At 36.9% G+C, this 126,424-nt stretch overlaps 1 protein-coding gene across 1 annotated transcript; it reads right to left on the reverse strand.

The window, feature by feature from the left end:
- Window positions 1-58,209: 58,209 nt before the first annotated feature.
- On the reverse strand, window positions 58,210-120,290 carry LOC149770919 (uncharacterized). The gene is made up of 12 exons (XM_089948988.1): window positions 120,130-120,290; window positions 113,589-114,368; window positions 111,014-111,277; window positions 103,189-103,686; window positions 102,720-102,898; window positions 102,038-102,289; window positions 83,436-83,557; window positions 79,049-79,209; window positions 77,183-77,286; window positions 65,945-66,499; window positions 64,652-64,667; window positions 58,210-60,678 (listed from the first exon to the last, which is right to left on the reverse strand). Exons 1-12 carry the CDS (start codon window positions 120,197-120,199, stop codon window positions 60,080-60,082), a joined length of 3,600 nt encoding a protein of 1,199 aa, XP_089805114.1. The 5' UTR covers window positions 120,200-120,290; the 3' UTR covers window positions 58,210-60,079.
- Window positions 120,291-126,424: the final 6,134 nt, after the last annotated feature.

Genomic DNA, 126,424 nt, shown 5'->3' on the forward strand with positions numbered 1-126,424 from the left:
GACCCTTTTGGAAATGTCATCATTGCGGCTTACGTGACAGCTCATGCTCGCTTAAAATTGTACGAAGCTTTAGAACTGTTAGGGGAAGGCGTCCTGTACTTTGACACGGACAGTTGCATTTACATCCATCACCCGAGTCAACAGCACCCTGACATCGAAGGAGACCGTTTAGGAGCCTGGACAGACGAGTATCCCGACGACAAGATTCTAAGTTTCGTCAGTGGCGGTCCCAAAAATTACAGCTACGAATACCGGAACAAACAAGGAGAAGTGCTCACGACGTGCAAAGTGAAAGGACTGACTCTGAATTATCGTACCAGTCGAGTGGTCAACTTTGGGGTATTGAAAGAAGCCTTGCAATCGGGAGAGGATGGAAACTTTAAAGTGACCACCTATCAACCCAACAAGATTGTACGTTTACCCACTCACCACATCGTTAGTCGACCCTTGGAAAAAGTCTATCAAATCGTGTACCTGAAGCGAGTGCGACTACCCAATCACTTTACTTTGCCGTATGGACACGTTGGTATAAAACATTGGTTGTAAGAGGATAGTCACCCACTAGAAGGATGACTTCGCCACAGCAAGAATCGAGTGAGAAACCCGATGAGAACTCCAAGTTCAAACCCTGCCATTTTCCAGTCTTCTTACCTGACTATTGTGATTGTGCCCGTCGATTGGACACGTTTCAGAAATGGCCTACGGATAGGGAAGGATTACCTTCTTCGCATGTTTTAGCTAGAACAGGATTCGTCTACTTGGGACCTGAGTCGGGATTGGGATACGAAGTACAGTGTTTGGCTTGTGGCCTGAAGTTACGAATGGATCTATGTATCTATAAAGATTCAGCTATTCTGGAACATACTCGATGGTCTCCGCACTGCCCTTACCTTTCTATGGCCTTTCCATCCATGACATTACTGTAGAATGATGACGGTACCTTAGAGACGGTACCTTCCAAAACAAGACATAAAAAACATATAAAAGGAAAGATGTACAAGCTGGAGACTGCATTGCGACTAGTATAAAAAGGGGCTATGGTCAAGATCGATAGTTCATTGGGACTACCAAGACCGAGCGAACAAGATGAATACTTTCAGAGAAACACAAAACAAGTTGTTTAGAAAGGCACAATTCAAGTGTGGGGCTTCTGAAGTGGAATGCGATTGTGAGCCTTGCGATGGGTACGATGCTGTACGTTGTGACCTTAGCGATGCCGTAAAGCATCATGGGAACTTTAGTGTCACTACCCCTATTATGGAAAGTGATGCTGTGCGTGTCAAACCTGAGGGATGCAAAAGTGATGCCGCTCGTCCTCTTGGACATTTTACTGGGTTTCGTTTTAAAGGGGAATGTTCACCTTCACGTCTACCCCCCTACGGATGTCATCCAGCCCTCAGCAAACTCCTGTTCATGTCACCCAACCCTCATCGAAACGAACCTGTGAAAGACGAATATTCGTTTCCTGTGCGTTTGTCGGAATACTGCGACTTTGAAAATCGTCTTCAATCGTTCAAAGGAAAATGGCCTAAGTATCTGGGAGGCCCGACCCCCGAAGAATTAGCCAGAGCCGGATTTTTCTACTTGGGCGAAGGAGATAAAGTCAAGTGCTTCAGTTGTGGTGTGTCACTTCACCACTGGGGACCGCAAGATTCGGCCTACGTAGAACATGCTTGATGGTCACCGAATTGTCATTACTTACCCTTAGTGGGACCGAGACATTGAAGTAACTTACCATAATCTGTTCATGGATACTTTACACGAGAACATTCGTGCTTTGCCTGTGGAGTTGAGAGAACGCATTTACCGAGAACTGATCAAAATACAAGTGAAACGCAAATGCTAAAGTTATTCAACCGTTTTTAAATTATGCTCTGTTCCAAAGTATAAGAAGACTGATTATGAGTGGATATTACATTAGGCACAAAGGTAAACGAGGCTATTGGCCACCACCCAAGGATTCCAAAAACAGTGTATATACTTATGGATACTTTACAAGAGAATAATTTGGGCTTGCCTGTGGAGTTGAGAGAAAGGATTTACCGAGAGCTGGTGAAAATACAAGTCAAACGTAAAGAACAATTGCATCCGTTACGTCACCAGATCTTTAACCACTGGTACCTGAATGGTATAAGAGGACTGATTCGTGAGAAATTCTTTCAGCGGTCAGACCTTGTTGAACACTTTCAGTTTGTGAATGATGAACTAGACGTTCGTAATTTTGGTTACTTCGAGATTCACCTACTGCAACGTATTGAGGAAGACGAGTTAAAGGATTAATAATATTTGTTACGTGGAATCTGCTTAGCGGAAGACGAAACATCTAGACAAACTCTGACGTTTCAGTTACAGTATGTAACATTTAAATTCCCTACTGGAGAACAAACATATCTAGTTAGAAATTACCTTTATTCCTTCCGAAACAAAGAGACTATAAAATCATGCTGCCATGCCACGGATTATGTCACATATCATTGAACAGATTCCGTGGAAGGAACTCAATGATCATATTCAAACCGTGGATCATTACCATCGATTATTACAAGAACTGTATCCATTCAATTTGGGTCGACAAGTGGTGTGTGTCTTAGTGACTTGTTTTCTGGGATTTCGTTTACCAGCAGATTCCTTGTGGACTCTTTACGATCAGTACTTACCACCCAAATGGTCTTAAATGGTCACGAAAAACTCCTTTTGCTCAAAGCCTTGCGTTTTCATCTGGATACTTCTCGACCTCAACAGGAAAAAAAGATTCGTCAACTTTTAGCTACCCAAGACGTGTATGACGATGTGTGTGTAGCTTGTGACTTACATCCCCATTGGACAGATGTCCGTGCCTGGAAAGAATGGGATTTTGAGGCTTGGACCAAAGAAGTGGCCCAGTATGCACGAGAGCTGTTCAAGGAAAAAGATTACTTTTCAACCCGTGTTAGTGACGGTGCCAGAAGAACCCGTCACCCAGGACAGGACTGTCGTGGACAGGCCTGAAAGACCCTTTCGGGAGGACACTTGTGTGACCTTACCCCCTACTATAGAACTGGTTAGAACATTACCCAAAACATGTTGTACAGACACTTGTTTTTATTCCACGTTAATGGTTATCATGTGCCTTTTTTCCTTTTACTTAAGCCTTTGGCTTTTATGTATTTTTGTCTTTCGTATTCATGTTTGAAACATTCAATAAACACGTTCTGAAAAAAGTTTATAAACTCTTGTCTTGTTTGTTTTCGTGTCACAAGTGACATTTCTCACACTATGGCTACCTCTGCTGTCTCTGCTCCCTCTTCCTCTACTGTCAAAGTCACCGACGAACACTTAGATCGTGCCAGTTGGGAGGCTTTGTATCTTCGCTATCCCTTTAACATGCTCATTGCTGGACCTAGCGGTTCAGGCAAAACCGAATTCGTCAAACGTTTGGTCGAACATAAACATCATTTGATCGATCGGCCACCTCAACGGATCGTGTGGTGTTACAAAGAGTGGCAATCGGCGTACAGCCTCTTGCGAGAAAGTCAAGGCGATTCCATCGTGTTTGTGGAAGGCATTCCTAAAGAAGACGACGGCATCGTCTCTGACTCCCGTCAAACCCATTTGGTCATTTTCGACGACATGTTAGGAGAAGACGAAGAAGAAATTAAACTGTGGTTCACGCGCAAAGGGCATCACCGTAATGCCAGTGTCGTTTACATCACCCAAAATTTGTTTCAACAAAGTAAAGCCCATCGCACCATCAGTCTCAATGCGCATTACGTGGTCTTGTTTAAAAGCCCTCGAGATAAATCGCAAGTGCAAGTCTTAGCCAAACAGTTAGGAACGCCTTGGCTGACTCAGGCGTACGACGATGCCACTCAAACGCCACACGCCTATTTACTCTTCGATTTGAAACCTACGACCCCGGAGGATTTGCGATTTCGTACCCACTTGTTTCACCACTGGTGTCAAGACGGAGGGCCTGTCCTGTACACGTCTCCGTCCTCGACTTAATTTCACTCCACAAAAAAGAAATCTATAAAAACCCCAGACCCTTCTCGTCTGTCTCACACACATTTTGAACATGACGTCCCTTCAGTCGCATCTTCCCGTCAAATTGATTCGTGCCTTGTATGGCATCAGTCGAGAAAAAAATCCACAAATACGAGCTCGTGTCTTAGAAGCTAGTCTCAAAGAAGTCTTACGATGGTTCACGGTGACGGCACGTCAAATACTCCAAGGAATCATTCAGATTCCTCATCAAACCAAACGCTTTTTCGATCGAAACAAAGTTGCTTTGACCCAACTGGCCGATCCCCGCATCGACACTCAAACCAAAAAACAAATCATTTTGAAACCTGGAGGGAGCGGTACTCTAGGAGGGGTCATCATTCGCTCTCTCTTAAGATGGGATCCTAATGCCCCCAAACTTCTCCGCAAGAAAAAAGTCAAACGAAGCACCAAGAAGAAGAAGAAAAAGACCAGGTCCCCAAGAAGAACTTCTCCAGTGGCGGGACCCTCCTCTTACCAGACACCACCCCGGAAAAAGAAAAGAAGCCCCCAGAAAAAGAAACAGAGAAAAAGTCCCCAGAAAAAGAAAAGTCCACAGAAGAAAACTAGTCGCAAGAAAGGCACTTCTTCGGCCAGGACGCAACCTTACACTCGCAAACCACGACCTGCCACGGCGGTGACTGCGTCTCTGGCAGCCTCATGTTCATCCACTTCTCCGTTGATGACACCAAGAACTGAAGAGTACTTGGAGACGTTGATCACACCAAGAACTTCTCCGTTGATGACCCCGAAAAGAACTTCCCCAGTGGCAGGACCCTCCAATTTAGTGGCAGTGGCTGCTGCTCACAAAGTACCTTCTCCCAAAATCAAAGTCCAAGAAAGATCTGGACTTTGTACAAGACGACCCTTTTGGAAATGTCATCATTGCGGCTTACGTGACAGCTCATGCTCGCTTAAAATTGTACGAAGCTTTAGAACTGTTAGGGGAAGGCGTCCTGTACTTTGACACGGACAGTTGCATTTACATCCATCACCCGAGTCAACAGCACCCTGACATCGAAGGAGACCGTTTAGGAGCCTGGACAGACGAGTATCCCGACGACAAGATTCTAAGTTTCGTCAGTGGCGGTCCCAAAAATTACAGCTACGAATACCGGAACAAACAAGGAGAAGTGCTCACGACGTGCAAAGTGAAAGGACTGACTCTGAATTATCGTACCAGTCGAGTGGTCAACTTTGGGGTATTGAAAGAAGCCTTGCAATCGGGAGAGGATGGAAACTTTAAAGTGACCACCTATCAACCCAACAAGATTGTACGTTTACCCACTCACCACATCGTTAGTCGACCCTTGGAAAAAGTCTATCAAATCGTGTACCTGAAGCGAGTGCGACTACCCAATCACTTTACTTTGCCGTATGGACACGTTGGTATAAAACATTGGTTGTAAGAGGATAGTCACCCACTAGAAGGATGACTTCGCCACAGCAAGAATCGAGTGAGAAACCCGATGAGAACTCCAAGTTCAAACCCTGCCATTTTCCAGTCTTCTTACCTGACTATTGTGATTGTGCCCGTCGATTGGACACGTTTCAGAAATGGCCTACGGATAGGGAAGGATTACCTTCTTCGCATGTTTTAGCTAGAACAGGATTCGTCTACTTGGGACCTGAGTCGGGATTGGGATACGAAGTACAGTGTTTGGCTTGTGGCCTGAAGTTACGAATGGATCTATGTATCTATAAAGATTCAGCTATTCTGGAACATACTCGATGGTCTCCGCACTGCCCTTACCTTTCTATGGCCTTTCCATCCATGACATTACTGTAGAATGATGACGGTACCTTAGAGACGGTACCTTCCAAAACAAGACATAAAAAACATATAAAAGGAAAGATGTACAAGCTGGAGACTGCATTGCGACTAGTATAAAAAGGGGCTATGGTCAAGATCGATAGTTCATTGGGACTACCAAGACCGAGCGAACAAGATGAATACTTTCAGAGAAACACAAAACAAGTTGTTTAGAAAGGCACAATTCAAGTGTGGGGCTTCTGAAGTGGAATGCGATTGTGAGCCTTGCGATGGGTACGATGCTGTACGTTGTGACCTTAGCGATGCCGTAAAGCATCATGGGAACTTTAGTGTCACTACCCCTATTATGGAAAGTGATGCTGTGCGTGTCAAACCTGAGGGATGCAAAAGTGATGCCGCTCGTCCTCTTGGACATTTTACTGGGTTTCGTTTTAAAGGGGAATGTTCACCTTCACGTCTACCCCCCTACGGATGTCATCCAGCCCTCAGCAAACTCCTGTTCATGTCACCCAACCCTCATCGAAACGAACCTGTGAAAGACGAATATTCGTTTCCTGTGCGTTTGTCGGAATACTGCGACTTTGAAAATCGTCTTCAATCGTTCAAAGGAAAATGGCCTAAGTATCTGGGAGGCCCGACCCCCGAAGAATTAGCCAGAGCCGGATTTTTCTACTTGGGCGAAGGAGATAAAGTCAAGTGCTTCAGTTGTGGTGTGTCACTTCACCACTGGGGACCGCAAGATTCGGCCTACGTAGAACATGCTTGATGGTCACCGAATTGTCATTACTTACCCTTAGTGGGACCGAGACATTGAAGTAACTTACCATAATCTGTTCATGGATACTTTACACGAGAACATTCGTGCTTTGCCTGTGGAGTTGAGAGAACGCATTTACCGAGAACTGATCAAAATACAAGTGAAACGCAAATGCTAAAGTTATTCAACCGTTTTTAAATTATGCTCTGTTCCAAAGTATAAGAAGACTGATTATGAGTGGATATTACATTAGGCACAAAGGTAAACGAGGCTATTGGCCACCACCCAAGGATTCCAAAAACAGTGTATATACTTATGGATACTTTACAAGAGAATAATTTGGGCTTGCCTGTGGAGTTGAGAGAAAGGATTTACCGAGAGCTGGTGAAAATACAAGTCAAACGTAAAGAACAATTGCATCCGTTACGTCACCAGATCTTTAACCACTGGTACCTGAATGGTATAAGAGGACTGATTCGTGAGAAATTCTTTCAGCGGTCAGACCTTGTTGAACACTTTCAGTTTGTGAATGATGAACTAGACGTTCGTAATTTTGGTTACTTCGAGATTCACCTACTGCAACGTATTGAGGAAGACGAGTTAAAGGATTAATAATATTTGTTACGTGGAATCTGCTTAGCGGAAGACGAAACATCTAGACAAACTCTGACGTTTCAGTTACAGTATGTAACATTTAAATTCCCTACTGGAGAACAAACATATCTAGTTAGAAATTACCTTTATTCCTTCCGAAACAAAGAGACTATAAAATCATGCTGCCATGCCACGGATTATGTCACATATCATTGAACAGATTCCGTGGAAGGAACTCAATGATCATATTCAAACCGTGGATCATTACCATCGATTATTACAAGAACTGTATCCATTCAATTTGGGTCGACAAGTGGTGTGTGTCTTAGTGACTTGTTTTCTGGGATTTCGTTTACCAGCAGATTCCTTGTGGACTCTTTACGATCAGTACTTACCACCCAAATGGTCTTAAATGGTCACGAAAAACTCCTTTTGCTCAAAGCCTTGCGTTTTCATCTGGATACTTCTCGACCTCAACAGGAAAAAAAGATTCGTCAACTTTTAGCTACCCAAGACGTGTATGACGATGTGTGTGTAGCTTGTGACTTACATCCCCATTGGACAGATGTCCGTGCCTGGAAAGAATGGGATTTTGAGGCTTGGACCAAAGAAGTGGCCCAGTATGCACGAGAGCTGTTCAAGGAAAAAGATTACTTTTCAACCCGTGTTAGTGACGGTGCCAGAAGAACCCGTCACCCAGGACAGGACTGTCGTGGACAGGCCTGAAAGACCCTTTCGGGAGGACACTTGTGTGACCTTACCCCCTACTATAGAACTGGTTAGAACATTACCCAAAACATGTTGTACAGACACTTGTTTTTATTCCACGTTAATGGTTATCATGTGCCTTTTTTCCTTTTACTTAAGCCTTTGGCTTTTATGTATTTTTGTCTTTCGTATTCATCTTTGAAACATTCAATAAACATGTTCTGAAAAAAGTATATAAACTCTTGTCTTGTTTGTTTTCGTGTCACAAGTGACATTTCTCACACTATGGCTACCTCTGCTGTCTCTGCTCCCTCTTCCTCTACTGTCAAAGTCACCGACGAACACTTAGATCGTGCCAGTTGGGAGGCTTTGTATCTTCGCTATCCCTTTAACATGCTCATTGCTGGACCTAGCGGTTCAGGCAAAACCGAATTCGTCAAACGTTTGGTCGAACATAAACATCATTTGATCGATCGGCCACCTCAACGGATCGTGTGGTGTTACAAAGAGTGGCAATCGGCGTACAGCCTCTTGCGAGAAAGTCAAGACGATTCCATCTTGTTTGTGGAAGGCATTCCTAAAGAAGACGACGGCATCGTCTCTGACTCCCGTCAAACCCATTTGGTCATTTTCGACGACATGTTAGGAGAAGACGAAGAAGAAATTAAACTGTGGTTCACCCGCAAAGGGCATCACCGTAATGCCAGTGTCGTTTACATCACCCAAAATTTGTTTCAACAAAGTAAAGCCCATCGCACCATCAGTCTCAATGCGCATTACGTGGTCTTGTTTAAAAGCCCTCGAGATAAATCGCAAGTGCAAGTCTTAGCCAAACAGTTAGGAACGCCTTGGCTGACTCAGGCGTACGACGATGCCACTCAAACGCCACACGCCTATTTACTCTTCGATTTGAAACCTACGACCCCGGAGGATTTGCGATTTCGTACCCACTTGTTTCACCACTGGTGTCAAGACGGAGGGCCTGTCCTGTACACGTCTCCGTCCTCGACTTAATTTCACTCCACAAAAAAGAAATCTATAAAAACCCCAGACCCTTTTCGTCTGTCTCACACACATTTTGAACATGACGTCCCTTCAGTCGCATCTTCCCGTCAAATTGATTCGTGCCTTGTATGGCATCAGTCGAGAAAAAAATCCACAAATACGAGCTCGTGTCTTAGAAGCTAGTCTCAAAGAAGTCTTACGATGGTTCACGGTGACGGCACGTCAAATACTCCAAGGAATCATTCAGATTCCTCATCAAACCAAACGCTTTTTCGATCGAAACAAAGTTGCTTTGACCCAACTGGCCGATCCCCGCATCGACACTCAAACCAAAAAACAAATCATTTTGAAACCTGGAGGGAGCGGTACTCTAGGAGGGGTCATCATTCGCTCTCTCTTAAGATGGGATCCTAATGCCCCCAAACTTCTCCCCAAGAAAAAAGTCAAACGAAGCACCAAGAAGAAGAAGAAGAAGACCAGGTCCCCAAGAAGAACTTCTCCAGTGGCGGGACCCTCCTCTTACCAGACACCACCCCGGAAAAAGAAAAGAAGCCCCCAGAAAAAGAAACAGAGAAAAAGTCCCCAGAAAAAGAAAAGTCCACAGAAGAAAACTAGTCGCAAGAAAGGCACTTCTTCGGCCAGGACGCAACCTTACACTCGCAAACCACGACCTGCCACGGCGGTGACTGCGTCTCTGGCAGCCTCATGTTCATCCACTTCTCCGTTGATGACACCAAGAACTGAAGAGTACTTGGAGACGTTGATCACACCAAGAACTTCTCCGTTGATGACCCCAAAAAGAACTTCCCCAGTGGCAGGACCCTCCAATTTAGTGGCAGTGGCTGCTGCTCACAAAGCACCTTCTCCCAAAATCAAAGTCCAAGAAAGATCGGGCATGTTGCAAAGATTACTGGATTTATCCAAGCAAGAACTGGCTCGATTTAGTCCGTTGCGAACCCCTCCACGACGTGTCATGCCTGTCCTCAATCTGATACGATGTAAAGACAATCAGTGCCGACGCGTTCCACTATAAAAAAGGCCTGTGACCAAGTCGGGGGTATCAGTGTTTTTTTGGTGCTCCTGAAGACTCAAAGATGTCACCCTCCAGAAAACCCCAAGGATAGAAAAGGAAAGGACTACCACCACGTTTAGTCAAACATGGGGACATGTTATCTATCCTGTCCAAAGCTTCTCCACCTCTACGAAAAAAATTCATACAATCGGCCTCCAAAGAGGTCATCGATACCGTGTGCGAATGTTGTTTGAACGTCTTGAAAGGCACGATCCCTTTGTCCAAACACCAGAAACAATGCTTAAGCAAACATCGTCACTTTCTTCGCCAAATGGTTCAAAAGAAAATTCCTATTCGTCAAAAGAAGAAGATGTTGGTCCAACTTGGAGGCATTTTGCCCCTCTTGTTAGGTCCCTTGCTGAAAGGAGTCTTGGGAACCATGTTGGGAGGACTGGTGGGAGCAAGATAAAAATACCCTCGGAAGTCCCAAGATCTCAGAATCGACCCTTGACAACCCCATAGAAGGACGAAAACTGGCTTTAGTGCCTTACAAACGATGGATGGAATACTATCGTTGGCAAGAACAACGCACCCCGCATTTACCTCCCAATCCCAATTTGAGCGAGATGTCCCAGTTACAACACGAATTGCAGTCTTTGATGGATCGCTAAGATTTGTCCGAAACAGAAAAATCGCAAAAGTACGGTCAACTCTTGCAACGACTGCAACTCTTTCACCAGAAAGCTTTAGAAGAAACAGCTCTACCCACTCTGAAAGATTTTAAGACCTTGATGAAAAGTCCAGCACTATACCAGTACCAGTACCACCACTACCAGTGACCAAGACAGAAAAAGGAGAAGAAGAAGAAGGGTTTCAAACTCCACCAGAAAAAGTACGCAAGTTAACAACACCACCTACCTCCAGAATTGGATGGATTAAAAAGATGATGGCCACCCCTTCTTCATCACAAGAGAAAAAGAAAGTGAAGACAGAAGTGAAGACAGAAGTGAAACAAGAACCGATATCCCCCGCTCAGACATCCTCCTCTTCAACACCTATTGCCGTTCGCACACGCAAAGCATCGCAATCCAAGAAAGTACCCCAAGAGAAAAAGAGTAGCATCCTCCAAGAGTGGGTGTCTTATTAACACACAAACACAAAAAAAAAAATGGAAAAAGTCTTAGCCAGCATTTACTACGATCCCTCCCATCCTGCAGGTTACTCAGGAGTTCAAAAATTGTATCGTGCTGTCAAAACTCGACTGAAAAGTCTCCGTTTACCTCAAGTGCAACCATGGTTACACGAACAAGCTACCTACACTTTACACAAACCCATTCGACGCATGTTTGCCAGAAATTGCACCCGAGTGGAAGGCATCGATCATCAATGGCAAGCCGATTTAGCCGATGTCTCTCATTTGGCCAGCTACAATCGTGGCTACAAATATTTGTTTTGTGTCATCGACGTCTTTTCCAAATTTGCCAGGGTCGTGCCCTTGACTTCCAAATCGAGCAGCGAGTTAGTGCGAGCCCTGCAACGGGTGTTGAAACAAAGCGGTCGTCACCCTCTTCGATGGCAAACGGACAAAGGCACCGAATTTCTGAACCAATCTTTCCAAAAAGAATTAAAGAAACGTGACATTCATTTTTTTACCACCGAGAATCCCGAAACCAAAGCCAGCATCGTGGAACGTTTTCAACGCACTTTGAAAGAACGCATGTGGAAATATTTATTTTACGCATCACCACACTCTGAAGTACATCGACATCTTACCGCACCTGGTGCAAGAGTACAACCAATCTTACTATCGAAGCATCGGACGTGCCCCGCAAGAAGTGACTCCCGACAACGAAGTGTTGGTGTTTGAGCGCCTGTTTGGTACGTCCCCGACGAGGGCTGTCCCCAAGAAAAGTGGAGAGTTGGCCGTAGGAGATTGGGTGCGCATTGGCAAAACCAAACGCACTTTCGACAAAGGTTACTTACCTAACTGGACGACCGAATTGTTTCGCGTCACTGGACGAGTGCATGGCCGTCATCCTACCGTCTATAAATTGGAAGACATCAAGGGAGAAGTGCTCAAAGGAACGTTTTATTTGCCCGAGTTACAACGTGTGACCAAAAAAGAAGACGACGTGTACGACATCGAAAGCATTCTCGAACGCAGAACCCGTAAAGTGGGCAAACGACGTGTCAAAGAAGTCAAAGTACGTTGGAAAGGATATCCACCCAGTTTTGATTCTTGGATCGACGCTTCGCAAGTCATCGACTATAAAAAGAAGCGACCATCATGCTCGTTCACACAGACTCAGCTACGTCGACCACTCCGCCGAATTACCTCAGGCCATCCCCTTAGATCACGAAGCCCATTGGGAAGTGGCTTTAGTAGAAATGATTCACCCGACCCAAATCCTCAATGTCCTTCCCAATGAAAATTTTTTGATGTGGAAGTTCATGACGAGCAAGTGCAAGAGTACTTGGATAAGAATGTCAAATATGACAAGAAAACCCCTGGCACAAAAAATCAAAAGTCGAGTATCTATCACTTGTTCATTCCCCCAGGATATTATTTTAGTGGTCAACATTTTGTCAACACCATAGCCACCACGTTTAATGGCGTGTTTCTTAAAGCTTTGGAGCATGTCAAAAAAAGTGTCCCTATGGAATACCACAAAGCAGCTCGTCGCTTCTCGATGAGATTTGACGGGAGTAAAATCCTGTCCATTTTATTTTGTCCTGAATTGTATGACATGTTGGGCGGAGACATGAACATGAGAATGGCCATGATGAAGAAAAACGAATTACCAATCATTTACTACAACGAGTCTTTTATCAAGTTATTTCGTACCCCGGTAGAACTGAATCAAGGACTGAATTTGATGTTCGTGTATTCCGATGTCTTGGAGTACAACGTGGTGGGACACACCTCCGTGCCGTTACTGCGTGTCATTCCTTTCAAAGTGGATTCTGCCACGAACGCTGACGAGGAAGGTGGAAACACTTACCACGTCCACCGCGAATTTGTACATCCTCACTATTTGCCTGTTAGCAAGTCGTATTTGGACACGGTCAACATTACTATAAAAGGAGATTTGGGACAAAATATTCCATTCATCAAAGGAAAAGTCACGGTGAAACTCCATTTTCGAAAACGGTTTTCTCACGACTCGTAAGTCATGTATCCAGTGTACCGAGGGGTTGCTCGACAGCGAGGACACGGTTTAGGAGATATGTTAAAATCGGCCTTTCGTTCGGTGGCCCCGGTGTTGAAACCGATGGTGACACGAGGATTGCACGCCTTGAAAGATGCGGCACTGACACAAGGCAAAGAATTTCTCCAAAATGTCATCATCGACAAACAAAACCCTAAAGAAGCCTTCATGAGGGCTGGCAAAAATGTCTTGCTGCAAACGGGCAAAGACCTTTTGGGCCGTCGAGAAACACCTATAAATGCACTGCACGCTACCGAGTCAGGCATTCAGCAAGGACAAGGCAGAAAGAGACGACGAAGAAAACACCCTTTCACCAGACTTCAAGCGAGAAAGGCCAAGAAAAGAAGAACCGTTCGAGACTTAGACGTTTTCGATTATTGAGAAAGAGAAAAAATGATGCACCGAGAATCTTGCGCTTGTTCTAAGTCGGAACTGGATGTGTTTGCCATGCCCCCCACCATGATGACGATGGAAGAATCCCAGTGGGTGGAATTTCATCCCGTCTCCTCTTTGACGGATTCCGCTCCCATCGAGTTTGAAATCAAAGGACAACCCGAAGATTACATCGATCTGAATAGCAGTTACTTGTATTTGAAAGTGAAAGTGATCGAACCACCCAACGCTAACATAGACAATGATGATGTAGTAGCTCCCGTCAATAATTTCATGCATTCCTTGTTTAGCGAAGGGGACTTGTACTTGAATAACAAACTGGTCAGCAGCAGCATGGATACTTACCCTTCCCGTCGTACCTGGAAAATCTCTTGACGTACGGAATAGAAGCCAAGAACACTCATCTGGATGCTTGCGTGGTATGGAAACCTGACAAAACGACAATGTTCAACAGCATTACAGTTGCTGGGGATGCTCAAAATACAACAGGATTTGTAGAACGACGAGCGAAAATTCATCTAAGTCGTAGTTTAGAACTGATGGATCGCTTGCATTTGGACATGTGGTTGCAAGAAAAGTATTTGCTGAACGGGGTGGATATCCGATTGAGACTGAATCTCAGCAGTGCCGCTTTCCATTTGATGGCTGCTGCTGATGTCACTTACAAAACCATCATTCAAGAAGCCAGACTCTACGTGCGTCGTGTGGAAGTGTCCGATCCGACGAGTGGAAGTGAAAACGTTAACGATTCCCACTAAACAGCGATCCATGATCGAAGATCGTCTGTTCCAAGGACAGTTACCCAAGCGTTTAATCCTTGGTATGGTCAAGAATTCAGCCTTCAACGGAGCCTACCATGAAAACCCTTTTGAGTTTCAACATTACAATGTGTCCAAGATCGAAGTCAGTCGTGATGGCAAAACCTTGTGTACCCGACCTTTCAAACCTAACTTTGGTGCCGCGAAGAATTACTTGAGATCGTACTTGTCCCTGTACGAAGCCACCGGTCAGTTAGGAACCAACACCAGTCACGGTATTACGTACGAGGATTATGCAGGAGGCTATGCTTTGTGGGCTTTCGTTTTCACTCCAGACCAAGGCAGCGACGAGGGACATTTCCACTCTATAAAATCCGACCAGATTCGTGTGGAAATTCAGTTTGCGAGTGCACTACCCCCAGAGAACACAGTCAACGTCATCCTGTATGCAGAATTTGACAATACCATAGAAATCAACAGTTTGAGAGAAGTCATTCTAGATTATTAGAAGCTAAGGAAGACTGTTATCCCTATTTACCTAGTGGAGAAACTTTGAAGATGGAATGTGAGGAAACTGTGGAGGAAGAATCCCAAGACAAAGACGAAGAAGTTATCATGATGAAGTCAAGATGGCCAGAACAAGAAGCCCATTTAGTTTCCTGTTTTGCTACATTCCTGACAGATGTAATAAAAGAATTGATCAAGAAAGAGTGCTATGGATGTCACAACGATCATCCCAGTCAAATTCAACACGACAAATGTCTGATGTTGATCCAAGAAGAGAAATTGGACGAATATCTGGACAAAACTTGGGGTGTCATCGAGATAGAATTCGTGTTGAACGAGTGGTATAAAGGCTTGGATAAATATTCTTCTCCTCCATTAACGTCTCTGGAGCGTCGTCGCATCGAATCTCTCTTTGACCAGAATAAGAAGTCGGAGCCAAACGCCTTTTACTTGTCAGACATTTTCAAGCAAAAGGTCAGGATCGAATTGATGACTTATCATTACCTGTGAAGAAGAAAAAAACAACACACAAAACATGGATACCTGGGACTTTATTACCTTTTGAACCACAGTTCGTATACGGCTTCTTGGAATCCTGTCGTCTGTGCTAAAGATGAACTCCCTCATCGCAAACCTCAAGACCATCTAGCTTATGTGATCAACACGGACGACAGTCATCTCCCAGGAACCCACTGGGTAGCCGTTTACTTTCCTCAAGAAGGATGTGTGGAATATTTCGATTCGTACGGATTGCCCCCTTTGGAAGACGATATCATTGACTTTATGAGAAGAAATGCTCAGACCACCCGATTCAATAATGTGAAATTACAAGGCACAGATTCCTTGGTGTGTGGACAATATTGTGTGTATTTTCTGCATCATCGCAGCCTGGGCTATTCCTTAGAACATTTAGTGACTCATTTTGATCCTCGTTCATCTTCTAGAAACGATGTGAAAGTAGATCGATGGTTCTGTGACCAGTATGCTTATCTTTTGTCTCTAGCTAGGAAACGTAGTGTCCATCAATGGCCTAATGACTTCCAACAATGGAAATCACAACGTTGTCAGCCCTGTTTAAAGTAGAGTGCAAATTGAAAATAATGTTTGTCATTTGAAAAAAATGTTTGATGTTATATTGTTGGATTATTGTTAAAAATGTTAGAGTTGTTGGTTAGTGTTACGTGATTTTTGAATAAAAAAAATGTTGTGTTTTGAAAAAATGCCATTGTCTTTTGTTTGGCTATAAGAATGTTGATTCATGCTCTTTCACTTCTCTCTATCCCTCTCATGACACTCACTGAACGTTGCGGCTCGAAAACCGTGGAGGGATGTTTTCCTTCACGTCCGCGCTTTGACTTTAAGAACCGGGGAAGTTTCCAGTCTACCCATCCATTGTCGACTCATCCTCCTACGAAGATGTGCTCCAAACTAGCTAAGCTAAACGAAGCCTACGTGAATTTGCACAGGGTCAGACACAGTCTGATACCGAGGCCAGAAGAGATAGAGAATGTGAGAATGTTAAAAGTCACTGAAGACCTGATAGAAGCGCTCTTCAGAGAAGAAGTGAACAGGGAGAAAGAAGAATGGACGGAGAAGTACAGACTTCAGAGACAGCAGCAACAGCAACAACAACAACAGCAGCAGCAGCAGCAGGAACCTGAACCTGACAGAGGCTTTGTCGATTGTCGTATCGACACCAAAGAGTTCTTCTTCTCTTTCCGAAGAAGCAGACCTATCGTCAGAAAGTCTATCCTCGGAGGAGGACGCATTCTTAAAAACTAAAAGATTGCCATAGCAAACAAAAAAAACAGCCCTTTTCAGGGCTACCCAATACTCTAGAAAAGAAATAACAATCGATTTGCCAATGTGTATAGGTAGAGTAGTGTGAATATAAACACTAACTCTTTTTTATAGTGTGAGTGTATGTGTTTGTGTATAAGATTGTGTGTTTGTAAGTGCTAACGTACGTTGGTGTGGATAGTAGATTAAGATCATGTCTTTTTTTTGCTGTTAGAGGTGTGGGGAGAGTAGATTTGGGGGTTTGATTGGATTGCTTTGCGTATGTGAATAGAATATTGAAGTGACTAATGAAAATTTTTTAGAATAGTAATGGGTAGTATAAAAAAGTGAGTGAGTGTTTCTTTTAGGTCCGCGCGTTGTTTTGGTCATGATCTAGGTAAGATCAATTTTATGTTTTTTAGGGGGATGTTTTCCTTCACGTCCGCGCTTTCAATATAAATTGAAACTCGTTCGGCAGTCTAGCTACCCTTGTTGATTGATCAACACCACCATAATGAACACCAGAATTGTGAAACTGCTAGAACTCCAGATGCACCTGGAATATACCAGGCGCCTGTTGAACGAACTGGGCGCGGAGGCCATTGTCGAAGAGGGAAGGATGAGAGAGGAGGAGGAAAGAAGAAGAAAAGAAGAGGAGGAAAAGGAGAGAAGAAATTTCAGAATCCCAGAGACAGAAAATTGGGATTCTGAAGCCACATATCCCGCCTCTGCTATCCCAAGAAAAAAGGTGAATGGAGACTGGGGAAGAAGATTTGTGTGTGGCGCCAGGCCAGGAAGGTTCCAGCATTAGATAGGTGCATCTGGAGTTAAAAAAAACCAACAGCCCTTTTCAGGGCTACCCAATACTCTAGAAAAGAAATAACAATCGATTTGCCAATGTGTGTATGTAGAGTAGTGTGAATATAAACACTGACTCTTTTTTTTGTGTGAGGGTATGTGTTTGTGTGTTTGTGTTTGTAAGCGCTCACGTACGTTTGTGTGAATAGTAGATTATGGGTTTGTTTATTGTTTCTTAGCGTATGTGGAGAGTATAGTTTGGGTTTTGTAACCGCTCACGTACGATTGTGTGGATAGTAGATTATGGATTTTGTTTTAATGATTTGCGTGTGTAAATAGTAGATTTGGGGTTTGTTAAATGTTGCTTCACTAATGTGGATAGTATATTATATGACATGAGAAAGTAGGGGGATGTTTTCCTTCACGTCCGCGCGTTGTTTGGTCATGAACTAGGTAATATCAATTTTATGTCTTGGGGGATGTTTTCCATCACGTCCGCGCTTTTCGTATAAGAACCCACAGTATTTGTCGTTCAAACCATTCTACAGAGAAGATGGCTTCAAACCACCTGGATAAAATGCAAACATTACAAGACGTCCTGGACAATTTGGGCATGATGGAACAAATGCTAGTGAGACTAAATGAAGACCACTATTCTTATAGTCCCCATCGAGTAAAGATGGAGATTAATAACTTAAGAAAAGTAAAGGACATGATAAGTGGTGTGATGAAAGAAATAAAGGAGGAGAATTAGGATGAAGAGGAAAGGATAAGGATAAGAGAATGGAACGAAAAAATTGAAAAAGAAGAAGAAAATGAGAAGAGGAAGAAAGAAGAGGAGGAGAAGAAGAAAGAAGAGGAGGAAAAAAGATAGAAAAGAAGAGAAAGAGTGTAGGAGAGAAAATAAGAAGTTGGTGGAGAAATAGACAAAATTAGAAGCAGAAGAAACCCAAAGGTCCTTTTCAGGACCACTCATAGGTCTCGTAAAGAGAATGACTTTCGATTGCCTACCCCTTTTTTTATTTTTTATTTTTTATTTTTTTAAAAATAAAAAAAAATCCCATGTTCAATTTCCCTTGACGCTATACAGTCCCACCCTGTTTAAATTCCTTTGACGCTATACAGTCCCCTATTCCCATGTTCAATTCCTCTTGAGGCTCAACAGTCCCACGATTTTTCTCCATGTTAAATTCCCTTGAGGCTATATCGTCCCACGATTTTTGTCCATGTTAAATTTCCATTGAGGCTATAGTGTCCGGGGGGGTCTGTAATGCTAATTCCCATTGAGGCTATAGTATCCCCATTCACTACTGTGGTCGCTTTACTGTACAGATGCATGCCAACTTTAGTTGAAATACCATAGTCCAAAGTGATTCTGTGAAAATCACATTTTTGGAGTGTTCTTGGGCTCCATGAAGCTTTTGTAAATAAATAATTTATTTGTAATTTTTTTAATATCGGTATTGTGTAACATAAATTACATTAATATCAATTTCTACCTTTTCCTGTCAAGCTTGGTTGTTATGTCAACTGATTTGAGATACAAACATCGATGTTTATATCTTGGTATGCCTATTACAGGTTTTTTAAGGTAGATTTGTCTCCAGTTGCCTTCTTGCTTTCGATTAGATCAGATACTTATAACGGCTCGGTCGCCACTTGCCCGCATGCTTTTCACGAAGATCACGTACATGTAACTGTCCCTACTTGGATGCTTCCATTTAATCAAATTCATAATACAAGTATATGCTTTGTCCCCATTTGACTGCTTCCATTTCTCCCTAGAACAAAATAAATATAATGGATTCATCTGGATGCCCATCCTTTATTTACATGGATATAATCATCAGATATCTAGCTTTATACAGAGATGGCATAACATTAGTAAGAGAGGCAGCCTAAATGCCTCAGACAGATGCTAATATACCACATTAGGCAGCAGGGGAGAAACTGGAATATATGATATTAACGGTAAGAATAGATCTAATCATGCAGCTATCACAACCTTTAGACAAGCTATTAACAAAATGAATAAAGAAAGTCCATATGTGTAAAATGAAAACTTGCGTATCACATGTTTGTTTGCTTTTCGAAGCAGATCATTTAAAAAACTGTCAAACGGGTATTTTGGGTCTAATTTTTTAGTCTAGTTTATTGAGTCATTCTTAAAGGACTCCCACCCTCCCTTACATACATGAAATATGTAAATAAGTAACAAGAACATTGATATAATTGTGTTTACAATACACACAAGAGTGTCATAGGGTTGACGCTTTATGCCACTGCAATTACTGTATATAATTAATATTCGAACTGACCTGTTTTATTTTATTGATCAAAACATATAAATGATACTTTCAAAAATCAACATCCTAAGGAAATCTACTTTAGAAATGCAATACTAGTTTTAATGGTCAATGAATATTTCAAAAATAGATAAAGTAGACTCTCTGCAAAAGTCAACCATTTTATTGTTCATAAATCTATTTTGTGTGTATGTATGTTTGGTGGTGAGGGTGGATAAGGTCAGGTAAAGGTCATGTGGTTACACTGAAACGTGGAAATTGTTTAGAAGTCACCATTTAAATTCGACATGAAGTTAATTAGAGCTGGAATATTTTCTTTCACCCCTAATAAATAATCTTAGCTTAAAATTATTATTGTGTACATATAAGTTGTGGATATGTAATCAGTTAGTCGTATTGTACATAATCTAATCATTTTGCTACAAAAAACGCAAGTTATCAAGTTGGTATTTTTATCTTGATTATTTATTTTTATAATAACTTTTGCTTTTACTGTCGTTTTTCATTTATCTTATTTACTAATTAACCCAGTGCATGATACGAATTGTTTTGTATTATTCAAATAATATACATCTTCATTGTTAATGAAGATATATCGTTATGACATTGCAATTCTTTACAAGATCTCCGTCTCAGAATAGCGTACACTTAACTGGTCCATTATAAAGTTATATCTGCAGCGCTGGAAAAATACTTGCTCACTTCAGACTCAGCTCCGTCAGTAAACTGAGCCACGAGATGTTGCTCATGTTGGCATCCCTAGCATCGACATAGTTCAGGACTTTCAGGTAACCAGCAATGTCAGTCTTCCACTAGGACTAGAACAACACAATTTCTCTTTTCGATAAAACCTTGGTTTATTGCCATTATAATTTCAGGTAAATGAAAGCCACTCTGAAATGTTTCTCTTGCATGACTAACACAGACTTGTAGGAATTTACGATAGTAGTGAATAGGGGCACTAGAGCGTCAATGGGACTTAGCATTAAAAACACCCCCTGGGCAAATATAGCGTCAAGGGAAATTTAACATGGAGAAAAATCGTGGGCAAATATAGCGTCAAGGGAATTGAACATGGAGAAGAATCGTGGGCAACTCTAGCGTCAAAGGGAATTGAACATGGAGAAAAATCGTGGGCCACTCTAGCGTCAAGGGGAATTTAACATGGGAATAAATCGTGGGCCACTCTAGCGTCAAGGGCAATTGAACATGGGAATAAATCGTGGGACTGTCTAGCGTCAAGGGGAATTTAACATATGGAAATTGAACATGGTGGGTCTGTATAGCGTCAAGGGGAATTGAACATGGTGGGATTGTCTAGGGACAATGATGGTAGAGGGTCAAACACAACAGAGACAGAAACATACATACACTAGTACAAGCGTGAGATTTATATATAGAGCATTACCAAGACCTGAAATCTTCCTGGGGTGTTCAAAAATTTGCATAATTGTAATGATGCTATAAATAGCTATAATCAAGGAAATGCTCAACGACAAAATGGATGTGACTAAAAGTAACGCTAAAATGACGAAATTGTCCCAGAATTTAAAGGAAAATAAACATATCCCCGAAAATTAAGTTACAATGGTTTAGACTAAAATGGATAAAATTAGTAACTACTTACAATATCAACTTGTGTGACGATCGTGGATAAATACCTATGTATCTATAATCAGCTAAAATTCCTATGAAATCCCACTATCTATTTATAGCTCCAACTTGTGGGTTATTCCTTTGGAAAATCCCACTATCTTTCTATAGCCTCAGCTTGAGTGACGTTTCTGTTTATGAATTCTAGTATATATGTATAGCTACAAAATGTGGAAATCCCCAAGTCGATATTTATAGTCTCAAAATGTCCAGTGTCAGTGACGTCACTGTACTGAACACTAGGGGATAAATGGCAACAGTGTTGCAAGTGGCTGACCTGAATACGCGCTACTGTAGGTAGGTAGGTAGAGTGTATCTGATAGGGATAAAGTGAGTTTTATAGGGACAAACAGAGACCAATACACACACACACACACACACACACAACATACGCGCGCAGACACACGCACACACACACGCACACACACACACACACACAGGGGGAAGAGGAAAAAACAAACCCCAAATATACTATCAACACAGAGGGGAGATAATACAAACCCCAAATAAACTATCCACACAAACGTACGCGAACGCATACAAACCCCAAATATACTATCCACACAAGGTCGCTAACGCATACAAACCCCAAATATACTATCCACACTTGGAAAAAAAAAAACAACCAAATATACGATCTACACAACGTACGCGAACACACACACACACACACACACTATAAAATGGATAAAATTAGTAACTACTTACAATATCAACTTCTGTGACGATCGTGGATAAATACCTATGTATCTATAATCAGCTGAAATTCCTATGAAATCCCACTATCTATTTATAGCTCCAACTTGTGGGTTATTCCTTTGGAAAATCCCACTATCTTTTTATAGCCTCAGTTTCAGTGACGTTCCTGTTTATGAATTCTAGTATATATGTATAGCTACAAAATGTGGAAATCCCCAAGTCGATATTTATAGTCTCAAAATTTCCAGCGTCAGTGACGTCACTGTACTGAACACTAGGGGATAAATGGCAACAGTGTTGCAAGTGGCTGACCTGAATACGCGCTACTGTAGGTAGGTAGGTAGAGTGTATCTGATAGGGATAAAGTGAGTTTTATAGGGATAAACAGAGACCAATACACACACACACACAACATACGCGCGCAGACACACGCACACACACACACAAAGGGAAGAGGAAAAAACAAACCCCAAATATACTATCAACACAGAGGGGAGATAATACAAACCCCAAATAAACTATCCACACAAACGTACGCGAACGCATACAAACCCAATATATACTATCCACAATAGGGAGGAAAAGAAAAAACAACCAAATATACGATCTACACAACGTACGCTAACACACACACACACACACACACACACACACACACACACACACACACACACACACACACACACACACACACGCGCACGCACACCACAGAGGGAAGAAGAAAACCATTATACAGTATCCACACGGAGTGAAGAAATAACCCTTTATATATATACTATCAACAGAGAGTGAAGAAAATAACCCATTATATTCCATCAACACAGAGTGAAGAAGAAAAAGTTTTTTGAAAGCACCTAAGCCCTCACCTGCAATGACCAACTCTGCCAAACACCTACACCCCACACCCCACCCCCACTCCCAACACTACAAAACCCATTTAACCCGTTATTTTATGGCATCAGTGTGTGCTTTAGGAAACATCAAGACACACAATGATGGATGAATAGACTGACTATTGTTTACGGACTTGCATGCCTAAAGAGCGTGCGTGAAGGAAAACATCCTTCCATTTCAATTCTAACTAAAACATGATCCAGAGGGATAGAGAGAGGTGAAAGAGCACAATTTCATAAAGTGTGAGTAAAAACAAAACACGCCATCCTTATTATACAATGTCAAGACCAAGAGACACTTACGTTTTCTTTCTGGTCTATTCTCTTTTAGAAGGTAGTATGAAATTTCACATCAGGGCCAACGCATCGGCTCACATTGTCAATTTTTCCATTTCCATGTCTTTACTGGCACAAGTTCTTCATCATCTTCAATTTCTTCTTCTTCTTCTTCTGAATCCTTCTTCTCTGTTTCGTCTTGTTTCTGTTTCTTCTCTTTTCTCGTAGGATACTCTGAATTCCAGTGTCCTTTCTCCTGACAACGATATTAGGTATCTTGACTTTTGTCTCTCTTTCTTAGACGAAGCAGGTATTTTGGAGACAAATACCCATTTACCTTTGCAGATATAGCAAACTTCATTAGCACACACTTTCGTATGACTCTCATCAAATCAACGACCAAAAGAGTAAGTTTTGTTGCCACTTTCGCCTGTGAATTATGCTTTCGTATGACTTTTAGCAAATATTTGATCAGCAGGTCGATCTGTGCTGACTCTTCCATCTTCTTGATCGTTTGAGAGTGGAATGAATACTCTGACGCTAAGACACTCTCCTTATATACAGGGACCTGCTGCGTATGAAACCTAGTCAAATGTAATTTTGCAATAAGATGAAACGATTTCATTGAGGACGTAAAAGGCAATGATGTACCGTATCGCCTCACACAAAACCTGAAGTGTTAGCTCAGATCCGTGTCAGCGATTTCGAAGACGACATAACTGAGCTTTCATCAATGCTCTCCATTTATGCCACAAAACCACGAGCCCTGATTCACGCGAAAAGAAATTTCGTTCGGTCCATAAAAAATAGTATCACATCTGAGAAACGCAAAAACGAACTTCCAGAAAACTGAGAACGACGGCTTACACCTACTACGTGAAATGTATGAGTTCAAGTAGTGCGTAAAACTTAGTCAAATTAAATTTTTATAGTCAAGACGAAACGATCTCTTTTCGAAGAAGATAGCAGACACAAGCGACAATGGCGATCTGTGTCACACAACACTTTTCAAAATGTATATGATCAGAGGTTTGTTCTAGCGATCTGCACGGTTAAATTAAATGTTGATGTATTTTGTAATAAGACGGACACAATTTCCATGGGATCGCCCATGGAACCATTGTTCGTGCATTAGTTTAATTTTTTTAATTTTTTTTTATGTAAATCGCCTATAGGATAGACCCAGTAAAGCATGGCCATTCTCGTCACTGCGTGAATAGCTACTCAAGTCAATTCGAAGTGAACGCGGTAAGAAAATAAGTATAGCCAATGAAATGGCTTACAACGGGTAATGCATTGTTTTGTTCTAGGACTGTGTGGCGTAATAATCCCTATGTTCTTGCGTTGTTACCATTACAGTGCAGACAGACTGAAATGTGAACTTACAAGCCCTCTTTGTGTGTGTTGTACCATTTTTTTTACCACATCAAAATACTGAGCGTCACAGTATTGGTTCGCGTTTTCAAGCTGACCATTTCTTTTATATCTCACTTAAACATTTTAACATAAACACTCACACTCACATCGGTAGAGTCAGAACAGACGTGTTACAGTATTGAGGGGCATGTTATCTTTTTTTTTTTTTTTCAGACTAATAAATTTGGGGTTTGTATGAAGTAAAGAACCGAAAGTACAGTGAAACTCAAGGATGATGACCCAATCTGTCTGTCTATTGATGCGTGTATTTACTTAAGAAGAAATATGACCTCTAAAACACAAAGAGATACGGCAAGCATGATTAGAATGAACATAACGATGTTTTCCTTCACGCCCGTGTAATTTAGAGCTTCAATCCTCTTTGAAGACAAACTTGGTCTCCTTTTGTAGGGCTTGAAATAATGAAAAACCTGAAAAAATTTTAAGCACTTTGCTATAGATAATTTCATCAACAGACTAAACAACGTAAATACCGTTACAACACTAGAAAGCCTTAAATCTTCTATAAAAAAGAAATGCATCAAAAAATTAAAGATTAACGATAACTAACCAATGAAACCGAATTTAACAAAGGCAGTGACATGTGAAGAAATGGCTCTCACTTTGGAAAGGTAGGCGAATGTACTCTGTCATGCACCATCAACTTGAAAAAAATATTATAAAGAGAGAGAAACCTGAATTCAAAATTCAGTTGTTTTTTTCTTCAAAATTGTTTCGTTTCTTTTTTCTTTTTTTGGAACAAATCTAAGCACTAATATAGAGTGGAAAAGGGAAAATGCTCATACAAGCTTTGATATTTCTGAAAAAATGAGGGGATATTCCTAACGTTCATAACCACCTATGGACTTGGACTTGTCTGTGACTTATCCACAAAACAAGATGTACATATTTATGGTCAAGCTGCAAGTGTGTGCGTGTTTTTGAAAATGGTAAAAATTGGATATACAATTTTCTCGTGACACTTATAAAGTGAAGAGTCTGTGCAAGTGTCAAAAGCCAAAGTCATATAAGTTTTGTATTTTGTACGGCTTGTAAAGATTTCCACTTTAGAAAATGTGAAGTATCACAAGTTATTATCACAAACAGAAGTGGAACATAGGGGCTTGCAAGAAAGAAAATAACCCAGACAGTTGGTGTCATCAAGAGTGCTAGAGACGGTACCCGAACTTGCTTGCTTGCTTACTTGAATTAAAGTGATTTTCGCTCTAATGGAGCATATATCACTGGTTTAATAATGCACCGCGTGACTTTTAATTACTCCTGGGGAAGGAAAGAGAGCCTCATCTCCCAGGCTTTTATGTACTCACAGACTACTTTTAAATTTAGCCACTCAGGTGTAGGACTAACTAATCCTTAACAACCTGACTGAAAGGCTTTAAACATGAGTGGGAATAGTCTCACCACACACTCATTTTTCTGTCCGAGCGTGGTAAAGGAGGAAAAGGTGCTCAAAAAGACAGCCATGGGTGTTAAGTACTCAACAAAACACTAGCCCGTACTTATTTCAAATCAAGTCCCGTTTTTGCTAATGGACAGTAAAAAGTACCAATATAATGTGTTAACCACTTGTGCAATTAGTTCAAATCTAACGAGTCTGTTAAATTTCCTACTTCCTAACATATCTATCTAATATTAGTACTTAGTGTACATAAAAATAGCCATACTGATCTTATTTAAATTATTATGTCTAAGAGACATATACCAGTTTGGTCACTGTTAGGTTTAAAAAGTTAAGTTTGTTGCGGTGTTCCAATGGGTCAAGTTTGTTTCGAGAACAGTTTAGTCAAGGAGGGATACCAAGCCAAATATGGTTCCCTAGTTAATAAAAGCAATCTTTTGGAGCCCTAAAAAAAGGCTGAATTTTCTGTTAGAAGGTAACACGTCTCTCTTTTGCTTTCACGTTCTTTCCCGCACTCCTAGTCTCATGATTCTTGATATCAGGAAATGCGTAGCCATGATGGGCGGCAATGTAAGCAGCGGCTTCTACCAGTTGACTGAGGGGGTATCCAGTGTAGGTTTGTCTGTAGAATTGGGGAAGAACTCTGACCCTAATCCCCATTGAGAAGGTCTTGGTTTAAAGGTGTCTAGAGATTTGTAGGCAACGTATTGTATGGCTCTAATAAACTACCCTGCTTTGTTGACGTCATACAATGCTTGATTTAGTCCAATTTCGGTGTACTTCTCAACGAGGGTCAGCGTCCCCCTTCTCCTCCTCAACCGCCTCAATTTCCTCTTCTGGTTCTGATACTAATTCTTTAGTTGAGGTAGATAGTTTCAAATCCGCTGCTATGGTGTCTGTCGCTGTTATTGTTGTTGTGGTTGTTCTTTCAGCTGAGATTGCCTGTAGTATCGGAGTGAGAAAAGAACGTTGTTGTTGTTGTATTGTTTAACACCATTTTTCAGCACGCGATAGGCTATACATGGCGGCCAGTATTAATGGTGGAGGAAGAACCCGGGAAAAACCCAGAAAGAACCACCGACCCACGAGAAGCTACTGGCAAGATTTCTCACATACCCACATTAGCCGAATCCGAGACTCGAACCCACGCAGACAAAGGTGAGATGACAGTGATCCGTAACGGAGAGCGCTTTAGACCACTCGGCCACTCGGGGCCCCAGAAAAGAACGTAGTGCCTCCGATAATTACATTTGAGTTTGCCATACCGTTTGTCTAACATAATTGGCCATTTGTTTTGCCACCACTCTTTCCGGGGCAGGTTGTTTGTTAGGTATAGTCGGATGTTGACTAGATGTTATTTGTGTGCTCGGGGTGGGTGGAGTGCTAACTTGCTAGGTCTGCATTTCTTGCTTCCGCTACTGTTGCGTATATTTCTTCCCTCCACACCGAGTTCTGGGCCTAATTCTTTTAATTTCGTTGTACCCGAACTTACATTATCCATATTATCACCAACAAAAAAAAAAAAAAACCGCACAAACCTAAAAGAAACACTCACTCACTTTTTTACAGAACATTACTATTTTTAAAATTTTGATAAGCGACGGAAACGAAGGACTTAGAGTCGCACTTTCTAACCAAGATAAAGAAATCATGTGCTGATAGACTCACTTCTGTATTTTTTCTTCTAACTGACTAACATATCATAGGCAATGGAATGTTATTTCTTTTCGAGAGTATGGGGTAGCCCTGAATTTTTTTTTTTTTTGGAACTTGAAGCTATGGCGGTCGCTTAGGTTATAAGATGGCGACCTCCTCTGACGACAGGCTTTCTCACAGGATAAGGTCTGCTTCTTCGGATAAGAGAAGAAGAACTCTTTGGTGTCGATACAACTGTTGACAAAGACTCTGTCAGGTTCATGCTGCTGCTGTTGCTGCTCTCTCTGCTGTTTATGAAGTCTGTACTTCTCCGTCCATTCTTCTTTCTCCTTCTTGAATTCCTCCTTGAAGAGCTCTTCTTTCAGGTCTTCAGTGACTTTTAGCATTCTCACATTTTCTATCTCTTCTGGCTTCGGTATCAGACTGTGTCTGACCCTATGCAAATTCACGTAGGCTTCGTTTAGCTTAGCTAGTTTGGAGCACATCTTCGTAGGAGGATGAGTTAACAATGGATGGGCAGACTGGAAACTTCCCCGGTTCTTAAAGTCAAAGCGCGGACGTGAAGGAAAACATTACTACACGGTTTTCTAGCCGGAACGTTCAAATAGTGTATGGGAGGGATAGAGAGAAGTGAAAGAGCATGAATCAACATTCCTATAGCCAAATAAACCACAAAGGCATTTTTTTCTTCAAAACACAACATTTTTTTTATTCATACTAACAAACAACTCTAACATTTTTTTAAACAATAATCCAACACTATAACATCAAACATTTTTTTCAAATACCAAACATTTTTTTTCAATTCACACTCTACTTTAAACAGGGCTGACAACGTTGTGAATGAAATTGTGATTTCCACTGTTGGAAGTCATTAGGCCATTGATGGACACTACGTTTCCTAGTTAGAGACAAAAGATAAGCATGCTGGTCACAAAACCATCGATGTACTTTCACATCGTTTCTAGAAGAATGACGAGGATCAAAATGAGTCACTAAATGTTCTAAAGAATAGCCCAGGCTGCAACGATGCAGAAAATACACACAGTACTGTCCACACACCAAGGAATATGTGCCTTGTTATTTCACATTATTGAATCGTGTGGTCTGAGCATTTCTTCTCATAAAGTCAATGATATCGTCTTCCAAAGGGGGCAGTCCATAGGAATCAAAATATTCCACACATCCTTCTTGAGGAAAGTAGACGGCTACCCAGTGGGTTCCTGGGAGATGACTGTCGTCCGTGTTGATCACATAAGCTTGATGGTTTTGAGGTGTGCAATGAGGGAGTTCATCTTTAGCACAGACGACAGGATTCCAAGAAGCAGTGTACAAACTGTGATTCAAAAGGTAATAAAGTTCTCAGGTATCCATTTTTTGTTTTTTTTTCTTCTTCACAGGTAATGATAAGTGATCATCTCGATCCTGACTTTTTGCTTGAAAATGTCTGACAAGTAACCGTTTCTTCGCCTTGTCTCCCAACTCTGATCCAACAGAGCTTCGATGCGATGGATCTCTTGAGTTGTTGATGGAGGACAATAATGTTCACGCAAGCCTTTATACCACTGTTGTAACACGTCTTCTTCCGAGATGAGAGTCCAAGCTTCGTCCAGGTATTCGTCCAATTTTTCTTCTTGACTCAGCATCAGGCATTTATCGTGTTGAATTTCACTGGTATGATCGTTATGACATCCATAGCAATCTTTCTTGATCAATTCCTTAATTTTTTTCTGTCAAGACTATAGCATAATAGGAAACTAAATGTGATTCTAGACTTCAAACTACCATTGGAGAATGGAATATTTCGTCCCAGATCTCCTTTTATAGCAATGTTGACAGTGTCTAAATACGACTTACTGACGGGCAAATAGTGAGGATGTACAAATTCACGGTGTACGTGATAGGTGTTTGCACCTACCTGGTCATTGGTTGTGGTACTATCCACTTTGAAAGGAATGACACGCAGTAACGGAACAGAGGTGTGTCCCACCACGTTGTACTCCACCACATCTGAATACACAAAGATCAAATTAAGTCCTTGGTTCAGTTCTACCGGGTTTCCAAAAGCTCTGTAAAAATCCATATTACTTTTGATCTTGGGGCTCATATTGTTTGCGACCATTTCTGCATGTCCACCCAAAATTTCAAACAAACTACCATTGAACCTGAGGGACAATGTGTCCGTATCTTGAAATTTGATCACGAGATGATGAGCCACTTTATGGTACTCAATCTTCACACTTTTTTTGGCTCTGTTCAGTGCTTTGCCAAAGGCTAAGTTGAACCTGTCCGCAATAGTGTCCACCAAATGTTCACCACTAAAATAATAACCTGAAGGAATTTTCAAGGTGTAGATAATGAAGGCTGGATTGCTAGCTGGTCTTGTGTCCCCTAAAAACCCGATTTTGTTGATTTCTTCCTCCAATTGGGCATTCAGGATTTCCACCTCGAAAGTGTTTTGCTTTTCGGTGATGTTTTTGATTTGTGTTGGGTGAATGATTTCCACTAAAACCACTTCCCAATGGGCTTCGTGATCTAACTGGATGGTCTGAGGTAATTTGACCGTGTAACAGCATAACGTGTTCTTGGGAAACACCTCCATGGAACTGTCACTGGGTAAGGTTAAGTAAAATTGGTTGTTATTGCTCATAATTCCAGAGTTCTGTGGCTCTCCGAGGCGATACTGGAATTTAGAGGAGTGTCTCCGCCCAAAATGGGGTGGTGGTTGTTGTTGTGTGGTTGTTGTTGTTCGACTGGTGACTGGCACTGGCACTGGACACTAGGTTCCCGTGGTTCCCGTTCGAGGAGAATTTCAGGGAGGGATTAGGAAGCAGGTAACCGATGCAACTGCTCAATACAATGGTCCACAAATGTTTGTCTCCTTGTTGCAAACTCAAATTGGCAATGGATCCACCGATGACACAATACACCACGAAGGTTTGGCAGAAAAAGACGATTTGCGTTTTAGGCACACGTTTTCCATACCACACACACAAGTGTTGTGTTTGTAAATCTTGCAGAGAAGAATTGGGTGAAGGAGTGATCGCAGTAGCTGAATCTGTGTGAAAGGGCATGATGGTCACTTCTTTTTATAGTGCGAAGCGTCGATGCAAGAATCAAAACTGGGTGGATATCCTTTCCAACGTACTTTGACTTCTTTGATACGTCGTTTGCCCACTTTACGGTTTCTGCGTTTGACAACGCCTTTGATGTCATACACGTCGTCTTTTTTGGTGACACGACTTGATTTGAAATAAGTACGGGCTAGCGTTTTGTTGAGTACTTAACACCCATGGCTGTCTTTTTGAGCACCTTTTTCCTCCTTTACCACGCTCGGACAGAAAAATGAGTGTGTGGTGAGACTATTCCCACTCATGTTTAAAGCCTTTCAGTCAGGTTGTTAAGGATTAGTTAGTCCTACACCTGAGTGGCTAAATTTAAAAGTAGTCTGTGAGTACATAAAAGCCTGGGAGATGAGGCTCTCTTTCCTTCCCCAGGAGTAATTAAAAATCACGCGGTGCGTTATTAAACCAGTGATATATGCTCCATTAGAGCGAAAATCACTTTAATTCAAGTAAGCAAGCAAGCAAGTTCGGGTACCGTCTCTAGCACTCTTGATGACACCAACTGTCTGGGTTATTTTCTTTCTTGCAAGCCCCTATGTTCCACTTCTGTTTGTGATAATAACTTGTGATACTTCACATTTTCTAAAGTGGAAATCTTTACAAGCCGTACAAAATACAAAACTTATATGACTTTGGCTTTTGACACTTGCACAGACTCTTCACTTTATAAGTGTCACGAGAAAATTGTATATCCAATTTTTACCATTTTCAAAAACACGCACACACTTGCAGCTTGACCATAAATATGTACATCTTGTTTTGTGGATAAGTCACAGACAAGTCCAAGTCCATAGGTGGTTATGAACGTTAGGAATATCCCCTCATTTTTTCAGAAATATCAAAGCTTGTATGTGCATTTTCCCTTTTCCACTCTATATTAGTGCTTAGATTTGTTCCAAAAAAAGAAAAAAGAAACGAAACAATTTTGAAGAAAAAAACAACTGAATTTTGAATTCAGGTTTCTCTCTCTTTATAATATTTTTTTCAAGTTGATGGTGCATGACAGAGTACATTCGCCTACCTTTCCAAAGTGAGAGCCATTTCTTCACATGTCACTGCCTTTGTTAAATTCGGTTTCATTGGTTAGTTATCGTTAATCTTTAATTTTTTTATGCATTTCTTTTTTATAGAAGATTTAAGGCTTTCTAGTGTTGTAACGGTATTTATGTTGTTTAGTCTGTTGATGAAATTATCTATAGCAAAGTGCTTAAAATTTTTTCAGGTTTTTTATTATTTCAAGCCCTACAAAAGGAGACCAAGTTTGTCTTCAAAGAGGATTGAAGCTCTAAATTACACGGGCGTGAAGGAAAACATCGTTATGTTCATTCTAATCATGCTTGCCGTATCTCTTTGTGTTTTAGAGGTCATATTTCTTCTTAAGTAAATACACGCATCAATAGACAGACAGATTGGGTCATCATCCTTGAGTTTCACTGTACTTTCGGTTCTTTACTTCATACAAACCCCAAATTTATTAGTTTGAAAAAAAAAAAAAGATAACATGCCCCTCAACCGATGGGAGTGTGAGTGTTTATGTTAAAATGTTTAAGTGAGATATAAAAAAACCAATACTGTGACGCTCAGTATTTTGATGTGGTAGGAAGAAATGGTACAACACACACAAAGAGGGCTTGTAAGTTCACATTTCAGTCTGTCTGCACTGTAATGGCAACAACGCAAGAACATAGGGATTATTACGCCACACAGTCCTAGAACAAAACAATGCATCACCCGTTGTAAGCCATTTCATTGGCTATACTTATTTTCTTACCGCGTTCACCTCGAATTGACTTGAGTAGCTATTCACACATGACGAGAATGGCCATGCTTTACTGGGTCTATCCTATAGGCGATTTATATAAAAAAATATTTAAAAAATTAAACTAATGCACGAACAATGGTTCCATGGGCGATCCCATGGAAATTGTGTCCGTCTTATTACAAAATACATCAACATTTAATTTAACCGTGCAGATCGCTAGAACAAACCTCTGGTCATATACATTTTGAAAAGTGTTGTGTGACACAGATCGCCATTGTCGCTTGTGTCTGCTATCTTCTTCGAAAAGAGATCGTTTCGTCTTGACTATAAAAATTTAATTTGACTAAGTTTTACGCACTACTTGAACTCATACATTTCACGTAGTAGGTGTAAGCCGTCGTTCTCAGTTTTCTGGAAGTTCGTTTTTGCGTTTCTCAGATGTGATACTATTTTTTATGGACCGAACGAAATTTCACTTGGCGTGAATCAGGACTCGTGGTTTTGTGGCATAAATGGAGAGCATTGATGAAAGCTCAGTTATGTCGTCTTCGAAATCGCTGACACGGATCTGAGCTAACACTTCAGGTTTTGTGTGAGGCGATACGGTACATCATTGCCTTTTACGTCCTCAATGAAATCGTTTCATCTTATTGCAAAATTACATTTGACTAGGTTTCATACGCAGCAGGTCCCTGTATATAAGGAGAGTGTCTTAGCGTCAGAGTATTCATTCCACTCTCAAACGATCAAGAAGATGGAAGAGTCAGCACAGATCGACCTGCTGGTCAAATATTTGCTAAAAGTCATACGAAAGCATAATTCACAGGCGAAAGTGGCAACAAAACTTACTCTTTTGGTCGTTGATTTGATGAGAGTCATACGAAAGTGTGTGCTAATGAAGTTTGCTATATCTGCAAAGGTAAATGGGTATTTGTCTCCAAAATACCTGCTTCGTCTAAGAAAGAGAGACAAAAGTCAAGATACCTAATATCGTTGTCAGGAGAAAGGACACTGGAATTCAGAGTATCCTACGAGAAAAGAGAAGAAACAGAAACAAGACGAAACAGAGAAGAAGGATTCAGAAGAAGAAGAAGAAGAAATTGAAGATGATGAAGAACTTGTGCCAGTAAAGACATGGAAATGGAAAAATTGACAATGTGAGCCGATGCGTTGGCCCTGATGTGAAATTTCATACTACCTTCTAAAAGAGAATAGACCAGAAAGAAAACGTAAGTGTCTCTTGGTCTTGACATTGTATAATAAGGATGGCGTGTTTTGTTTTTACTCACACTTTATGAAATTGTGCTCTTTCACCTCTCTCTATCCCTCTGGATCATGTTTTAGTTAGAATTGAAATGGAAGGATGTTTTCCTTCACGCACGCTCTTTAGGCATGCAAGTCCGTAAACAATAGTCAGTCTATTCATCCATCATTGTGTGTCTTGATGTTTCCTAAAGCACACACTGATGCCATAAAATAACGGGTTAAATGGGTTTTGTAGTGTTGGGAGTGGGGGTGGGGTGTGGGGTGTAGGTGTTTGGCAGAGTTGGTCATTGCAGGTGAGGGCTTAGGTGCTTTCAAAAAACTTTTTCTTCTTCACTCTGTGTTGATGGAATATAATGGGTTATTTTCTTCACTCTCTGTTGATAGTATATATATAAAGGGTTATTTCTTCACTCCGTGTGGATACTGTATAATGGTTTTCTTCTTCCCTCTGTGGTGTGCGCGCGTGTGTGTGTGTGTGTGTGTGTGTGGTGTGTGTGTGTGTGTGTGTGTGTGTGTGTGTTAGCGTACGTTGTGTAGATCGTATATTTGGTTGTTTTTTCTTTTCCTCCCGAGTGTGGATAGTATATATGGGGTTTGTATGCGTTCGCGTACGTTTGTGTGGATAGTTTATTTGGGGTTTGTTTTATCTCCCCTCTCTGTTGATAGTATATTTGGGGTTTGTTTTTTCCTCTTCCCTTTGTGTGTGTGTGTGCGTGTGTCTGCGCGCGTATGTTGTGTGTGTGTGTGTGTGTGTATTGGTCTCTGTTTATCCCTATAAAACTCACTTTATCCCTATCAGATACACTCTACCTACCTACCTACAGTAGCGCGTATTCAGGTCAGCCACTTGCAACACTGTTGCCATTTATCCCCTAGTATTCAGTACAGTGACGTCACTGACGCTGGAAATTTTGAGACTATAAATATCGACTTGGGGATTTCCACATTTTGTAGCTATACATATATACTAGAATTCATAAACAGGAACGTCACTGAAACTGAGGCTATAAAAAGATAGTGGGATTTTCCAAAGGAATAACCCACAAGTTGGAGCTATAAATAGATAGTGGGATTTCATAGGAATTTCAGCTGATTATAGATACATAGGTATTTATCCACGATCGTCACAGAAGTTGATATTGTAAGTAGTTACTAATTTTATCCATTTTATAGTGTGTGTGTGTGTGTGTGTGTGTGTGTGTTCGCGTACGTTGTGTAGATCGCATATTTGGTTGTTTTTTTTTTTCCCGACTGTGGATAGTATATTTGTAGTTTGTATGCGTTAGCGACCTTGTGTGGATAGTATATTTGGGGTTTGTATGCGTTCGCGTACGTTTGTGTGGATAGTTTATTTGGGGTTTGTATTATCTCCCCTCTGTGTTGATAGTATATTTGGGGTTTGTTTTTTCCTCTTCCCCCTGTGTGTGTGTGTGTGTGTGTGTGTGTGCGTGTGTGTGCGTGTGTCTGCGCGCGTATGTTGTGTGTGTGTGTGTGTGTATTGGTCTCTGTTTGTCCCTATAAAACTCACTTTATCCCTATCAGATACACTCTACCTACCTACCTACAGTAGCGCGTATTCAGGTCAGCCACTTGCAACACTGTTGCCATTTATCCCCTAGTGTTCAGTACAGTGACGTCACTGACACTGGAAATTTTGAGACTATAAATATCGACTTGGGGATTTCCACATTTTGTAGCTATACATATATACTAGAATTCATAAACAGAAACGTCACTCAAGCTGAGGCTATAAAAAGATAGTGGGATTTTCCAAAGGAATAACCCACAAGTTGGAGCTATAAATAGATAGTGGGATTTCATAGGAATTTCAACTGATTATAGATACATAGGTATTTATCCACGATCGTCACACAAGTTGATATTGTAAGTAGTTACTAATTTTATCCATTTTAGTCTAAACCATTGTAACTTAATTTTCGGGGATATGTTTATTTTCCTTTAAATTCTGGGACAATTTCGTCATTTTAGCGTTACTTTTAGTCACATCCATTTTGTCGTTGAGCATTTCCTTGATTATAGCTATTTATAGCATCATTACAATTATGCAAATTTTTGAACACCCCAGCAAGATTTCAGGTCTTGGTAATGCTTTATATATAAATCTCACGCTTGTACTAGTGTATGTATGTTTCTGTCTCTGTTGTGTTTGACCCTCTACCATCATTGTCCCTAGACAATCCCACCATGTTCAATTCCCCTTGACGCTATACAGACCCACCATGTTCAATTTCCATATGTTAAATTCCCCTTGACGCTAGACAGTCCCACGATTTATTCCCATGTTCAATTGCCCTTGACGCTAGAGTGGCCCACGATTTATTCCCATGTTAAATTCCCCTTGACGCTAGAGTGGCCCACGATTTTTCTCCATGTTCAATTCCCCTTGACGCTAGAGTTGCCCACGATTCTTCTCCATGTTCAATTCCCTTGACGCTATATTTGCCCACGATTTTTCTCCATGTTAAATTTCCCTTGACGCTATATTTGCCCAGGGGGTGTTTTTAATGCTAAGTCCCATTGACGCTCTAGTGCCCCTATTCACTACTTACGATGTTATCCTCAGGAAATTTCGATAACTGTACCGGGTTATGTTCTTGATGATACTCACAGCAAATAAATCCATGGCCTTTTCCTAGTTTCTTTACAACTTTTCTTACCAACAGTATGTCTGGCTAGAGTAACTAAAAAGGCATGGTATCTCTTTCTTGATAGCAAAGCTATTTGCTGAAAACACTTTGGAATTCTTCACGAAGTTTCTGAGCCGATATGTTTACACATATTTCTTTAGATGAATCTACATTTTGCTACAAAATATATAAAAGTAATAGTGTACGTTAATTTCTCAAACATATATATTCCTCTACATTGCAACCAGAATAAAAAACAAAAGAGGCATAACATATGTGAATGACTAACTGACAGGTTTTCAGCTTGTATTTTTTATTTTACAATACATATTACACGATCATATCTACCAGGCATATAATGACTCAAAATACAAATGTAGTGATGTTATAATAAGACAGGTGCCTTGGGTTGAAACTTTGAACCTGTAGCGTGGAGCAAAGACTCTTGCAACTTTAGTATTTCAGGACTGACACAAGTGGTGTCTTTGGATACGACAACTTGCTGTAACATGAGTTCTGCTTCACTTCGTTGCTTGGCTCGGTCCGACCTTGAATAATTTTCCATGCAATGTTCCATTCTACCGTGTCGTTCTTGTTAGCATACGTTCATCCTACCACGATGGCACGGACTAAAGCTATTTTGTCTTGAGTATTGGCAATTTGAACGAGGCTATTATTTCGTGATGCGACGGTCGTCCAACAGTAACACTTTTTTGTGTCCGGTCCCATTTCGAAGAGAAAAGTGGGCCATGTACAGTGTCGCTTTTCCATCAGTGATGTGAAACGTCGTTGAACTGCTGAACGTGTTGAATCTTGTCTATGACATTCGAAGGTGTCAATTGTGATGGTCTGCTAAACTCGTTCCAAACAGGGGCCTTCAGACTGTCGTGAAAGTGTCAAGCGATCGTCGTCGTTGGCTCGACATTGCCGTTTCAGTGTGGTTAACAAAGAATAAAACAATTCGGCGATGAAAGCCTCTGTTTTCTCCAGCGGTACGCCTGACATGAAATCTTTTATTTTCAACGTCTAAGTGTAGGCTGTTGTTCAACATCTTCCAGAGAGCGTTTATCAGTCTCTCGAATGTGGTAGTATTTCTGAGGTGTTACTGGTGGTGTTGGTGGTGGTGATGGTGGTGGACTTTGGTTTCGCGTAGACTCTTTCGGTCTTATTCTGTATCACTCATGTCATCTTCAAAATAGCTGGCATGGATTTGAGCCAAGACTTCAGCTGCTGTGTGAGGCTATAGGTCACGTTTCTGTTTCTTGCATTCTTCTCCTTTCTTCACGAAATGGTGTGATAGTTTCATCATGATTGCAAAATGTCAAATGACTACATTTTAAACATCAATGTCCACTTTATATCAATGTAAGGTCAGTGTCATCCCTACATAAAGAGTCAGTGTCTTCCCTCAAATTATTCATTTCACTCTCAATACTATCAGGAAGGTAGAAGACCCAACACAGATCGAACTTCTAATCAAAGCTTTGAGAGGTGTAATAAGAAGGTTTTTTATTTCAGAGAAGACGATGGAATATTCCCCCTCCTTTAGAGACAAAAAAACAAGACACTTGCTATATCAATCAGAAGAAAGGGCATTGGTTTTCAGAATGTCCACAACGTCAAAGCAAGACAGGCATTAAAACAGACAAAGATCAAGATACCTGTTATCATTGTTAAGAGAGAGAGGACATTGGTCTTCCGACTAACCTAAAAAACAAGATAATCGACTCCAAAAAACAATTGGAGTAGGAAAATCGGGTTTCAGATCAGGAAGAAGCACCTTGCGATGAGGAGGAATAATCCAGACCTTCCCAAAAAGAGAATGCGTGTGTGTGATTTGGATTATTAACGTAGATTTAACAATTTTTCAATTATATCGCTACGATGTCTGCTGAGAGACAGTTACAGTGATGTCTAGGACTGGGGCATCATGTCGCAGACATGTAGCATGATGTCCCACCCAGTTACATTATCATAGCACCAGGCGGACAAGTCCTAACCCTAACTTCTTAATTCTGAGCGCCAAGCGAGGCAGCTGTAAGTCTTTGGTATGACTCGACAGGGGATCGAACCCACAACCTCCTGCATCCGAGACGGACGCTCTAACTACTAGGCCACCGGAGCTGTTCCAAAAAGAGAAGAAAATAATTCCAGAAGAAAATGAGGAAGAAGAGAAGAAGGAAAAACCCGTGACAAAGGAGAATCAAAGGAAAAGAAGAAGATAATTAACTTTTTAAAGTGATTTGATTTTAATGCTTACAAGAAAATATAACAGAAAGAAAAACGTAAGTATCTCTTGGATTTTTTATATATATAATAATAATAATAATAATAATAATAATAATAAGAACCTACACTAACGCAAACAATGGGTAGTCTCTTTTCGAGAGTGTTGGCTGACACTGAAAAGGATCGTTGGGTGTTTTGTTTTTTCTTGTTTGTTTGTTATTTTCTTATTTGTTTATAAATAAACAAACTCAGGAACGGGAGGTAATGAGTTTTAACTGCCTTATCCCTTTGCCACAACCAAGGAATACTTCTGGAACTGCAACTGTCGATGATTTGGCAGAGATCATTAGTGTTGGTATCTCAGGCGTAGTGGGAGTGTTAACGGGATTGGAGTGTTTGATCGAAAATGTAATTTACTCTTGGGTGGTATTAAAGAAATCTGACACATTTGTTTCAGACTACTTAAGTCAGCCAGAATGTCTAAGAGTATCGTCACCGTTTGATTTTCACTGTCCCCTTTCTCTCTTAGACCTTGTTTCTTCTCTGCTTCTTCTACTTCCTGTTGTTTTCTTATTGCATCTTCTTCGTTTCTCCGTTGCTGTTCTGCTTCTTTCTGCTGTTGATTTTTTAAAATCCAATTCTTCTTTCTGCCTCTGTTTAAAATCCTCGACTACGGTAAGGAAGGTGACAGCGGAGAAGGTGCTGTTACCGGAACAAATTTTTGTGAAGAAAGATAATCCGCTAAATCTCAATAAAAATCGCCCTCTTCTGGAAATAGGGCTCTGGTTGTTTTAGCCTCTGCTATACCATCAGTCCTCGTCTCCACTTTCTCATTCACGTCCTTTACCCCAAGCAAAAAATATCAGCAACACCAACATTAAATTCACACAATCAGTACGAAACCTAGGTGTTACTCTGGACAGTACTCTCACATTTCACCAACATGTCATGAACATATGCAAGGCTTCATATCTTGAGCTGAGACGCATCAGCTACATTCGCAAATATCTTTCAGTTTATGCCACTAAAACACTTGTGTGTTTATTAGTACTTTCAAGACTGGACTAATGTAACTCAGTTATGTCTGGTTCATCTCAATATCTGCTCCAGAAACTTCAAAATGTTAAAAACACAGCTGCTTGGATCATACTTAGAGTAACACGATCAGAGCACACCTCTCCATGATTTTACATCAGACATGCACCTCTCTATATCTTGGCTGTTTGCATCAACTTCAGTTGGGTGGCTAGATTTGTATATTTGGTTGTCATCAGCGTATAGTTGGTGAGACACTGGATGATGATCAATGACACTTGAGAGCGACTGAGTGTACACAATGAAGAGAACTGGTCCAAGCTCAAACCCTTGTGGAACACCACAACATAGATCATCTGGGTTGGAGTGTATTCCATTTGCAGATACAATTTGTGTCCTGTTGACCAAGTAGGACTTGAACCACGGCAAGGCTGTAGCATGAATGCTAAATACATGCTGGAGACGGTGAAGTAATATATCAGGGTCTATTGTGTAAAATGCTGCAGACAAATCAAGGAGGGTGAGGACTGTACTAGTTCCGCTATCCAACGGAGAGAGAATGTCATTAACTACTTTTAGAAGAGTAGTTTCAGTACTGTGGCAAGGGCGATATGCAGATTGTACATTGCTAAAAAGACTGCTTGAATTTAGATGAGATACAAGCTGGGATAGAACAACTTTCTTAAGATTTTTTATATGAATGGGAGATTAGAAACTGGGCGGTAGTTCTTTAAATCGTTATGGTCTAGCGTTGGTTTCTTCAGTAGAGGCTTTACAATGGCCGTTTTGAGAAATGATTGGGATTTCCCTGATGAGAGAGAGGTATTAATAACATCGGTTAGTGAAAGCAATACTGGATCTAAGTACTCAAGCAGCCGTGATGTTGGAATTTGATTAATTTCACATGACTTTGGTGCACTCTGCATCAGGATTGTACGTTCGAAATCCATAGAGATGGGTTCAAATGCTGCTAATGGTTACCGCTCAAATTCTGTATCCCAACTGTATGGTGACGACGAGTCAATTGAAATTGTGGTGTCAAGCTTATTTCTAATGGTTTGTACTCTGTCACAGAAGAAACTGGAAAACATGTCCGGAAGGTCGACTGGAGAGAAGGCAGTTGGTAGTGGTGTAGATTTGTTCCTTGACATTAGCTTGTTAGTAATCTCGAAGAGCTCTTTGCAGCTGGAACTTTCCATGATCTTAGTAGTGTAATTGTCTGATTCCGTTGTCTGGACTATATTTGTGACACGTTCAGGGCAAAATTAGAAGATTATGAAGATAAATGAAATGATGATTTCCTCAATGATGATCAATCTTCCTCCACCTGGCCATTCTAAACCACTAACAGTTTTGAACCGTGGCATTTTATTTCCAATCCCTGTAGTCGTTTAAAACAGTTAAACGTAAGTTATATAATCAAAGGTTACTTGCAAAATGAAAAGTGAGCTTATATTTTTTCTTAGAGCGTGGAAAATCGACAATCAATTACAAGGAAAAGTTTTAATTAAACGTGTACTATAAGCTATTACAAGGAAAAGTTTTAATTAAACGTGTACTATAAGCTATTACAAGGAAAAGTTTTAATTTAACGTGTACTATAAGCTATTACAAGAAATTTTTTTAATTAAACGTGTACTATAAGCTATTACAAGGAAAAGTTTTAATTAAACGTGTACTATAAGCTATTACAAGGAAAAGTTTTAATTAAACTTGTGCTATAAGCTATTACAAGGAAAAGTTTTAATTAAACGTGTACTATAAGCTATAACAAGGAAAAGTTTTAATTAAACGTGTGCTATAAGCTATTACAAGGAAAAGTTTTAATTAAACGTGTACTATAAGCTATTACAAGGAAAAGTTTTAATTAAACGTGTACTATAAGCTATTACAAGGAAAAGTTTTAATTAAACGTGTACTATAAGCTATTCGTTCTCACAGATCATGTTCTTTTTTTAATTTTAGTTTGATAAATAACTCCATCCCACACTCAATGAACACTAGTGCATTCACGCATTAACCTCAGAATTTGCGTAGATCGAAGAATGATTCATGCAAATGTGTAACACATGTCTCATGTCGTAAACGATTGTCGACTTAATTCTTGCTTGAACTCTACTTTCGATATTAAGTCAGCTAAATCAGAACACTTTCGATATCACAACATCCTACCTCAGTCTTGATCGAATTGTTTGCAGATTATTTCCTCAAGTAAATGTAAGGTACATATAAAGTTAAATTGCCAGGCATGACTAAGAAGGAAAATTAACTTATACCAAATTCGCCTAGATTTATCTGTTTCCAGACGTGGTTGTGTTTACATTTGTATGACCAAAAAAGAAATATCCCTAGTGGAATATCACAGAAACACTAATTATCATCATCATCGTCATCATCGTCATCATCATCGCGGACGTCGTCGCTATTATTATCGGTCGTAAATTGTAGTAATATAATGATGATACTTCACTGACAAGTGGCTTGCTTTGTTTTATATCAATTTATGCCAGAAATTATATTCATAATTGCACAATAGTTTAAATTTACATGAGATTTTCATGTTGGCAGGCATGATCGGGAGCATGTGTAAGGGATGTAACTCATGTTGGTATGCATGTCGAGGAACATGTGTAAGGGACTTAACTCATGTTGTTATGTATGTTGAGGAAGATGATCAGGGGAGATAACTCACTAACGCATCAATTCTACGATTGAAACAGAATTTTAGTCGTAATTCGTTAAAATCATTGAATTCGAACAACGACATATAAAATGCAGACACGTTTAGAATACTATATTTACATTTGTAAAACACAAACTATATATGTTGTAGCAAAGCATTTATGTTATATCCAAGAAATACACGTTTGTTACCTTTATCAGTAATGCAATAATAATAATAATAATAATAATAATAATAATAACATTAATAATAATAAACTGCAGGGCCATGAATTTGATAGTAGTATAGAAAAAACACAACTTGAAGGAAAGCAAAACCACTAGAAAATGGAAATTTAGCAACAATTGCACAATAAATTATAAATATAACGCTAGGATGGTCGGAGGTGTCTTTGCGAAAGTTAATGATGGACCGGCTGATCTTGTAAAGTCATCAGAGTATCTTGCCAATCCTGTTATAGTTGTGGCAACGTCGACGTCATTTTGAATTACCTCGATGATTTTTCCATCAATCGAATATGTAGCGTTGTCAAAAAACGCCATTATGCATTATTGACAAAACCAATTCTAACATCATCTGCGTACACGGTATTGTCTTTTTTAAAATTTCACCTTCTACCTCAATAAAAGCCACAGAGGGTAGAAAGTATTTACCCCTATCATGGACCTGCAAATCAATCTTTCCTTGTCGATCTGGGTCTCGTGCGTCATAAGAATAAAATTGATAATCACGTACCGATTCATCCTTGATCCTTGCTTCTATGTCAAATGCTGCGTTGGACATGCGTTCGAACATTTTGTCATAACCGCTTTGATCTAAATCATGACCGCGTAGGCCTGCCAAACACACGAGGACCACTTTGAGAAACTCCACCTCCTGCTATCAACCTTGAAGCAATATTCTCTTCTTCACCAACCCACTGATTTAGCTCTGCTAGTTTTTGATTTGCAGCTTGATTTACTATTTTAATACTATTTGCAGGCATGGTTTCAGTGTATTGTAAAACCGTTCGGGGTAATTTTACTTGTTTTCGTCGTATTAATCGGGCTATGCTATCTTTGATTGCCGTGAACGCTTTACCGGCAACGTTGCTGATTGCACCAGGAGCTTTTCACGAATAACGTCAATGGTTTTCATTGATAATTCTTATGCAATTGGTGCTGCTTTGGGAGCTGTGCTCGTAAATAATCCTTGAATGACATCACCGAGTTCGTCTCCGTATAACGTTATGTAAACGGGTAATCGTGAGTTTACTACCCTGACCATTACGGGTCTACGTTGACAATCGTGTATGATCATCTCATTTGTTATTTATTTATCAATCACTGTAATCATCAGCTAGTTCATTAATAAGTTCCCGGTAAATATAAACAGTCATGATGCATCCTTGAAATAATCGTCGCCAAATTTCATCTGCTTCATTCATTATTTCTGGAGAATTATTACTGGTTCGTTTTCATCCAATGATAACTTCTAGTCGTTGCACGTCATCGAAAATATTGGTAGGACAAGCAATAAGACCACTTCCTGTAGGCGTAGTCAGGGTAGAAAACCCACTTCCAGTAGCACTAGTGTCAGGTGCATCGTAAAATACTTCTGGAGGTTCTCCATATAGTCTACAAAATCCATCATCCGTTTCTTCTTCTTGGTGCAGAGGTGGAGGACGTTTTTACAGCATATCCATATGCGATTACATCAGTTAATTTATTTGGGTATTTAAATTTCTCAATAGCTTCAGGTTTAAACATTTTCCTAAAAAAAAAAAAACGGCTCGCCATCAAATTTTCTTAAAAACTCTGACACCATTCGTTGTTGTTGTTGCGGGTATGTTTATTTATTTCTTGTTGAAGAATATCCATATATTTTTGATATGTCAAAAATTTACGATACTTATCTCTAGACTGGTTATTACCTTTGTGCACTCGATATACCCTATTTTCCCATTTTTTTCTATCTACATTTTCATACCCTGGTTTTAAGTATTTTGTTGTGCTATTATAAGAATATATCTCAAATTTAGATAATTCAACATCATTTAAATTTTTTATTTCATCAATAATTCCTGAATTAAATATTTCATCCACGTTGATTTTACCCTGTTTTGGTTCTTCACCAACAGGTCCTTTAAGTTGAGGTTGAGGACGTGGTTGAGGTTGAGCTGCAGCTATATCAGCTGAAAGTTTTCATAAAATCTTTTCTTTTTTTTTTTTAGTTCTTTCTGCTACTTTTTCACTTTGCTCAGCGGCTTGTTTTAATGCTGGATGAAGATCCTCTTCATTTGCAACTCTTTCGGTAACTGCTGTAATATGCTTAAGTAACTGTTCTGTACCTTTACAAATTAATCTTGTGACTCCTGACGAGCTTGTAGCTTTTCTCTGACATAATCTCTCACGGGGAGAAATTTCTTAATTGCTTCTAATCGTTCTCGAGCTAATCTGGCTGTGTGCGATTCCAACAATGGTGCCATTATTCGATACAATCTTATTTAATTGACAGCATCAGACAGTGAGTGAACACAAATAAGAGCCACCGTGGTAAAGTTCGAGTATAATGTTAAAAAACACTAACGCGAAAAAAGTAACCCCCAGAGCAACACTTCTGGATAAATTCTCGGAAAGTTAGAGGCTTCGGTTTCACATTATCGGCCTAATTTTTTGTTCGTTTTCGTAAAAGCCTTAGTTTTCCAAAATGGACCTTCTAAAAAAAGTGGTCTGTTCACCCTCTCTGCTGCTTGTATATACTGTCTAGTAGATTTTTCAAACTGTATCAAATTAGACAATGTTGATCTTATATCTGCTTGCTATCGGTCGCTTCAAAACGTACATTCATAAATAGGTTATAGTGTTACGTCCAGCTGTATGTTGTTATTAACTTTTATGCCATGATTTCAGGATATAATTTAAGAAAATGATTACCTTCACATGGTTCTGAGGTCAGTAAATTGTATTTTTTCCTATTGGAATACTTCCTAAATCCTGATTTCCATGTGATCTTCTAAAATGTAAATAAACGTTCTTAGTTTAGAGAGGAAGAAAAGATCCCTGCTAGAAAACAAATGTAAATATGTAAATTGACATCAACGCGTACAACAGCCAGCGATGTCATAGCATAGTATTCCGAACTACGCCTCACAGGATCCATTAATTTCTTGGCTTCTATTCATATGTCTGCGAATGTGTCAAATATATGTTTCAGTTGGTGAAGCCTAGTGGAAAGGTCTCACAGCTCCATTCGAACAAACGTGTGCGCCTTTCATGAAGCCCTACGAAACTGCGGCAGAAGTGAAGAAAGTCGTAATCGGCAGGGATGTGAAGATTGGAACAGAAGAAACACCTGGTCTGAATGTCAAGACGGCCAAAGCCACGAGAGAAACCGTGATAACCATCGAACGCTTGCCAGAGCACATGAAGAAAGCTGAAAGTCTATAGGCAACTAGAGTAGACATCGATATTATCAGAATGGAGCTTGGTGCGGTAGCAAATGGAACATGTATACTCGACTGCCAAAGCCGTCAGAGAAATACGTGCAAATTTTCCACAGCAACCACCACCTGTATACATACAAATTCGGGGAGCTTGCTGGAAGACCACAAGCCTCAGGGGAACCAACACATGCCCAGGAGCTATATACGACATTTCATTCTACACCCCAACCTCGTCTTGAACGTAAAAGGCAAGTAAAATATTTAAGAAAATGAATGAAATGCAACCTAGTAAAATAAGACAAGACAATCCCCGCCAAACAGGGCAATATATGAGGCATCACATACAATATATTACATAAAGGCAGCAAACAGAACAAGTAGAAGTATAATCCGTCAGTAAATCATGCATATAGATCTTAGTGAACTTGAAAGAGAATCCGCAATTCTGTAAAAACAACCACATGCAGGACAAGGCATTGATGAGCCAGTTACCTATGTGTGGACTGGTTGGAAAAACTCGTTGAGACGGTTAGCACCGGCAAACAACGCGCCAGACGTCATCAATAAGACAACGTCAATTTATCAGTCATTGGTCACCAACTACTCCATACGTTTGGGCATATTTCGAGCTTCAGAGAACAAACTTAATTAAGGCATCAGTGATGTATTTTGTTATGTATATTTAATTTAATTGTTTGTCTGTTAGTTTTAATGTTTTTATTTCATTATATGTTATTGTAATAAAACACTGTTTGCTGGACATGACCTCGTCTGAAATTGGGTTCATTTCCGCTTGACCTGATTAAAATATTTTAATTTATTTTTATTTAATTTATGTAAACAACTACAAATAGCTTCATTATACTCTATTTGTATGAGCTTATTAACCATATTATTATTCAGGTACACAAGAAGTGGTAAATACGTTGATCATGGTCAGGGTTTTGGAGATTCCCATGTGAATTGTATAGGTTATTGTGTTGTAAGTAAACAAGGCTCATTAAGATAATTATAGGTTATTTTCCACTAGGTAATGATTGTTTTAAGAAAATGCTAATGTGACCTGAGGTCAAGCAGAGAGCTATATTATCTTGTGACTGTAAGGATTTTACCAGTCGTGATTTAACATCAAGCACTTTAATTTGTACTATGTTGTGACCAGCGTGAGCTGAATTTTATTTTCTTCAGATTATTAAATTCAAGTGATTATTGTCTCTGGAAATACAAAAGTACTCTGTCAAAATTCTTGGATAAAGACATTCATTGTTATTTATACTGAATTCAAACCTGGAATAATATTTATGTGATTCATCAAGAGACTGTTGACACATAATTACATGCTTGTTATTTCATAACAATTGGATTCTTATGAGAAAATGGAGACCTCCCGAGGTACTTGCTGGTGACAAGTAGTCAGTGAACAATGAAACTGTAGTTCCGAAGTCGTACAGACATGAAGTTCTTAGTCTGGCCCGGAAACGTTTCTGGTTGGTCATTTAGGGATTACTAAAACGTATAAAAATATCTTGAATCACTTTTATCGGCCAAAAATTAAAAGTAATGTTTGTAAATGCTGCAGATCTTGTCATACTTGTCAAATGGTAGGAAAAGCCCAATAAGAAGGTACCTAAGACTCATCTGCAACCTATTCCTGCATTTGACGAAACATTTAGCAAAATAAAGGTAGATTATGTGGTCACTTACCTAAGACCAAGTCAGGTAATCAATACCTGGTGACCATAATGTGTGCGTCAACAAGATTCCCAGAAGCAATTCCTTTGAGGAAAAGTAAAGCTAAACCAATAGTCAAAGTTCCAGCAAGTTATTTGCGAATAAGGAGCCCAACAAAACATATCTTCTGATTGTCACCCTGAGAACAAAGGGGCTTGAGAAAGATTTCATCAAACTTTAAAAAATATGATTCCGTCAAATTGTTTCGATACAGTTAAAGATTGGGATGAAGGCATTCATTTACTTTTGTTTTCTGTTAGGGAATCAGTTCAAGAATCTTTAGGATTCAGTCCCTTTGAACTAAGTTTTGGACATAATGTGCATGGACCAGTGAAGTTGTTAAAAGAGAAACTTCTTCTAATGAAGATACTAAAAACAATCTTCTCGATTATGTTTCCAATTTTAAGAATAATTTGTATAAGGCTTGTGAGGTTGCAGGAACTCATTTGTACTCAACTCAGTCAAAAATAAAATTAAGGCATGATACATAATTCAAAAGAAATGAGTTTTCAGCCTGGTGACAGAGTTCTGGTGTTCTTGACAATACCAAAAATCTTCTCGATGCCAAGTATTATGGTCCTTACACAACTGAAAAGATAGTAAATGATTTACATTATATCATAAATACACATGGAAGGCGAAAACAAAAACAACTTTCCACGTAAATGTGTTAAAGGAGTATGTTGAGATAGCCAGGATAATCATGCAATTAATTTAGTTGTACCTGTCCAACTCAGTGAGGATTTACGCGAAAGAATGAATTAGGACTATATTGATTTTGGAGTGAAAAATCTTCGAAATTCAGAAATTATGAATAATCTGGACTAGAAACCTTCACATTTGGAACAACAAGAAAGGAATGAACTTAAACAACTATTACTTGAATATGATCACGTATTTCCATATGTTCCTACAAGAACAAACAAAATCTACCATAACGTTGAAATTATAAAAACCACACCTGTGAAACAACACCCGTAAAGAATGAACCCTCTCAAACAGGAATACATGAAAAAAGGAAATTGAGTATTTGCTAGAGAATGATTTTATAGACCCCAGTAAAAGTGACTAGAGTTCACCATGTATACTTATTCCGAAACCATATAATACTTTTTGCATTTGCACTGGTTATAGAAAGGTGAACAGTGTGACCAAAACAGATTCATTTCCATTACCAATAATCGATGACTGCATTGGTGAAATTGGAAATTTAAATTATGTCACCAAATTTGACCTTCTGAACCGATTTTGGCAAAGTCCACTGACGGAACGGTAAAGGAAATTTCGACATTCGGAAATCCAGATGGGCTTTATCAATATAAAGTGTGCAAATTGGGATGAAAAGTTCGCCAAGTACTTTTCAGCTTTTAATGAACATGATTACATCTGGTCTAGATAATTGTGCGTCGAAGAAGTCATCATCTACAACGCCACCTGGAAAGAACATTTAGCGACAATTCGGAAATTCTTTGACAGACTCACTGATGTAAGTTTGACAATCAATATATCCAAAAGTGAGTTTTGCCGTGATTGTGTAACATTTCTTGGACATATCGTGGGACATGGACAAGTTAAATCTATAGATGCTAGGGTCAAGGCTATCCCTGAGTTCCCTGTGCCTATCAGTAAAAAGCAACGGATGCGATTTTTACGTATGACTGGATACTATCGGAAATTATGTTCCAGTTCTTCCATAACTGCTGAACCCCTGACAAATTTTTTGAGCAAGAAAACCAAGTTTCATTGCTTTGAAAAATGTCAGAAGGCTTTTGATAAGTTAGAGGCCATACTTAAAAGTGCAAGTGATATTGGGCATGGAGCAGTATTGATTTAAGAAGATAAAAATGGTGTTGACCATCCAGTGTGCTATTTTACTAAGAAATTAAATAAGCACCAGATAAAGTATTCCACAATCGAGAAGGAATGTTTGTCTTTGATATTGGCATTACAACACTTTGAAGTTTACATTAGTTCAGCTCCTTCAAAAATTTTTTGTGTTTAGTGATCACAACCCCTTAATTTATCGGCAAGATGAAATACAAAAAGTAGAGATTATAAAGTTGGAGTTAGTTGTTACAGGAATATAATATTGACATCAGGCGCATCAAGTGGAAATACATTTTAATAGCATATATAATTTCACGTGTATAGAAATGTATTATTTCATGTATACATGGTGTCATTCATAAGATTTCATCTTATGTTATTATCACATGTGTGCTTGACTAATTGTAAAAAGAAAGCTTTAATGCATAAAATTTATTTTTCTTGATGAGGGGAAGTGTTGTGTATATTTTATTTAATTGATTGTATTTTAGTTTTAATCTTTTATTTCATTGCATGTTATTGTATTGTAACATTGGCTGCTTGACTTGACCTTGTCCAAACTTGAGTTCATTTCTGCGTGACCTGATTGTTTTTTTTTAATTTAATTTATGTAAACAACTAAAAATAGATTCATCATACTTATGTGTATGAGCTTACTAACCAAATTATTATTCAGGTAAACAAGGTGTACATATGGTGATCATGGTCAGGGTTACGGAGATTCCCATGTGAATTTTATAGGTTATTGTTTTGTAAGTAAACAAGGCTCATGAAGATCATTCTAGAAGGTTATTTTCCACTAGGTAATGGTTGTTTTTAGAAAATGCTCATGTTACCCACGGTCAAGCAGATAGCTACATTATCTTGTGACTGTAAGGATTTTACCAGCCATGCTTTAACATCTAGCACTTTAAGTTGTATTATGTTGTGACCTGATTGGTCTGAATTTTATTTTCTTCAAATTATTGAATCCAAGTGATTATTTTCTCTCGAAATAAAAAATTGATCTGGCAAAAAACTTGGATAAAGACATTCATTGGAATTTACACTGAATTCAAACCTGGAATAATATTTATGTGATTCAACACGATAATGTTAACACATCAGCACTTTTCTGACCATAACATACAATTTTGGATCTCTTTGGAACTTGAATTGAGTTTTATTCAGGACGTTTTATTACTAGGACTAGTGTCTTTAATTCTTTATTTTTGGATTTAATTTGCAATACTGCAAGTTCTTTTCTTTCTCACTTTTCACTTTTGTATTATAGGGAAATTAATTGTTACATTTTACAAAACGTTATGTCTTCACTCTTTTCTGTTACTTATTTTAAGTGCACATACTCGTAACAATTTGACAAACTTTGTTCAGTAATATTGATAACTTTTGAGCTTCCTCCCACTGGAATACTTGGTGTTTTACCTGACATCCATGTCGCAATGCAGCGTGTCGTTTTAAATACGAAGGCAATAGTCAACCAAAGGATTGTGACCTCGCACACGAGACCAAACGTTTCCGACGCCCAACACTAAATGTTATCAACTGGTTTGCACTTTTTGTTGAATAGTTTAGCGTGCTTCCCACGTAATGCTTCATACGCACATGCACATCAGCAGCATCTCGATCAAATTATCAACTATTTGGTTGGGTTTAGCTTTTGTGGATAAATAACAAAACTCATAAAACTAACACCACACTTTATAAGTGTGAATTACAACAGGGCTAATGCAGAACCAGCTTTAATTGGGCAACCATTAGGTATTTTAAAAAGGAAGCTTCCTTGCTTGCACTTTGAGCAGACAAGTTTACCCATGAGGGCTTGTCAGGTAACATTGGTTTGACGTTGTCTACACAGTTTGGGTACAGACAGAAACAACATCATCAAATATAATGACCATGAAGAGGACCAGCTTCATGATATGAATAAGCCTGACTTTACATTCTTGAATGATGACAGTGTGTTTGTTAAGAGATTATACTGCCCGCACCTTCTTCTAAGTCTAATGTTGGATAAGGTACAATACTTAACAAAACATATTGCACGATATTATTTTTCTAAATGGATTTTCCTCTTTCACAAAAATCAGGTTTCGGTAGGCAACAAAAGAACTGCATGATATAACTGAATTAGTGATACTAGTAATTTGTTTTCATTTATGAGTCTTGTCTAAGTTGAAAGGAAACTATAGTCGAAAATGTGGAAAATGTTTGGCAAATATTTAGTCACGCTTCTTTTTATTAAACATATACATATTAAATTTGTTTACCTGTGTCTGATTTGTAACCCAAGATGATATATTGTTGACAAAGATATACTTATATATCATACTTAGAACTTACTCAATGACCCATAATGGCCGTTTGGTGTGAGTAGGAGTTTGAAATTCAGTGCACTTGTACATCTTCATTAATTTACAATAAACCGCATAGCAGTGTTTGAATAAGCAAGAACACAACATAATTTTTTTAATACCACATGTATCATACCCTATCTCAATCCTAATAATTAGATGTACTACACTAATGGGGTAAATAGGAATGGAATAGAGGAAAGGAATATTTTAATATAATTTCTTTGTTTTCAGTTTATAGTGATTGTTGCTGGTGCTATTTAATTCCGTGTGGAGATTAAAACTAATTTCTTTTTCTAATTTTGTGATTTCTAGTTTTCTATATTGCAGCACAAGGTCCATAATTTCCATTACTTTGGCTTCCATTTTGCTTCTAGCTGTCATTCTTGTTGACTTAATGTATTCACTGTGTTTCCAGCAAGTCAAGTTGACTCATCAGTTGTCTGATGTTGTCTTTAGTGAAGATTTTTTTTTGAAAGTGTTGAGTGGGTGTAATTGAATGAATACTTGTCGTGGATGCCCGTGATGATGTCATTGAATGCTAAATGGTGTGAAGTTTTGTGTTCATGGAGGTTTTTGTTACATTTAATGTGCGTACATATTTTCATTTGTATTATGACGTGTGGCTGCATGCTGCATCGGTGCTTCTAATTTTTGATCACGTCTGAAATCTGAGTTATATTAAGTTAGCACGGCACATTTTATTCTGAAAAGATAGTTGCGATTATCAAGGTATTTAATGATAATTGCTGCTCGTTTGTCGTTCATCGTAGCATCGATGATATCTTTGTTGCGTATAATCTTGAACGTTGACCAGACATGAGATGCACCATCTGCGTGAAATTCTTTCTTGGCGTTGTGAATTTTATTATTCAAACTTTTATTTTTCGGATCAACCAGATCTCACATCGGTAGGTCAGGAGATATTCTGTTGAGATTAAATTTATCTGCTTTCCAAGGCTTTATTTGGGATAATCTATCGAATTCGTTCATATTATATTCAAACAAATATTTAAATTAAAATAGTATATAAACAATGTCTCAATGCAAATGGTTGACAATTGGTTCATTGACTCCTTGTAATAAATCCTGTAAAAAGGAATTCTGCAGACAACACTTGCAGAGCGTTCGTAGAGGTTGTTTAGGACTAATACCATGTCTGTGATGTGGTGTTGGAGTACGAAGAAAAACACAGTTGTATGCTAACTGTGGTGGAAAAAAATATCGCAAGCTTAAAAGATACTATGATAAAAAAAATAACAGAAACAACACTATAAAATCTGTGGAGGATTATCTAAGTTTTCATACAAATTATGATTTAAACAAATAATATTGTTATAATGAACGGAGAGTTTGTGAAGCATCCTATAATAATAAACTACGAATCAAATCATGATGGTGTGATTAGAAATTGCAGGTTGAAGAAACCAGTTGGTACTGTTATTAGTACCGGTTATTTAATGTTTGGTGCTGGGAAGAAAAAGTATTACTGTCATCGTTTCATATACAAGTGTCACAAGGGGTTGATCAAAGACGGTCTTGTGATCGATCACATCAACAGTGCAAAAACCGATAATAATTTATCCAATCTGAGGGTTGTCACATAAAGCCAGAATTGTAGATTTGGAAACACTAGCTATAACGATATGAGTGCCAGAGCAGTTTTATCCATAAATTTAGAGACTGGCGAAGAAATAATTTTCAATCAATGTATGCAGCTGGCAAATATTTTGATATTGAAAGATTTTCAATACGTTCTATCGCGGAAAATAGATACAAATCCGCTTTCTCTAAAAATTGTAAACAGAAAATCACCTTCCAATATTGTTAGAACAGGAAATAACGTGGTTATTTTATACTACGGTTGTTTTCTCAGTGAAGAAAAGTTGTGTGTCATTATATTTATTAACCATTTAATTTTTTTCTATAAATTTCAGTGTATTTAAGGGAGATAACTCCGTTGAGTATATTCATGTAATGAAGTTACTTCCCCTTGACCAAGACGCTCGAAAAGCACTCTGCGTAAGCAGAAAATTGTTGTACATAAATATTTTTTCTCTGTGTTTCTAAAGTCAGTTGAGAAAACATTAATTCGACAAACCGTACTTATTTCAGTTATATTTTCCGTATGCTTGCAGGAAACATGTTATATTTTCTGTTGGCTTACGGAAAAGTATCAGTTATCTTCCTTATATTTTCCGTATGCTTGCAGGAAGAATATCAGTTATCTCCCTTATATTTTCCGTTATTTTGTATCAATAACTAGCATTATGATACATGTGATTTTTTTTATTAAACGTAAATATCTTTTTAAGAAACAATATTTTTATTTTATTAAATCCGTTTGGTTTATTGGTTCATCTTATTTCTTTCTGCGATAATAATTAATAAAGCAAACAAGTAGCCAGAACGTTTCTCTAATTATTTTCGGGTACATATATTATCCCAAAAATAACTAATTTTATAAATCTGACTTGTCAAGCAGAAATACGTTTATGTGATGTATTTCTGCTGAATTTATGTGTTTTAGAACTAAAATTCAGTTGTATTTTAGGAGAAAATACTAAAAATTGATTTCTTTACTAATGGTTAAACTACATAATAATTTCTGAAACATATACAAGCAGATTGGAACCGTTAGCGCAATGCTAGTGCAGCAGATTCTAGTTCTGGGCTCAGCGGTTCGAATCTCTTAACAGGCATATTGTCGACGGTACCAATCGATAGGGTTTTCTTCTACATAAGTGGGTGCGGCAGCCCGAAAGCGTTCATGTACACCTCTCACCACGCAACCCATGTGGCAACGCATTTTGCATTCGCGTGTGCATGAATGAAGTGCATAGACAATCTTCTGAATATTCTAACATTTCATTTCAGTTAGAAAATTCGCTGGAGATATGTCTATGAAAGAAACGGGACGCCCCCAAAATAAACAGTAGCGTGGATGTGTAAGCTCTAAATCTCATTGAGGGTACCCCACAAAAAGCATTCAGAAAGAATGTGGCCAAAAAGAAACGATCATAGGATGCCTAGAAGACCATAAGAAAGACCTCAAAGAAAGGACCCCATGGAGACACACAGGCCCTAAAGGGGATCATATGAAAGATAACTGCTCATCATGCTACTGTTTATTTTGTTAAAATTTATTTTATATATATATATATATATATATATATATATATATATATATATATATATATATATATATATATATAATGAACCATGAAAATATCAATGATGTAATTGTTGCTATTAAAAAGTTAGAAAAAGACAGTAGTAATATATCTGATGAACTGAATCCTGAAAAGATTATTTGTGATTTTGATATTTTAGAGCAACGTAAAATTGATGGTGGTTATTCACTGCCGTCTCAATACAAGTTTATAAAACGAATTCAGGCCGCGATGTTCCAGTTACTTGCTGCAGTAAAAGATGATCAGGTCGAGGAATTCATCCCTCTCTCTGCCGCAGTAGAAAAAATTAGACTGGGGTTATCTCGTGAATACGAGGCAAAGAAAACAATTAATGCTCGTGTAAGACAATTAAGAAAAATTATGTTAGATCGTGAAACGATCTAAAGTAACTTCGTTACTGATGAAATGACCGAACATGAGCACCTGTAATATTTTATTATTATTCTGAAGTATTTTTTTATTCTGAAATATTTTATATTTTATTATTCTGAAATATTTTTATTTATTCTGAATTTTTTAAAAATTATTCTGAAATATATTTTTTTCCATAAAATCTGATCGATTTGTATCATTTTGGGTACCAACCACCCCATCAGAATTACAAAACTGATCGATTTGTATAATTTTGAGTACCAACCACCCCATCAGAATTAACAAACTGATCGATTTGTATAATTTTGAGTACCAACCACCCCATCAGAATTAACAAACTGATCGATTTGTATAATTTTGAGTACCAACCACCCCATCTATTTCAGAACAATAATAAATAATTTCTGATAAAATAAAATATTTCTGATAAAATAAAAATAAAAATTTCAGAATAATAATAAGATATTTTGTTTGTAGTTTCTTGGTAAAATTGATTTTGTTAATTTTGAGTACCAACCACCCCATCAGAATTAAAAGATTGATTTTGTTAATTTTGAGTACCAACCATCCCTTCAATTTCAGAATTAAAAAACATATTTCACAATAAATAAAATATTTCAGAATAATAAGATATTTTTTTGTAGTATATTTTGCAAAACTGATCGATATACATGATTTTGACTAACTAACTACCCACCAGAATTAACAAACTGATCGATTTGTATAATTTTGAATACCAACCACCCCATCAGTTTCAGAATAAATAAAATATTTTTGATAAAATAAAATATTTCTGATAAAGATCATTTTTGATAAAATAAAATATTTCTGATAAAATATTTTTTTGTATTTTTCTTTTGCAAACCTGATCGATTTACATGATTTTAAGTATCAACCACCCCATCAATTTCAGAATAATAATAAAATATTTCAAATAAAATATTTCTGATAAAATAAAATATTTCTGATAAAACAAAATATTTGAGAATAATAATAACATATTTCTGATCAAAGATCATTACGACAAAAATCTATGATAAAAGTCTTACGACTTTACAAACAGATTCACAATTAATTCCTCTCCCTGTAGGTCAATTAAGCGTCCGAGGTGGTCAGTTAGTTTAAAATTTTTTCGTGTTAACATATTAGTATGACACTGCAGATAAACAGGATTGGTTGGTACTTGCACGATCAAATCCCCCGGGGAAACTTGTGATGTGAATGTGTATAAGATATATCCTTGTTGAGCCTGATTTGATTTTCCAAGATCTCTTTGATAATTGCCATCAATCACATCACAAACTAGATTAACCGCGGTTGTCAATGTTATATTAATGATTCCGGGAGATACATGTCTACCGCCTCCGTATGGATCATTATTGTATCGAAGAACAATCGGAGGTGAAGCAAATTTTTCTCAATGATTCGATGATTTTAGGAAAGTTTTTCGAGATAAGATCGTTCAGAGATGTTTTTAATTTGCCTGTGTGGAAAATCGTGGCAATATGAACGTTGGAATATCCGCGTCAGTTACCTTATCATGATAACTAAATAATTTTTAAGTGTTATTTTTTCCTCTATATAATTTGGAATAATAATATTAGAACTTTTGTTATCATCAGCTATATTTTTCACTTCCAAATCAGAAATTCGGCGTAAAATTTTTTAAAAACTATTTCATCACCTTCTAAAATTACTTCTTCGGTAATAACCTTATTAATGAACTCAAGATCTGATATAACCTGGTTTAAATGTTCTATTGTTGAAACTATTTGCTGAATTATATCACTATTGTAATGTTGTATAATGCCTAAAAATAAATTTTGTAGATTCATAAATGATCGCTCATGCTCAGATTTAATTTTATCAGAAAGACTATTAATAAATTCTTCATCAATATATGGATCTTTAGATGATTTAGGTTTGTAATTATATATAGTTCTTTCTATTCTAGGAAGATTTGTACCATCTCATGCTGTAAAAATATCGTCTTACACCTACACTAGTGTACAACCATGAATAATTTTTTCTGTATTCTTGAAGCTCAATAATTATCTTTTTATTTGTGATAAAATAAACCCACTTTGGTTCTGATGGTCCATGATACTCGGGAGGGATTTCAGGCCATCCTAACACCGTTCTCATCGTGGACTGATAAATATCAACAACGTAATCAGGCGAGTTTATTTCGATTGCAGAAGACAATGTTGGTTTATGAACGTTAATATTTTTGATTCTTTTCCCGTTATTGATTTTATTCTGCACTGAAATTCTTCAGTGATCTCTTTGATCTCATACCTACCAGTGGATATCCCAATAACGTTCCAGTCAGGTGTTCCATCGGGTTTATTTTTATTAGCAAACACAAGCAAATTATTTGCTGGTGTACCATTAAATGATTTTGATCTGATATTTGGCCAACTATAATATACTCGTAATTGCGCTAGTGCAATTTCTTTTACTGGAATTGCAGTTGGAAAGTTTATGCTAAATTCAGGATTAGTCGAGCTTACTGAGATCAGTGTTGTCTTGTGCGGGGATGTGTTTGTCACGATCTGCTGGAGTAGCTCAACTGATGTCATTATTAATACTCGTACCTTTAATACCAATGCAGTTGTATATTTTAATCATGTCTGAAAACTCGAAATCAGATATAATTCCATCACTGAGACTCGCTGATAACAACGAAGATAATTTGGAATATGCGACCGTCGCTGTATGTAATTTTATCATGTAGTTGGATAATTTTTCATTCGTGCAAGTACATATTTTTTCTTGCGATGATATTAAGAACACCTGCAATCATTGTTGGAGCTGAAATACATATTGTCACGGCAACTGGTGCCATCATTGTCATTGTTGATAATAATACGCCGGTTCCAGCAACAACAGCAGACACTGAACAAACAATCACGTCGACAATAACTAGCCGTCTATATTTTTTTATTTTTACTGTATATTGTTCGACGATATCTACGGTTACATACCTAACCCTAATGTTTGGATACCTACAATCTATGGTTACATAACTAACCCTAACCCTAACATTTGGATACCTACAGTCTATGGTTACATACTGTCATTATGAGCAAGATCTATAAAATCCAGTTAAAGTGTTCAGCATCTTTTTAAGTCCTTTTTCCCACTCACAGATTTGAAAATATCAGTTGTCTTTGTTATAATACCACCGAATAAGAAATCAGGATTGTGAACAATGAATCCCATAACAAGTTTTAACCAGTGCTGGCACAATTAGGGAATATATATTAGGTGAGTAAATATTTGAATGAAAATATCTAATTAATCTATCCAGTATCTTGCTATACATTTTCCATTTAGAAAAATAGTCATCTTTTATTAATGTTTGAATATTTTGAATTCTTTGTGCCTTTATCTTACATCCATTATTAATAATATTGATTCAGCCCCCTTCAAAGAACAATAACAAATAACCTAAGCAAGCAGATTGGATTTACAGCAACATACAGTCAATTAAGGTTGATCCTGTCCTTACTACACTGTACTGTGTTGCTATATATATATATATATATATATATATATATATGAACACGTTTTTTAACCTAAATTATATATATATATATATATATATATATATATATATATATATATATATATGTATATATATATAGATATATATATATATAACACAAGATTTATGAAAAATTCTGGACTGCACATTGTTGGACTCACTCGGGGCAGTTTACAACAAGAAATAAAATAATATAAAGTTGTGATGGAATCGTAGATGAGCAGGTTCTTGTCTCTATCTCAATAAGAACTAGGCAGTTATGTTTGGACCAAATTCTACATTAAGAACCAGGTAGGATGTTTGGACCGAATTCTACATTAAGAACCAGGCATTTTATATTTTATATATGTTTATGTGTTCACAGATGCCTGTGCATATGTTCCAGGCTTGATACTTTGATTTCGAAAATCACTTAATTATTTAGTGTCAAGCCAGATTCTTCACATTATGTTGTATATATTGTATATATGGTACATAACAGATAGAAGGCCTCAAGGCATCATGTTGTATATACTGTATATATTGTACATAATGAATAAAAGGCCTCAAGATACATTGGTTCTATGACTAATTGAGTTACCTTCTCTAAATAAAGTTTTCATCAACTTCATCATCATCATCACAGTGTGAAGACATTGTCACAAGTAAAATTAAAATTAGACCATGTCATTATTCTCATTGCTGAGACAGAGGGTCACAGGCAAAGTTAATTGCTAAATCAATTCCATTTTCTGGCTTAAAGTGAGAAAATGCCTGTATCTGACTGTTATACATATGTACTGACTGTACAAAAATTCAGCTGGATGTCATAAGGTAATACAAACGACACATAAAACATTATATTGCTACAATCTGTTGGATTAAGTCTAACATTCTGAAAATTTACAGATCAGTGTATGTCTCTAATTATAAGCATATTAAGAGACATCTATTCGTATCTAAAATTGTGACAAATATGTATTAAGATTAAATATAGTTTAAAACAATAATGCCTTTTTCTCCATTACACATACGACTTAGCAAAGGAGACATAGTTGGTCCACCTTGGAATAAAACAATGTTTTGTTTCTGAAATTGTTTACAAAGGGAAATTACCAAAATTATGACTATAAGACACCTTCGAAAGTCTATATAGTGCATGTAATTATCTTCAATGATTTTGTAACACACCCATATCAGTCTGTACACTGTGTCTATTTTTCATGGAATTCATAACACACCCACATTAGTCTATATGCTCTATTTTTTACAGAGTGCACAACACACCCATATCAGTCTCTGTCTCTTCAAGGACCTTTTTCTGTTCCGCCACTTTAGAAATGATAGCACACGACCCAGACTGCTGAATATCCCGTATTTCTTCCTGAACCTCGTTATCAAAGCTGGGGTCCTTGCAGTGTTTGCTCAGGTCTGTCAGTATAGTTTCAACCATTTTCCACTTCGTTTGGAATTCTTGTTCACTCATCTTAGTTGAGTGAGAATGTGCTAGTTCATTTCGCTGTGTACGCAAGTCTCTAACTTGCTTATCCTGCTGACTAGGTAATGTATATATGTTAATCAGAAGAGTGGATGCAAGAGTAATGTCATAATCATTGATATCTGTCTGTCCACTTTGAGGGAATATAATATCCACTTGGGCTCGAGTCAAGACCTTGTTCTTCTGAAGCTGTTGAATTTTAGGCTCATTAGTCTTCATGGACTGATCAAGTGTGCAGTTTGAAGCAGTGGTGTAACAGGTTAAAGTCTTTCTGAGAACTTTAGATCCAACATCTAACACGAGGGAAAAAATCCGTGTGAACCGCTCTCTGGGTAGAGCTGAATGCTGTGGTAACACATTTTCAGCAACTGAAATATCATTTATTGGTTTAGACACATTTCCTTATTGACAAAAGTTTTAGGAATCTAAATAAATAAGCTTCTTAAAGGAGACCAGAAACCAATGGAAATATAGAATAATAATAAAAGTACTATAGCAGAAAACCTTATTCTGAAGTATCATCTGCGACTGTAATGCCAATATTTAAATATTGGCCTATCTTCTAGGAGCTGAATTTCCGTGACCTCGTATGCAAAATTTCCGCGCCTATTCGGTTACTTTCGGGATGTGACGTCATAGTAGCGACTCCGGCAACCCAAGTGGGAGTTGCCAGAGTAAAAGACAATACCGTTTTGCGTTGCTTACGGGTGTAATAGAACATTAAGAAAAGCCTGTGAACATATCTTTTTTTTCTTTTCCGAAAGATAAAGGCATCATGAAAGAATGGGTACATTATTACAAACGAGTCGATTTCAAAGCAACACCATACAGCAGTATGTGCTCGTTTCATTTCTCAAAGGAATGTTACGAGAGGGATCATGAAAAAATAGCAGCTCAAAGATACGCAAATGCTAGGCCTAGACTAAAAGTTGGCGCTGTTCCATACATACCTTTGAACATTTTAAATCCTGGGAAAAGAGTTAAACGTGTGAGTTACGAAAATGGGCAGAAGGACGAGTAAGTGACCACAAAATGCAACAATCAATCCACATATCTTTTATCTAAAACAGCAGTGCTAAAAACAAATCTGATAGCCCGACACCCTGGGCCCCTTCTGGTTTTAGTTCCAGTCCATCCTGTATTCAAAGTGAGGTGCCCGTCAGGCTTGTCGAAACAAAAAGTGTTTGCCTGAGGAAACTTTGATCGCGCTGGTGAAATGAGTAAATGTATTTTCAAGATGTTGACATACATGCCTTAACACGGCACAATCTAAATCAAATCACCACTGTCGTAGGTGAAATTTAGATTTGATTTTAATCAAATCGAAGCTTTGCTAAAAATAAGATTCTAAACCTGCCGTGTTTCAAGAAAACACAATTTTCAGTAATCTTATAAAAATTACATTTAAAAAAAATGCATTGTATACATGTAGTATGCATAAACGGTAATCTGTATTAATTGGAACTGATATAAAACTATTCCTTGGGCAGTTTAAAAAGGAGCGATTAAAAAAAAAGGTCAAAGTTTCACATTAACTGTCTGACAATAGAACGGGGGAGGGACTACTGACCCCCCCCCCTTGCCCCAATGTGCGACCGCCCATTTGACGTGCCTTTTCTCGCTGTGATACGCCTTATTATTCCCCCATGACAAGCCCCTTTTGCATATTCTGGTCAGTTCTGGCTAAATTGCAAAATAGCTAAAGTTTTGATTTAAGTACGCAAACAATAAAGCCTGTGTGACTAATGAACAGAATCCTTATCCTTACATTGATCTTGTGAAAAGGACTGCCCTTCGGACATACTTCCAAGAAACCATGTTCGACAGCGTGTGTATGTATAAGCACCAGCAATTGATTACCAAATAAACGATGCCTATTTTGTTGTTACTTACGATGCCATGGACTTAATTTTAACAGTTCAAATCTGCAGTCACAAGTTACCGTACATCTGGCAACTGTTTTTCTCAAGTTTTATGCCCCACCTTATTTTCTTAGGTTTAAGTCTGAATGCATGTAACACTGTTTGCTGATTAAAATATTTATTCAGAATTAGTTCTTTAGAGCCACATATACTGCATGGTATATTTTGTTTTATTCCTTGTAATTTAATCATGGTAATTAAACTTTTCATATACGGTAGAGGAATGTCGGGTGTTAACTGGCCGAGTTTCTTTGGCGGAAATGGAGATGCGAGTTTGTTTGCAGAGAAAATTTCAACGTGATCATTCATTTAAGCTAATTGGTGACAATTTTATTCTTTTAATTATTTTTTTTTACTATAGTACTGTTGTAGTTGTTTAAAAAATCTGAAATTTACTTGAATAATGTTTAATCTTCAGGTTCTATTTACTGAAGAAGAAAAACAGAAGAAATAAACTGTTGTATGATATTAACTATTTCGTCCAGTGCCGGGTTTAGACGTGTGTGCGTGTGATTTGAATTTTTAACGTAGCTTTAACAATTTTTCAGTCATATCGCTACGATGTCAGCAGTGTGGCAGTTAAGACTGTGGATTGCATACGTTATATTTAAAAATGGTTTGGGGTTGGGTTTTTTCTTCTGACAAATGAAAATTGATAGGCATAATGTAATAATCGGGACTTCGCTGCGCAAAATTGAGAGATATTACGAGATCGGGATGTAGATGAGGAAATACCCCCAAAATCGGGAGGTTTTTCTCCCGGCTTGAGAGTTGACAGGTATGAACTGTCCGGGCTTGTGGAATTTCATTCAGGACTTTAGTTTATTTAAGTCACCAGCCCGGGGCCTGTGCCTAACAAATTTCTTTTAGTACTTACCAGTACAGTACATAAACTATTATATCAGACTGCAGATTCAACTTTTGAATGTGCAACACAAATGTGGTCTCCTGTCTGCCTCGCTCGCCAATGTTTATGTTTGTATTAGAGGACTCGCTAGTATAGCGTCACGGTACCACGTGATCTGTCGTCTCATTAAAACTCGGAAAAACTCGGCAATTTACGGAATCGTGGTATCTTCCACGCAATATAATCACTACCCGCTTACGATATTTCATTTATAAACATTGCAGTCGAATTAAAATCTGTAGAGAATTACATACGTAAAAGGAAAATTTTGATTTCTAGTCTCCTTTAAATGTAATTCCTTTAACAAGATTTGACTTGCAAAAGTATCATCAACTTAATAATAGTAACATTATTAAAAGCAATTATATTTATACAAAACACAAATGTTTATTATCTTCTGCCTTGATCCCAAAATATTTTATAAGGGCATACAGTACTAACTTTCAAATGACCAAATTATATGAATATGACAATCATGTTAATGAAAACAAATAATACATGGCATGCATGATGTTTAAGAGGAGTATCCCTGTTAATTATTCTATGTTCTTAAAATAAGTAATCGACAAAAGCAAAAACCAACAAGTTTTGCATAATTTAACAAATAATATTTTTCCTTAGAAAACAATGCTGAAAATTTAAAATCACTTATGGTCACTTCATTTTAAATTCCAATTATTCCTAGAACTTCTTACACAAGCTATAATGTTTAAAGTCCTGAATAAAGTATAGTGATATTCCAAAATAAATGCAACCCTGAAGTGTTGATGTGCCTGTCATGACCTGCAATTTGTTGAATCACAATAATACAATCCAAGAATATATCCTTAACTGAATTTTACAATAAAATTCAAGTCTCCATTTCCAACAATGTTACATTTTTGTGCACTTTGTATTTCCAGAGAAGAATCATTGAATTAAATAAGTTAAATAAATGAATTCCTGCCCAAAGGGAAAACTGGACACAACAATAATACAACTGATTCTGCTTGGACCTTACACCACAAATGAATAATTTCCAGAAAGAAAAAAAAAAAACAACATTATATAGTTCTTGATTTTATGTCAGGTTGCAATTAACATTTTTAACAATAACTATTACCTAAAGGAAAATTTCATTCTGGAAGATTCTCAATGTTTACAAGACAGAATGTTAGTTACAATTAGAAAATGTGATATACAACAGGTAGATCCGGCAATTCACGAGAAATTTCCAATGTTCTGGACTTTGAGATACAATTGTTTACAAAACCCAAATCAATGAATCAGGTCAGGTAAAAAATGATTTTGATTGTGGACAAGGTCAAGTCCAAAATAAAATTATCCATAGCATACAATGAATAAAACTAACGAACAATGCAACTAAAAAGAAATATGGCTTGGGTCAATATTTCAAGTAACAGCTGACACTAGTACTAATATAATCTCAGAATTAAGGTAATCTAGATGATATACTGTTCATAATGTTTAATATAATATGAATTTAATACAATATGAATTAAAAATACTCACTCTTTGTCTTGTCCTCCTAAAAAGAACAAATAATGAAAACAAAACAATCAACAGCATATGTGACTTGTTGTTTGCTAGAGAAACAGATTACCTAATTAAACTCAAGCATTTTGATCCCGGTAACTTTAAATAAAAAATATAATGAACAAGATAACCAATCACAGGCATTGTATCACTGCTGTTAGGAACAAGGTAACCAATCACAGGCATTGTATCATTGCTGTGAGGAACAAAGTAATCAATTACAGGCATTTTATCATGCTGTGAGTATAAATGTGACTAGTGTGTGTGTTTGTGTTATTTGGATTTTTAACGTAGCTTTAACAATTTTCCAGTCATATCACTACGATGTCTGCAGTGTGGCAGTTTATAGTGATGTGTAGCACTGGGGCATCATGCCGCAGACATGTAACATCATGACCCACCCAGTCACATTATTATGACACCAGGCTGACCAGTCCTAACACTAACCTCTTAATGCTGAGCGCCAAGCAAGACAGCTGTTAGTACCATTTTTGGAAATCTTTGGTATGACTCGGCCGGGGATCTAACACACAACCTCCCACATCCGAGGCGGGCGCTCTAACCACTAGGCCACCGGAGCAGTCGGAACATTAAAATATTTATCCAAATCCCAGTAAAAAAGCAACTTCCCATGTAAAGTTACTCATAAGCTTTCTCACATACATGTACCCACATTAGCCGAGCCTGAGATTCAAATCCATGCTGATAGGTGAGATGGCAGTGATCGCTTAAAGAGAGTGATTTAGACCACTTGGCCACCCAAGGCCATATTAAATGAATACAAATCACATCAATCTATAGGACCAACACTTAACATTTACATTATAACCTTTGTTATCAACAGGTACGAGAAAAATATTTGAATTATTAAGAACTGTAAATAAAGATATGTAATTTATGCTGTCAGCAAATGCAATGGATTGTACCTGTAATGTTTATAACTACACATTTAGATGCTGTTGTTATCTAGTTTAGCACATCAATAGAAATAAAGATATCTTGTTCAATACATATGTAGATTGTTCCAATGCCATCTGACACAGAAACTGATTTAATTCATGCAAAGACAGACCACGATTATTATGACAAAATATTTGAAATTTTATTTTAACACCACTACATTGCTTAACAATTCACAGGCATGCCTATGTGGATGCGGTCTGCTAGGTAACAGGTGTTCTATTTATAGCGTGCTGCACTTTGTCACTATGCTCTATGAGGTTAAAGCAATTGTAAATCATCATGCTAAGGCAAGGAGATGTGGATTACCTCCCAAAATCCTAACAGTTCCTTTGACTCCACACAGTGAGCTCCTCTGTGTGTGCTGCATCTTAATTCATCCGTATTTCGCAGAGTACTGACTGAATGAAGGCCTTCATTAGTCAGTGGTGTCGACTCTTTGCACTTGATGCAGATCTCGAGCTCAGAACCTGGACATAAACAGTCTGAAATTTCAGACAGCGCATTATACAGCTCATCCCTTATATTCATACACAGATGACGGTCAGGGGTCAATTCTTTTCTGGTGAATCGGATCACTGTGGCATGGATAGCAAAGTCATTTAATGATAGAAACAGTTGATGTTGCTCATCAAGATTAAATACACAAAGTCCTCGAAAAAGGAGATGTGTATTTCCTTCCTTCGCTGGTGCCCATTTAGACAAGCATGTAGCCAGAAGGCGGTGGAATACTCCGACATGGATGAAGTTGACTTTGGACTGAAAGCAAAGTGTGGATGTCTTGGTTGTATCTTTGTTCTGTTGTTTCTTCACGTCATTGGGTGCAGGCGTGCTGACCATACACGGTATCCAGTAGAAATCCTCCTGAAGTAGTAAAAGAAATCAAAATCGAATGAAACAATCAGAACCAAAACATCAATATATTACACATTACATGTAAAAATTATTATACATTTTACAAAGTATCAAGGCATCTTCAGAAGTACATAAATACAAGCTCTTTATCCCAATCAACTCTGATCATGGGATTGCATTACTAGTATATTTACTTATCTTCTTTATGGTCTAAGGATCAGATCCATCATCTACAAGTATTGTTAGTCACCTACCCATCCTAGGTCAATGGTTATATCCATAGTATCGGGTTTCCTCCAGCATCAAAAAGATGATATTACACCAGTATCTTAACTGTCAAGGCACATTGCTAAAACTTAGAATAATGTTGTGCAATCAACATTAAAATACATACAGTTTAGTTAGTTATCTTTATTGCACAATACTCACAAAAGTGTAGTAAAATACATCAAATGCACAGTGGGAAGTCATTGTTTATAAACAAATTTATATTCTGCATTCATTACTTGCCAGATGATTTACATAAATCTTTCTTTCCCCACCCCCCCCAAAAAAACATTTTCATATTGTGGCCAAGGCGGTAAGTCTGAATTTGCATGCCATATAAAAAATCACATAAGATTTAGGTATTCAACACCAAATATTTCAGTGTGTGTGTGTGTGATTTGGGTTTTTAACATTGCTTTAACAATGTTTCAGTCATATTGCTACGATGTCTGAAGTGTGGCAGTTTATAGTGATGTCTTAAGCATTGCGGCATCATGCCGCAGACATGTAGCATGATGTCCCACCCAGTCACATTATCCTGACACCAGGCCGGCCAGTCCTAACACTAACCTATTAATGCTGAGAGCCAAATGAGGCAGCTGCTAGTACCATTTTTATAAGTCTTTGGAATGACTTGGCCGGGGATCGAGCCCAAGACCTCCCACATCCAAGCTGGATGCTCTAACCACTACGCCACCGGTGTAAATATTTCAGTAATGGGTGCAATTTTTTTTTCTTACTTTGATTGTATGTACCTTTAAGTGGCAATTGTTCACTTCATTTGGATTATTATATATCAACATTCCTTTGGAAGGTCATTATTTAGATGTCCTGTGAAGTGCATACGGCAAAATCAATGTTAAAATATGTAGACATTTTTGGACGAAATTAACCTAAAGGTGTGATCCAGACAAACCGGATTGAATGTCATGCACTATGATGTCACGATGAAAGCCTTCACAAAGAAAGCTACACGTATTTTTAAACAAATATATACTACCCTAAACTGTGATGATTCCACTCAATGTGTTCTATTATTGACCAAAGTTTAGCACATGGCCACCATTGTAAAAAGAAACAGAGATCAATAATTTTGATCTGGAAGTTTCCTGACAAGTCAAGGTGGACAGCATTCAATAATCAGGATTGAATAGATTTTGGTTAAAGAAAATCAGTGTTAAATTTTAAAAGAACAATTTATATTTAATTTAACAGGAGTAAATACACATACAAGACCCATGTGACTTTCACTATAATGGTAGTAGTTGATTAAGTTATATCTGTATAATGAAAACGTAAGTCAATTGAGATAAAGTCATCATGTTTCATATTTTATGATTATAATAATGAACATAGGAGTGAGATAATTCAGAGCTAAAAATTCTATGTTGTCATTTCAGTCGAGTAACGTGAACTCTGTTACTTAAAACAGTTCTTCCTTCCTGATTGCAAAATTAATACTAAGTAACTACAGGAATTGAAAATTTAAAACATATTAAGAAACACAGCAACATAAAAAAAATCTATTGAATTTTGCCGTAATGTGTTCTGTTAAAACTGAATTTTGATAACCCCAATGCCCGAAACAGAATATTTCTGGTTGTTGTTGTTGTTCTAGGGTTTAACGCCATTTTTCAGCACAAGATAGCCTATACATGGTGGCCAGTATAACTGGTGGAGGAAGAACCCTGGAAAACCCAGGGAAGAACCACCGACCCACGAGAAGCTACTGGCTGGCTTTCCCACGTATCCATTCTGGCCGAGCCTTGGACTCGAACCCATGCAGACAGAGGTGAGATGGCAGTGATCCGGAACGGTGAGCGCTTTAGACCACTCGGGGCCCCGAATATTTCTGGTTTATAATCCTTAAGAAAACAAGAACAATCCATCCATATACACATTTGTATATACATACATGCATACATAAACACAAATATTAACTCAGATAACTCCAATTTGTATCCTTCACTGATAATTGTCTATAATCGGATGTGCACTAGTTTACTTGGTTGAAACCTCAAGGATGCTACATCACACAGAAGAGTGGTAGCGTTTTTTTGTAGTGTAATCAAGTAAGTATTATTGGAGAAACACAATGTACTGAAGAAAAAAAAATTGATTACTCTATTAAATACATTACCTGATCACATTACATTAGAAGAATAGGTTAGAGGAAGAAGAAATTTTGAGCATAATTTATCTACCCGTGCCATTTACTAGAAGCATGATTACTATACGATAAAATTATGTTAATGCTAGTGTAGCAAATTAAAATTTGTTTATACATGTGCGAAGGATAAACCCTCACATCTAAAGTTTCCTAGGCAAATCCAGTGAATGAGGAAAATTCAGGGCTGGATCAAGGTTGCACTTTCATGAATGGGGAGTAGGCAACAAGATTCAGTTTTCCTACTTATCAAGGTCTATACATGCAAATGAAAGCTACAGATGGCAGACTTGGCATGCCAACCTGCTGACTCCACAATGTCTTGAACTGAGACATTATTTTCAAGGCCAGGTTCATACTTGTATTTTGTGAGCTTAAACGCTTATTAGTGTACATATCCGAGCAGAAAAATATGGTGCTGTACCAAAAGTGGCAAGATATGCAGACTTTCGTTTGCCACATGCATACCGCTTATCAATTGCAATGTCTCGAAATATAATCTTAAATATTTTGGAAATGTCTTCACAGGAATGAAACCTGAAATGGCTTGTGAATAGTGTTAGAGTCTTGAAAAATTTCTGCATTAAGAACATTTGATGCAAAACATTCTCAGATTGGTCAAATTCAGGCCAATGCGAGCTGGGGCTCATCATGTTGGAACAGTAGTACCACCTAGCTTTCCCGTAATGGACTCCGGATGTGTACATAAGTCTGTAATTAGAGCAGCATGATGACTTGATTTTATTAACAATGAATGTTTATTTTCATTTGCATGGCTAGTCAGTGCAGAATCTCCCAATTATCGAAATATCAATGACTTTTTTGCATGGAAAGCAGTATGCTTTGTTACCACTTTTTCACTTCTTTGAAGACAATCTCGATAATCCTTTCGTACAATTCATGTTTCGTTGAAGCAATAAAAACCCAGTTATAAAGATGGCTCGTGATTTATGAGTCACTTTGTTTTACTTGTTGACCTCAAATTTACACTAATGTGTGAATTACACATTTGAAGAATATGCATATTTCAGTACCAGTATAGGTTTGAGGTTAATTTACCAAACTAATCCTCTTCACGACCGAAGCTCCAAACTCTTTTTGATCAGTACATCCCAGAAAGGAGATTGGTGTGGAGGACAGTTATCTGGATATGCATGGAATTATAGCGATCTTGAATGTTTAGGCGGGGTGAAGTTGCTATGACTTCTCTGGGTACATACATCACAAACTGAGCAGGTTGTTGGCCCTGGATGCTTCATCTTAGTGGGGCAATCAAATCCCTTGCCCCCCGCATTTCTTAATTATCTTTCTAATCAAAACTGATGGAGGACAGGTGCAAGGCAACATTACCTTCCAGCTCATTTTATAAAGCAGGTGCGGCCAATGCTTCTGGGGTCAGGGAAAAGAAAAGAAATTTCAAGCATTAGATTGGACAACTCCATATTACTCAGTTATCCTCCTTTGATAATGACCTTGATAATGAGTCAACCAGGACACAGAGCTGATCATTAATGTATTGAACTTGGATATCCCCTGATATTGGATATTGTGAATAACAATGAGAATAAGCATGACACAACAACCTAGTTTTCCTTCATAATCAGGACACCGTGTCTAAAAATATGCTCTAACCATATGTAGAAAGCATTTATTTCCATGCAGTTTATATGAAACTCTATCTTGTAAAGAATCCAGATGCCACTCACCGTTGGAGGTCCAGTGATAAACTGGAATTGAAACAGGCTCGACTCTGCATTGAGCAGGATGAGGGACTGGAGGAAACATTTACGTCTAATAATTTCTTGTCCATACATGCCAACCCCTGACGAGGAAAAAGTGTAATCCAAGTAGACAAAAAGAGGAATCCAAGCAGAAAAAGAGGAATCCACATAAAACATGCTAAAAATTCAATAAGCAATGATTTATTTACCCCTCTTGTCTTTTAACATCCTTTACTGTTTCAGGTTTTCATATGTAGCACTTTTAGCTATAGAAAACAACAGATTTTTATCTTGCATTTTAAAACATTTTGTACCCGCTGAGACCATGAATGTTTTGCACACCAGTAGAGCAAAAAGTACTGGGTTACTGAGCCTGGATCTGAATTTCACTTTTATGTTTGTTAACAATACTGAACAATCTCTCACAGTCTGCATTAGAATGGTAAAGAACCAATATTCCTTTCATAACCTGAGAAAGAAGAGGAAATTTATATCTTCCAGTGATTGTGTCTTTTAGCTAGGAAATAAGGTGCCACTGCATGTAAACTCTATCTGCATTAAGTATATTGTCAGGTAGAATCCCAACTTTATACTGCAGGAATTCTCCTTCCAGATGATCCAAGGCAGGCAAGGATGGCAATAGTAAGGGATATCTCTTGACAAAGAATCCAACACTTTTGAAGCTTTTTGACGGTCTATATCATTACATCAGCAACTGAAGCATTTAAAAGCACTTCATCTCCATATGGGAATTTCTGGAGCATGTAATCACAGGCTGTAGCATAATAATCTCTAACATTGTAATAAAACACCTTCACAGCAAGAGTAGAATTGTGTTCTATGAATTCTCTTCCTTCTGCACCAATATCAAGATCTTCGTTATCTTTCTATTAAGAACTCAGTAAACAACACCTCTTCATTTATAAGTCATGTCCTCACTTTAGTTCTGCTGTAAATAAGAAGTAACCTTAGTACTGGAGTTCATAAGATGAGCTAATCTGATGTGTTTCTTTGTTTTCAAGTGTTTCTCCACATCAAATTGACCACCATGCCCAAAACTAAAATCATTTCCGCACAGACTGCAATGAGCATGATGGTGCCCTAGAACACAGAGACTCGTATCGTTGCTTAAAACTGACCTGTTATACATGTACTATATATGTACTATATAGTACATGTATGACAGGTCAATTTTAAGCAACGATACGAGCCCTTGTGCCCGAGAATGGAAGGCTGTATTATGCCATTCATTTATTCATTTTTGAAGGTTTCGTTTTTGTTTTGTTTTTTGTCTTTTTCTGATCCACCTGTGAAATTCTTTGATAAAATATATGTGCTCTAACACAAACATCGACTAGAATACATCTGAAGACTTTTAGCGCCAAACAGTAAAATTCTTTCCACACAGCCTGAAACAGACGTCATGTGATGCCCTCATCTTTAGGGGATTCTGTTATTTTTTGTTTCGTTTATTTTTTGCCTTTTTCTAATCCATCTGTGAAATTATTTGAAAGGATATATTTCCGCTCACATACACGCATCGACTAAAATAAATTATACTTTTTAGCACCAAATACCTATAGACTGGTTCTGTACTAAACATAAATTAGAAAAAAGAATCTGCGAGTAAAGATTCAAAATTAGAAAACCAGCCTGTTCCCTCCTCACTATGCCATACAGCTGCTATAAATAGAATACGAAGTCGAAATTTTGAAAGTAGAACCAGCATGTTTCTTGGTAATAGGAGAGTTGCTATAAATAGAACATAATACTGTTAGGAAAGTGCACGGACAAGCGTACTGTTATATTGCAGCTATGTAGAAGCCGTCTTTTCTAAAATATGGTCTGTGGGATTATTGGGATGTTAATAAAAACAAGAAAACAAACGATTTTTTGGGAAGGTGGATATACCAAAAAAGCATAATCCATATACGTTTACGCGCAATTTATTGAAAAAAAGCGTAATGATTACGCCAAAAGCGTAATGGTTGGCATGTATGCTTGTCTGATGCTTTCTCTGATGCATTAACTATACTTTAAATGAGTTTAGAAGATGCAAAGTTAATTTGTGTTAAGTGTTCCATGTCTAGACGGACAAAATGTTGAGACAGGATAAGAATAGACTCATTTGCATTGATTATCCTGAATTTCAAACAAGGTAAGTAAGGTTGTTAATGTCTTGAAAAATGAACTGTGCATACCAAATTCGTTTATAGTGTGTCGTCTTGGAATGTCTATACCTAGGGGAACCAAAATGTTGAGATGGAACAGGATCCATCTTCTACACAATGAGGGATAAAAAGTTATTCGTGTTGTGAACCAAAAACCAAACTTACAGAATGTATCTGTGGTGTGTCATTCAGGAATGTTGCAGCCGATGCTGTGGATTCATGAATTATTAGAAAGAATGCATGGGAACAGACTGGGTCCTCATGAATCGGTATATGGAAATGTGCACTGGACATGACAAGACTGATAACGTAATCGTTGCATCTCTAGTGCGGTCTCAACAGCCATTTGACTTTGCAACCAGAACTGTTCTGGAGCAGAAGACCAGTTGGTGCAGTATTTGTATTATATAAAATCAGAAAAAACAGATTTTCTTGTGTAAAACCATCCCATTTTGGGGGGTCACATGGAGTTCCATCATGAAAGTAGGATGTCAAAAGTGGACATGGTTGGAATTGCGCAAAAATGTTGGAAAGGGCCTAGTCTGGCACTGAAGGCTGGTCAGCATAGCGTATGGGTGAGGGTGCATCAGTGACAATTCATGGAAGGCCAAAGGAAGGATAAACTGTGTTTCTTTCTATCCCTATCTGCCTGTTTGATAAAATAAGAGAATATTACGTATTGCTGTCACTGCTGAGAATCATTGTTGTGAATTCTATGGCAACAATCGCACTTTCCAATTTATGTTACCTAACAGGGTCATGCCAAGATAGCAGATTGCACAGAATGGGATCTGTGCAAGGAAACTCTTTATACTTTTGTTCTGTATGGCTTTGGAAATGTTCTACTAATTTTCTTCAATGAAGAAATCCATTTGGGGTAGGCTGGTGTCAAATGGTTAGGTTCCCTCTCTCATCTGTCAAAATGATAAACTATTAGGTGGAGAAAAAAAATCTTTGCTATTTGAATTACTCTGAACCACCTTTTCTAAACAAAATTATCAGAATAAAATTCTGCATCCTCCTGTGCTTCTGGTGTGAGTCAGGTATCATTATCCACTGAAATGGATTACAGCAATTGTACTATGTAATCAGGAGAAAAAAAAACGATTATTTACCTCTTTAGCAAAAGCATTTCATTTTTAGTTCAACATTCCAAAATCACTTATCAAGTCTAAGAAATATGAGTATGTGTTATTCAAGCTCATCCTTTAATGCAGTCTAAATTTTAGTTTTACCATCCATGTTAAAAGGGCTATGACACATGTCAAACGAATGGCACTTCAGAGCTTTAAACAACAACAAAAATCTGATGTAACTGAACTAAGGTACCATAAGACAATTGGAAATAAAATAGCTGCCATCTTCTTTGAAGATGAAAAGAATTAAATGTAACAACCTCTGAACAATGGTTGAATTTGATACGCGAGAGAAAAAAAGACCCAAAGAATAACGGAAATGAGATTCACAAGAGTGCATTTAATTTTATAATCTCGTAACCCTATTGTCGATAACTGACAGCATTGCATCAATTACTGAAGTTTGGCAAACGTAGCAATAAATAATAATACACAGTATTGTCATCTCACTGATTGGGTGAAGCAGCATTACAAAGTCATTTTTTGACATTTTTAAATCGTAAAAGTGAAACAGAACACTACCGCCAATTTACAGTCCCGAAAACTGGCAAAATACTACATACTCTTGAGTTTACTCACCAACGTGATAACTCCATGACTTCAAATTATCTCTCCGGTTATAGGATCAGTTACTGCACATATAATGGTTCTGTGGGCAATGAAATTTACTGAATTAACAAGCTAAATTGTGACGGTTCAACCTCGAACACTGCACGTAATTTTTTAACACGAGGCTACAATGGTTGTTTTGTGTTCTTGCAGCTCAAATATGATGTGTGCATATTTAGAGTTCATAAACCAGTCTGCTGACCGTGAACAGGGGGAAGTAATGGCTTGATACTGAATTAAGTCTCTGTCACGGAAAACCACACTTTATCTTGCATGCTTTTATTTAATTTATTTTTAAACAAGTAAATTCACAAAGCTCGATTCTTGATAGAATGTTGGCAGAATGGGATAAATCTCTCTCTCAAAGAAAAACAAAATTTTTATATGCTTTTAAATTTTTATTTAGTAAGTAAATAACTGACAATTATTTTTTTCTTCTGGCATTGAAACAAATATATGACAATTCTGTCAAAAGTCATTATTACAAGAGTTACTGAGACTATATTTGATGGTGCATATATTGTTGGTAAATAGCATTTACAATACTTGACATCAAATATCTTGCTGTATTAAGCAAGTCTGTAAATAACTTTGCAATCAGCAATTACTATCTATTTTAATGGATTTTACTAAATGAAATTCTTTATCCAGTCTTCCATTCCCTGATAAAATGACTGCATAGCTAATTGAGTGTACAATCACTTAAAGAATTTCCTTTATGCAAAAAGACTTCTCAACATGTATAATATTTGGTAAAAATTTGAAAATGAGAAAAAAGACATTTGTAGAAAAAGTAACATTTCATATATTTTGCCTTGGTCAAGAAATAATTGAGTTTTTAAAAAAAATATATTAATAATGTTCATAGTTGATTTAAACATAGAGATATGTTGGAATAATATATTTTATGTATGTGTCAGCTAAGTACAAGTGATTGAAATTTTTAGCATTTTGCATCACTGAAAATGTATATTATTTAACTCAGTGCATTATCATTATAAATAAAAGGTAGATCACCGGTAACATCCATTAATTTGGCACGCTTACATCAAGTATGCTAGATTTTGAAAGCTTGCAGACTTGGAAAAATTTCTTTTGAAAGCTTGTTCGAGCACCCTTACTAGCTTGCGCGACCTCAGCTAGCTTGTCTTAACCTTGCTGCAAGCTTGATGTAAGCATGCATTTTGGTTTGGGAATGACAGTATATGCCTCACAGTCCTGCTGGCTGTTGTGGTATGGTTGGTACAGCCGGTCAGCTATGCAGGCTGTTTGGATGACTGGCTCGCCGGCTGGAGAGAACTGATTCCTGACCACAGCAATAGTTTCTGCATGCATGTGTTTGTTCCTCGTCTTCATTTCAGAGTTGACATCCAAGTGGAAGAAGGATAGTTTATGATCACTGAAGACAGGCATGAGATGTGTCTACACCATAGAATTGTTTCATAGAATACACATTTAATCTGTACAAAAGTACTTGGTCCATCTGTTTGAAGAAATAACTCAAGGATCACACAAATAGGCATATTTAACTATATCTCATGTCTGATTTGTTGTGTAATCTTGTGGATCATGTCGAAATGCTTGTCGTAAGGGCAACGAAAGTAAAATCTGGTACAATAGTCACTGGCTATACCACGTCTTTATAGATTTCAAAAATACATTTGATATGGTAGGGCAAGCAGCCTTATGGACAACTATGAAGAAGTGCGACATCAGCTCAAACCTGGTGCGAGTTGTTGAGCATCTCCATGACAAAGTCATCATTGCTCATCAATGGTAGCAGAGGAGACTGGTTCTGAACAACAGTTAAAAGAGTCAGACAAGGATGTATACTGTCACCTACACTCTTCTACATTTTCCTGGAAAGGATCATAAAGGATGCCTTGCATGACCACAAGGGCACTGTCAGCATTGAAAGAAGAACAATCACCAACCTTCACTTCGTAGATGATATTGATGGCTTAGCAGGAGATGAAAAAAAAAAAACTGGCTGACTTGGTTGAATGCCTCAACACAACCTCCAGATTATATGGTATGGAGATTAATTTCAAGTACTTGGGAACAATTATCACAGATGAGGGCTTCATTGCTGGAATATTTGTTTTTTAAGCATTTCTTGCATAAATATTACCTTACTTTAACAATTTGCTAATCTGAAAATCTTGAACACAATAAATGGTGTTATTGACATATATACAGTTTTAAGGAATATTACTATATAATGAAATGACAAAATATATTAGTATGCAAGAAATATTAAATCCGGTTTAAGGAATATCATTATATAATGAAATGATAAAATATATTAGTATACAAGAAATATTAAATTAGGTGTAAGGAATATTATTATATAATGAAATGACAAAATATATTAGTATGCATGAACTATTAAATCAGGTGTAAGGAATATTATTATATAATGAAATGGCAAAATATATGCAAGAAATGCTTAAAAAACAAATATTCCAGCAATGAAACACGCAATTTTCATAAAACGTAACAGAATTTGAATATATTATTAATATTTCTACCCTACAAGCAAATGCATCATCTATTTTGAGGTAAAAGAACTTGTAATATGTAAGTTGTAAGCATGAAAGAGAAATAATGTATCCACTTACTCCTTCCATCTGCAAAGGCTTTGCAATTATACAGAGTTCTTCCATTACATCCAAGAGATATTTGATGTTTTGATGATATTCAGCGTGTGATGACCAAAGCTTTTCTGAAGAAAAAAAATATAATGTACACTGGAACTAAATTAACAAAACACATCAGGCATTAGTAGGCCTGAGATCTCTTTTTTGAAAGATGCAGGCCTGATAGCTAAATGCAGTATTGAATTCGTACACTTTGGCAGTCGAGTTCAAATACTATGTAACACATTTAGCCATTCATCTGATGTCACCTTGTCAATGTGTATGTAACTGGCTATCATCAAACTTCACTACGGTTTGTGAATAAATTCTCACTTTATTAATAGCCCTAGATTTTGCTGGGGGCTTAGCTTTTTTGAGATAATGATGTAAAGCAAGTTCCATCAAAATCTCACATCATTAATAGCCCTAGATTTTGCTGTGGACTGAGTTATTAAAAGACCTTGTGATTGTCCATGGCAAGGTGTATGAAAACCTCTTCATGAATCAAAAGTATATAGTACATCAACATCAACCATTCAATAACTAGCTTACCTCATCAACATGTGCCTGTCTTGCTTGTAATGGAACTGTTTTGAGAGTCAAACTAAATTCATAAATAAAGTTTATAGTGCATCTGTCATAATATTCGCTCATCAAAGCTTTTCCCTTTTGATTTAAGCTACATTTCAAGTTCTGTAAAAAAATATGTTCATAGAAATCATATAATAATATAGTGATTGTTGATGTGACGCACACTCAACTGTGACTGGGCCCTGCAGCAAGCTCATTTGGTCTTCGACTAGCTAAGTTATAAATACAGCCAAACTTGTTCTTAATAGTCACCTATGTTCATACCTCACAAGTCCACAACAATCATTCTAAATTACCCCACCCCCCCCAAGCAGCAAACTTCCTTTATTTAAAATTCACCTGCATTCAGTGGTCAGGTGTTTCCTAACCATACAATGGTTTAACGCTGGCTTAAGCAATCAATAAGCCATAACAGCAGTGACTGCTCCAATTATGCAACTTAACATTTGTTTCATTAGCAAGGCATTGTTTAGTTAAATTATCTAATTGTTTCATTAGCAAGGCATTGTTAAGATAATATTATCTAATATGAATCGATGTTTAAGCATTTATTTCTAGACTGTATTTGCCATATTCCAGTCACATGGCCAGTTAATTTAAAATATGTCAACATGTGGGGTTCGAAAACAAGGAATCTTTTATCATTACAGGAGAGGATCAAAACAATTTATTTGCTGGTTGGAAAAGTAACTGTGTTATCGTAGTAGAAATGATAATGACATTTTGTGCCAGCATGACAATGTGTCACATGTATAGTTAGGTATCTTCATCTACTTGCCTATAAATTAATTTTATGAGAACAGATATGAGTTACATCCAGTTCATTAGGGATGGATTAAAGCGAGCAGGATGAAGTAAACTTCAGTAGATGATACATCTGGGAGAGAAAATCATATGAATTTAATTATGTTTTTATTGCACATAGCACATAAAATGATCTAGATAATGTAATAATAATAATAATAATAATAATACTATTATTAGGTGCATATTATTTATACAAAAATCAATTTTAAAATGTGAACATGTTTGCAGAGGCAAGCCTTTGCATTTCCCATGGATGACCAGTACTGACAGATTTGACTGTGCTACTTCAAAATGAGATGAATTGCTTTCAGTCATATATTTGATCAGGAGGAAACATGTTAATTTCTGATATTTCAAATCTTTGTAATGAATACAATTCTCTCTTTATGCTAACAATTTTATGTTAGCATAAATGGAGCATGAACATATTTAATGACTAACTGAACATACCTATAAGTGTACTTGTGAGCCGTCCAGTTTCTTTAAAAGCAAACCACTGGCTGGAGAGTTCTGGATGCTTCTTTACGACCTGGTCAGATGTTATCCAGATCTTCACTCCATTGATGAGCCACTTTGGATCAAGTACAACATTCTTTCTCAGCCTTTCAGTGCTGGAAATTAAATTAGGATATAATGAGATAAAATAGATATAACCAAATGGGCCATGCCACAGAATATTTTATAATGCTGATTATCATAGCCTGGCTGTACATTTTCTGAGGTTATTCTTGGAAATTTTACCTAAAACCTTGAACATCCGAGGTTTTTCCAAGCCTGTAACAATTTTATTAAATTATTTATGATCACATCACAATGATATGAAATATAATCTTTATTCCAATCTCAATAATGCTTTACTGCAAGTACTTACTGAATTTTATGCCAGAAGTACAAATTAATTCTAGGCATCAAGCATGATCGTGTGCATGACGATGAGTAGAGGGATGGGTCAAGCAGCAGGAGGTGTCAGTCTAATGATCAGGTGAGACCCTCTCCTGATGGAATACATAGTTTACTATATTGTCTTTATTCCATAAGGGTAATTTTTGTAAAACAACCTTCACAGCTTTATGAGTGGGTTGCGCTTTTAATTTTGGTAAATATGTTTAATGGACCTTTTGACCTTATTTACAGAATATTCTGGAAATGAACTTATGACCTCATCCTGGTTCTGTTAGTTTTTATATAAGGTTGCAAGTAATACAATTATTTATTCCATTTTTAAAAATCTGTAGTGGGGCAAGCCATTTAGTTTTACTCAATTTTTATTTAAGAGGATTTACTTATTTTAGTTATTCATTGTTATTGCAAAGTGCCTATAGACTATAGGACTAAGTAGGGATTTTAGAATAATTGAGTTAATTTAAAGACAATGTGGATTTTATCAATGTGATCAATTAAGACTAAACTAATCAACACTATTTTAGGCTACTTTGCATAAGCATATTCAAGACTGGACTTCATTCAAAATGCCATTGGAAATCATTTGGAATACATTAAGAATTGTGACAGAACGTTGAGGACTATTGGGATTTCATTCTCAAAACTGTAAGTTCATGTGAAATTTTCACTTTGTATTATAAGGAAATTAATTATTTATTGACTTTTACAAAACTTGTTGGATTTTGGTTCTGATATTACTTACTTTAAAATCAGAGTTCTAACAGAAATTGGGGGCTAGTCCAAGATACATTGTTTTTAAAGAGCTCAGAGAAATTACTATTGCTTTTTAAATTTAAATCCGCTTTTTCATGGATTTTTCTTAGTTCCTGGTATTTTCATTTCACATATATAAGAAATCTTTAGTGGAAGCAACAAAGTTTTACAATGTCATCAAAAGTGGAGAACATTGTTTTGAATCCTACCCACTAGGGCTTAGAGGCACTGAAAATGAAATTACAGCTAACACGATGGAATTAGTGGTAAGAAACCTTCACTGTCAGATAAAAATGATGCAAATGCAAACATAAAAAGAAGAGACACACATACAAATGCAAAGAGAGAAAGATAAAAGAGAATCGTAAATGCAAAAAGAAGAAAGAGAAATGGAAATGTGAAATGAAGAAAGGGAAAAGCAATGTAGATTAAAATAATTAGAACATCATGTGGAAAGCCTTCCTCTATCCCTCCTTACACAAAGTTTGCATTCTGTTGTTACCAGAATATTAGGTAAGCACCACCTTTTTAAGAAAATGATCAATGTTTTCATTATTTCGAGAGTATTGCTGAAAATATTTGCAATGGCCTACAGAGCATTGGACTTTATTATCACAAAGGTTATTTATTGGCAAAGCTTTTAAGTCTACACTTTACTTTGGTATAAAAAAGTGCTAATTAAGATGTGGTTAAGGTATCTAGAAGGGTTGCAAGTTGGAATCTGAGGCATATCAAAGTTTTAGAACTGTAGAAAAGAAACTGGACCAACCCATGTCAACATTGCATGGGAAAAAGAACAACTATCTGATAGCTGGTACTCAGACAAGAAGGTTGGTAAAGTTTCTGATAACTTTAGAGAACTCATTTTAATTAAAGAGTTCAAGGATTTCAATGAAACTGAAGACCTACCCTGATGAGCAAAGGTTAGAAACTTTGGAAAATCCTACCTGTACAGCAATCCCTCTCTCTCAAAGGACTTCCTCGCAGACATTTTTTTGTGCATGGTTGGGAAAAAATCCATTTCAGTCATAAACGAGTACTTCCAAATCTCAATTTGGCACAACCTATTGAACTCAAATTTCTCATAAGACTGACCAGAAATCCTCATCTCTTCATAGACGCTATTTACTATGATAGGAAAGATTTTTTTCTCAGTGCTACTAAGCAACATAATGCAGACGAAGCTATTCCAAATGATATTATTTCAAAGAGATCAAGGTCATGGTCATGTATTGAAAGAAATATATTTTTGGGATCAAACTAACCCCAGTATCATTTGTTGTTGAGTTGTCAAGCCTATCTCTGTTAAAGGTTTAGGGGATGCAGGAGCTTCACAGAGTCTTTTACTAACAGTACTTTGCCGTTGTCTGAGAAGTCTTCTTTTAGTGAAAGTGTACTTATTCAGGAGGTATAGTATTGCTTTGTAAATGATCCATTAGGTAAATTTGTTACCGAACTTAGTCTTTGGACCCGTGACTATCAGAGTGGCTACTTCTTTATCCATTCAGTGTAATCATTTATTACAAGGCGGTGAGCTAGCTGGAAATAAGGTTGTGGTTAACCCACTTGTAACTGATAAAGTCTTGTTAGGATTCAACGGTTGATCAGACTTAAATTGAAATCCCTGATTTAAACCCAATTAATGCAGTTACTAGAACTATGCAAAAAGTGCTGATGATACTAAACCCTATGATAATATTACTTAGAACAGTGCTTACCATGATGGATTATATTAAATTGAATAGTGACTGTTGGGATGGATTATATCAAATTGAATAGTGACTGTTGGGCTGGATTATATTAAATTGAATAGTGACTGTTGGGTTGGATTATATCAAATTGAATAGTGACTGTTGGGTTGGATTATATCAAATTGAATAGTGACTGTTGGGTTGGATTATATCAAATTGAATAGTGACTGTTGGGTTGGATTATATTAAATTGAATAGTGACTGTTGGGTTGGATTACATTAAATTGAATAGTGACTGTTGGGTTGGATTATATTAAATTGAATAGTTGGGTTGGATTATATTAAACTGAATAGTGACTGTTGAGTTGGATTATATTAAATTGAATAGTGACTGTTGGGTTGGATTGTATTAAATTGAATAGTGACTGTTGAGTTGGATTATATTAAATTGAATAGTGACTGTTGGGTTGGATTATATTAAATTGAATAGTGACTGTTGGGTTGGATTATATCAAACTGAATAGTGACTGTTGGGTTGGATTATATTAAATTGAATAGTGACTGTTGAGTTGGATTATATTAAATTGAATAGTGACTGTTGGGTTGGATTATATTAAATTGAATAGTGTTGAGTTGGATTATATCAAACTGAATAGTGACTGTTGGGTTGGATTTTAAATTAAATAGCGACTGTTGGGTTGGATTATATTAAATTGAATAGTGTTGGGTTGGATTATATCAAACTGAATAGTGACTGTTGGGTTGGATTTTAAATTGAATAGTGACTGTTGGGTTGGATTATATTAAATGGAGCAGTGAATAATATGTTGGAGTGTATTAAATGGAAAACTGACTCAAGTGTTGGTCCATCAACTTATCAATACAAATTACAAGGTCCTGCATTCAATGTTTTGGACAGCCATAACTACTGTCATGTTAACCAGAACTGGATAATTAAAATTAAACAAATTATTATAAATATTGCATATTATCCTATTATTTACCTCACAATATAGATTTCTAAACAGTAGTTGTAGGTGTCTTATTGTGCAGTTTCTATATGTGCAACAATTATAACTTCTCTACCCGATGGAAATGAGCAGTGCTTTGAAACTGTATTTTAGTTCTTTGCATTTTAAATAATATGCAGGAAATATTCTCCAAGATCTTAATTCCTAATCAATTAGTAAACATTCTGTACTGCCCATAATCATTAATTTAAATAATATTAAAAACTAAAACAAACTAAAGGTACAATTAATTGTCTTTTATTGTTTCTAACATTCACACAACATGGGTTATTTGTTTCTGAGACAAGGCAAATCATCCTTTAGTCTATCTTCCTACTTGATATTTATTTTTGTTTAGTTCTGTTTAGTCTTTTTGTGCTGTATAAAATATCATAATTGATGTCTATAAATTAAAGAATATTTTAAACAGTGTCCAGAAAATTCAATAATCAGGATATTTAGATTAAAAATTAAACTTACTTGAAGAATACGATGTTTCCCAAATCATGCTCAAACCTGAGAAACAAGTCGAGCTCTTCTGGCCATTCAATTCTTAGTTGAAGGGTCTCATTGAGTCTTTTCACATCAGCATAGTCCATAACCTGCAATAAAAAACAGTGCTATACATTTACATCTGAAATCACATTTGGGCTCCATCAAATTGTAAATATAACACTCGCCCCTGGATAAATCTCAAACCTGTTTATAACACAGGAGGTGGGTGAGGTGGGGTGGCATGGATCATATCCAGTCTGCTACTCAGAATGTATTAGCCACAGGACTCAAAGCTGACAACTGCATCAATAACATTGTTTACAATGGTGTACAGTGTTATAAAGTTTTATATCGATCTTTCGTTACCGATATTCAGGTGTCATTGTTTGTTGTAATAATTGGGAAACATTTACTTGCAACAAATAATTTTAATTTGTGCTTATTTAGATAAAAATTTATGATTTTCTGTCTGATGAATAAGCTAGTTTTTATGAAAAGTAAATTTTCGATCATCCTTCAACAACACCCATGATATTTAATTTATTATGACCAATTTAAAAATAGTCAGAATTATAGGAAATGACTCGTAAACCTTCTCCTATATCACTGCATATTCCGTCTCTGATCATTTGCACTTCTAAAGAAATAACTTATAAAGGATGCAAAACAATTAGGGCACATGTCAGTGAGTTCTTCCATCAATGACACCATGAACTGCAACAAATCGATGAATTAGAAAGGTCCAATCAAGAATGAAAAGTACTTTCCAAATTTTTGGGGATATATCTGATGCAATGTCCATCGTATCCTCATACATTATCACCAGTAGAATGTCTGGTTTTTTGAAGTGTGTATTACAGTTAGCATGAGCAACTCCTCGATAGTGACCGGTGACACGGCAATGATCACTGACTTTTTTATCATGTGGCTTAAAGTACTCTTCGCAGATATGACATCGCTGTGCTGATTTGTGTTGTTGCAGTTGTAACTTTGTAGGTGGAATGATCACTGTTGGATTTTTCTTGATGTCGCTGATGCATTTTCATACCGTTACGTATTGCTCAAACAACCACATGACACAAACCTCACCGCGTTTTTTCAATATGGAGAGGACAAACGCTTATCAACTGAGCAGCATGTTTATATCCAATTGAGCATGAGACATGCCTGTGTTCCACTCGAGTGAAAGAACTGAGCAGCATGTTTACATCCAATTGAGCATATGACATGCCTGTGTTCCACTCGAGTGAAAGAACTGAGCAGCATGTTTACATCCAATTGAGCATATGACATGCCTGTGTTCTACTCGAGTGAAAGAACTGAGCAGCATGTTTACATCCAATTGAGCATGATACATGCCTGTGTTCCACTCGAGTGAAAGAACTGAGCAGCATGTTTACATCCAATTGAGCATGAGACATGCCTGTGTTCTACTCGAGTGAAAGAACTGAGCAGCATGTTTACATCCAATTGAGCATGAGACATGCCTGTGTTCTACTCGAGTGAAAGAACTGAGCAGCATGTTTACATCCAATTGAGCATGAGACATGCCTGTGTTCTACTCGAGTGAAAGAGTGAACTGGATAAGAAGAGGGATTTTTCAAGGATCGCTTCAGAGTCAAAGAGATATAAAACACACATATTTTTGCAGTGGTTTTCAAACTGTAGTGCTTCCTCGCATGGCATCTGAATGATCTGCAAGTCTCGACAGTATTCAGACGTGACATGGCCATGTAGTCACTGCAGTTGAGGAAAGCACTGCAAGCATCGATAGCAGAAATATTCATGACTTTAATGTTTCATGTACTGTGATCAAAATAACCGGCTTAAGTCTTTGTTGGTTTTGGTAATAAAGTAAACTGATGCCATGTTGTGAGGCTGTTTTGGAGATCAGCAATGGATAAACCATGAACTATTTATAGCCAGCTTTCCTTTTATCAAGACCAAACAAGCTGATGGAGAGTTCTTCATTCAGCACTTTCAGTTTTGGTACGTCTCCAATCAATGCAGGAAAGGTGATGCCAATGGTTTTGATGGTCTCAAAATACAACTAGAACTTGAGACTCGATTGGCATTACAGGATGTAGCACGGAAAGAATGGCCCCACGTGAGATAGTAGTCATCGTTGTTGTTGACGCTGATGTATGCTTTGGTGGCTATGATTTGCTTGGGAAGGGTTGTGTCCTTACTTCTGCGCAACGGTGTGAATTTGAAAGTTTGAAACAAGAAAGAATCGACTCTGGCAAACACCCATGCTGATGCCGATTCTTGATAATCTTCGATACGATGCTGGATAAATGACCAGATGTTTATGATGTGACTGAAATCATCAAAACGATACAAGATCTGTGATTTTGCTCTGATAAACAAGTTGATGTTCTTTTGTTCCTTCATAAAATGAATGTTAAGAGCTACTCAGATTTCGATAGCTGTGTGTATGTGCGCAGTTCTGCATCTACTGTAGGTTTTAGAATGTACTGCAGGAGTTCTGTCAACTCGCTCAAGCCTATGATCGTAAATGCTGAAGGGATTGCATATCAATTTTAGGTATTTTTTTCTCAATGTCGGCTCTCTTTGACTTGCTCATCATTTCGTGCTGAAGTCAAAGGAATTTGGAAGGTTTAGCAGTTCCTGTGAGCGCTTTGTACTTGTTTCATAGCTGCTTCAATTACTGCTGCATGATAAGGATCTCTCATCCAGCCAGTGCTTTGTAATCATTGACAAGTTTACGACGTGCTTGTCCTCTTGGCATCGCATTTAGTTCTCCTCTGAATCATTCGATCAACTCATGCAGAGTGGCATTCAATCTTGGATAGGGCATGTTGGCAAGATGCTTCAATCGAGCAATGTCCCTAAGTCAATGAGCGATCTCACATCGTAGGATAAAATCTTTTCCTGGATCTGCCACTACTTTGTGAAGAATTTTATGCTCCATCTGTATAAGCAAGTTAGTTTTTTCTCTATATATTGTCCCATCGACTGTTTGTTTAATTGCTAGTTAATTTTGCCTGGTCAGAGACATACTAACTATATATATATATATATATATATATATATATATATATATATATATATATATATATATAAATGCAATAAACTGACAACAAACAGTGCAAAACTATTATCTAACTAGCCTAACATGATCCCTTGCAACTGAAAGGATTGTTATTAGCCATATGATCTGTATTCTTTATATATATATATATATATATATATATATATATATATATATATATATATATACACATACAGTGTTTCCCTTTACACACATTTGTGCATCAGGATGCACGCTGGAGAAAATTGACGCACGCATTTTGTTTCCGTGCGTTTTTTTTACGTAAAGGATTTTCATAATATGATCATGATTTATTTAATATCCAATGCACTGGACGATGGATGGCATCGTATATACTTCGCATATAGGCATTGACTGGTTTCCCGCTTTGTTTGCTCCCTGCCTTGCGCACCTTTATTCGTATAGCAAAGTGCAACGCATAGGCACTGTTATGATGGAGTAGCTTCCCCTAATCTCGCGAGCTTCTCACGATTTCCATCAAGCTCATTAAGCTGTTCTAGATATTGAACATCAAGCCTCGTTGCACTAGAAAGTGATCGCCAGATTAAAACGTCATGCACTATAAACATTAGCAAAGAAAGTGAAAGAAGCAGAACACAAAAGAGTAACTGTGGATCTAACTTTAATGAAAAATGGAGAAAATTATTTCCTTGACTGGAATATTCATTATGATTACTGGTGTGACTTCTGATCACGTGATTGCAAAGACTGCAAAAGTGAATAATCCTTTCGTGACAGGATTTTAGAATTTTTAAAAATAGGCCCTCGTTCGCCATAAGATATCTGGAGAACATATTATAACCTAAGACATTATTTCGCAAAATATAAATCAGTAAACTTGCAGAGACGAATGCGTTATTTGGATTAAAGTCAGCGGGTCATTGCAGATTTTGTTGGTTTTTAACTTTTACTGCAATAAAAGAAAGATCTTAAAGTTCAAGTGTAACTTATTAGAAAGAAGATGAATCAGTATAATCCTTCATATTTGGATAAATGTGTTCTACAACAAAGTACAATGAAACCAATGATAGTACACATTTGATGAAAGACAGTAAATTAACTCCCATTTGGTTAAAAACATTTATTTGGCTTTTTGTATTGGCTATATGTAATGTGTTGGGCTATAACATTGCTGAGGAGACTGTTAAAAGTATGACTTTAAAACAAAAATGAACTAATAAAATTATTCTTTGAATGGACAATGCATTTGTTTGTTAATTGTGCATGTTGGTGTATTTGTATGTTTAGAGAAAGAGAGAGAGAGAGTATGTTGTGCAAGCTGCAATATCCTATTTTAAGCTGAAAAAGTATGAGTCGTATGAAAATTTGTCAGTACATTATTGACCCCCACATTTTTTATTTGACCCCCAGTTTTGACACCAAGGGTTTTTTTGTACCTTCAATTTTACACCCCGGGGGATACACTGTGTGTGTGTGTGTGTATATATATATATATATATATATATATATACACACACACACACACACACATATATACATATATGTAGTCCCAATGACTGTTTATTTAATTGCCTGTTATTTGTGCCTGGTCAGAGACTATATATATATATATATATATATATATATATATATATATATATATATATATATATATAATTCAGCAGACCATTTCTTGAATTGCTTATTATAAAATGCCTCTGCATGGATCCAGCAAGTGTGCATGGTTACATCAGGGCAGCACATAAGACTGCAACAAGGCATGCTTGAGGGAGTCTTGTATGTTGTATGCGGCATAATGCCCTCATCACGAAGGGAAGTCGAGAACTTAAATCCTGCCCGGGCTGCCAGGAAGGTGTTCGTGGTCAGCTCCAGGTGTGTCAGTGTTACAGTGGTTGCAACATCATAGCAATTAAATATTACTACGAAAAATTGAGAACCACTAGCCAAATAAAAACAATTTCAGCCACGTTTGATGAGTTTCTGGCAAAGATAAAGCATGACACAACTGTGCGAGAAAATGATGTAGACAGTTCATTGCATGTTTAGTCATTTCCATTCAATTAAAATCCACTTTAGTCTCAAACAATTATATCAAGCGACAAACAATCACGATCTTGCCTGGCGGATAAAAATCTCCAGGATGATTACCGATAACGAATACACCTCTATGAACATCAAAATAGAGCCCAATTACTCCATGCTGCAAACCAGAAGGTTATCGTGTAGGATAATTCAATTAGATCTGTCCTTGGTTTTAACGTTGTCTTAGATGGAATTGGAATACATGAAGGAGATCTTCCTGTCGATATCAATTACAGGAACAACCTCCTCATCAACTATTTGATGGCTCAGGGATCATTATCCTCGATCGGTTCAGCCTCAAACATGATTTATTCCATGCTGATTAACATTCCCCCAGGCTCACTCATGAAAATTCATCCTAATCCCTTATTTACTATCCCATCCTGAATATGTACGCAATCTTGGAAATCACCATGTGACTCACAAATAAGTTTGGATATGCCATTGAAAATAGCAACGAAAGAATCACTTATTATCTGCATGTGTGGAGAAAATCCTCAGTCTACTATTGTTGTAGGGTTTAACGCCATTTTTCAGCACATGATAGGCTATACATGGCGGCCAGTATTAATGGTGGAGGAAGAACCCGGGAAATCCCCGGAAAGAACCACCGACCCTCGAGAAACTACTGGCAAGCTTTCTCACATATCCACATTGGCCGAATCCGAGACTGGAACCCATGCAGACAGAGGTGAGATGGCAGTGATCCGTAACGGACAGCGCTTTAGACCACTCGGCCACTCAGGGCCCCCTCAGTCTACTAAAAAAAGAAATGTTCACAGATGAAAAGAAGCAGCTATGAGACAATATCGCGCACATCGTAAAATTGTAAGCAGACTTTTATCTGTGCTGTTTTCCATGGTGCGAGCAGCTCTTCCAGGCATTGCAGTGAAAGCAGCTTTGATTGCCCTCAAAGCAGTTGAAACAGAAGTCACTGAAGTGGCCTCCGATGCTCGAATGACTGTGAGACAAAAAACAGCCAGCAACATCATGCCTCAGTCAACCATGCCATCACCGTTGCTGACTGCGAAGGTGCAGGAAATTCAGGTGTTTGATCTTTCCAAGCTGGATAAACAGGCTCTTCAGAAAACTGTGCATCGGTAGTCAGCGTGTGATCAAAATAAGTTTACACGATCTTGAGAGAAAGGTCATTGTACAAGTCATGCTGACAAAACTGTCACTTGGCACCATCATGTCTGGTTATGGATTTAAAAGAGGGTGGCAAAATAAAATAGAATGTCTTTTAATAACTGTGTTATTTTGCAACACTATGTATGCAAGGTTTACTCCTGATTACCTCTGGCTGAATGATGATACTCCCATCAATGACTCGAGAACTGAGTACAAGTACGTCAAATACCAGAACATAAACATCACCAACCTCAATGCGAGCACTCATAAAAAAAAAAAAGAGATGCAAGACAAAGATGTGTACCTGCTTTCCCATAAGGCCTTTCTGGAGGTCCAGGTTAAAATACAACCTGTGGCAGGCAGAAACCACGTAGCAGGTGCTTAAGTCACGATCCTGAACCTCATCATGTTCAGCAATGACTACATGCAGAAGTGTGCCACTAACACGTGGTAGTTCTCGGATACAGGTGCAACAGTCAGTAACAAAATACACAATGGCACACCACCAGTCAATGCTGCTGATCTGACAGAGGAAGAAACTGCTAACATTTTAAAGACCAGCAGTGGCAAGAAACGCTTTTGTTAGAAATAGATTCTGCCATCAAATACATGCACAGAGCAGCAGTGTCAGATAATGGACAATTCACCATGACATGGTTGTTGATGTGGATGTGCAAAATCATGCCTTGATGGTTCACATGCTCGAAATGAAATCGACATTGGCCAGGAACACCAAGAAACTTTACTTTGAGCAACATTGTATTTACATGCAGCAAAAATGAACATCACTGTATAGACAATGCCTAAAACACAAAGTCAAAACATCATCATGCCACAAAGAGATGAGGTGGTTCTATTGCCAGTTCTATAGTTCCATTTGTGAGGATGATGGTGCTAAAGTTGTTTGCAACAGTTCTTGCTCCACTGGGACTTGTCGCAGTGACTGGAGCTATCACTGGAGCCACAATAAAGCAGTGATGGGAAATGGTGTTGCCCATTGCAGAAACTACCACAGTATCTAACAAACATGTGTTATGGTGACATCGTCCATTGGCTATCGAAATCAACCCGTAAAACGAAAACCCCAAAATAATTGCATTTAATATTACACCATGTTCCAGTGGATGTTACACTGTCACCACAGCAGAAGAAAAGTATCGTTGTGGCAGCCATGTATTTAAAAGGCCAGTATCCATCAGGTTTAAAGTGTCAAAAATGCTCACCTGACAGACTTATGCTGACTCACTGTCAAGCCACATCAGTAGCTAAAAATGCTGCTGTATGAAAAGTAATTGTTCTTAACTTGCTAGTGTCGCAGCTGTCTAAACAAGGAGGATTTATCACACCCCTGTTAGCAGGCATCGCTGGAACATTACTTCCAGGCATTAGAAAAGGACTTCAACATCCTGGAACCAAGTGCAGTAAAGGCATTTCAAAGAGAGGAAAGAAAAATGTATTAACATGGGAGACAAGGTCTCCTGAAACAAAGTTTTCTCCGCTGTCCAACATTGACATCCAGCAAGAATTAGTACCCAGCATTAGAAATTTCAGAGGTGTACTTTCAAAGGATTAGTTTCCTGATAAGAGCTGTGTAATTAACCTGCAAATTTATTCATACGGACACGGCACTCTTTGGGTTGCCATGATCAATGATCCATGTTAAAGTGACGTCGAGTATTTTGATTCATTTGGTTTACTCCAACCAATGAGGTCGTGTAATACCACCAAACCATCGCACAAAGGATCTGTGTATAGCTCGCTACAGCTTCAGGACATCAACGATAGCACGTGTGGATGGCACTGAATTGATTATATCCAATGCAGGAACAGAGGAAAATCAACCTCAAAATCATTTTGTCGCTAAAATAATGTACACTATAATACAAGACAGCCAACATGAGATTGCGGTGCCTTAAATACAACAGAGAGTATCGAGCTGTGAAGTATGTGGTTCACACAGCATCACAGGTAAAGCAACATCAGCAGGAGTTGCTCAGCAACAAGAGGCCACTAAAATGTATACTATGTGCAACCTATGCTGCCAACAACAATGTTGAGTGTGACTTAGTGTCATGGCTCTGCATAAAAAATGTATCACTGTTGGCACTGTGATATTGACACAAGCTGCGAAGTCCTTTGCATGGAAATAAATCTGTGCATGGGAGACTGTAAATGCTGCGGAGAGAGACAAATTTTCAGTGGCACTGTGGACGTCCATGTGCTGATTGGAAACTTCCAAGACCCTGTGGCAGATGGACATTGCCAGGACATAAATACATAGGACAGTGGAATCCCTTAGAACAGCAACTGAATGACAATGATCAGCTGCTGCCCGGTCAAGAGCCCTACAATGGTGTAGATGCCATCGTGATGCAACACGATACAGGTTAGAGCTATAATCAAGATGACAAAGTTGGATGCGATCGAGTCATGCTGAGGGACTTTAAAAAACTCAAGCCCCAAAATTTCAGCAAACATGTAGATCAAGCTCTTGTGCGTGGCATCATTTGCATCAAAACATAAGCTGGGCATCGGGATTCTAGGTAAAACGAACAAGTAAGCAGAAGATCTTTCTGACGGAAAGTTCTCACAGAAGAACTGCATAAACCAGCATGCAAGCATTTTCCATGATGCAGTCATCGCAGATGATAAATGGTCTGCATATCTCGTTCACATCAGAGATTACAGTGCATACAACGATAATTTCAAATATTTCATGATGGTCATTGATGTTTTCAACAAATACATATGGGTAATTCCTGAAAAAAAAGGAAATTCTATCGCTGAAGCATATGATAGCATTATAGGTGCATGAAAGCACAATAAATTATGGGCAGGTCATGGTCGTGAAATTAATAACAAAACCGTCTCAGATTGGCTTAAAAAAATAATATTATCTTGTACAGCACACACAATCAAATCAAAGCGGCCATTGTAGAGCAGTTTACCAGAACTCTATAAAACCGCATGTGGAAGAGATTTACCAGTGACAACACCAATCAATACTTAGACTTTTGCAAGAGATCGCCGACCAATACAATCACACATGGCACATCAGCATTAAAAGAATCCCACAGAAGCTTCTTCGGCAGACAAAAAACAACAGGTCACAGGAGCCTTATTTTTCAGATCCAAATTCAAAGCAGATGACCACGGCACAATCATCAGACAAAACAACCATGTTCGAAAACGGACACCCTAGCTAGATTAAGATGTTTTCATCATTGATACCATTAAAAAAAACATTCCAGTCACCTACACACTCAAAGATTTGCCATGGTCAGACAACTCAGGTTGCAATACTGAGGCAAGAATGACCGTGTCTCAGGCATGAACATGACTGATAGAATGGACTTGGAAGGTGATGCCAGTGTGCTAGCAAAGTCATTTGTAAGGGGTGCATAAAAAGACTGACAAGGGAGATAAAGTCAGTCGGTGCATTGAATAATCCTAGGAGTTGCAAGAACTCTTTTACTGTTATCTAAGTCCTGTAGGAAATGGACTCAATGTGTTACATGATCCTGATTTTACAAGTACTAGGAATCTGTACTAGATTTGGGTTTGTGATAAACTCTATTCCAATATGGTCAAAAGTTGGGATGGATGGGGGTCAGACTGTTCCATTTTACTAGAAAGCCTAGATGATCTAAAAGTGAGTGAAAATCGTTTCTGCTTTGGAGGAGAATAGAACTTACCATACGTCTCCAGAGGATATTGTCCGGTACACTGCCATCTATGTAGATGAAGTTGAATGGAACAGAGTGCCAACACAATCCATAACCTTGGTAGAAACAATGGCTGATTTTGAGGCCAAATGACAGGATTTTGAACTGATAAACTGTGTCGCTGTAAGGAAAATGAAGATATTTCCATGGTACGTGGTGGATAGTGACATGCAAATATGTGTCAGATCGAGACTGACGGCATATTCATCCTGTTGGATGGAGAGATGGATTGATCTTGCTATTTCCATCCTTAATTTGGGTGGCAACATGCATCTGTTGAGGCTACTCAGGTCAATCACTGGCCTCAACTTGCAATTTGCCTTCCGAATAAGTGACACCCTGGAAGAAAACCATGGCAAGTGTGGTTTTCATACAAGCTTCACAGCCTGGTTTTGATTAGTGATGTATCTCCTGTTGTAGAAAGGCATACTTCTCCCAATCTGATGGTGCATCAGTGAAGAGCAGAGAGGAAAGAAGATGGGGTTGGATAAACCAAATCCAAAGCACCTCCGAAATAATGTGGATCACCCAATCGTTCTGAGGGGCTAAGGTAGTGAGCCTGAAACTGTAGGAGGCAGACGCCAACAGGTAGACTCTCTACAGGCAATGGGGAGTCTAGATCAATGCCTAGAGTTAGAAGGCTTGAATGCGAAGAACTTGGTTTCTTACTGCCTCTGTATGGATGCCTCCTAGCTTGGTTAGACTGTTGTCTCCTGTCATTGGGCTATGATTTATATTGCACATTTGACTGAAATTATCCTGTGTCCTCCATCCATTTATTGTCCCTCTGCAGTAGAATTCTGTCACAGGCTGGGAGATAAGTACTGAGTGAGTTGTGTATCATCAAGATGAGAGTGTCGCTGGTACCTGGCTTTCTGAAAAGAAAGCCTTATAATATCCCTGGTCACCAATTCTACCTAACAGCTAGTCATTAATCTTAATTTTAGCCAACTGGTGAGGGAGCCAAAAGGACAGTGTTTCTTCCACCTCTTTGAAATCTGCTTGATCTTTATAGTCTTGAGTAGTGATAGAAGGTGGAGGGCATTCTGAAGATGTAAACACCCTAATACATTTCATCAACTGCTGCCTTGAAGCTAATTAAATCAGCTCCATATTCGGATCTGACAATAGCTTTTTCATAGTAACTATATATATATATATATATATATATATATATATATATATATATATATATATATATATATGTATGTCACATTCACAGCGTCAAGCCCTGATCTAATTCTGGTTGCAACTATGGATAAGTCGTACTAGGTGGCATTGATGACTCAATTCTTCCTCCTTTAAAATGTTATTAACTCTCCAATGTGGATAAGCATTGAACATATGGAAGTCTGGCATGGCTGGAATGGCCGACTGGTTTGCTTGGCTTACTGTCAACCTGGATGCTGTCAGAATAGAAGACTGTTTGGCCACTACCGGTACTGGCTGCTCAGCTGGACAGACATAATTCTCATTGAAATCTCCATCATAGTAACGGTATGTCACTGACAGGATGGCGAAACTAGCTGATCTCTCACAAAGATGCCCGTAAATCCTAGTTGGCATTAATGTATAACAAAATTGTCCCCATGCCGGGAGGGTTGGACGGCAGGTGATGGCGAAGCAGTATTATGGAATGGATCCAATGGATCTGGTAAAAAAAAAAACATGCGTCCAGACTTGTAGGAAAAAAGATCATGCTCGGATGTGCAGGGAGACCTGGTCCCACTGAACAGTCTAAAATTGGGAACACCAGCAATGAGGCAGAAATTTCAAACCACAAACTTTAGGTGGGGGACTCCAGCATTCACCACAAGACTCCCAATGGAGCATGACATTGGATATATGCTTAGAAGGTCAACTTGATATTTCCTCCACTTATTCAGTCATTCCTTCACTTTTGGTTCCTATTGCTTTAAACTTTTTGCATTTAATGCATTTAGTTGACATTTCTACTGAAACGACGCAATAATAGAACCAAAGCATAAATTACCATTTCAGTATGTTGATAACTCGCCAATACTGTAACCCTGACTTTTTCTGTCGATGTATTGCACATGCTGCTTGGTGCAGATAATGTATACTTAGTATATATGATACAAGATACATGGTCATCTTCCCTTGCTTTGAGCATTTTGAATCTCATGTATTTAGTTGACATTTCTACTGAACAACACAAGAGAATACATAAATAAATTAGCAAATCAGCATATTACTAACTCGTTAATACAACCCCGTTACAATCAGAGTAAGAGAAAATAGTCATTGTCTCACTAACTTGTGTAGTAATGGTGATAAAGTCACTCAAATTTCGAAAATAAATACAACTAAGGTATACATGTAGAAGAATACAGTGAGTCCAGATTTAAAGTTGGATCATAAAACTAAGATGGCTCGACTTCTTGGAGATATAATGTACGTATTATCAGTACAGCAGCAAATGTAAAAACTAGCAACACCTGCGAATGGCAAGGTCATGGACACGAGTTATTTCCATCTGTCTGGATGACAGGAAAAAATGATTCTTGTCTTTTGGATAAGCTGGGATCACAAGAAAACAGGTTAACAATCCTATCATTATTATGATTAAGGAAGATATTTGAAGGAGAAAAGGAAATTGGATGATTAAATTTAATGAACATAATTGGAAGAATTAAGAGGATTGACTGGAGGATATCCTAGCATCTGGAGTGAAAGTGAAAACCTGGTTTCAAACAGATATACCAATAGCCAAGTGGGGTAGAAAGTGGAATTAACCTGCAACCCTCAAAAATTTCACTCGCAATCTTACAATTTGCAGGTGGAAAAATGTCATTTTCGAGCTCAGAAAATAAAAAGCAGAATATCATGGCGATATTTTTCAAAAAAAATCGTGATTTTCTATTTACTTTAATTACAATCAATTTGACTAGCGTTTTCAGTTTAGATGCAAGTCATGATTGCTGAGAATATAAACTTAGAATAACAATAATAATGTATGTATATGTCTTGAATGCGTGCCATGCACAGGCGAGAGGCATGCATAGAGGCACATACCCACCCCTTTTGGTGTATTGTCAAATGTGCATCTGTACTGAAGTAACTCGGCAATATTTGGATCGTTCAGATTCAGACAAGCAGACTGCATAAGCAGCAAGCACCCTGTCCCGCTCAGACATCACGTGGTTATTGCGTGCTGTGTTAGCTTCCACGTGCTTTGTTTTCAGTTCATTTATGTTCTATTTTGTGTCTTTTATTCATTCCCCACTTCACTGGGGATCCTATGTTAATTATTATTTACAATGATATTTAATATAGCTATTTTAAAAACATTCTAAATAATTAAACGTTTCTAGAAGCCAGAGCTTGTGTTGCTGTCTCAGCTGCATCATGTGAGCGAGGGTTCAGTTTTGTAAACAAAATGAAAACAAGCAGCTGATTTATACGTTAGGTAAAACGTTTTTATAAAAACTGCAATTATCATGTTAAAAAAAGAAGTAATAAGACTGCAGTATTTATTATTATTAAAACAAAGACAAATATGTAATGTCAATATTTTTTGTTTACTTGAATATTATATATTCAATGTTGACAGTTGTCGTCGTTCTCCCCCCATCCCTGTCCACTCTCCCATTGTTGGCATTCTTTGGCTAGCAAGGTGTCATAACAAAAAGTTACTCATGGCTAAATTTTCTAGAGTTGTTAACCTGTAAGAGTTAGTTCCCTTTGTCTATGTAATACAGGGACAGAAGGATTGTTTTTCTGCCTTTCAGGAAGGGCTGGATTCGTTGGTAGCAAAGAAAGTTATCCAAATGTAATGTGACCATTTAATGTATTTGCAGGAGAAAAAGCTATTTATTCCCTTTGCAATAATAAAACTTGCATTCGACCATTTAACAGTGCTGCCCCCCCCCCATGGTTTTCTTGATCTCTCGCTATGTTGTCTTCCCCTTCTTTATTGTTTGGATGTCCCTCTGCAACCCTCGCTAATTATGCTCTCTATATTCTTGTCCCATTTGTGCGCTTGGCTCTATCTCAGAACTGACTCTTCAGATCTCACTAGACTGATAGCTATGACAAAATCTGTGCTTGAGAGAAGATTTGTGAATACCCCTGGATGTACATTTTTGCGAGGTTATACTTGGAATTTTGACCTAAAACCTTGGATGTCTGAGGTTTTTCCATGGTCTTATTAGGAAAACCTGGGAAACCTTGGACAATGCTGATATTTTGTATACAGTTTTATAAGCAAATCTCTGACATTATCTCGTACATTAAAAAACTAGGAAATACCTTGGACCAAGCCTTGGACATGAGAACTTGGGTTATTTTTGGCTTGGAAATTCCTAGGTAATAAGAACTTAGTCATTTTTTAGCTTGGACATAGCTCGGAAATGTAGACTTAGAAATTTTTTAGCAAGGAAATGGACCTTTTCTGTTTAAACTGTGCATGTAACAGATTTCTGTATATTTATTCAGAAGAAATTTTTGCAGTTTATTAAAATGAATAATGTTTATCATTACCAAAACAACTATCAAATCTAGGATTTGAATTAAAAAATTGACTAATTAATGTTGATTGATTGATTTGGGTTTTACAGTGAACCATCTAAGCTCAGGCAACATGGTGCAAAACAGGATCACATATTTTGGTTTCACATTTTATTTACATGGATATAAAAATATGAGACAAAGAACCAAAACCTACAATACATGCTGGAATCCCCCTGTTAGAAAAATTCATATTATTCATACACTTGTAATCACTTCATACAATCATCTTAGTGTTACACAGTGGTCCCAATTATAATGCCCTGTCAACAGTTAAATTGTTCGTCAATAGCTAAATAGTGAGTGGTAAAGGATAAAGTAAAAAATGCAAGCTTGTGTTGAGATATCATTTATCTAAATTCTAACACCTGAAGATGAACTCTTCCCTCTATATTTCTTTTGGACACAGATAGTTTCCCAATTGTAAATACATAGCAAGTTTATCTGTGAAGGAGGTATCTCTGAACATCAATAGCTACTTCTCCAATGGATCACTTTACTTCAAATGCAATTGTAAATGAATTCTGCTTCTTGAGCTTGCTCGCCTTAAAACACAATGTCTGTGTTCTGTTAAAACCTCCTTTGCTTATACGTGTATTTCCTATTTCATTGGTTTTAAATAAGGATAGGTAGATTTTTTTAAATTTTTTTTTACAAATATATATATATATATATATATATATGTGTGTATATATATATATATATATATATATATATATATATGTGTGTGTATATATATATATATATATATATATATATATATATATATATATATATATATATATATATATATATATATATTTGCAATAAACTGACAAGAAACAGTTCAAAACTAGTATCTAACTAGCATGAGTGTTTTCAACTCTTAATGAGTCTTTTTCAAATACAAATACAAAACACAGACAAGACAAACAAATAAAACAAAAAAAACGTTGTGTTTGCAAAACTTTACATGACTATTTCTACAGGAATTTAACCTTTTATTTTATTATCTTTCAACTAATTTATTTCAACTTGATGCGGATGCTGGAAAAAAAAAAAATATATATATATATATATATATATATATATATATATATATATATATATATATATATATATATATCTAATGTACTAAGCACTTCAAGTTCTGTCGGGAATTTCTATTTTTATTTTTAATATTTTTATTTTTTTTATTTTTAACCAGAGGAAAAAGTGCTAGGATCAGCAGCTTAAACAGGGATGGTTGACTTACAGAGACCATTATTTTCTTGGCCTGATATGGCGCTTCCAGTCTGTGACAATCGGAATCTGGGAGACAATTTTATCTCATGATGAAAAAATGAGATAACTGAAGGACTCCACGTAATACTCATAGCCGGTGTTTATCTACTTAATGTTTTTTGATCAAACAAAAGACTGAGAAGTTGTGGAAAGTTCTAGGAAATATTTCTTTTGCAGTCTTCCATTGGTTGCAGAGCCTGGAAGTATCCAATCACAGCAGCCAATTCAGTAATCAAATCACAGCAGCCAATTCAGTAATCAATCTTGTATGCACCATAATAAAATTTAAAGTGGTCCTTTGAAAGCAAACTGGTCTGTGAAAACTTACATTATAAAGTAGTGGATTCATTAATCAACATGAATTTGTTTGCGTTATTTATATGGTAATCCTGTTACTGGAAATGTTCTTTACCTACTAAATACTGTTCAGCTAAGAAAGGCAAGCGAAGATGAGATAGTCAGAGATTGGGTGATGGCAAGGTTTCCGGGTTTTGGGCTTACAGAAGGAATTATTGGAAGGATTGGGGGTAAGTTCGTTTCTTTTTTTATTACATTACATTTGAAAAAGATATTTATTGGCTCTCGTTTCATAGGCCAACTGTACACTGTATCAGTTTTTCAGTCTACTGCATGTCTTTTGGTGGGAATCATGTGTTTGTTTAGTGAGCCATAAATATTATACGATGTCATTTATCCACTAGGCAAAGTGCCATCAGCTGTATTGTTTTTGGCAAACATGTACATCATTCAGTAATTATTGTTTTCATCTTTATCTCACTGATAATCTGTGTGCGTTGTTGAAGAGAGATTTTTTAAAATATTGGCATGAAACAATGATATGGAAATTGGATAGAGTGTTCCTGCTTCTATGCATTGTTTAACCCTGCAAAGATGTTTGAATAATAATAATAATAATAATAATAATAATAACTCTACTGTTCTTGTTTTTCTAATTATATTTTTGTACAATTCAGCTGCAAATCTTTGGAAGTAAATTACAAGAATATAGTACATTCTGATGATAAAATTTATTAAACTATGCCCATTTTGATTAGAGCACAAAAAAAAAAAACCATTCATATTAGCTGAATTTAGAAGAAAAGAATTAATAATCGTTTTAATTATGCATTATTTAGACACGAAAACGATTTCATGTTTTAAAATTGTTGAAAGAACAATAAAATCTGAAAAATATTTAATAACTCAAAAACGGATCTTAGAATAACTGTGTACGTAGTTATTATTGTGCATCAAATCAAAAGAATAGGTTTATGAATAGCATTAAAGACAAGTAAGAATAGAACAGAACATCCATGTGTATAGGTTGTTAGGCAGACAGCAATAAAATCTACAAAGCTATCAGATTCATTACTGCTTCAGTATATTGATGAAAAGCTATATTACTTTATCCATTTTCTTTAAGTTCAGTATTTTATAATTTAAATAACTGACTGGACTGCCATATTATCAAGTGTTTGCACAAAATTGCTGCTGCATTCTACTTTAGATATGAGGCAGTGATTTGTGACATCACAAGATGGCCACTGTTGAACAAGGATATAGAAGTTGCGAACACTGATAGTATATGCCCTTCTTTTCAGGTGTAAATTTGTGCACCATATTAAAATGATTATTGCTCATGCATTTCATATATTGATGATATTAAATAGTACTTAAATTGAATTTCTTTTGTTTGTGTAATTGAAATGAAATATGGTGTACATGATACCGATCTCATGACCTATTTTACCTGTTGCATACAAATGTGCAAAATTGCAAGCATCACTGATCTCTTAACTTTATAAAGGTTACATAATTAAAAGGATGGCTATTTTTATTTTTAAAGACCAACATGCCAAAGCACATTTGTTTTCAGCAATAAACATGGGTATATGGATTTTTTTCCCAAGTACAAGTTAATGGCATGGAAGGTATTGCATATTATTTGAAACGTTTGCATTTTGTTTTTATTTAGGGTTGAAACAAGTAAGGATGCAAATCCAAAATCATCAAATCCACCAAAAACAGCTATGAAAATAGCAACAAAATAGTCCACCAAGATGGTAACACCAAAACTGACTAAGACATTAACGTCAACAAAGTCCAAGGTAAGATAAAGCTGCAACAATTAAAAACTGAATAAAATTGCAGAATGTCATTCTGAATTTTGCATAGGGTACATAAAATGTGTGCAACTTAACATGCATTTTCACAATCTGTAATGATAATGTCAAAATGGTCGCTTAAGCATGAGGCCTGAAACCCAAATACCTTACCTTTTTGAACCAGTTCTATTCACCCTTAAAATGCCAGATATACCCAGTCTCCACTAAAGAATAACATATACGATTCAAACACGTAAATGAGGATATATGTTTCAGATCGATAAGAGAATGTGCCAGTGCAAAAAAACAGGAAAACATATTTGCCATTAAAATTAGGTAGTCCAAAAAAGATGCACTTAACTAGTGTGACTTCAATGAATTATAGGTGCCCAAACATGAGACAGGACATCCAATAAAATTCTTTTCCATGTGCCTTGTTAGCAGTTTTCACCTTTTTGTTCAAATAGGAATCCATTCTAAACAAGTATGATTATTTCATACATCATCTCTTGAACATATTATAGTTATACTAATACATCAGCTATGGATCAGTGCTCACCATTTTAAATAGACAAATGTACCTAATGTATGTCAATTGATTTGAAATCGAGCATCGATTTAACTATACTTGCAGTAAGTACCTTGCATAAATCAGGATATTGTATAATTAACATATAATTATAACAGTACTGTAAAATAAAGAGTAACAAATACCCGGATTCCCCCATTTTTCAACTCAGCAAGAGCTCTCGAGAGAGGTATCCATCGAGCAGGAATTTCTTCACCCCAGTAAATCTGCTTTCGAGCTACGTCAAATATTTTAGACTTCAGTGCATTTATACTCGGATCCGATCCCAAGTTACTAATGGCAAAATCTTCATCAACGAGATGAAGAAGTAGTGGACTGTTCTTCAGGACAATCCGAATGTCATTAAAATAGGACTCCTTTCTCTGGTCTAGGGATTCCTATAAAAAAAGTAAAATTTAAGTATCCCATACTGTTTCCATTGTTCCTAAATGACGTGCAATATAATTTACCAGGTCTAAATTATGTCACTCATGTTATAATCAAATTATGTCACACATGATATAATCAATGTGACTTAACACAAGGGACAACTTTATCACGTTAAAATATTTTGTGCATTTGGATCTTTTGCGAGTTTGTGTTTACTTGACCAACACATTTCTATGTGCTCTGCTTGTCGTAATGTATTGGAGATCACATCCTGTTTTACGATGAGGACTACTGAAATCAAGGTGCATTTGTTCAGCAAAAGAAACCTAAGCACAAGCATGTCTTAGTAATACGCTGTAGAGCACAACAGATCTATCTAGATGTATACTGGAAAACAAATGAGATATTATGCTTTATGTAAGAGAATAGGTTTCATACCTTTGGAATTTTATCCGAGTGCGTTCCTACAAGAATTACAAATGGATGATTCCTTATCGAAATCTGAACACCTCCAATACTCTCTTCTCTTCCAGTTTTCTTCTCTTGTTTTCCGATCATGTCATCCTCCGGCACGAGAACATGAGAATGAATTGAATTTAGCCAAAAAGTGACGTATTCTGCAAAAGAGTTAAAAGTTAGGCATAACGTCTTAAAGCAAATAATAATAATAATAATAATAACAACAATAATAATGATGATGATAATAATAATAATAATAATAACAATAATAATGATAACAATAACATTATATAATTGTCATTATTTGTGAATAATATAGTCAACATCATTATTTACTTTACATACATCATTTTAAAAAGAATGTTATGATGAGGTTTATATACCGTTTCATAGTAAATATCGTCTAGAAAACCATGATCTCAGTAAATACAATTATATTAGATCTTACCCAGTATGTTGCAGGTTTTTTCCCCACTCACATCAATGCCATATGCCCCCTCCTCAACTGCATCTGTCAATGGCAGGCTCATGTCCGTTACAAGTATGTATAAAGTTCTCCATGACATAAAGGCCTGATGAATGGTGTAGAAAAGGGACTGACCAGCAAAATCCAGGATTGTAACATCAGATGACACAGACTTTGGGATAGTAATAGATTGTGCCTTCTCAAAAAAATTCTTAATTTCTTTTGGTACACCACCTTCTGATACCTCAATATTGCCAGCTTCTTTTGAAATCTGACAAACTGTAGTTTCATTACGAATGCTTTCTGTGTCTGCATCCAAAGGTGATGATATGGCTATTTCACTATGCAGGTAAAGTCCTTGGTTTTGTGTAGAGGATATACCATTTTCAGGGTCATTAGCTTTTAGATCTTGCTTGCTTTGTGGACTTGTATATTTGTGAAGCAAACTGGCTATTCGCTGATCATTCAAGAAAATTTCATCTGGAAAAACAAAGAAACATTAAATATTTAGATATTTAAAAATAAAGAAATAAAAAGAGTAAGAAAAACATATGTTATACCGTGAATGGCACATTATACATCCCAGTCGTGTTCAAGAGTCCTCTTGTCGTTAACTGAGAAACAATTTTCTTCTGTCAGTCAGTGATCTAGCCCTTATGATATTTTGCCCATCACATCAACAGGCTTCTTCCTTACAATAAATACAAGCTATCCACTAGCCCTTATGATATTTTGCCCATCACATCAACAGGCTTCTTCCTTACAATAAATACAAGCTATCCACTAGCCCTTATATTTTGCCCATCACATCAACAGGCTTCTTTCTTACAATAAATACAAGCTATCCGCAAGGCAAATGGTCCATATAATAACAATGCATCGGTGCATTCACTTTTTCTGTCAGTCACCTTGATGTTTTACCTTTAACCCTAACCCTAACACCAAAATCAATAGAATTCTTCTTTACACCAAACCATCCAAAAAGCATGGTAAGCATAAATGATTTAAAGCTGTCCAGTCAAAGAGATGATCGTATTAATTATTGTTTTCTTTTTTATTTAAATATGATTGTATCAGATATATTAATTTCAGCATATCGGTCACAACAGATTAAGCTGAGCCATCTGTGATAATAGCTGGAGAGGTGCACTATGATCTCCATCCCATGGCATGGATGATACCAGTTAAAAAATATATTTGTTCAATTGCAATGCTTTTTGGCGACTACCCTAATTTTGTGAGCCAAGATTAATTTGGTCTGGGGGTTCTGTTCCAATATGAGCGGCTAACTTTATTCAGGATGAGAGTGTCTGTCCTGATATATAATTCTCTGACAATCTGAGGGACAAGAGGATGCGTGATCTTCCTTGGCAAAATATCTTGGTCCTTACTAAGCAACACTTCCGAGCTAAGACTGGGTCCTGTAAATGATCTTAAGATGACGTGTCCAGATCATACAGGAATTTCACACGTCTTAAGATTTTTTCAAACAATTCCTTACAAGGGCATTTAAAATTCATTATGGATAAAGTCTAAGTCCATAAGACTCAGTCTTCAAGTAATAGCTAATTATCACATGGGGACTTGCAACCAAGTTTCATCATCATTGGATAAAAGTGTTTTAGTCAATGTCTCTTGTGCTACCTGTAAAGTAGCAGGAAAAGAATGTGAGAATAGTGGCTCACTAAACTCATATAATATCTTGAGGAAGATACAGTGACTTCCATGATGTTGTTAAGGACAGACTCTGTTCGAGTGGCACAGACTTGAGAACTGAGGGACATGACATCTCTTGGATACTAGGGCACTATGCTTGGAATTGCACTATATTGATTCATGTAGCCATTTAGTATGTTTATTATCGGAGTGGGTAACTGAGACTGTTTGTTTGCTCTCTATCTTCCTCCTCTGAAATTGATAGGGTGTCAAAATCTAGCATGAAAACTGATATCTTCCCCTTTATAATTCCCAGAACTCCTGTCCTTTGACTCATGTTCATAATATGCAAGTCGGACATGTATTCATAGATTGACAACCGGTGTAAACTACACAAGTAATGGTTCAATATGAGTCTGGTGTTGCCCATGGATCTAAATCTGTAAAACAAAAACAGAGCAAAAAAATATACATGTGTAGTGTGACACACATCCTGCTTAATGAACTTCAAAGCTACACACTGATAATTACAGGTAATGTACTGAAGCGAAATGAACTCTAACATATCAAATTCTGATAAAGTGATTTGTATGAATGGTCCATTGACTGCCTATACAAGTTTAATCACTAAAGTGTAACATACAGTATCTATGAAACGAATGCTGGGAAATACTTATGATAGAAAACTTGCCTGTACATATCCGACTCCTAATCAAGTTTTCTATAAATAACCTGAAGCATCATTATTGTAGATGCTATAATGCTAGTTGCAAGAAAATGTCGCCTTTAGGAAATACCGTATGATGCCCCTGAAATGTCAAATCAGTAGTGCTTCATGTATATAACTATGAAGTGGATGCTAAGATGTTGTTGTTGTTGTTGTTGTAGGGTTTAACGCCATTTTTCAGCACACAATTGGCTATACATGGCGGCCAGTTTCAATGGTGGAGGAAGAACCCAGGAAAACCCCGGAAAGAACCACTGACCCACGAGAAGCTACTGGCAAGCTTTCTCACATATCCACATTAGTCGAATCTGAGACTCGAACCCACACAGACAGAGGTGAGATGGCAGTGATCCGTAACGAAGAGCACTTTAGACCACTCGGCCACTCGGGGCCCCGATGCTAAGATGATTTATATAGAAAACTTAGCTGTGTGCCTCCGACTGTAGCGGAAATTATACAGCATTATTATACGAATTTTCTATATCGCATAACAGACCAGCATTTATTTAATTACAGATAAAGCAATGTCAGGGGAAATGATTGCAAAACATGCAGGTATGTACCTAGGGTGCTAAGTGTGTGAGTACAGTTAAAATTCAGAAACTTTGTCGCTTAAGAAAGAAAGCACAGACAAGATGGAAATTTATTGATGGAGTATATTTCCCCTCTAAGTGGGCACTCCTTCAAACTGCTTTAGGGCAGAAAACTTCCAAAATGCTTGTATATCATAGCTGCCAACAACAAAAATACTCGCTGCTTATGACAAAAATAATAATTTTCAGCAACAAATACTGATTTTTAAAACTTTAGTAATATTTACCTAATTACAATATCAACAACAATCAGTCAAGTTGGACAATAACTTAATGTCAACGATGCAAGTGTTGCAGTCTTGCATCTTCTGCACAGACACCACGTTCCATTCAGATGCCCATTCCGAAGGTGCAAGAGTGCAAAGCACTCGCACTCTGACACAGGCTGTTTTAGGGGCATTTTCAACACCTTGTGTTTTCAATAATTATCGATTCCAATGTACCCCCTTTCACTGATGATCTGAATTCTATGCATTTTTTATTGAACTGTTTTCATACTATAGCTGTCCAAAATTAAGCCTTTCTGATTTTACTGTCTAAAAAAGTGTACAGAATAAATTTGTCAGCAACACTACTGTAGCAACAGAAAGAGGGAGTTTCATTTCTAAAAGAAATTTAGTAGAATAAATTTCCGATCAAATTACATCAAGGTTCTCTCTGGTATTGTGCTGATGATGAAGCAGCAAAATGATGTTTACTATCTTTTCCATGCTGTTTTATGGCATGGGCACCTCCATGCCAAATAGCGAAATCAAAATTACACAACTTGCTTTCACAAAATCTAAACACAACAGAACAAATGTCACTCCAGTTGTTTTCTTTTCTTTGCTGGAGAAAATTCTTAACCTTTTTTCGACATGACTAGAAGATGAATATTACGAAGATTATATACAGTGATAGCGGTAACTGCTTTAGGCAATCCAATATGGAGGTGAAAGGCTGTCATGATAGCCTCGATTTCAAATGAACCAATCATATTTTAGAACTCTCAATCCCTATATACATGTGATACATTTTGTCTGAGATTGGAAACGGGTGACTGCTCTAAACAGAAAACTGCAAAGAAAGTTTTAAGTTAATCATTTTAATTAAACAATGGATATTTAACAAGAAAAATGTACAGCTATATTTTATTCAAAACTACAGGACAAATACGAAAAAAATGTGACACTTGGCAGCTATGGATTGCGAGGCCCTCTGTGGCGAGTGTGATGGGTACGAGTGTGATGCAGTACGAGTGATAGTGTGCTGCAGTATGAGTGTGATGCAGTATGAGTGGGATGCGGTATGAGTGGGATGCAGTATGAGTGTGATACAGTACGAGTGTGATGCAGTATGAGTGTGATGCAATATGAGTGTGATGCAGTACGAGTGTGAGGAGTATAAGTGTGATGCAGTACAAGTGTATGCAGCATGAGAAGTATTAACTGAAATATTCATGGAATTTAGCGCTAATCCCTGTATCAAGGAGAGATCATCCTATCTAACTGACACAAAGACTGACAGATAACTTTACAGTTGTTTACGAAGAATGTTTAGCCTGGTAAGACAAGATTTACAAGGTAGTAGTAGTTATCCTATTATATTATGATTGGTAAACATATTAATAGTGCATTTCATTTCTTCTATGAGAAGCTGAACAAATAGCAGAACTATTTTTGAAGTATTACTATTAATGAAACATTATGTATATACAATCAGAACTATTTTTTGAAGTATTACTATTAAAGAAACATTATGTATATAAAGAGATTACAGCAGCCAGTATTAAAGCTCACATGTCACTGATTTTCAGAGAAAGCCAAAGCATCGACATCAAGTCACTGATTTTCAGAAAAAGCCAAAGCATCGACATCATGTCACTGATTTTCAGAGAAAGACAAAGCATCGACATCATGTCACTGATTTTCAGAGAAAGCCAAAGCATCGACATCATGTCACTGATTTTCAGAGAAAGCCAAAGCATCGACATCATGTCACTGATTTTCAGAGAAAGCCAAAGCATCGACATCAAGTCACTGATTTTCAGAGAAAGCCAAAGCATCGACATCATGTCACTGATTTTCAGAGAAAGCCAAAGCATCGACATCAAGTCACTGATTTTCAGAGAAAGCCAAAGCATCGACATCAAGTCACTGATTTTCAGAGAAAGCCAAAGCATCGACATCATGTCAGTTAAGTCTCATGGTAAATGCTTGTTAGGAAAATAATCCACAAACTGCAAAATTAAGTCCAGCTTTCTGAAAAACACTGATAATTTGTCTGATATTTCACTCATTGTCACGTGAGCTGCAATTATCCATTCATGAGGTTGTAAGGTTCACTGATTCAGTGCACTGATCATCACCAATGACATCCTATTCCCATGACTGCTTCAAAACTATTTAAGCATTCCAGTTATGGAAGTGTGATTTCACTTCTTCCTCCAACTCCATTTTGACTATCAGGTCTAGTTGCTAAGTTCGCCTGTACACGAGACAGGCACAAATAAAGGAGTGATTCCAGTATTTGATTTTTTTTAGACTGTACAGTTTTCAGCATCGGCTTCCTTTGGTTTTGAGCCCTCAAATGAAATCATGGCATAAGAGATTGATCTTGACAGGCTTCTAATTTATCGGATGGGTGGTAGTATTGTTTTAACCCTTCACTGATGTTACTATTTTGGTGGAAAACACAAAGTAAGTATTCAGTTTGTCAGGTTTTTGATTTGTATTCATATATGTTAACTATTTTGAAACTGTTTTTAACCATTTCTAACCATTCAAAAGACCAACGATTGCATTGACACTATTTACCTTTTTGTTGTTTTCTATATGTATACTCTTTATTCATGACTGTAAATTGTAATGATTATCCATTGCAGGGCATAGCGTACATCAATATGGTCTAGTTTAAGATGTTAGGAACGTAAAATTATGTGAATCGATAAAACACCGCTCTGGTGGCCTAAGTGGATAGAGTGTCCGCCTTGGATGCACAAGGTCATGGGTTAGAACCTTGGTCGTGTCATACCAAAGACCTAATAAAACGTTACTAGCAGCTACCTCGCTAGGCTCTCAACATTAAGAGGCTGGTGTTAGGACTGATCAGCCTGGTGTCAGGATAATGTGACTGTGACATCATGCTACAAGTTGGCAGCATGATGCCCCAGTGATAGACCTCACTATGAACTAGCACAATGCAGACATCACTGCGATATGACTGAAAATTGTTAAAGCTACCTTAAAAATCCAAATAACACAACCAAACACACACACACACAGGGTTGATAAATAGATGTTTAGGTATGTGTTTACAGTTACTGCTACTAAAATTATTAGTAAACATGTTTTTCTTTGCCAATGGACAAGTCAGCCAAATGGTATCATAGAAGAATTAAGTAAATTCCCAATTTATGGGTTTAATCATATGCGTTCTTCTACTATATCCGTACTATGCCATTTGACACATAGGCAGTAGTACCAAAATGCATTCTCACCCTTTTGATAGTATATCAATATGTGCAGCTGGACAATTTCATTCATTCTTATTTCTGCAATGTATTCTATAGTGTTTTCAGATATTTGAGAGGAAAACATTTGATTGGAGTGACTTTGCAAGAGGGTAATACAATTAGCTAAAAACTAATCTACCTTGAGGCCCTCATACAAAGGAATTTATTTATTTTAGAACAACAATTTAAATGCATACTAAGTTTGGCTGTAAACTTTGACAGGCAAAGCCACAAATTTAAACATCTTTTACAAAATCATGAAAAATACTACAGGATACTATACTGTACTCTACTGTACAACACCATGCCTTATTACACCAATATACTATGTCGTGCAGTATAGCTTACAAAAAGGCGGTCTTATTTTCCTACACAGATTTATTATCCTATAAATACTTTACACCCCAATGCTATACTATATCATGCCATATGATACAATAGGATATGATAATAAACTATAAAATATCCTATGATATACCATACCATTCCATACTGTACTCTACCATGGTATACTGTGCGATATCCATTGCTGTACGATACTATATTAAGCTTCATTCAGTTATATTCTACTTTTCTCTGGGAGAAGGTCTTGAAATAAAACTATGCAATACACTACAAATGACTAGAAATACTAATTATGTTCTCAGTCATAAATCTGCACTTGAAAGATGAGTCATATATCAAGTGAACAGACTCATTCATAAAGTTCAATCTGACAAGGACATGAGTTTGGAAAGGTGAAGTAGACCCAGTTCCTGATTAGTCAATGTTAAACAGTTCAGCTGGTCTTGTTTACAACCTTGAATCATTCTAGAATACACAATGAGACACTATCTGTTCCGTATATGAATTGGATATAAGAGCTGAATTTCCGAGAAATAGGCATTCTCAGCAATATTACCATTCTAGGAAGTTATTCCGTTATTTTGAGATTATTTATTTAATTAATTTGATTATTCTTTGTAATTACAAGTGCTTTGATAATTCTGGAATTATAGCTGAATTATGATTACAGTGAATTCATTGAAAGACATTTTGGGATTACTTCAGTGATTTTTCGGTATTGTTGATACATCATTACATTACCATTCATCATTCAAAATGCCACTGAAACTCATTCATATGGATACTACTAGACTTAATCGAAAATTAAGGACATTTAGAATTTCATTCACCATACATTAACTTATATTTTTAACCATTTCACTTTGTACTTTAGAAAAATAATTATATTTTCAATTTTACAAAACTTTATGGTCTTTGCTCTTTCTTGTTACATTTTCACGACAACTGAGTCGTAATACTCAAGGTTCTGTAGTAAAACATCAATCAACAAACCTGTCTCAATCTTTCTTTCCCATTCTCCTGTGGCATGGTCTATTTGGCAGCACCTGGTATGCACCTCAATTCCCTCTGTTGATTCTGTCTCATTCTCCTTGACTTGTTCTCCAAGCAAGCGTCGGGTGAGAGAAGTTTTTCCCACACCCTGATTCCCTACAATCATCACTCTAATGTTGTAGACATTTTCCTTTCCAGTTGCAAGTACTTCTCTGTATAGCTTTTGAAACCTGTCATCCATATTGAGTATTTCAGGAGGTAAGACTGTTAGCCAGAAAATTAAATCAATGTTAAAGGAGGTTTATTTATGTGTCAATAGTATTTACTTCCTTAGACGTAGGCACATGCAAGACTAAATATTCTAATAATTTTCACACAGTTGTAATGCTGCATATTTGGCTTATTTTGGTATTTTCTTTAAAGATTCAGCTCAGTTTACCTCAGCAATATTACCAGATAATACGTTAGGCAATAGAAAGTAAAATCATTACAGTATTAATAACTTTTAATTCAGTATAAATTATGATGTAAGCAAGCTAAAAGACAACAAGAACATACAGATATAAGATTTCAGTCTGAGAACAAGAACATTTCTTGACCAGTGTCATGTCTATAGTCATTGTATTCATGCTGCTTTGCTGTATAAAATTTAATTAAATTTCATAGCACATAAAAATAAAATTTGCTTGAAGAAACTCTGAACTTGTGAATGAAATGCTTTTATAATTCTGAACTTCTTGAAATCACTAGTAAATTCTTGATACTCACCACCCCCTCCCACCCACCCTCTGCTGGGGCTCTGTTTGAAGACTTATAGAAAATCCATCTGCCTACTTGTATGACCGATCTAATTTGCACAGCTGCCATGTACCTTAGCTGGCAGTAACTATTCAGATAGCTGCCATGTACCTGGTCTGGCTGTAGTTTACATAATTTATGTATAACATACCTAATACTATTCTTATGGCTGTCATGTACCTGGTCTGGCTGTAGTTTACATAATTTATGTATAACATACCTAATACTATTCATATGGCTGCCATGTACCTGGTCTGGCTGCAGTTTACACAATTTATGTATAAACACCTAATACTATTCATATGGCTGCCATGTACCTGGTCTGGCTGCAGTTTACACAATTTATGTATAACGTACCTAATACTATTCATATGGCTGCCATGTACCTGGTCTGGCTGCAGTTTACACAATTTATGTATAACATGCCTAATACTATTCATATGGCTGCTGCCTACCTAATCTGCAAAATATACTCATTCTTGCAAATAATTGCCTTTAATTCAATATTTGCAAGTAATTATTGTCAAAATTTTGTAAATACTATATTCTTTCACATCCAGTATAAAAATATGCTTTTGAATAAATACATTGGGTGAGTCTCATGGGTGCCATGCTCTAGTATTGTCAAACTATCAATGAACTATTTTCTCTTTCTTTTATCCCCAGTAAACTTTGCTACCTAAATTGTATTAAGCATGGTGTGTGACCGATGTGGTATTCATTTATTATGTTATACAGTTTGCATAAGGATAGGAAAAAGGTCCAATAAAGAAAGTTCTAAGTTCTAAGTAAAGAATAAAAACAGACCAAAAATAATAATTTGCCAAATAATTTAAAACAGGATGCTCTAGCGTTTTCCAGCAAAATGTTGCTTTATACAATGGTCATGCTAGATATAAATCATTGCTAGACCAAAGACTAGACAATTAGAAAAATGTCACAAAAAGAAGCAATGTAACATGCTTAGAGTTAATCACAAGTATTGTACAGTCTGTATGCTCCACTTCCTGCTTTATACAGAATTAAGCAATCTAAATGGCTTTCGCCATCAGACACAACTTTTTTCTTTGCCATCTTATATGCTACTTACCAGAAATGAGTATCTTAAACTCGTGATAACAGTGTTTCTCTTTCATAAAAAAACATATAACAACAGGCCATAAAGAAATCTCCTTATTCAGCATGATCTGCCACTGAAAAATGTCTAGCCATATGAAATCAATTGTGTTTAACCCTTATACTAACATTTTGAGCTAACTTACCTAATTTTGTGTTAATAAAATGATCTGACAAGTAAAACAGTCAACTATATGGAAATCAAAGCAACCAACTTCAAAATTGCTTTTATTCATGATGTGAAGATTATGGCAACATTCAAGTTGATCAGTTAATTTCCAATATCCAATTCTACCCTATTCCTCTCTTTGAAGAACGTTCGAGTGTTTATATTTGCATTAATTTGCTTTTTGACATAAGTATATTTTCCATTGCAAAATTCTATAGCAATACATTTATTCTGTATGTTTTGTGATGATTTTTAAAGTGCATATTAGTTAACAATGAACATATTTGGATACACTATATAAGTATTATATGTTAGAACACATAATATTTTATTAATTCGTTATTTAAAATTAAAAATGATGAATATATTTGTTTTGATTTTCTTTAAAATTCATAAATGTTTACATCTTTTAAATTTGTTCATCATAAAATCAAAGTTATAATAATTTGATGTACAAGTTTATGGTAATACAAGAAGAAATATGCTAATTACCTTCTTGATGTGAATATTCTGTTTTGTATCGAGTGATGATATTACTCCATTCACATGTGGCATACAGAATTTCTTGGTCCCAGAATATGTCATAGAGTCGTGATTCCGGCATACCCTCCCTGAATATGGTCACTAGCTTACATTCATTTGTCAAATAATAAATACAGGGAGGGTAGTAGTTACACACAAATATAAATCCCATTTTATCCGTAGTTATACCCATGGGCCACATCAGTTCCTTATGTTTGTATACAACTGGCTGTTTACAGGGATTCTGAATATCATATCCATATACACCTGTGTCAGGGGAGTCACGACTAGCCATACACGAGATATAAACCTTGTTATGTTTTGTGGTCAAGTGGCTCCAAGACCCTTTACAGACCTCATGAACTGAGTCAGTATGTCCATCAGTAAGTGACACAAAACACCAGCACAACGTGTAATCTGGTTTCCTACCACATACAACAATGTTATCCATACATTGCACTACTCTACTACAGTAATCAAATGGTGTATTTACATGCAATGTCCTGCAGCGTGTTATCACTCCCGTGTCACCAGTGTATTGTACTGACATGATTTCTATCTTGTTCCCAAGGGTCACACAAATCTGCATGCTATTATTACGACAGATACCACGGGGTTCTGACTCAAGTCTGTCTGATGAAGCCAGTAACTTTCCATCCCGGTGTCTGAAAATCCAGACTTTCCATTCATTCCTGTCTGTGACCATCAGCATGTCACCAGACACAAAGAGACCGGTAGGGTAAAGGTTGGCTGTAGAAAAAGTAAAAAGATGCATTTGATTATATTTGTGACTTTATGCAATAGCCTACCATCATAACTTTAACACACCCATCATTATAGTAGTTGTTCTATCACAACCCTCATCATTAACACTGTCATGCAGGGGGAGGTAAGGTGATGGGATGATTTTATATAAATTACAAAAGAGTTGGTATTCAGGACAAATATATATATATATATATATATATATAACTTTAAACGTAGTCAACTGCTGTAATGATAAACACCAATACAGTCATCATCACATGTCATGGTTTAATCATCACCATGATCAACAACAACTTAATATTATTATTATTAATAATTATTATTAATATTATTATTAATTATTATTATCATTATTACCCGACAGATTTGCAGCAGAAGTAACATGGAACCAGTAAACATATTATGTAGTATTTTTAAGCTAAGTATATATTATACTGACCTTTGTACTGTACTCATTAAAACAATACTATATGTACTATACCTAGTCAAGAATACATATTGATAATAAGGTGAATGGTTCTGTTTGGTAAATATATTTGTCCCGCTTTTAATCATTTTTGAAGAAGATTGTCAAATGTATGGTCATACGAGTCTACATATGGTTCTAGATACACACATAAAACTTGGATCATTAATAGTTTGATGGGTGTTGATTGTGAGAACACTCTCACAGTTTTGATCACTACCATCAGAGTGAGGCTAGTGGGGCTGGGTGATCTTAACTCCAAGTTGAATGCCATGGTAGCTAAGAATTGTCACAAGTCACCAATAAACTAAGTGCCAACAAACAGATTGATACTCTGGTGTCTATCCCTACCCCCAAAAACTCTGCATCAGGGACACATCAAAGAAACTATAGATTCCCACCCTATATTAATATGCACATTCAATTAGTATCAAAATACGAATGTACACATGTAGCTGACAGAACATGAGCATTCATAAAGGGACTTATCTTCTTTGTCATCATCGAGATCCTAATCTTTTTTCTCATCAGGGACTCGGCTCTTGTATTACAACTTGGGTTTCATTGAGATCCTCGCATTAGGTCCCTATAGCTCATGTATCATAACTTGGGCATCATTGAGATCCTAACACCTTATCCATCCATCTTGGGACATCGTTCTGCTAACTTGGGCATCATTGAGATCCTAACACCTTATCCCTACATCGAACGATTTCGCTCTTTTGTCATAACTTGGGCATCATTGAGATCCTAACACCTTATTCGTTCATCGAGCAAACAAAGGTATTTCCTTCATTAGTGAAACCGTTGCTTAGCACTTAGAAGGAAAAAATTGGGTTGGGGGTCAAATCAGTCACCCAATAACTAAAATAGAAAGATAGAGTAATGCATCACACATCCAATATGTTCCTGTCCTAATGTATATCTCAACACATCTGTAAATGAGCTACTCAGAGTATTTTCAATGAAAATCCCTGTTAGTAGACAATGTAAACTTCTGCATAGTCCATCTGTATTGTCAGCTGTTCTCATGGTGGGTTACTTCCACTGGGTTATGATGATATCAGTGTCCGGACAGGCTGGTCAAATGCCACATGGATAAATCACTTTCATAACTGCATCACACTCTATTTTGCATTTGCTGCGTTATTTCTTCTAAAATGGCTATTTTGTACAGAATATGAAGACTTAACAATGTATGAGGAAAGAGTAAGGAATATGTTGTTGGCAGTGATGGATCACATGCCTGATTATGTTGCAAGGCAGCACTTGGCAAGCTTCACAATTACATATGACATCACAATTAAGTGCATTTGAAACTTTGTGTGTATGATTGGATTTAAATCTACCTTAAGAGAAGTATCAAGTCATGTGTACAAATGTGCATAGTCAGTGTAATAAGGTATAAATGACTCAAAACAACCGCATATTCTGACAGAGTCTGAGCTGTGGAGAACATGTGTCATCTACTGATCATACAAACTCTGTCTATTGCTGCAATATCAGAGGTGTAAAGGCAAGACATCTCACATCTCACAAATCTAATGGAATCTAAATTATGAACGGTGCTGTGGTCGATAACAAGGTTATTCTACAGTATGCATAAAAATGTGTCATCAGCTTTAACAAATAGAGGTAAAAATGAGCCCTGACAGTAGACTAACTTGCGCAGTTCATATTTAATTTTCAAAACTACTGCTCCACAGTGAAATTCAAGACCAATATCATATGATTATCAATATGGAACCTTTCAAAACATTCAACTATTTATCACCATCATTATCATCATGAAGTTCATCAATACTAGCAATACTTAATCATCTGCAAGTAAATCAACTTTAATATTCAACACATACTCCCTAAACTGAATGAGATTAAATTAATATTACAGCAAACTAGATCAGTCAATATTCTAGATATACGTGAAACCTTTCTTTCAGATGATACTGATGATTTGGCTCTGCAAATACAGGGGTTCAACTCTGAAAGAAAAGACAGGGTATCCATGGGTGGGTGTATTCTTCTCTATGTAGACAATTCCATTAGTTATAACAGCCGTGTTGATCTAGAGACTATTAGGGTAGAGAGTATCTGGATTGAAGTAACCCTTGCCCAATCAAAGCCAATACTCTTATGTTCAGTTTACAGGCCACCTAGTTCCACAGCTGATTGGATTGATATATTTTAGGTACAAATTAAAAAATTAATTACTAAAGGAAGATGTATAAACTATCATATCAGGTGATTTTAACATTAACTACATGAAAACTCCACCATTAACATGGATAAGTAACAATGACACTTACAACTTTACTCAATTAATTAACACCCAACTAGAGTAACAGAGAAAAGTGTTACTATCATTTATCCTGTCTATACTAATAAACCTGAAAACATAAGTGAAATTAATGTGCCAGTGTACACACTGAGTGACCACTACCCAGTCTGTATGACTAGACATGTTTTGAAATCATCTAAACATGGTCAGCACATTGAAATACAATACAGGGACTTTAAACAGTTTGATGAGGAAATGTTCTTAAATGATTTAGTTTGCTAACCCTTCCAATCAGTCTGCAATATTGCTGATGTCAACACGGCCTTAGACAAATGGTATCGGATGTTCAATGCAGCCTTAGACAAGCATGCCTCAATTAAAATAAAAAGGTTTAAACACCAAATTACACCCAAGTGGATTACCCCTGAGATCAATGAGGCTAGGCACCTAAGAGATAATTTCCACAAGAAAAAAACAGATGAAAAGCTATAGAAAGTGGAGGAATGAAACTAAGCACCTGATAGATAAGGCAAAAGAAAACTACTATAAACAGGCTATTGATGAAAGTAAGAGTACCAAGACATTGTGGAATCATCTAAAAGAGCTGAACCCACCCAGGAACAGTTGTTTTCTCCCTAGACTCAAGCAAAATGAGGATTAGCAACAGCTGTATAAGACATTTGTGGAAATGTTCAACAATGTCTTCATAAGCACTCCAGTAATAGTATTCAGAACAAGACTAACATTCCAATTTAACTTTATGCTCTTCTATCATTTACAAGAACTAAAATTCCTTAATTTTCAATAGCTAATGTTAGTGAAGCTGATGTTTTTGATATGCTAATTAAGGTGAATATTAACAAATCCTCTGGACTGGATGGTACTGGTCCACAATTTCTTAAAATTGCTGCACCAGTAATAACAAAGTCACTAATGCATATCATAAACTTCAGTATAATGAGTGGTAATTTTCCAGAAACACTGAAATGTGCAACGGTTACACCTATCTTTAACTCATTTGGCCCTGATCCCATCTGTAGGCGTGATCCGGTTTCTGCATTCATTGGCCGATCCCGCCTGTAGTCATGAATTGTTTACTGCATTCAATGGCCGATCCCGTCTCGAGGCCTGATGAATGTGTGTTAGATACTATGTCTCTGATTGGTCAGAAATGGGTTTATTCCAAGAACTAAAAAACTATTAAACCAATCAGAAATGATTTTACTTTCATTTGTGGAAATTTTAATTGTTCAGAAGCCAAGGGTTAATGTTTGAGAGAGGTTTAACTACACGTGTTCTGTTCATTAAAAATCATAAAAGATGGCAGACGTAAGAGTGATTTTTGATGAGAGTAAAATTGAGGAGTTTCTCGGGTTTGATTTCGAAAATATTGAGCAAGCTGAGGAAAGATATGTTCGTCAGTTGGATATTTTGTGAGATTTAGATTCAGACATAGAAGTTTCTGAGATTGAATCGTCCAAAGATGAGGATGCTGACAGCGATGATGATAGAGTACTTGCGGATAAACGTTGCACGTAATTTTGTAAATACTGTCTAAATAAGTTGTGAAAGACTTGGACAAATAGGAAAAAAATAAAATACATCACTGTGTAGACAAATTCATTTGAATAAATGGTGAACGTTTTGTGGATTTTAATTGGATATAAGAAGAGAAATTAAGGTAAGAGTGAATGCATGCGTACGATGTTTTCAGAATTTTTCAAACAGGTAAAAACTCTGGGGCACAAGCAGCTAGTCACAGCTTAGTGCTTCTGGGGCATAGCAGCAGGGATACTGATAACAGTGCTGGGGCTGAATGAGTTAAGAAAGGAGAAAGAAAGTACCAGGGAATTACAGACCAATATCGATTCTACCTGTATTGTCAAAATTGTTTGAAAAGCATGTAGCCATTCAGGTCTATAAATTTCTGAAACCTACTCTCTATTTCATAATGCGCAATCATGATTTAGAAAGTACCACTCGTGCCAAACAGAACTTACCAAATTAATTGATCTTTGGCTGACGGAAATGGATAATGGACATATGACTGGGATTGTTTTCCTTGACTTCAAGAAAGCCTTTGATCTTGTTGATCATGAAGTTCTGCTGCAAAACCTGAACTGTTACAGATTTGACAATCCTTCTTTAAACTGGTTTAGATCATACCTAAACCAAAGGTCACAACAAGTAAGCATTGGCAATATTAACTCTTAAACTCGCAATTGTCATTCAGGGGTCCCTCAAGGCTCAGTTTTATAATAATAATAATAATGATGATGACCTAAGTAATATAACTTGACCTCCTCATACAAAGGAATTTATTTATTTTAGCTGCATCTCTGAAGCCACTGGATATATTGGGTTTGGAAGAAGGAAATATAGTGGGCATTTCTAATCTCAACTGGAATACTATTCCAGAGCAAAATTCCAGAGTATTGGAAACTTTTTTTAAATAACTCCTAATTTGGTTTGGGAATTTTATACTGTCCGGTAGACATGGATCACAGGTGGGGAGTATTACCATGTAGCCTATACTGGAATAGTGATTGTAAATATTCAGGAGCATTATTATGAGATATCCTGTGCATTAATTTGGCTTTTCTCAAACAGATTCGGTCTTTAATAGGTAATATGTTTATGTCATTACTCCGTGGTGCTAATGGAATTACACTGGAATATTTCACTACAATGTTTGTTTTGTTGTTGAAGGGTTTAACACCATTTTCAGCACAAGATAGGCTATACATGGCAGCCAGAATCAGTGGTGGAGGAAGAACTCGATAAAACCCGAGAAAGAACCACCAACCCACGAGAAGTTACTGGCAAGCTTTCTCACATACCCACATTGGCCAAGCCAGAGACTTGAACCCACGCAGACAGTTGAGACAGCAGTGATCTGTAATGGTGAGCGCTTTAGATCACTCGGCCACTCAGGGCCCCAGAATATTTCACTATGCATGTCGGACTTTAAATAACAAAACACAATATAACACACATACCTTTCTCTATTATCATAGGCTCCACTTTGATCAAATTGCAATAAGTCTCCTTAGCTCCTGCAGTGGCCATGATGTAGTTCTAAAGTGCAATAGGGTTTAACGAGTTCTCCACCTAACACAGTGCTGACATCAGGCGTGGACTGCAAAAAAATAGCAAACAATAATCTACATATCCTTATGATTAATTTCAGGCTTTGTTAACTAATCAGACTATGTGTACAAGATTATAATATTTGAGTTCAGTGAAAAGCCTAATAATGAGGAATTCCCGTATCTGATTAGCTCAGCTTGTGAAAACTGATGAAGTTCATATATGATAGGCAACAGCAAAATTAATAGTCAATGCATTAAGTAAGTGCCGCAACCATTTTTACGCCACAATTTCATTCACAAAATAACACATGTCTATATAGCTGAACATGTGATTTTTTTGAATAACTTGTTCACATTCTTTCGACAAACCTGAATTTATTTTTTTTAAAGTAAAAAGTATTACCATTATGTCTAGCACTTCAAAACCAGTATTGTTTCTTCAGATTGTTTCCCATATTGTTTATCTCAATTGGACCAATGAAACAACAGGAATTTCCTATTTCTCACTTTAAAAAAAAGAGGACGTTTTACAGCAAGAAGAATCATCAAATACAAATTTAATGCACTTTTTAATGTTAAAATTGATGATTTTAAGAAGAGATCAGATTTGTTTTTGCCGTAATATACTTTTTCCAAGCACTGATTTTGAAATGTTAAATTACAAGAAAATAACTTCTTTTGTGCTGCAAGACATCGGGGTTTTTTAAGGCTAACCCTACCCTAACCCTAACCCTAACCCTGAAACAACAGGAATTTCCTATTTCTCACTTTAAAAAAAAGAGGACGTTTTACAGCAAGAAGAATCATCAAATACAAATTTAATGCACTTTTTAATGTTAAAATTGATGATTTTAAGAAGAGATCAGATTTGTTTTTGCCGTAATATACTTTTTCCAAGCACTGATTTTGAAATGTTAAATTACAAGAAAATAACTTCTTTTGTGCTGCAAGACATCGGGGTTTTTTAAGGTTAACTTAAACTTGATAGGTTAAATTTAAGATAAATTGCATCGGTTTTCATCAATCACTTATTGCATAATCAAATATTAGTTCGATCTTTACACAACCAAATTTTCAAATAGTCTCCCATTAAAAATAACTTTATTCAGTCATTTTTCTTTTGTTCTCAGTCTGTCATGACAAGTTTTACACGTTTAACTGCAAGGAAAATAAAACATTAATCTGCAGATTTAAATTTTCATTCATAGAAAGAATTATTTTTTTTTGTTTGTTACAAGAGTGGTTCTAAAGTACAATTTTGAAATTTTAATTTAAATCAAATTTAAAACCTGCTTTTTCAAGAAACATAGTTTTGTTCCCTTCTTCAAACATTGTTTCAATTAAGTTGAAAATCTAACTCATCCACATTATTTCTGAAGGGTCTGTTTGCAAAAATAAATTATTTCAGTTGTTTTTCTTCTTTCTAAATCTGTTAAGATGCATTCTATGTGCATACATTAACCCAACTAAATGAAACGAGAACATACCATTCTGCAATTAAATCAGCTAACCCGGGTTCTAACACGATGTGATGATAAATTTTACATTTTATGAACAAAATTAACTTCCCTTTTGTTGCAACAGGGCCAGACTATTCAAGACATGGATGATTTGAAATTTTATTAAATTAAATTACCTCCTTTCTCATGAAATATAAGTTATAATCCTTTCTTCCTTTCTTCAACATTACTTGAATTCATTTCAAGATGTCTGATCTTTACTCGACCAAGTTATCTCTAAGGGATAGCTATTCAGAAAAAATTTAGGAGTTTCTTCCCTTTTGTTCATGACTAGTTACGATCAATCACCATACACTTTACCATGATTGAAAGAAGCAGCAAAGAAAAACAAACATCAATCTGCATATGAATCAGATGATCAAGGTTCTAACCTGATGTTAGCTAACTTTTACATTTCATAAAATAAAAGAACCTCCATTTCTTTAAATATGACCTGGATTTTAATGTATGAAATTTAACTGAAATAAATGACTTCCTTTCTCATTACCATACTTCTAACATTAATCTAACTGATTTTAAGATGTCAGATCTTTGCTTGAGAAAGTGACTCGCAATATTTGTTTGGTTCTCAGTTTATTCATACATGCTGCATGTACACTTTCAGCTGATCAGGTTTGTAACTTAAGAGATTTATGTTGCATTTGATTAAATGAACAAACTTGTACATTGTTGAGTGAGATCATACCCTATATGACCTCTTTCTATAACAGACCACAGAAGACAAACAGAGACAGAGATAAAAGATTGCAAATGATGTGAGCCTTACTTTGTACAAGGTAAATAAAACTAATATACCTTACCAGTATGCAATTATTTGTGACAATATTTTTCCTCTATCAGTTCATTATTTTTGGTAATTCGTTTTAATATTATATACTTGCATCTTTAATGGCCTGGGTATTTAATAGAAATTGCTTAGTATTCAATATACATTGCATGGATATTCAACAGGAATTGCTTTGGGTATTAAACATGAATTGCTTTGGGTATTTAACAATAATTATTTTGGGTATTTAACATTAATTGTTTTGGGTATTTAACATTAATTGTTTTATGTATTTAACATGAATTGCTTTGGGTATTTATCATGAATTGTTTTGGGTATTTATAATTAATTGCTTTGGTATTTAACATGAATTGTTTTGGGTATTTAATAGGAACTGCTTTGGGTATTAAACAGGAATTATTTGGGGTATTTAATAGGAACAGTTTTGCTCATCTCCATTTTGCAGATCTACAGCATATTATATATGCCTAACATGTAAAGTGTGTTTGTGCATGTGTGTGTGTGTTTGGTATAGATGTAAAAATTTTAGAATCGTGATTATTACTAATATGAGTGGCAAAAATGTGCAATTTAAGCATAAAAGGAGTAATCTATAGTATGCATGCCATAATTACAGAAAACTATCGAAAATGTACAAACATGGATACAAAGAATATATTATAACTTAAGATCAAAGTGTCATATATATATATATATATATATATATATACACACAATTTAATATGGTTGTAATGTACATACAATATAAAATGGGCTTAACAACAAATTCATTTTTAAGGTCCCCAGAGGTTAATTATAACCTTACTGTAAATTTTAAATTCTAGGACTTGTCATGCAAATATGTCAGAAATTCAGACTTTGGACACAAATTAGGTAAATCAGTCCTAGTTTCTGGTCAATATAAAGTGACATTAACAAGGTAAAATGATTCTGGATCCTTGTAAAATCAGAAATAGTTTAAAACTTTGTTTAAACTAAATAGAACAGTCCATTAGACAATAGTTATGCATCATAAATCCCACCAAACCCTGCATAACCTGATATCTCTGGAACTGCATCCAAGTTTCATTTGAATACATCCTCTGAAGCAGATATAGGAATATTGAGATCATGTGCAATGATGACAGTGCTGTGTTGTTGAAAGTAAGCACTATTTGCCTGCCAGGAGTTACTTATGGTATACATTTTGCAATTTCATAGAAAACAATAACAATGAAAATGTTCTTCGCAGTTTGATATACATGACACTCACTCTTTATTTAATCAGATTCAAGTCTCTTTGGAAATCTGCAGACATAAGATCCACGTGTACCATCAAATGATACAAACTGCCATCCTTAATACTCTTCACAGGGATTATTTTCAGTTTGTCTGTCTTCTGTCTTTTTAACACCAAGATTAATACAGTTATAGTCATAATTTGGACATTTCAGAACTTTTACAATTGCAACAATATCATAATTCTTATCATTTGTATCAAGTATCGCAAAGAACCTAACACCTCCAAAACATACAAGATCCTTATTTTAATACAAAATAGAAGAGTTGTCACGTTTTGTCATCCTTCCATACTCGTGGCCATAAATCAGGCTTCCATTTAATTCAAGTCAGTTAAAATTTTAAAGGTATCACATTGGAGAATGGCCCAAATATTTGCACATCTCTTTATATTCAGCATCAGGTAAAGTTCTCATCTTAATTAACAGCTCCTAAAACATAGATATCATTATCAATTATTTCTCCCCTTTTGGAGACTCAATAGAATTGTACAATTTTTCAAGATCTGACTCTTTTGCAATACAATGATTTTAGTTCTGGCAGATTTTAAATAAAAGAAATTCCAGTGATAATTTGATTATCAATATTTTGTGTACCTCTAATCATTTTCAGAATAAACCCACTTTTATCTTCAAATATAAAAAAAAGCTGTGTGTGTAAAGTGGTCCCAAACATCGAACACTATCTGCCAGATGTACCAGCTGATGAATATTTAAAGTCATGTAACATTTCTCATACAACTGTGCAAATTTCTCGCAAAATTCAAACATTTTTTCCAAAACTTTGTGAGCATCTTCAATAACACTGCTTTTAGTTCTTTCTGGACCCTTTGGTTCATCTAATGTGATTGGAAGTACATGGGCAAGCCCTTATCCAACATTTGCCGTTTAACCCCTCTGTTTGCATTCCAACAGGAATAAGCACCATTTAACTGAATACTATTACAGTACAGACATTGTGCTGGCAAATCAGCAGTAACACGTCACAACAAAAAGGATCTGCAAATAAAAGTTCCCCGTTCTGGCTATAAAAACTCTATTCCTTGACCCATTTTTCTGAACATGTCAAGAAAAGAGCAAAGAAAAGTTCCCATTAATGGGATTTGACTTCCAAACCAAAGTCCTGCTAAGATCATATCTTCCTTTTTCATATGTATCTGATAAGGAAGTTCATTAATAACAAGAAATAGTTGCCAGATTGAAACTTTACTGCTCATGAAGACAGCAGGTGCTCCATCTGTGTTGAAGGTAAATTATGTTTTCTGGAAACCCTAGGGGCCCTTCATTGTCAGGGAATGATCTATACAGTGTCCCATTCTAAATATCTTGAAAGAAACCATTCTTATTTGTGCGTTTGAATCTTTCTTGAAGCATGTTAAAATATCCAGTTTGGGCAAACAAGTTCTTCACTTTAACATCTGCTAGCATTTCCAGAAAGTATGGTTTGTCACTTTGATTAAGAGGTTTATTACAGACAGCATATGGACATCTATTTAAAGTATGGTTTGTCACTTTGATTAAGAGGTTTATTACAGACAGCATATGGACATCTATTTAAAGTATGGTTTGTCACTTTGATTAAGAGGTTTATTACAGACAGCATATGGACATCTATTTAAAGTATGGTTTGTCACTTTGATTAAGAGGTTTATTACAGACAGCATATGGACATCTATTTAACGTATGGTCTTTGATATATCCCAAACAGTAACAACAATAATGATGATAGACCAATAGATTTTGTAGGTTTCGGAAAAACATCTTAAATGCATGAAGACTAGTACACAGATTGTTCCCCATGGAATGGCAACTGCTATGATGTATAATAACTGCTTTACAGCGTCCCCAATTAAATTATGCTTAATGTGCCAAATAATGCTGTCAACAACACAAAAGCTCCAATAATAACTGTGCACCAGGATAAGAGGCTTCTCATCAGGATCAAGACAGTCTGTGGTCTTGTTTCTTGTACAGGTATCATCTTCAGTTGGACTCTCAAATTCATCATCCAAGACATCAAATGCATCATCCTCAAAACTAACTTCAAACATTAGACTGAAACTTTCATCCAGATCAGGATAACTTCTTTCCACTTTGTTACGAATTGCATTCATCTGGTCCAGGATATGGTAGCTGGTCCATGTCAAACACACTCTGTATCTGGCAGTGGTGACTTTCAGCGATAGGAAATGGTAACTGGTCCATGTCAAACACACTCTGTATATGACAGTGGTGACTTTCAGCCATAGGATATGGTAGCTGGTCCATGTCAAACACTCTGTATCTTGCAGTGGTGACTTTCAGTAATAGGATATGGCAGCTGGTCCATGTCAAACACACTCTGTATCTGGCAGTGGTCACTTTCAGCCATAGGAAATGGTAGCTGGTCCATGTCAAACACACTCTGTATCTGGCAGTGGTGACTTTCAGCCATAGGATATGGTAACTGGTCCATGTCAAACACACTCTGTATCTGGCAGTGGTGACTTTCAGCCATAGGATATGGTAGCTGGTCCATGTCAAAAACACACTGTATCTGGCAGTGGTGACTTTCAGCCATAAGAAATGGCAGCTGGTCCATGTCAAACACACTCTGTATCTGGCAGTGGTGACTTTCA

This window comes from Sinohyriopsis cumingii, unplaced genomic scaffold, assembly GCF_028554795.1.
Source record: "Sinohyriopsis cumingii isolate HCF-2022 unplaced genomic scaffold, ASM2855479v2 utg002217l, whole genome shotgun sequence".
Classification (NCBI taxonomy): domain Eukaryota; kingdom Metazoa; phylum Mollusca; class Bivalvia; order Unionida; family Unionidae; genus Sinohyriopsis; species Sinohyriopsis cumingii.

Excerpts from the sequence above, each read along its gene's own strand:
- LOC149770919 (XM_089948988.1), bottom strand. The coding sequence starts at position 120,199 with ATGGCCACTGCAGGAGCTAAGGAGACTTATTGCAATTTGATCAAAGTG. Across the intron at positions 114,369-120,129 it reads GCCTATGATAATAGAGAAAG|CCAACCTTTACCCTACCGGT; the intron begins GTATGTGTGTTA and ends CTTTTTCTACAG. Across the intron at positions 102,899-103,188 it reads AAAAACCTGCAACATACTGG|AATACGTCACTTTTTGGCTA; the intron begins GTAAGATCTAAT and ends ACTCTTTTGCAG.